The sequence below is a fragment of the Tamandua tetradactyla genome, chromosome 5 (assembly GCF_023851605.1).
Source record: "Tamandua tetradactyla isolate mTamTet1 chromosome 5, mTamTet1.pri, whole genome shotgun sequence".
NCBI classification, from domain to species: domain Eukaryota; kingdom Metazoa; phylum Chordata; class Mammalia; order Pilosa; family Myrmecophagidae; genus Tamandua; species Tamandua tetradactyla.
In genome coordinates, this window is record NC_135331.1 from 149,453,774 (window position 1) to 149,597,952 (window position 144,179).

At 35.9% G+C, this 144,179-nt stretch overlaps 1 long non-coding RNA gene across 2 annotated transcripts; it reads right to left on the reverse strand.

The window, feature by feature from the left end:
• Positions 1-35,222: 35,222 nt before the first annotated feature.
• On the reverse strand, positions 35,223-107,328 carry LOC143682816 (uncharacterized). Of its 2 annotated transcripts, XR_013175295.1 has the most exons (4): positions 107,283-107,328; positions 105,179-105,409; positions 39,727-39,861; positions 35,248-35,606 (listed from the first exon to the last, which is right to left on the reverse strand). It is a non-coding gene; the product is annotated as an uncharacterized LOC143682816 (long non-coding RNA). The 2 variants fall into 2 exon arrangements; XR_013175294.1 differs by lacking the exon at positions 107,283-107,328 and having other exon boundaries at positions 35,223-35,606; positions 105,179-105,530.
• Positions 107,329-144,179: the final 36,851 nt, after the last annotated feature.

A 144,179-nucleotide genomic window follows, 5' to 3' on the forward strand; every position in this document is an offset into this window, starting at 1 on the left:
TTTTTGAAGAGTTTTTCCATTTCTGTTCGTATATTCAGCATTAGTTGTCTCAGCTCCTGTATCTCATTTGAACTATTGGTTTGTTCCTTTGATTGGGCCATATCTTCAATTTTCCGAGCGTCATCCATTATTTTCTGCTGGTGTCTGGGCATTTGATCAGATCTCCCTGGGTGTGGGACCCAGCTGGTTGAAAGGTTTTTCTGTGGAATCTCTGGGCTCTGTTTTTCTTTTCCTGCCCAGTAGGTGGCGCTCGTGGCGGTCGTTTGTCTGCGGGGCAGTCAGCCAGGGAAACCGCGCGTGGAGGCGGGGGTCGCTGGCCGTGGCTTGGGGGAGTGCCGGTCCAAATTGCCCAGCTGGCCCGAGACGCCAAGCGTGACGGGAGGGCCCCGCTATCCAATGTTCCCAGTCAGACCGGGGAGCCACGTGCGTGGAGGGGACCCCAGACGCCAGCCACCCCAGCCGGGAAAACGGGCACCCCTCGGGTATCTCACAGCAGTGGATTCTCCCTACCCGTTCAGCCGTTCCAGAATGGGGTACGCTGTCTTTTTTGGTCTCTGTCGTGACTCCGGGAGCTGTTTCGTATTGTTTCTGTTTCTTTAGTTGCTTTTCTGGAGGAGGAACTAAGACCCGCGCGTCTTACTAAGCCGCCATCTTCTCCGGAAGTCGATAAACACTATTTTGTATGACTTTTGGGCATTTGTACTTTTTCTTTTATGAAATCTCTGTTCAAATCTTTTATCCATTTTTAAATTAGTTTGTTTGTCATGCCAGTATTGATTTGTGTGGTTTATTCATATACTGTGAATACAAAACCTTTGTCAGATGTGTATTATGAATATTTTCCCCTTGTGGCTTGCCTTTTTAATTTTCTTAAATCTAGAGATCATCTCATTTCTCACTAATATCCTCAGAGACCTTTTCTGCTTCCTCCCTTGCCTTTAGAGTCCATACTTAGATCAGATTAAGCTTTCCCAATTTAAAACTTAAAATGTTTCCCATAGCAATCAGAATGAAATCCAAATTCCTTAATATTTTACCTCCAGCACACCTTTATGATCCCATTGCCATCTACTTGCCACGTGTATTAACATTTCTGTCCTGTTATCTCAACCACTTTCTGATGCTAGTTTAAAGCATTTGAAAATTAGTATGAGTAGACAGATCAATGATTTGAAATCAAACATGAACTGCCTAACCAGCACCAGCCCCTTACTCAACCCTTCCACTTTAGAAAAGCCCCTAGAGCTTGAATGAAAGATACTAAATAGGGGGGAGAAGGAGTGTGAAGTGCTTAGGAATTTTGGTTTCAGAAGGATAATCTGAGTGGGGAGGACTGGCAGGAACTAAATTGTGTCCCCTTTGAAATTATGCACTGAATGCGAGAGCACATGGGGGTGTAGCTTGCATTTACAGTTAAGATTTCCAAAAGTTGGCAGCCAGGTCAAAATGGCAGCAGGGCACTTCAAAACTTGCAGTGGAGCAGTATGGCCAGACCTCCCTCTCTGGAGGATCATCGATGCCAGAAAGCTAAACAGAAAAACAAAAGTGCATCTGCTAGAACTGTAAATGACATTTTCTGTGCCAAGAAAATAGATAAGAAGGTCACCAGTAACTGATAGCAGTGACAGCATAGGTCCTAGACACAGACAAGTCCAACAAGGTGGATGTGTGCCCTCCCCTGCCAATATCAGCTCTGTTAGGTAAGTTCCCCAAGACATGACAGCCGACCAAGGGAGAGGACAGGACAAAGCTTGGAGATGGAACTTGGAAATATCATAGGGCTGAGTTATGTGCCTTTAATTGGCTAATTACTGATCTGGGTTTTCTTCTCTTCAAAATGTCCACGTTAATCTGCCTGCTTCTTGGCATTCTTAATGCTAAGAGATAAGAGTAAAGCAATTCAAAAAATAAAGCAACATATAAAGAAGATCCGAGTCAGTGGATGGTAAAATATTAAGCCTATAAGACACTACTATTACCATTACCACTAATACATAATTTTTATTAAACACAAAATATGTACCAAGAATTTGTAAAACTCTTTCTATGCATTATATAATTCAATCCTCTGAACAGTGTGATGATGTAAATCCACTTCTAATGTCTCTCATTTTTAAGATGATATAAATTAAGCAAAGATAATATAAATAAATTTCCCATGTCCATACACTAGAAAGTGGTACTGTAGACACAAAGTTAAGATTAAAACTTTTTGCTGCCTGCTTTACCATTACATAATATTCCTCCAGTACAAATCAACCTATTGATTCATTTGTACAGAATTTTACAAAACAGTATATCAAAATAATTTCCTTTATAACTGAACTCATACCTCCTTTGTAACCCATAATTTGGATTTTTCTTGATTAGATTATCTCTGTGTTTATTTTATTGTGGTGTGCCTAGTCACTTTTATTGTTTCTTTGCTTTCTAATTATTATTGTTTGCTTATACTTTCATTAATATAAATTTCTTATTTGTTTTTATTTTTATTTTTACAAATGAATTAATATTTCATAATGTTATATGATAATATTTTCTCTGTATAGACCTTTAAAATATTGCTTAAATTTTGACATATTGGGTTCTTATTTTCTATAGAGTTTATAAATGCAATTTTGATTTCCTCCTTAGCCTCAGAATTTCTGGTGTTTGTTTTAAAATTTCCTATTAGTTTTTGTTGTATAACAGATTTCCATATTAAAAAAAAAGTCTCATTAAATTAAAGTTAGGATATTTAAATTCAGAATATAAATATCCTATTGCTTGGATTCACATAATCTTTTAAGGCCTGATACAGGTATACAAATTCCTATTTAAGCCATGTTTTTCTGACTGATAGCAGGTCCAACCAGTTACCATTACTGGCATTTTACCTTCTGATGGCATTTCTTGCCATGTAGACCATCAATTCAGTGAGGTTGCAGAAATCTACCAAATATGGATTATGTGCTTGGAAATGGAATGATTATTAGGAAGAAAGAGAAAGGAAGTAAGGGGCATTCCCTGCCTAACATCTCAACCACAAACTTGGAAAAACAGAATAGAACCATCTTAAGGGCAGAAGGTGTCTACAAGCTATGCAGACCCAATGAAAGATACTATCTAGCCTTCAGGTGAAAGAGGTAAAAGGGCCCTGCTGGTGCTTCTGACCTTCATGAGCCCAACTGTAGAATGCGGATTATTCTAGTTTCTATGGCTGCTCAAGCAAATACCACACATTGGTCAGCTTAATAGGAATTTATTAGTGCATGGTTTTGATGCCTGAGAAAAGTCCAAATCAAGGCATCATCAGAATGATGCTTTTTCCCAGAAGATTATGGCATTTGGGGGCTGGCTGCTTGTAATGGTAATCCTTGGTCCTTAGCTTGTCACATAACAAGGCATGTAGCAGCATCTCTTGTCTCTCTTTTTTCTTCCAGGTTTCACTGAATTTCAACTTCTTGTTTCCCATGGCTATTTTCTTTCTCTGTCTGAATTTCATTCTGCTTATAATGGACTCCAGTAATAGGATTAATACTCATCCTAACTGAGATGAGCCACACCTTCATTGAAGTAACCTCATTGAAAAGTCCTACTTAAAATGGGGTTCACTCCCACAGGACTGGATTAGATTTAAGAACATGTTTTTCTGGGTTACAAACAGCCTTAAACCACCACACAGATGATTCTGGGTCACACAAGAAAGCAACACAACATGGTGAGTCCAGTAGACTACGGAAGGTAGAGATTTAGCAATATGAGAAAAAGAAAAGTTCAATATTAGAAAAATGGAGAATAAAATCAAATCATGAAAATTCAAGAGTATACTTTGATTTTTTTTCTATTATAATTTGAGTGGGCAATATTGATTAAAAGATATCAGAAAGGTACCAAAAAATGACAAAATAAAATTATTTAAGTTGAAAACTCAGAAGAAATTATATCCATCAGCAAGACCTTATGAAAAAACAAGACAGGATAAAAATAGAAAAACTGCAAAAATCATGTGATCTTGTGACTAGCAAAATGAAGTAACTCAACAACACCTGGCAGCTGAACCAAATAGATTCTACTGTTTTCAGAATGGGCCTTAGTGAACGGCTCTGCCTCAGTGAAGCCTGAAACAAGGACCCCATCCTACTTTCAACTGTGTTCAAATGAAAAATCCACAGGAAAATGACGCAAACAGTAATTAGGGGCAGAACTTCTGATATCCATTCCTTCTATTTGGGATAGAAGTTTGGAAGGAATTCATGCAGCAAAAGGTGAGATCAGGAAGAAATAATATGAATTATTAATAAAAGTGCTAACTTGATCTTGTACATTTATGAGCATGGCACATTCAACACCTCTACCCCTCTGATTTTGCACAGCATTAATAAGGATAATAACCAGTGGTTTCATCTTCCTTTCTCTCTCTGGTTAAATTCACTGGCATCACTGAATGGAATGTTCTTTCAAATGTAAAATGACTGACCCTTATTTTCTGGCTTTGAATTGGAGCAATTTGAAAAGTGAGACAGTGAGATTATAATGAGTAGTCAAGATTATCTGCATGCATTTTCCGATGAGTGAGTCATCTCCTGGGCATGACATTGCATCTTTGTCAAGGCCACACAGTCTGAGGCTGATGAGAGGGATAGGAAAACCAGCTTTGTGCCCATTGACTCCAGTGGTTGACCACTACAAAACCCTGTGCACAAATTCAATAGAGTGTATAGCTGAAGATGCCCTTTCTAACTCCTGTGCTGAGCAATTCATCATCATCATCATCATCATCATCATCATCATCATCATCATCATCATCATCAAGGCTGGCACTTACTGAACTCTGTAACAGGCTGTATTGTATTTTCTATGTACTTTTCTATATTTAACCTCTTTAATCTTCCAGTGATCTGATATGTTAGGTTACTATTATTATGCCCATTTTTTAGATAGGGAATTTGAGGCCAAAAAGTTAACTAACTTGCCTCAGATCACTCGGTTAGCAAGTGGCATAGCTAGACAAATCTAGACAGTCTGGTTCTGGAATGCATGTGCCAGAGGTAGGTTTAACCCCAAAATTGATAAGACTTGAAGGATTTATATCACATTAACTGTGCCTATGATTTCAATTATCGTACTGTAAAGAAATCTGTCCTGAGTAGAGAAGGCCCCTTGGCTCAGTTAATCAACTTCTTTGGGCTTGGAAGAAGTCAGAAGAGTCTCCTCAGGCACATATTCTATCCTTCTTGGAGATTGCATTGACATGCCACTCTCACCCTAATGATTACTTGTTTTGATCTCTAAAAGTCCTTTTGACTGACTCCTTTATCCAAGCACTAATTAATTCACCTTAGGAATGCACAAGGATACACAATTGAAAGACATAGTCAAAGATATTTTAGCTGAAGGTTGAGAATTTCATATCTATTAGTTTTCATATGTAACAATGACAAATTTCACACATTTTTATTTGTATTCTTGACATATTTTGCATTTATTATCTCACCTTATTCTCATCACCACCCTGAGATGAGGCAGGCCAAGGATAGTTAATCTTATTTTACTGATGGATAAATAGTCTAGAAGATAAAATATTAGGGACACATGCTAGCTGCTTTCAGCTGTCAAGGATTGTCAAGGAGAAGGATTAGATAATTTTGTACAGATCCAGAGGTCAGACCTGGGACTCCCAGAAGAAACTTGTAAGGGAGCAAATTTAGTTCAATAGACAGAATAACTGGAGCAATTTGAAAAATGAAATGGGCTCCCTTGGTAGGTAGTATGCCTCTGGTAACTAGGTACTTCCAAGCGGCAGAATGACTATGTGTCAAGGGATGGTAAAGTTCGGTGGAAAGACCTACCTGAGGAACTCCCGAATATAAGTCTATGTAGGAATTGAAAACAAATAAATTTGATCATTTTTTTCAGTAGTCATGTATAGAGGCTAGATAGTCACCTATATTCTTGGCCTCTGCAAGTGCTAATTCCATCGGTAATCTGTAATTTTTAAATCGGTAATCTGTAACTTTTCAATAGGTAACCTGTAACTTTTAAATCCCTTAAAAAATAATGAAAATTTAGGCAAAGTCCAGATGTTAATACATTCCTTTCACTAAGAACTAATGAATGAGAGAATGTAGATGTTTCCTTCATTTTTATCCTACCAGGTAGAAGATTTAGCTGAGCTTTAGTTTCTGTTACTTATTTTATGAAATGAAGAGTTTTTTTCTTCTGTTACATACGTAAACATATTATAATATGAATGTGCTTTTTCAAAGTACACAGACTTTCAGATCCTGCCCTCCAAACCCAAGTTATGCCTGCCCACACCTCCTCTTCTTTTACTTGTCCCTCTCTCTGAGGCTGAAAATTCACTTACATAGAATGCACTGCTTCCCAAAATATACCACCAAAAGGTGAGCTGAGAGTACAGATTTATAGTTGAAAATCTACACTTTCCAGATCAGTGACAAAAATAACTAGGTTTTGTGGTGATGTAAAACGAAGGAGCTTTATGTAGCTGTCATAAACAAGAATGCTAAAACTGTCTTATAATCAGGGTTTGAAATTAAATCAAAGTGATAATGTATGAGACCTCTTCTATGGCCTTAAAGATCCCTGGGATGTGCATCAGTTATTGAAACAAAATAAATGTTAAAAACCACAAAGTTTATGTGTACAGTAGGAATGTTAGGGAACACCATATACATATTCAGGGTGAGTAACTCCTATGAGAGATTATAGAAAAAAAATGAAAAACTTGACTAGCAGCGTTAGAATCTTGCTCTCATAGTATCATGATATATAAAGAAATTACTTCACATAATGATAATTATTTTGAAAGTGAAGTTAGGAAAGAAAGAAATTGCTATTAATTGCATAGAAAAACAGAAATTTCACCAAGAGCTATAATATATGCTCATATTAGGTTCTTTCATGAGTCTATAAAAGTCATACATTACTGTCATGGTCAGGTTTATGTGTCAACTTGGCCAGATGTTGGTATCTGTTTGTCTGGTTGGACAAGTGCTGGCCTGTCTGTTGCAATGAGGACATTTCATAGAATTAAATCATGATCATGTCAGCTGCATCCACAGCTGATTCCATTTGTAATCAGCCAAGGGAAGTGTCTTCTGCAATGAGTGGTGCAGAAGCCTTTTAAGGAAGATTCAAAAGAGACAGGCTCTCTTCCTGCTTCGGCTGGTGAGCCTCTCCTGTGGAGTTTGTCCAGACCCTCCAGCGGAATCGTCTCTTTCACAGTCTGCCCTGCGGATTTTGCACTCTGTGTTCCCATGGTCACGTAAGATACGTTTATAAATTTTATATTTGTGAGTGTTCCCTGTTGATTCTGTTTCTCTAGAGAACCCGAACTAATACAGTTATATAAATAAATACATTATGATTGTTAATTCCAAAAACTAGTGTTCTCTTTAGCCCTTATTTCCTACTCTGGGCATGTATGAATATTACATTACAGTTCATTTCCTATACCTAGAATGTGGGTGTATTGTTGTGTAAACAGTTCAGAACATACACATACAACTAGAGGATCAAACAAAACTTCAGAGAAACACACACACACATTCACAACATGTGTACAACCTCAAATACACAATTGCTGTAAATATCCATTACCACAGATTTTACAAAGATCCCTAAAAATTTCATTCCTACTGAAAAGAGATCAAGATCATTCTAGGCATTAACTTGGAAAACTATTTTCATCTTCCCACACTTTTTTTATGACTCATGAAAAAAGTCTAACTTCACTAGCTTATTATTTTAATTTGATCATTGTTCAGTTAAGTCAGGACATCTTATTAAAATTAGTGTTTTGTTTCACAGAATCAATTCTGCAGTATTAGTTCAGTTTTTCTCTGCAGCATTTTATGTATGTTAGTTCTTTAGGAGATTTTCTATATGACCCCTGCTTCCTAGGAATTTAGGATGATTATATTGATTTTCAAAAATTATAAAATCCAACAAATGACTTTTTCTTGCATTTTACAAGTACAATTGAATTTGTAAGAGAGTCATTTTTAATTTAAAATGGCAAGTTACCCTTTCATTTCTAAGAGAAATGTTTAAAATCTCATTTATATAACTTCTGATTTTCTGCATTCTGAACTGATTACTCTTTCCTCACTCTACATTGAGCTTAACTTGGATCTGTGAAAGTCTTGTGGGTGAGATGGTACATTTTTAGTAAGGTGCAGATAAAATTTAATTCTGTCGGCAATGACCTTTTCTTGGACTCTAGGAGGCCAAGTTAGTTAATGTTTACATTTAATTTTAAATGGTCATAGAAATGTGTTCTGAAGAAATTATGATTACTATTATTCACCCTTTAAATGACATCCAGCTGAAGCAAGCTACTATAAATTGCTTAGTTCATTTATCAATATCTGGCACATTGTCATATGCGAGACCTTGAAAAGGATGCTTTCTCACTGCAAAATTGGAATGTAAGTTGGCATGTTATAGATGTAGTACTATTTAAAAATAACAGTGAAAATAGTCTAGTATTCACTGTTAATGTCCCACTAACACCCTTAGTATGGTCAACATCATCATCATCATTAAGAAGTACTTATTAAGTATCCATTTGCTCTTAATGCAATCTGCTATAATTGCTGGATCCCATGGATTCCATCTGATATAATTGCTGGTGGACACCTTCCCAATTAGATAGTACACACATTTCCTGGAAGGCAGCTGCAGGAAATAAACAAATGATATATAAGGCTGTAGTGTATTAGTGCCTTCTCTTCCATTACAGCTAAATATCTTCCAGCTCTTTCTCTCCAGGATCAATAGGAAGAATGCAATCCTATTACTTCCTCAATGATTTTAACACTAAGCTGATGAAATCATGCTTTTGGTTTCCCAGTTAAGAATTGGCTACTTAGCTAGAATACCTATGCCATTCTTCTTCCCACCCATAAATTGGCAGAAAATTAAAGAATATAAGCATACAATGTGCTTAAGTTCAATGGCTGGGAGAGCGTAAACAGTTCAAAATGGTAACCGTTGTATCATGTTTGATTTGAAATGAAATAATTTCTTCCCCTGAGGTGCATCAACAGCTACCACATAGATCCCCATATTTTCATCTAGCTTTTTTGTAGATTCTCTTAACTTTATGTTTTCATTAGTGAGGCTTTTAGAAATGCTTCATGACTATCCTTGTGGATGTTCTCTTTGGGTAATAATCTCTGACAGTTTATTTACTTTAAAGACTCAGCATGAAAGCTAACGGTTTCTTAGCATACATCCATATTCATTTCATTATATCAATGATTTTATAAACTTGTGATATTTAGAGAGGTGCTTTAAAATTATAACTTTGACATTATTTATTATAACTGCTATATGAGTTTATATGATCAAAAAGGCACAAAGCATAATTATGCATTCAACCACTTAAGGGATTAAAAAATACCATGTTATTTTCATTTTCCTTCTACCTGAATATCATAGTGTCATATATATAACACAAATTTTTGTTAATTGACAGTAGACATTTTAAACCTGTATCCTATATATACTAATCTAGTGAAGTTTGAAGCTACATCAGAAGATATTCACATGACCCCAACACTGTCTCAACAAAAAATTCACATTCACTCTCACCTGGACAATTTTGCTCACATGCCCTATTATTCATCTACAGTTCATTCAACACAGCAGCCAGAGTGATCATTTTAAGACATAAATAAGAGCATGTCTTTCTTAAGCTCCAAATGCTCTGTTTTTATTTCCTCGGCTACTCAAGCAAATACCATGAAATGGTTCAGTTAAATAATGATCATTTATTAGCCTATGGTTCTGAGGCTAAAAGAAAGTCCAAGTCAAGTCATCAAGGCGACGCTTTCTCCTGAAAGACTGATATTCCAGTGCTGGCTGTATTGCTGATCTTTGGTTCTTAGCTTGTCATATGGCAGGGCACATGACCTCACGTCTCCTAATCTCTCATTTCTCTTCCAGGTTCAGCCTCTTGCCTACTGTGGCTTTCTCTCTCCCTGTCTCTCTCTGTCTCTGTCTCTTTCTCTCTCTCAATTTCTTTCTCTCTCTCTCTGAAGTTCATTCCACTTGTCAAGGACTCCATAATAGGATTAAGACCCATCCTTATTGAGGTGGGCCACATTTTCTGAACTGACGTAGCCTCATCAAAAGGTCCTACTTACAGTGGGTTCACATCCACGGGAATGGATTATATTTAAGAACATGTTTTTAAAATAATACATATTTTTCTGGGCTATATACAGCTCCAAATCACCACATCCTCTAATAATTTATCTTCTTAGAGTAATTCTCAAAGCCCTTTTCATGATCTGTAATGCTTTGTATCATGTTGCTATCAGTTGCCACTAAAAACTCATCTCCCCTCATTCAGCCCCTTCTTCATTCTGCTCCAGTTGCTGTAGCATCCTTGTGTTTAGGTGAACAGAACAGCATGTCTCACCTCAAAGTCCTAGCGACTGATGAATACTGACCTGCTCTTTCCCATATCTGTAATGAAATGACTCTATCTGTACATTCAAGTACAGGAGCTAGGCTTTGACCTGAAGACAGCCTAGCTAAAATAGCAACTACCATTGTTTCTACCATTTAGTCTCCACTGCCCCGTCACTGCCTAGACATTTGTGCATGCTTGTGCATGCACCTATTTGTTTATTGCTTCTCTTTCCCTATAAAATGTAAGCTTCATAAGGGAATGAGATTCTTTTTTCCTTCCTTTCTTTGTAGCTTTGGTAAATGGTGCCTAGTACCACTATGTAGGAGGTGCCTGATAAAATTTATGAAGAGAAAGAAAAAAAGGAGGAAGGACGTAAGGAAAGACCAAGAAAAAGAAGGAAGGGAGGAGAAAATAAAAACTTGCTAATGGCACTCTGGAAAGAAATTTCAAATGTTCTTTCTCTAATATTTCCTCTATATTTGCTGATGAAAACATATTGAACAATCAAAACTTACCACAAGATATGTCTCTACCAACAAGAATTTCATAAGCACACACTCTTTTACTTGAAAATGCCATTGAAAGAACCTTCAGATTTTCTGCTTTCTAAACTGGTTACTCTTTCCCCACTCTATATTGCGCTTAAGTTGGACATTTTATGCGCTGTACAATTTTCCTCATACTGCGAAAAACATAGAATAAAATAGTCAGACCTCTGATCTCAAAAGACTTGTATCCCAATTGGGAAGAAAGATCATAAACACATTTAAAACAACAACAATACTCAAAGATAAACTACCCAACCTCCATGATAATTGATCAGGGGTCATCCTACTGATCAACCAGGGGTGATCACAACTGGTTGAAACTGAAATGGAAACCCAACCTGAGCTGCCAGGCCAGATTCTCTCAACTAAGAATTCTCAAGTGGGACTCAGTGAGTCGTTATAGATTACATAATTGTCTACAAAAAAAAACACCTTAAGAATAAGTTTTTATAAGGAGAACTTTAGAACCATTAAGTGAATTTAAAAATAGGGAAATAAATTAATTTCTAGAATTTCTGTTTACTAGCAACAGATTATTTGAAATGAAATTTTATATAAAACATTTAAAATGGCATCCAAAACCATGAAATATTTAGAAATAAATATAAAATAATGTGGAAACCCTCTTGTTCTAGTTTGCTAGCTGCCGGAATGCAACATACCAGAGATGGATTGGCTTTTAATAAAAGGGAATTTATTTTGTTGGTTCTTCAGAGGAAAGGCAGCTAACTTTCCACTGAGGCTCTTTTCTTACGTGGAAGGCACAGGATGGTCTCTGCTGGTCTTCTCTCCAGGCCCCTGGGTTCTAACAACTTTCCCCGGGGTGACTTCTTTCTGCATCTCCAAAGGCCTGGGCTGAGCTGCTAGTGCTGAGATGAGGAATGCCGAGCTGCTAAGCTGTGCTACATTGCATTCTCTCATTTAAGCACCAGCCAATTAAGTCAAACATCACTCATTGCAGCAGACACGCCTCCTAGTCGACTGCAGATGTAATTGGCAACAGATGAGGTTCACGTACCGTTGGCTTATGTCCACAGCAACAAGATTAGGTATGCTCACCTGGCCAAGTTGACAACTGAATCTAACTAACACATCTCTAAAACTACTAGGATTTTTTTTTTAGATAAATTAAAGACAAATAAATAGAGAAATAAACCATTTTTCTTTTGAACATGCAATAATATTATCGTGACAGTTTTTTTCTCAAAAAGGTGAATAGATTCAATGCACTCCCAATCAAAATCCCAGAAGATTTTTTTTGTATATTGATGAACATTTTCTAAAATTCATGAGGAAAAGCAAATGACATAGAATAGCCTAAGCAATCTTAAAAATAAGAAAAAAGTTGAAGGACTTACAATACATGGTTTCAGAAGTTGTTAAGCTATAATAAAGTAGTATATTGTTGACAAAAGTATTTGCAAATATGTCTTTGGAAAATGATAAAGATTCTAGAAACAGAACAACATATATTAAATTAAATAATTTTTGAAAAAGATGCTAAACCAATTCAACAGGGTAAGAAAAGAAAGTCTTTTCCACAAATTGTATTGAAATACTTGGTAACTACATGGGAAAAAATGTATCCTTACCTCACATCCTACACAAGTATTAAGTTTATGTGCCTTATAGAGCTAAACTTCAAAGCTAAAACCATAATCAAAAAAACATTTTAAAGGATGTCTTGATAAAATTGGAGTAGGCAAAGATTCTTAAATACAATAGAGAAAGAACTAAAAGTGATAAAAGAATTATTTGGAATCCATCAAAGTAAAAACTTATGAGCATTAGAAGACTGTTAAGAATATGAGTAGATAAATGTGAGATGGGAGAAAGTATTCACAATACTTATATGTGATTTAAATGCATAATGCATAAACAAATCTTACCATTCAGTAGTGAAAAGCCAAACACCACTCCCCTCCAGAGAAAAAAAGTTGGAAAAAGACTCGAATAGACATTTCATGACACATAAATAGCTGCAAAAGCACATGAGAAAAAGATGTTCAGCATTATTAGCCATCAGAGAAATGTAAATTAAAACCACAATGAGATATCACTACATACTTATTAAAATAGCTACTTTTTAAGAGAATGGAAACAAGAAATGTCGGTGAGAAACTGGTACAACTAAATAAAACTCTCACAAATAGTTGATGGGAATGGAAAATGGAACAACTTTACCCTATAACCCAGCAATTCCATTCATAAGGTATTAACCCAAAAGAAATGAAAACGTATGTCCACAGTATGACTTGCATCAGACTCTGCATAGCAGCTTTATTCATGTGAATCCCAAATATCCATTAACAGGAAAATAGATGAACAAATTGTGTTTTGTTAATGCAAGAGAATACTACAACCTACTGATACACCAACATGAATGAACCTGAAAAACATCATTTTGAGTGAAAATAGAAAGATGCAAAACAAACCTATATTGATCAAAATCAGAACAGTGATTTCCCTGGATGTTGTAGTGTGGCTAGAATTGACCAAAAGACAAAATGTATGGATTCTGTGGTTGTACACATTTGTCAAAATTCATTAAATTAAGCATTGAAGGAATTTAGATTGCACTGTACTCAAATTATGCCTCTATGTAAAATGTATTACATAAATGCACAAATACATGTATGTGTGTGTGTGTGTGTGTGTATGTGTGTGTGTATGTAAAAAGACTTGAACATATATTTCACCAAGGAAAACATATGGCCAATAAGCCCTTGGAAAAAGTGCTCAGCATTCATTGACCATTAGGAAAATGCAAATTGACACTACAATGAGATACTGCTACACACCTACTAAAATAACTATGCCTAAGTATATATATATATATATATATATATATATACATATAAATATGTGCTGTTTATAGATATCTTTAATTATTTCCTTAGGATAAATGTATGTAAAAATGGCTGGATCAAATGTTTATATTCAGAATTTTACTTGAGTGGCCAAATTGTTCTCCTGAAGTAAATAAGAAATTCATTTTTTTCTCATCTTGCTAGTATTTCAGTTTACTCCTAGCTTGTGTGCTTTAAAAAAAACAAACAAAAAAACCCCAGCAACTTTGTCAATTTAATGTTTGCCAGGCCAAGGGTGTATCTTGCTTGTTTTTAATTTAAAACAATTAAATAAATGTGTTTATATCTGTGATCATTTTTCTCCAAGGGTGTTCATCTTTTGTTGTTGTTTGTTTTCCTTTCTTGTGATAATGTTATAATAATATTCATCTGTGATCTGCCATAAATTCTGCACATAGTTTCCCATATCTGAGATTTGCATTTATGTTTTTTTATGTTTTTTTTTGTATACTGTATGGTGGGGTCATATTTCATTTTTTTTCCATATAAGTATCCCATTATTGCTGCACCATTTGTTGAATTTTTTGTATGTTTGTTTGTTTTTGTTGGTTTCTTTATTTGTTTGTGAAGTGCATAGACCAGGAATTGAACCTGGGTCTCCTGCATGGCAGGTGAGAATTCTGCGACTGAATTACCCTCACACCCCCCTACATTTTTGTGTTTTTAGTGTTTATTCAAATTTATAATCTTTCCCTTTATGGTTTCACCTTTGGTTTTAAGTGTACAATGGCCTTCTCCACTCCAAATATATATGAAATCATTCAGTTACTTTAGGTCATTGTTTAAATTTTGGTTGTGTACAAGTTTTTATTATAATCCAATGAATTTTGATTTAACAATCTCATACTGTAGACATCTAATCTTTCCCTTTTCTGCCAAAACTAAATATGGTCATATCTCTACTTGCCCCACTGATTTGAAATACCATGTTTTCAATATTAATTTCTGTGATAGAATTGATTCTATTCCCTCTGGGCTAAAGTGTTATACTTACTATAGCTTTATAATATTCCTTTCAAGATATTTTTTGCTCTCCTTACACATTGTTCTCTTGAGACGAATTTCAGAATCATTTGGTTAATCATTTTGTTAAATTTTGATAAGAATGAGTACATATTCTCACTGATTCTTTCTGGTTTTCCTACAGTTTTTTACCAACTACATTTGCACATATATGCATTTATATATACATATGTGCCTGTCTGTGTATGAAAAGACAGATATTGAAAACAGTAAATCCCCCCTCAGCAAGAATTTGCCACCTTATATGAGATCTCAGAACACTAACAGAGCTAACAGTTAGAGCTATGTGTGGTTTTTGCAGTAGTATGAGACAAAGAATAAATATTTTATTCAGCAAGACTATTAATTATGTAATAATGACTATCCAAATGTTTGTACTTCAGTATTTACTGCATTTTTAAAAAAATTAGTTGATATTCTCAAATCTTTTCATTTTAATTTAGTCTTTTTTGCCATTTACTTTTTATAAATTCCAATAATAGTCTCATTCAGATCATCTCAACATCTCACTCTACCTCAACAAAAGGCCGTATGGTAATTTATTGAATGACATCAATCAGTACAACTCTTTGCTTCAGTCAGTCCCCTTTTCCATCCTTCTTTTCTACATGGGCCTGGATCCTAGCAAAACCCAACATAGCCCTTAGTAAATGATAGAGATTTAGAGATAAATAATAGATAGAATCAAAAAGTTAGATAATTCACATATTACTTCTCATGTATTACTCAAAAGTCAAACGTGTCTAGACTTTGTAAAATCTAACCACTTTATTCATTTCAAATATTTCAGCCAGTAAAATGCCTGGAATTTTTTTTGTCATTGTTATTGTGATTTAAATTGAAACTTTGGCTATTAGTAAGAAGATTTTTTTCCTTTCTGTTTTTCTAATCAGGCTGCCTAACAATATCATTATTTCCTTCAATATTATTTTTTGCCTCATGGGATTAAATAAATTAGTATATTTTCAACACTTAATTATCTTAATTGTGCAAAAATATTGTGCAGTTAATGAAAACATTGAACTAGTTTTGTTACATAATCAAATCATCATGTTCTGCATTACATTTTTCAGTGAGTTTTGCATAATGGAGTTAGAATCAACTAGGGAGCACACACTGTAATGCCATTTTAGAAAATGTTTGATTATGTGTTGTGCTAAAGTATTTTCCAGATTCATTTAACCTTAGCATCTACAATGGGGCTTCCCGCAGACATACCATTGAATATCAAAAGCAGGGTAATTCTTGCCTTATGCATATGAATGCTTCTTGACCAGAAAAAAAAAAAGGAGGCTTAGACAGAGCTCCCTACCATAATTTCCACTAGAGTGCTTTCGGACGTTAACAATTATGTCTCCAAAACTTTGATTTGAACCAGTGACCTTGGTGTTGATGTTTCCATAACCCAATTAATTACTAATTACTGATTCCTATACTTTTAATCTTCCCTTTAAATATTCAGTATAACAGCTCCAGGTAGTAAAATTAAAAGTGTTTCTTACTGATTTCAATGAGAATACCTTACTTTGGAGATTGTTTCATGTTGCAAGATTTGGAACCAAATAATTTAAAAGAAAAGCTTTCCATGGAGATGATTAAAGAGTTTGAGTTATTTGTTGGGCTAAGCAACTTACAGGGGAATTAGCAGCTTTTAATCATTAAATTGTTATACTATTAACCTCTCACTCAGAGTAAAAGCCAAAGTCCCTACAATGACTTTTCTCCTTACAGCGACCTTCTAAACTCAATGTGATTTTAACCCTCATATTCTTGATCTCACCTCCTGCAGCTGGCTCGGTCACTGACCCAGCTATTCTGACCAATTTTTTGTTGCTGAAACAAAGGAAAACTTTTCCTACTTATAGATCATGCTGTTTCTTCTTACTGAAATGCTTTCCCCCCAGACATCTTCATACTCAGTCCCTCACATCTCTCAGGTTTTTGCTCAAAAACCATCTAACATAAAATAGTATAATATAAAATAACAAACACCCCCCTACACGCATATTAGTATTCACTATGCATCTTTTCTGCTACATTTTCCTCCATAGAAGTAATCAACATGTTTCATCACACTATATGTTAATTTATATGTGTTTTCCTGTATTTTTCTCTCATATTAAAACAAGGCTGCATGATGGTAGGGCACGAGGGAGGAAAGAGGTTATTTTGTTCACTAATGTGTTCTCAATACCTAAAATTGTACAATTGCATGTGATAAGAATTAAGCAAATACATGTCAAGTGAATTAATGATATATTATTAACTAAGCCAGAAGCAAGATCCCAAAGATCTCATATTTTTTTCTCTCCTTATTCTCTCTCCCTCTCACTCTTTTCATCTCAAGATGTAGGACCATATAAGTAATAGAAGTAGGAGTAAATAGAATTCTACTTGGAAATATTTCTGATACTTTACTCTCTAAAGCTTAGGAAACGACTGATATGTATCAGAAATGCCTCGATTATGTCATTTCTTTGCAGGAACTTTTCTCCCAGCTTCCCTAAAACACAGCTACTCAAGTAAAATAAGTTTGTCCTTTTGTCTGTACTTTTTCAAACTTCCATTCTACCCCATAATCATATTGTTCTATAATCATTTATTTCTTCTATGATCTCCCTCATCATTTCATAAATTCATTGTGGGAAGGATTCATGCTGTACCCATATCTATTTCTCTAGACCTTGGGTCCCAAAATATGTGAAGTATGAGCAAAAGAATGTGCCCCATAATTAGTTTTGTTTTAATAGCATATACAAATGGGCCAGGCCTTCCATTAAGTAGGATAACAAAAAGTCCCACATCAGAGTTAATTCCATACCCTAATAAAAGGATCTGCTGAATTTTCTAATTAGTTATTTCCCTTTGGTTATTCTCTACGCTGGGAATTCAACTAAGTTAAAAACACATGACTGCCTCAGTCCCTGAAAATGTCCCCATTCTCAAGATTTTTTTTTAATCAAGTGTCTCCCAGGCACATAGTTAAGAGCGGTAAAAGAGAAAAGCAACTTTGAAGTGTGATCCTCTGAATCTTCATTAAAAATAAACAAATGCATTCTTCCACCCGCTCTCCCAACTCCAAACAGAAATCAGAAGTAGGCAAGCGTGCCATCAGGGGACTAGATGTAATCAATGCATGTGATCCCAAGCTGCTTTACAGATGCCGCTTCTTTTCAGTGATGCCACTGGGACCTTTTCATCCATCAAAAGTTGATCCTGCATTTACTGCTTTTGAAGGTTCGAAGTTGTATGTACCCCAGAAAATCATATTCCTAAGTCTAATCCATTCCTGTGGATATAAATTGATTGTGGTTGGGACTTTTTGATTAGGTAATTTGAGTTGAGGCATGCTCCAGGAGGGTCTTAATCTTCTTAGTTTCATAAGAGGATAAAAGACAGAAAGACCCAGAAGCTAAGAGAGAAGGACACACGTAGAAACCCAGAAGGCAAGCCACAGGCCGAGCAGCCAGAAGCTGAAAGCAATGAAACTCAAGAGAGAACCACCAGCAGATGCTGCCATGTGCCTGGCCGTAACAGAAAGGAGTACTGGATGGCCGGTAGTGTGTCATCAGGAAGAAGGTATTGTCTTGATGATGCCCTGGTATGGAAATGTTTTTGGCTTCAGAGCTATAATCCCATAAATTGATAAATCCCCATGCTGATAGCTAGCTCATTTCTGATATATTGCCTTACAGCAGTTTTAATGAACTAAAACACCACTTCATATTGATAAACCAAAATCTTCATTCCTGTAAAAAAAAGAACAAAAAACATAGAGACGTTTTCTCTCCTGCACCAAGTCTGTGTTTAGCAAAACATAATACCATTCTCTTCAGTCAGCACCACCACTCACCCTCCAGGACAGAGGTCATAATGAGTTCATGGAGGCTGACTGGTGATTTCTTTTCTCTTCCTCTTCCAAGGAGAGAGGGAACAGCACTCTGCAATTTGTTTTCCTTGTTGGGCCTACCATTTGGGATAGTACAACAATATTCTCTGTCTTCTGATTTCCCATGTGATACTTAACAGTTGGAAACTTCCACCACCTTGGATTGCGAAGCCCCTGTCAGGCCATCCATGATGCCAAACGGAAAAGAGCGTCACAGTCCTCTTCAGATTTGACCATTTCATTATTCTAGATCCCTTGAGTCTTTCAGTTTGGGGTTTGGAAAACCCACCAGCAAACCCAAATTAATCTCAGTTATTTTGTCTTTTACTCTCTCCCCTTAGTTGCAAAGCATGGCTACTTCTGCCTCTCAAAATCTTTTACCCCTTAGTAGTTGATCACATTAAGATCAGGCAGGAAGGCAGCAGAGCAGTGCGCCTAAGAGTGAGTCCAGGATCTAAACGCAGATAGGTGAGTTCAAATCTTGCTTCTGTAGCTCACAAAGTGCGGAAATGTGCAGTTGTTGCTTAATCTCTCCCAATCTCAGTTTTTCCTTCTGTAAATTGGGAAAAATAATATTGCAAAAATCTTCCTGTGGGTTGTGTAATGGTGGCTCAGTGATAGAGTTCTCGCCTGCCATGCCAGAGACCTGGGTTCAATTCCCAGAGCCTGCCCATGCCAAACAAACAAACAAATAAACAAAAAATTTCCTGCCACTTCATGAGGTCCATAATTTTTGTTATTGTTATTAACAATGTTTCTATTATTATTTCAGAATTAAGCAAGACTCCCTTCAGTCATGTATTGATTGTGATGGTGATCAAGAAAAGGAGAATCAGTCAAGCCTTATGAGAGCATTTTTAGTTTTATTCAGCCTTCAACATTTTGAGCCCTTTGTTAATAGGATAAGCTGCCGTTGTTCCTCACGTGCATAAACCACAATAAACCACAAAACTGAATACAAATCAGATATGTTTTGTATCCCCTTTGAATCTCATCCATTGGACCTATTTACTGTAGATAAAATACTCCTATTTTATACCCATAAGAAAGCTGGATAACCAAACTAAGAAAGTTCATTAGATTTTTGGCTTTAGAATATTTTCAGTGTCTTTTTGAATTTTCATAAATCCCTAATACAGAATGAGTTTAAACTCCAGGATTAAAGAAATAACTTGTATTATGCCTTGGTGAATTTACTGGATGCTGTAGTTACAAATAGCTAGTTCAGAAGCCTCCTCTGGAATTAAAATGACATTTTCAAAAAAGCAAATAAACTGATGCGATAGTTTCAATTTTGTCCCCAGAGATTGTTCTGGACTTTGAATACAGTGTTTGCTGCTCAATCTTCAGCAACAGGCACCTAGTGGGTTGCCTAAAAAAATTGTTGCGCGAGAAAAACAAAAGAATAAGCATTTAACACAAACTTGGCTACTCATCTTAATAAATACTCTTTAAAGTAGCAAATAGCAGAGTATGTGTCCCAGGAATGACTTCTATTCACATGCATTTTACTCTTAAGTTTCCTATCAGCCTCCTAACTCATATGTCACAGTATAGGTCACAGCCCAAGTGTGATGGATACTTACAAAGCTGTAACTGAGTGAAAAAGTGAATAATTCTAATTTAGAGAAATTTAAAATTTACCATTTTGCCTTTATTTTTTTCCAGAACTATCTGCATTAACTTGATAATCAATATTCAATTAGAATTCACGATTCTGAAGTCCATGAAAGAAAAATCCAAAGGTACTTGATTAGGTGGTTAATAGAGATTTACTTGTTGGAATTTGTTCTTGGAAATAAACTCCGGCCAATGGTACTGATCGGTTGTATTTGGCTATGGGCCTGCAGAAGGCGGAAGACAAGAAGGCCAGACACAGAATTAGGTCCACCCCACCCCACCGCGCATTAAACACGGCCTGTCCAGTTGAATACACTTAGCAATCTAACCTTGCAATTGCTGCTGCATAATGGAGAACTAAAGGAAGGTGAAGGTTTTCCTGTTCTGCATGCAAAGGTTGTTCATTTTTCCTAAAATATAAAGTAGCCTGCTTTGGCCATTTCCATCTATGTCTTTAAGGGTTCTCTTGAGAGTATCTTTAGTAGTTGGATATTCCCTTATGCAGGATTATAAATATATGTAGTATAATATAGAACAGATAAATAAAGTATAGATATAATGTAGAATAAATAAAATATAAAATATAATATATTTTAATATATATAAATGATATAGTATACAAATACATACTATAGAATATGCAAAATTATAACATATATTTATAATATATTAAGATATATATTTAAAACCAATATAAAGCTGTGTGTGTATGTGTGTGTGTGTGTGTATCTGGCTTGCAGATAGTGGTTGTCTAAGACCCAAGGAACTCCAGGAAGCTAAATGGTATCTTTATCTATCTTTCTGCTGTATTTCTTTCTGAGCACCGGCCACAGTATCTCCTGCTGTACATTAGATTTCTCTGAGTGTTAGGGAAGGAGGGCATGGCTACATAGCATCATTCAAACACCATACTAATTTCTGTGGAATTTCCCCCATTATGAATTGTACCTCTCTGAGATGGAAACTAAAGACTCACTTTCCTAGTTACCACTGAATTTAGGTTGTATAAAACATGTATCCTCCTCTTTTGATTTTGCCAGAGCTGCTATGAAAAAATACCACATACTGGTTGGCTTAAATAGCAGGGATGTATTATCTCACAGTTTGGATAGACATCCAAAATCAAGGTTTTGACAGGCCATACTTTCTCTGAAGTCTATAGCATTCTGGTAATGGCTGACTGGTTATCATTTTATACCTCTGTCAGGTGACAATCTGACTCCTTCCATTGCCTACTGTTTCTTCTACTACTCCTGCTCAGTGTTTGTCAAAGTTTTCTCTGCTTATAAGGTCTTCAGTCATACTGGATTAGGACCCATGCTGATTCTCCATGACCCCATCCTAATAAGATCTCAAAGATTCTATTTACAAATGAGTCCACACATACCAGATGGGAAGTTAGGACTTGAACACGTCTTTCTTGGGGCCATGGTTTGATCTACCACATCCTATAAAGTGTTGTTTTAGAAGGGAGCAATGTGAAGTACCAGGGCCCAGGCAGACTTCAATTCTGGTTATAGTGGAAGGCAAGGACTCTGGACATGTAACAGGGATTCTGGCATCTATTGTACAGTTTTAAGCAGTTTGTGCTCACATACTGAGTGCCAACTCTTATCTAAGCATGTCTAGGGAGAATCAAAGCAGGCTTCTGTGTGGTCTCTGCTAGTTGTCCTGTGGTATGGTTTATACATTGTTTTGGCTGTATAAACTCCAACCCTGACTCTTGCTGTAACAGAAATACTCTAACAGATTTTCTCCTAAAAGAGGGGAAAGTATTTCTGAGATTTTAATCACTCACTTGTTTCTGTAGTCACAAGGGTCAAGTATTATGATTGGCAGCTACGCAAGAATACCATATGATAGGGGAGATGCAAGTCTGCAAATGAGAGAGTAATATTGCTTCCTGAAAGGAAGGTGTAATGCTGCCCAACACCAAAGGTTTACCATTGTGCCTAGTGATCAAAGGGACCAATTCCCTATTTAAAATTTCCCTTACTTTAAAGAAACAGGTGGGAAAATTATGTGCAAAGAAACATGAATTTGGGTTGATTCAGAGATCCCCTTGGGACTTACCAATCCTTAAATATTGAGGGTCTGCTCTTTTACAGCACTGCGTTATGGCAGACAATGGTAGATAATGTAGTCATCATGGCTTTTAGCACCTCATGCAGGGATACAAATAATTAATTGGATAACTACAGTACAGAGTGATAAGTACTATAGTAATGACATGTAGCTGCTATGGGAAAACACAGAACAGGATGCACAATACTGATTTTGAGGTCAGAGAATTTTTTAAAGGTGACATTGTTAAGGAATTGAAGCTAGACAGGAACTGGATTCTATAACTCAGATGCACATGGACCCAAATATAATATGTCATCTTTCAGAACTATTGAGTGAGAGAATTACAGCAAACTAGAGAGAAATCTATGGATGTAAGAAGCCATAATAAAAATCTGAACTTTGACCAAAGAGTGGCGAGAAACTAAGAACATGTATAGCATGGTCAGGTTATGTTTAGATAGATGACTCTGGTACCATATGGTCACTAAAAGTGTACATAGTTATCATGTTGATGCACAAACCTGGAGAAGAGATGATTTGCTGGTCAATTGAATTAAGGTGGCGGTATGGGACAAGAGGGATAGCAAATGTTAGAGATGTCTTAGAGTTAAATTAGCAAGGTATAGTAAATGCATAGGATGTGGGAAAGAATTAGGGGAAGGTGTGACCAAGGTCTTTTGGTTTGAGAAACTGACTGAACTGTGGAGCCACGCTTTAATGTAGAAAAGTCTGAAGAAGGACATGTGGGAGGAAATCTATATATGAAGGAAAGAGCTAAATGCATTGAGTATGGCAGTACCTAATTACCCAGTAGAATTTGGATGATTCTGAAACTCTGCAGATATATCTAATCTGTGTAGGTAGATTGGGCCAACAATGCCTAGATGTCAATTGATGAGAAGTCATAAAATCACCCAGAGAAGAATTTAAAAAATAGAGAGAAAATAGTGTCTACAATAGTGTTTTAGTTTCCTAGTTGCTAGAACAAAATAATACAATGGATTGGATTAACAACAGGAATTTATTGGCTCACAATTTCAGGGGTTAGAAGGCTTAACTTCCTCCCAGAATGGGTTTTTACCTTCTGATTGGATGGCAATCGATGGGGTTCATTGGCTCTTTCCTTGCATGACAATGCATATGGCAGTCTCCTCTCTTTATCTCCTAGGTTCTTTTGAGTGCCCTCTGGCTGCTGCCTCTGGTTATTCTCTTTCTGTGTCTGATTTCCTTTGCATTTAAGAATTTCAGCCATATTGATCTAAGTCCCAATCTTATTCAATTTGGTCAAACCTTCACTAATGCCATCTTTAAAAGTCCCATTTACAAATGGATTCACACCAACAGGACCAGAGGTTGGGACCTGAACATACCTTTTGTGGGGGACATGATTCAGTCCTCAGCAGTTGATCCTCTGGATCCCCAAAATGCATGTTCTTCTGACATACAAGTACATTTATCACATCACAATGTCCCAAAAGTTTTAAGTCATTCCAGTAACAGTGCTAGGTACAAAGTCTCATCAAAGTCAGCTTTGGGGTTGGTCCATCCTGGGACAAAATTCCTCTGCCTGATGGATCTACAAACCTAGTTCATTTAAAATTTGTTTTCCTAGACCCCTCTTTTCCTTCCAGTTTCTCCCATCTGGAATGGAAATGTTTGTCTGTCCCTTCAGGGGACTTCCAGGTTCTAACAGCTCTCATGGACTACCTCCTTTGTCTGATTTCCTTTGCGTATAAGGACTTCATTCACATTAGATTAAGGTCCACCTTCATTCAGTTTCGTCATGCTTTGACTAATAATATCTTCAAAGGCCCTGTTTATAAATGGCTTCCCATTTGCAGAACAAGAAGTTAAGACCTGAACATGCCTTTTGTGGGGGACGTGATTCAATCCTCAACAGACAGGGGAGAGTGAGGCAATTATACATCAGTATAACGCTCATTATTCGTAGAACACAATGAGAAAAGGACTGCAGCTTCCTGTTCAACTTGGAAATGATAGCTGAAAAGCTTATCATTGTTTAAACTTAATTGTCTTAAGTTTATTATCATAATATTGGCATCAGTGTTATATTAATATTACATGAAAGAAACTAAATATCTAGCCAGAGGCTATTAGGGGAAAGAGTTGATTTCCACATTTGAGTGTACAGTACCTTATTTTAAATGAGAGCAGAAACTTAGATTTGAATTGGAATGACATTGACATGAATATACCCCTATCAACTGGGGTTATATCTGCACTCCCATACTCTTTTACAATTTGCAAAGGGGCTGTTATTGCAAATGTTATTTTTTCCAATAAAGAGACAGCTCATTAGATCTCATTACTAGTCAGCAGCTGTCGCAGAATATAGATTTCCAACTTGGAGCAATACATCTTTTCACAAGCGCTTTCACAGAAAATGTGGAAAAGATCTATTTCATCGTTAACCTCCAGCGACATTCTACATGGCTGCGCTTACACCTTTGGCTTTTCTGCAGAGCATTTCATAGTTTAGTAACTTTAAGTTGAATAATTCAAGTTTCTTCTAAATGTGATGTCTGCATCTTAGAAAATCTAAAGGGACTTTGAAAGATATTTTTTCCCTATTCCTTCTAGTAATATATCATTCTGAGATTTGGATAAAGTCAATAAATCAACAAAAATGTCTTTCAGTAAATTCTTTGTGCAAGGATGTTGAAGATGGAAAAGGATGAAGTCTAATCTAATTTTTCCTGTGCTCAAAGAGCTTACACTCTACTTGGGGAAATGAAATGTCAAGTGTAAAAATGTACCTACATACTAAGAGTTAAGTGATGTTTGAAAGCAAGTATATAGGTCATAACAAAATACATGCCTCTTTGTTATTCATTTTATAAGGAATAAGTTCTCAGTGAAGAAATAAATCATTGTATACATAAAATGTCTGGTAAGAAAAAAATTTAAAAATTAAATTAAATTAAAAAAAAAATTGCCTGGTAAGGCTTCCCAGAATGAGAACATAGGTTCATGTTTGGATATTTTGAGAGATGATGTGTGTGCTTGTGTGTGTGTGTGTGTGTGTGTGTGTGTGTATGAGTGTATAGGGCATTGGTGCACATATGCAGGAAGGGCTGGAACCTGGTAAAATGGGAAGGGAATTCAGTTCATATCAATGCTGTAAATAAGAAAAGGAGATACAACAAGAAAAAGTATATTTGATGAGCAGTGTATATGCCTATAGCATGATTGTAGAAAACAGATCCTGTTAATGTGAGAATTAAGGACTGCAGTTGGAAAACAACGTATTTCTTTTAAAGAATGGAGAAACTGGTTAATCAAAGGAAACCCAAATTTCAGAGAACAGTGGCTTGGAAGGTAGAAATTTCATTAATGCTGAAGGAATAGGAAAATTTGGTTTTGAAAATAGAAGACAATGGGTATATGAAAGTCATGATCATACATTTCAGAAAAAAGGTATAAAACATTTTATATAACTCAAAAAAGCAAGTATACAATAGATATTTAAGATAGGAGATTTCAAAGATACTCTCCAACACTAATAGGTATTTTACATCTTTAAAATCACGAGTTTACAGGTGAGGAAACAATACCCACCATCAAGCATTCTCCTCTCCAACTTCCAAATTTTTTGTAGACAAATGGGATATTTCTACATTTGACTTTTCCTTTATTTGACACTTTAAAGGTCTACCTTTTTGTATATTACTTAAGAAATGACTATACTTTTCTTAATTCATTCAAAAATATTTATTCAACAGTATTTGCAGGTGACTGTGTTATTTTCCTTTCTCTTTCTTTCTAAGATTTGGTAGTTTTAGCCAACAGAAATTATTCTCTGGAAGGAAGAACTCTTTTCTCCAAGAGTTTATAAAGATAAAAAATATTATAAACCATCCCACATGAAGCTAAGATTGATAATCTTATCACATTTCATGGGGAAAAATTAACTGTAAATTAGATGGATTTGGATTGAGAAGAGTTCAATACATGTTGCTTCAACTTACTCAGACAATGGATTCTCCTCATGAAATATAGGCTTTCAAAAATTAAGCACAATGACATTTTTTGCTTCAGTCACTTTCTGTAACTTTGATGAGCCCTAAAAGGCAGCCACCTATAAGATGGGTGCTACTTTTCCAAGAGCCCATCATAAGGATCTTTCACATATTTTTGCAATACCTGCAAAACAGAGCAGAGAGTTTGAATATGTGGGATGGATAGTGTAGTGTAAGGCATAGAGAAAAGATGGGGAGGGAAGAGTTGGTTATATTGAGTTAGATATATACATGGTAAAATTCAATAAATTCCAGTGAATTTTATTAAAATTACTTGAAATAGTCTGGCAGAAAGAATAATCCTAAAGTTGGTATAAATTGTGGCTTTAAAGAAATAAAGAATTCCAAAGTATAAAAAGTAGTCAACCTGGTTAACTATGAAATAAAAGCATAACATCAATCTTTCCATGTATGAAATATTGGGGAAAGCATGTGGACAAAGATTCTAAAATCCTAGATAGAATTTATTCAACTAGACTCATACTCATTACAATATATATACTTTTTAACAATTGTTAGGCTTTTCCATAATTAATGCAGCAAGACAAGGGTATATGTAGGGTAAGCAATTATCTACCTATTCTAAGGGTCTCATTATGATGTATTTTATAAATCTTGGTGTATTACTCATCCTTAATTCCACTTGTGTATTACTCATACTTAATTCCACTTGATGGAATTGGTGGTCCTTAATGTATTTCAATATATCTTTCATTCTGGCTAGTTTCAATGCTGAGATTTTTCAAACTCAAACTGTTTATTTCTTGCTGTTATAACTTTAAAAAGTTGTTTAGATTTCTGTATTTTGTCTATATGTGGGATACCATATAATATATGAAAATCATTACATTCATTGAAAGTCTTAAAAATGAGAATAAAAATAAATATAAAATATTAATATTGGTATTAAAATTTCTCTAAACCTAGACAATTATTTAAGAATGAGTAATAATTGAAGCAAGCATTTTAAAAGTTGCAGTCAAAAATAAAAGTGTCAATATATATTTGCCAGTTGGACTTCTCTTTTTGCTTTGAAAAGATCCCTTAGCTCTGTTGGTGATGTTATTTTTCCTACCTGAATCTGCCATAAATGAATGAGGCCAATTAGATAATTGCAAATGGATTAGTTAGGAGTTTGTCAAAATTTTGTTTAAAATTTTATTTTATTTAAGTTTAAACTTGCCATTTCTGAAATACTGTTTTGGCTTACTAAATCATATTCATCATTATAATTAGAAGCAGGTATAGTAAGATGGTATATAACAAACTGCACTTTTGATATTTGTTACTTGAAACAAAGCTAACCATTTATTTTCATTTAAAGGTCTTTTTGGGTTTGGGCCAATGAATAATGTATATTTTATTCCTAAGGCAAAGTTATTCATCTGTTGGAAATCACATAAAAGCCAGTCTCTTCTTATTCATAGTCTGATTGAAAATTATTTGATGACCTTTTACTAACATTTAGCCAAATTGAGAAAATTGTATATAATCTGCTATTCCCTGTTTTTTTTTTTTTTTTTCAGGCATTTTGTGTAACATGAAAACACTTCTAATAAGAGAAACATCATGTTTCAGTACTCTTGGTTTCTGCTATTTGCTTCTTGCCAAGGTACAAACTAGCTGAGAGAAGATGGCCATAGCCTTGTCTGGCATCATCTTTTCTTTTCTTAAAAATAAGGAAAGTTAACATTTAGTGAATATGCATTTTTATCAGTCAGGGTTGAGACAAATTAGAGAGCCAAATGTAAATCTTAATCTCACTTTCTCTCTCTGTCTCTCTGTCTCTCTCTCTGTCTCTCTCTCTCTCTCTATCTCAATTTCCTTTTCTTAACGCATTTGAAAAACAGTGTTCAAAGATTTTCAAATGTCATTTGTGTGTTTTGAAGCTGTCTGTACCTCAGAAAGACATGTTCTGAAACCTATTCCTGTGGGTGGGAACCCATTGTAAGTAGGACTTTTGATGCGGTTATATCAGTTACAATGTGGTCCAGCCCAATCAGGATGGGTCTTAATCTTATTACCAGAGTCCTTATAAGCAGAATGAAATTCAGGCAGAGAGAATGCCAAACAGAGCAAGGAGAAGCTGAACTACCAATAGAACCCAGAAGAGCAGGAGAGACCAGGAGATGCCACCATACTTCTTCCCATGTGACAAGCTAAGAACAAAGATTATCAGCAGCCAGCCCCAGAATACCACAACCTTCATGAACAAAGCATCACTTTGATGATGCCTTTGTTTTGGTCTTTTCCTTAACATCAAAACTCTGAGCTAATAAATTTCCATTGTTTAATTAACCCATTTCATGGCACTTGCTTGAGCAGTACCTGGAAGTTAAGACACTGTTTAAACCACATTTGTCCAAATCATACTTGAGGAGTTCATATCCCTAATTCTCTTTAGCTCTTATTTTTCCAAAATACCTTCCTGCTCCAGTTTTATTCATTATTACACACAGCACATAGACTGTTAACAACAATCTATTAAATCTCCCTTGGTCTCCTCTGATTCACATCCTAATCGTGAGTGGGCAAAATAATGCTGGCCATGAGCTCTGCCAAACAGACCATTAACCACCAGTAATTTGTTTCAGTTAAAGCCTCTACTTACAATAAATTACTGGTTCTAATAAGACACTGTAATAACATGTCATCTATGTACTTTGGTACCTGTTCTCTTGTGGACCAATTGTGTTTTCAGTTCTTGTGTAGATATTAACTACAATTCAAGTTAAAGTAACAGGAAATCTTGGAGTAAGCAACACCAAAATGTTCAAAGTAGGAAATCCTTGGGAGTGTAAGCACTTATTAAGAGAAAGATTTTTAGTGGAAACTAGTAAAAGTCTCAAAATATCATTTTATGATTATAATATTAAGGAAAACTATTACACAGAAAAACATTCTCTGGTAAGATACATCCACAAGAAAGCCTCTCTCTTCAATGTAAGCATAGAACAAAATGCAAGAAATTTTGTTGCAGGAAAAAACAATTAAAGGAGAGCCTTAACAGAACCCTTCACCAGGAACCCCTCATTGAAGTCCCTGGACTTTTAACTCAAGAATACATATATTTTTAATGTAATGTGACTGAGAAGTATTCCAAAATTTAGTTATAGTTTAGCATGTCCAAATTCTCTCAATAGACAGTGAGCTTCATGGGGCAGGAAATCTGCAAACTGTTAACCAGCACTTATTGTTCAAAGTCAGCTTGGCATGGCAAGTTTACGCTGTGAAGAGAAGAATCGACCATGATTCCTACATCCTATGTTCACAAGCACCATTTCGAAAGAACTGGAAGAAACACTCCTTGAGCTCTTCAGGCCTCACCATCCTCTGTCAGATGGTGACACTGATCATTTTCCTTGAGAAAATTTGGATTTTTCTCCCTCTCTTAAGATTAAAACAGTTTAAGATTAGAGCCTAGTTTAAGATTTCAAATAAATAATCTTGAATTAAGAATTTGAATTCTATTTGTTAATATAAAATTACCTAATTCTTAAAGGCAAAAAGAAGCAACATCATTTGTTTAAAAGATATTAGTTATGTTAACAATTCATTTTCTTTGTACATGCAACATTTTAAAAAATCTATATGATTTTAAAAGATTCCCTTTTTTGAAAGGAAATGAGTATTTAGCATTTTGAGTATACCCTCAATCAAATTAGTAAATATTTAAATAACACTTTTAAGCAAATGGCTCTTCACCACTATCAACTCTGAGATCTTGCCTCTCTTATTTTTAATTGCTTTCAAATATCTATTAAATCACATTGAATGCCTCATGGTTTCTTCAGTCTTAACATCGTATTTTCATCATATCCTCCCAAAAAATCTTTTTCCTATTCATGATTCTCTCACTAGCATTACTGCCCTCTTAGACATTCAAGGCCCAAATCTTGAGCTAACCTTTATCATCCCTAATTCCATGTCCGGTATCTGACAAGCTCTCCCTCTGACACCACAATATTAAGGATAATGTACTTACCCTTAAACGACACAAATTTCATCTCCTCTGTGGATGTTTTCCTTCAGTCACTACCCACTGGACCTTATTTTCTATTGTGACTTCTTACTATTCAAAGACTTGCAAAAAAGAATATGTTTAGAAGTTTAGTTCAGCTCTATTTTCAGAAAGACATATGTAAAGAAACAGATAATAATAAAGTGTTAGGTTTGTATTAATGTCAGAGAATAAAAGATATTCTGGGTGGGCCACGGTGGCTCAGCAGGTAAGAGTTCTTGCCTGCCATGCCGGAGGACCCGGGTTTGATTCCCAGTGCCTGCCCATGTAAAAAAAAATAATAATAAAAATAAATAAATAAATAAATAAAAATAAAAAGATATTCTACATCGTAAAGATATATCTTTAACATTAGTTTATTTTAATTTTAGAAAATGTAAAGAAGAAATAAATATAGGAATTTGTATATGGTATATAGTTTTCTTATAACTTTAGGTATTTGTACTTCCCAGAATTTACCATACCTTCATGATTTTAAATAAATAGCACTGTCTTCAGTAGTACTTGACTTGATCTCCCAAAACAATTTTCCTAGACAAAATTTGGATTTCTCTCTTTTAAGATTAAAAGAAACTTTAAAGAATTATAGACAGCTGATTACAAATGAATAATTTGAAATTTTGTGTTTAAATAAATATATTTTTTGAAATGATTTTATTAGTGGAAACTAATTTCACTAGTGGTATTACTAATTTACTGTTGGCCCCAGCCTTAACTGACGGGGAGTCCTGGTCCTTAATTGAAACTCGAGTTGAAGTTGGGAGAGCAAGGTGATTTGTTAAAGCAGAGAGTAAAGAGAGGTTAAAATATGTCCTAAACAAGGATGGGCTTAGTAAGTGAGGAACCAGACTAGTTTTAGTTTAGGGCCAGTTAATGGTAGTATTACACATGTGTTACTGGGGACTTCCTTGAGTTTTTTCCCTTACAGCTTTGTTTCTTGCTTTAACAGAATGTTCTGACTGCACTTTGCTCAATTTAACCATTTAACCATCCTTTAAGGCCATATGTTCTGATCAGTTTGTTCAATTTAACTATCTGTTAAAGGTGGTTCTAGCCTCCTGAGGGCGGCCTTAGAGTGGTTCCCTTTCTCCCGTGAGGCGAGATCAAGACTACCTAACATTTAGTATTACAGAATTGCTACCTAATTTCGATAGTGGTTAACTCCCCAAAATCTCAACTCTTTTTTTTAAATCATTTTATGACCAAAGGGCATTTATATTCCAAATTCTTCTTGAAAATAATAATCGAAGAAGTCATAGTTTCCATTTCAAGAGTACGTGAAAAAAATTGAGATTAAAAACTGAAATTATTAGAACTAAAACATCTTAAGTCTAAAAGCTAGACATTATTCATTCATCAAATATTATGATAAACAAGTTCTTATTTGGAAACTAAACTAGTCGAGGATATCATTAAAATCCTTAAAAAAATGTTTTGGTCATGTCACGGGCCTCCCAGAGCCATCCAACTTGTATACTAATTATTTTTTCTTGGCTTCATGCTGTTTTAATTACATTCATTATTTCTGTCATTCCGCAAAGTCTTATGCATGGAAGTATTGGTGACCGAGTGTACAGCCATTGCTTTTTCCCTGCTGTGCAAATGGCTTAAGTCCAAGCTGAGGTGTAAATGAAATGAGTTTAGAAGGCTAAATTTGGTCCCCAGTTAATTTGCTTCACGAACCTGCTACCTATTTTTTTTCTTTGTCATAAGTTGGCTATGTTTATAAAGAACTCAAAAGTTATACTGAAACTGGTTAACTTTTACCCTTAGTAATTATCAATGATGTTGTCAGCAGGAAGTTCAAAGAGGTGGCAATTCTGGGGGGAAAATATGAATTCAACTGTATTATTATTCTTATTAGAAATTAAATAGATCATAACAAGGGGAAACTAAAATATTAGGGGTAAAATTAAAGAAAAAATTGTATCAAGAGTTTTTTTTTAACTGTGTGTTACTTGAGGAATTTTAGGAGTCATATTTGGTTAAAAATATGCTGACACTTTCCTGCTACCTTTAATTTTGGACAAAGAGAGAGAGAAATACTTCCCAGAGGCATCAGTTACTCTCTTCTGCTGCTTGTACATGTTGTGACTTCCCTGCACACTGTGATCCCCTTCTTTCTGCTTTCTGAGTGGAATGCCAATACAACCAGAAAAACTCCCCAAATCATAAATGATGCATAATCATAACCTATGTCTCTTTGACAGAAAACATCTCAATAAATATTATTAAAATGGTATCACGATTGATTTTAACTGCTTTCCTCATATATTTTGTATCAGTTTGATAGAGACTCAGTGCAGTGGTTTATAATTTGTATCTCTTAAGTTTTAAAATGTTAGTTCTTTTAGGGATCAGGTAATAATTGGCCTATACAGAAGATACTCCTTTCTACTGCCGATTAAAAAGAAGCACAAAAAGCTCCTCTAAAGCATATTTTATCCAGTCTATAATATTGATAATGGCTTTTTGGTCATTCTATTTGCTCTGGAAACGAAGAGTTCAGTAATCATTGTTTATTATCAGGAAAGAAAGATGAAGAAATTATGACACCTGCTCTCTGGAAATTAAATTTCAAAGGTGCAAGAAAGATAATCACAGATATTTTATGCATGCAAACTGTACAAACTTGCTTTATGGTGCGATTATCTTATTTTTTGTTGTTTTATTTTTGTTTTTCATAGCACAAAACAATTGAATGTGTAGCAATAACAACATGAAACAAAATCGGAAACACTTTCACAGTAGTAAATTCATTCTCAGGAACTATTTAAAATCCATTTCAGATATTGCTGATAAGCCTAATGAAATGGGCAGTAAGCATTTAGAAAAGTAAGAATAAATAAAAACTAAATGTACCAAAGAAAGTTTATATATTTGTTGGAATGAAAAAGGAGTGTATTTCCACCCTTTTAAAATTCCAGGTGATTACCTTTCTCTTGGTAAATTCATCTAATGCCTCCACCTTTGGGGCTTCATCTTTATAACCAGAACAGCTACTGCATATTCAGCATGCAGCCCACAGATAGCAGTGACTCAACTATGCGGTCTTAGAGTAAAACCGGAAATGATCTCTCTAGTATGGTTAGTTTCATCAAATGTCGTAGTGTGCTTTTCATATCATCATGCTTATTCAATAAAAGTTGAACTCCTTAAGAAAATTGAAAATAAATAATAAAGAACATCAACCTTAAATTCTACAGAATTTACTTTTAAATAGTTTATAAATACCTATATATAATTGTATTTCCGTTTCATTATCTTTAACTGCTATCATTTATTGCTTAACTTAACCCTCTTTTTTTTTTTTCCTCCAGGCTATGGTGAATTTAATTAATCTTATTGTTCATTAGTGAGCCTTTTGCACACATCCCATATGTGTGGTATATCCAGCAAACTTGGTCTTAAAAGTTCTTGCACTAGGCTTCCATTCAGTCCTTGATCGTCATCTAGTAAGAGATCTTTAACTGTCTGTTTACAATTTTGACAAAAGACACATTTTTGTCCTTTGTATTTCTCTTCTTTTCCCTGGCATCTCCTGACTCACTATGCAGGGGGGAAATAAAAAAAATATATATATATAATGAAGAAAGAAATATATATATATTATGAAGAAAGAAATATATATATATTCATATATATATATGAAGAAAGAAAGAAAAACATGCTATAATGTGATTTTGATGGTGTTTAAAAACTTGGTGGTTGACTTCCACCAACCAATGTTTCCCAATAATCTATCTTAGAAGTTTTTTCCTGAGTTTTCTATTTTAGGAGCATTCTATTAGCTGTCTCTCTTCTGTCTTCTTTTGTCATGAATTCCTTTACCTACATTCTGTCCCTTTAAATCACAGAAGGCCAAGTACAATTTCTGGTCTGGGCTGTGACACCGATTGCTCTCTACTAAAAGTTGTAAAGTTATGAAAAATCTTAGTTTAAACCAGAATATGACTTTGAAAACCCCTATCCACGGAGTATTAAGCATTTTTAGAATAGAAATATAAAATGGTTTCCTTATACTCTTAAAACACTTGTTTTCCATTTAATAGCAAATTGATCCATGAAAGCAATTAGCCAAAAAAGCAAAATAAATAAATAAATAATAAAAAGAAACTTGTTACACACTTTTTTTTTATTTAGTTTCCTTAGGAAAGATTATCATGCTTTGTTATACACTTTAACATTTCATGTACTTTCAAGTCTGTTATCTAATTTATCTGAAAATACTCCTGACAGGGAGGTAGAGGAAGGTCATTTAAAGCCCATTTCATAAATGAATAAATGAGAATTTAGAGAAGCTAATGACTTGCCCAAGGCTATGTACATCTTGCAGTAATTCTGTGCTAGAATGATTTTGGAAGAACCAGGTATCAGCACATATAATGGTGAACCTCACCATTTAGCAAGGGAATGGGAACTCAAGACTGATGACAACCTTAAACTAAGCTAAAATGAAAATGTCATAGAAAGCCAAGCCTGAAAATATCATAATTTGATAACACTGACTAGAGAAAAGAAGTGCCTCTTTAAGTATTGTCTGCGATTTGCAAATGAATAGCTTTAGAAGAAGTAATAAAGAACAGTGGTGATAGTATACATAGAATCAGCACAAAAGAATGACTAATAATCCAAAAATTATATATGAAAATCTCAATCCTATAAAACTGCATAGCCATCTTCTGAATATACATTTTTAAAGCAATGTGAGACATTTTTGTTAGATTTTAATTTTAATAAATTGGAATTTGTTTTCAATATCAGCAAATCAAACATTTGAAATACATTTACCTTTTGGTATTTCATTTATTTATTTATTTATTTACTGTGAAAAAATAACATACAGATAAAAAAGCAACACATTTCAAAATACACCATAACAAATAGTTATAGAACAGATTTCAGAGTTTGGTATGGCTTACAGTTCCACAATTTTAGGTTTGTCCTTCTAGCTCCTCCAAAACACTGGAGACTAAAAGAAATATTAATATAATGATTCAGCAGTCATACTCAGTCATTAAATCCTCTTCTCCTTTGATCTTTCTCCCAATCTTTAGAGGTATATGGGCCATGCCTTTTGGTATTACACCTATATTTCCCTGTAAGAACAAAATATGAAGCAACACCTGTTGGTTTTTGTTATCTGATTGGTATGCTCTATTTCAAAGGCAAATCTTACAACAATCTTCTGGTAGATAATAGATACTAGAGGTTGACTTCTTTTTATATATCAAGATGCCAGGAAGGAATAAATTTCTTTATTAAAATAAATTTAACAATTGCTGCTCTGACAAAATGATATTGAGTAAACAAAGGCTAGAAAAACCTAGGAGAAAGAAATCAGTAGTTATATAGTACTAAAAAGGGGGATATTTTCAAATTATTGCTTACTTTGAGAAGTATGAAGCATCAATCAAATAGCTTTATGCACTGTAATATGACAAAACAAATAGAATAAGTGAAAAAAGAAGCATAAAGCTCTTAGTTATACTTATGATGTCAGCATGCTCCATTTTCTTTCTGTTTCTTCCTGGCCTCCTTCATATTGCTAAAGGAACTTTACAACTAACCAAATTCAAAAATGTTCTGCTGAGAAAAATCATTGAAACTTATAAAAGCTACTGCTCATTGCTGGGCACTCAAGTTAATTAATGTCACAAAATTAAAGAGAAGGCCTAGGAGATTTAAGTTTATTCCTTCAGAATATATTTTGGTTTACCTAATTCTGTCTAATTTGTGTCATGCACCTTTAGATGTTATAGCTACCACCTTACAAAAATGAATATGAACCCTACATCAAGGGATCTTACAGTTTTTTAGATTGACAGAATAAAATAAATAATGTAGATAATTCTATAATAGAAATTCTGGTAAGTCTATAGAGAAAAGGATGGATACTATGAAAACATAGGAAATGTAAGCTAATCTTGACTTAATTCAATAATAACTTTGTTAAAAGGTGATATGCATATATCAAAAATTTTAAAGAATTCATTTTAAATATCCTGAACATGGAATACTATTTTTTAAAAATCACGGTCAACCTACTCAAACTTCCATTCATGAGAACTTCTCACCCCTATGTCCCTCACTCTTTTAGAAATACAGAGGAAGAGGAAAAATAGATGACAATGTTCAGAAAAAGAGATGATAGTTTGGAAGAAAGATAATAAGAGTCAATATTTTAATAACTTGGATTTCTTAGCGACAGAACAAATGGTATGGCAAAGAAACAATATTCAAAGATAGCGTAGAAGAAAGGTTTGCTGAACCAAAGGAGAATCTAAATATGTAGATCAGAAGGACTCATCATATATGAGATAAATTAATATAAATAAATCAATGCTTGAAATACATATTAAGGGTTTTAAATTTTCAGATATCAATCCCATAAGCACTCAGAGAGGGAGAAAAGGAACAGACTACATAAATCTAGTAACTGAAGAAATAGCTGGTACTTAAACAATCCTAGTAGAAGAACATCATTTCTACACAGTTCCTTCCCTGTTTTTTCAGTCTGACAACCCCCAAAAAAATTATTGTAGATTTGAACTTAAAGATCTACCCTAGAATACTGAATGATTAAGCCCATCATCCAAGGAATATGTTATCATAGAAATATACCTGCCTTTATCCAAAGGGTTTGTAAGATGGACAGCCCAGGGCACCTCATAATTCATGGCAAAAAAAAAAAGAAAAAAATTTTGAATCTGTGTGAAAATATATTTTGAGCCAGTATTTTAGTTATGTATGAGACATGTAATTCATGCCAAATTTTGACATTTAAAACTTACAAAAAGACCTCATGGGAGATAGGAAGGTGCTTTCTATTTGCAACTGGAGCAGAGTTTGGCAGAACTGCACTGCGAATATGTTTGTAAGTGCTATGCATAAAGACCTACAGAAATTGAGGAGGTGTACTACCAAAACAGAGCTGCCTATTTTGAACAGTACAGAGGACAAAACTTATCTCCATTCTGTTAAAATCAATAGCACCTAATAAAATTGCTTAATTTATAAAATGCTTGCAAATGCTTAGCATATAAGGACTTTTTACTCAAAAAGAACACTCTGCTTAAGCAAATGGTAAATGAATCATTTTGTGTTTAAGTCTATAAAGAATATGAGAAAAGAACACAAGTAAAAGAATGCACATGCTGCTGTATCTTCTTTGCTTGAAAATCTCTGATTCCATTATTCAGTTTCCTTTTTTTTTTCTCATCCCATACTGGTGTCAGCATTCTTTAAGCCTCTGTGGTTGACCTAAATCTGCTCTTCATAAATTCTCTTTTGTGCATATTATTGTGGTTTCCACCATTATTATTAGAGCTACACTTATACACATGAGCCAGCACCCTTGGATATAAATAACCATTGGAAAAGCCCATTTGAATCTTTCCCATCAAATCAAATTTTATAATGCTATACCAAGTTCACTGTTTTCATATTCCGTGTTCTTCTTACCATCATCAACCACAACATTTCCATCATTAGAAACACATCACTTTCAGTATTTGTAAAAGGATCAGACCTCCTATGGAATTTTTTAAACATCTTTCTTGCCCTCTTTCTTAAGAGTAATTAGTCACAATATCCTGATTTATCTTTATTTTATTTCCTTTTTGTCTTTCTTTCCACCACTGTCATTCTATACCATATGCCACCCCAAGTTCCCTCTTGAGGTAATGAGGATTTCACTGCATTCGGTCCAATGATCCTAAATGAATGAACTCACCCTCTAAAGTACCGTGTTCATTTATCTGCACATGACACAAAGTAGCATCTATCTTATTCATCTGGTCTAACTCTCGCATATGGCATACATTTATTGGGTCCACTTTATTCCTCCAGTCAGAATTTTCCCACTATGCTTTCATAGGTAGTCTCCACATTGTCCGCTAAGACCTTGTGCCACTTCAATGTCATGAGGGTTCTATAGCTTAGCAATGAGCTCGGTGTATAGGAAACATTTAATTAAGGTAGCTTTCATTTTGTCTTAGAATCAATGCTATGGAGCACTTCATATGTGTTAGGCCTGTCTCCCCAGCTGATCTATTGCCTGGATCATGTTATATTTAACCACCACAGTACCTTTCTGAACACAGAATGGGCATTATTTGTTTTCAATTTTTTGTCTTTATATAAAAATCTAATTAAGTTGGATTTAAATGCATTGAATTTTATGATCCTCTAGAGTTTAAAATATAAATACCAGGGGTAGATTACTTCCAATTTCCCAAATAAATAAATATATATATATTTATATAATCACAATATAATATAATATATGTTATATATTCTATATGTCATTGTATTATACATATAGTATATATAAATATTTAATAATACAATTCCATTTAAGATTTTTCCTTCTTTAAATCTCTTTTTTATTACTGCTTTCATTTCTTTAATAAAATGAATGCATCTTACCAAAAAGTTCAATACACGTTTTCACAAAATAAAGTAAAAGAATAGTATTAATCTTCCTTAGAGATTAGAAATCATGTTCATGCCCACATAAAATATGGTGATTTATAACTGAATTCAAAGGAATATATTATAAACATAAAGTAAATAATGAGGAAGAATCGAAGCATATGTCACAAAACTCTAAATGCTTAAAAGACTAATAACTGTCCAAGTCATTTCAAAGGAGCTAAATTCAATCATACAATTACACTGATAGGCCTTTAACACACAACTCTTTGCGGACCATAAACACAGAGAATGAAAGAAAAACATAGCAAAATTGTTGCATCAATAATGAATGATGAGAACCAAAAGGCTTCTGAGGAACGCATTCACAGTGTCATTAGTATGCAAGTCAGCTTTCTAAACTAAGAAATGGGATAAAATAAGAGAGATAGAAAAAGTCTTTGTGAGTGCCACAAAATAGAAATGATTTTTTCTGTGTTTATTTCATTTGAGGTGTGTAAGTAATTTTATTTCTCTGATTAAAATTTTGAAATAAACACATCAGCAAGTTATAAGCAATATATATGTATATAGCATTTTAGCAATCTATTGTTTTCACCACTTTCTAGGCACTGTGTTAATATTATATTTCCCATTATTAAATAAAACAGCAGCAAAATGAACAGCTTTTGTATGTGTATCGATTTCAGTTTAAGAAAGTGGTTTTATGCAATGACAGCTGGCTATGGTTGAGAAAAAATAGTAAATAAATTACTTGTAAGTGACATGCTGCACGCTTCATACCTGGTTTGGAGGCAGCCTACGTAGCCCAAGAAAAATGCTGGCGGCATTCACAAGAGAACTGGTCCCCAGTCTTAGCTTTGTTCTTTACTCTGTAAACTTGGGCTGTTTTGCTTCCTTGGGCCTCAATTTCCTCATCTGCAAAGTAAACAGGTCAGAATAGATGATCTTAGGGCTCTCTTATACCTGGAATGCCTTATCTTGATGTGATTAGCATGTGACCAAAGTTTTTAAGGATGAAAATTACTTCATAAAGGATGGTTACGAATTTTTGCAAATTGGGAGTTTTAGTCAACTCTTCAGTTTTGATACACACAATTTTAAAATGCTGAACTTCATGAAATCACTTTAGAATCTGATCTAACTACTAGGCATGCATTCCAGTCTGTCAACTCTCAGGTTTAGGTGATGGAAAGGAGGCCTCTTTAATTAGTTGCTGAGAGAAAACTGGCAAATATAAGAGGAATATTCTTATATTCTTAGGGGGAAGAACTCTACCCTAATGCCTTGAGGATGTCTTTCAGATTTCTACTTCATAGTACTTTTCATATAGTCTAATTCACAAAATGGGAGGAGAATTTAAATATAGGAGAAAAAAAACAGTTACTCAGCTCCTCCAAAAAAACAAAAACAACAACAACCCCACAGACACAAGAAACACCTTCAATACTTCATAAAGTGAAAATGTGTGTTGAATGATAAAGGGTAAAGGGAAAAAGAACTTTTGAAGCATCTCTGATAACCAAGGACTTTTATTTCTTTGGATCTTCTCTCTCTTGGCTCATGCTCTTTACCCTCTACATTGCATTACCTGGTACAAGGCTCTGTATGCTTACCTCTTGCTCCTCATCCCTCATCATCTGAGGACTGGTGCATTTTGGAACATTTCTCCTGAAATGTCCTTCTTTTCTTTGGACCCCCTCCATTGCACTGAATTATGATAAATTGAAGGAATTTAGGTGCTCCTGTTATACTGGCCAAATGAATAGCTTAAAGGAAACCACACGCCACTAATTGCCATATGCTGTGTTTTAGTTGACTGAGTTATGTCCTAACAGTTCATACCATGAAACCTCTTAAGTCTCAATTGCCTGAGGTTGCTTGGCATGAACAAAAAAGGAAAGAAAAGAAAAAAAAGCATAAGATACCCCCTGAAAAGCTCACAGTTCAACAAAGCCACTTAGTCACACCACTAAATATTTATTTTCATCTATTTCAGAATTTGTCAGCCTATTCTCTCATTTTTTTAGCCTATTTGGCTTTCTGAAGACATAGACACCTATTTGAGAATAACAGAAAAACTAAAGCAACTTCAGAAATGTAGAAGCACACATTAGGGTGTTGGACCTTCAAAAGTCCTTCAAAAGACTAAGAAAAGGGTCACAGGTATTTTTGTAATAGCTTGCAAATTTTTTTGTTTTCTATATATTAATGATATTTATTTAAACATTTTAAAAATCTGTTTTTAAAGTTCAATGTATTATTATAAAAAAGTGCTATTTAGTGCCTTCCCATAGAATATAAATTCTAGAACAGCCAGGACCCCGTCCTTTTGTTTCCCACTATGACCACTGAATATTGTTCAAGTGCATTCTCAAAAATCATTGAATGAATAGTTGAGTAGATGGATATGAGTCTTTTTTACCTTGATGCCCCTGAAGATGTTGAATACTATCTCTAGTAATGGTCTGATAAAAAAGTTTTGTTTTTTTTTCTACTCTTGTATTCACTTGTCCCTGTACAGTGAGCAGAAGACATTATTCTGGCAACCTTTGTCTGGTATATTCACTTACAGAAAGAGCTACAACTATCTGTTTCCCAGGGCTGGCATTACAAATTACCACAGACCAAGTGACTTATCAAACCAGAAATTCACTCTCACAGTTCTGGAAATCAGAAGTTTGAAATAAAAATGGCTTGGATGACCAAACATCTTTAGGAAAGAATCCTTTCTTTCTTTTCCTAGCTTTTGGTGGCTTCTGGAATTCTTTGGCTTGTGGTGGCATTACTCTCTGCTTCCACCTTCACACGGCCTTCTCAGCTTGTCCCTGTGTCTCTTCTCTGTTTATCTCTTATAAGGACGTTTGTTATTGAATTCAGGGCTTGCACAGATAATGCCAGATAATCTTGTCTCAAAATTCCTAATTTAATTATATCTGCAAAGACTTTTTTTACCAAATAAAGTTATATTCATAAGTTCCAGGCATCAGGACCTAAATATCTTTGTGTGTGTGTGTGTGGGGGGGGGGGGCTCCATTCAACCATCACACTACTTTAATATCAATAATTGTAGAGTTCTGCCTGGCTAAATAGAGGAGTAAACTTAAGACAATTCACTTAAGACACTCTGCTTTGTGATGGAGACTTTAAACTTAAGGCAGTTCACTTAAGACACTCTGCATTGTGATGGAGACTGAGGATTTCATTGACATTTTCCCAGGGCTAACCTGGAAATAGAGAGAGAAGAAAGAGCTTGGTTGATAAATCTTGCATCCCATCCACTTTCAAGACCAAATAAACCCTATTATTATTATATCTCTCTCAGTTTTTCACTAATTGGCCTTTTTCACACTTTGTTTGGCAGGCTCCAATGTACAAATATGTTGGAAACTAAGAGTACAGTGAAACTAATTTTATGGAGAAAGAGTTGATGCTCCCTCTTTCTTTGTCTCAGGCTATGTTCATGGCAACAATGACTTATCAACTCAGAAATATGCAGAGGCTTCTTAGTAGATGTGGAACATTTTACTTTCCTTCTATTAAAAAAAAAGTGAAGATAATTAGATACATTGGCATGTTCTAAGTTTGATCAGAACCTCTGCGGATTTGAAGATTTATACATCTGGGTTAGTCTGGTAATAATGTATTCAACCACATTTTTTCCTTAGAGTCAACAGTGGTGCTGAAGATCTATGAAAAAAAAAATACACTAATGAAAGTCTAGAAGATTTGTGGAGAGGACAGGACTTTGAAATAGTTCTTTAAAATCCTTTGTCATCATTCTCTGATAGACAAAACAACAGTTTCCCACCTGGAACATACTCAGTCTTTATTGATACCCAAGGAAACCAAGGCAGTTATCATAAGAGAAAATTCAGGAAGGTCTGTATTAATGATGACTTAACCATTTTTTTTGTAACCCAAGAAAATATCCTACTTTGCCTAAAACTCACTTGTGATAGAGATCTTTGGATATTGAATCTGCCTATTTATACTCTACTCAATAAGTGACCAAAGTATACAAGAAAACAAACATCCTTAAAAGTCCCCCAAAGTTATAATTATGTAGGGGATCTTCACCACAAAATTTTAGGACATTGACTTCACCTACTTTCTGGATTATGATTTCAGAGAAGAAAATGGCTACTGTTCTTCTGTTTTCTGATACGGACCAAATAAGTATGGTCTTCAATCCTCTGCCTTTGTTTATAAATAAATCACCCTCTTTATGACTTCCAGACATTAATCTACTATTTGGGATATCATAAGCCATAAAGTCTTTTTTTATATTTTGACATAGTGATATCCTTTCTAAAGGGAAAACATGCATCATGCATTCAAATGTTGGAGTTGCAGCAGTGTTTAATTTTTCTACAAATATTGGATGTGCTCTTCTAGAAGTCCTAACTCAGGAAAAAGTAAACATCTATCTGTTAGTCAATGAAAATAGGCCTCTGAAAAATGAATACTACAGACTCAAAATTAAAAAGAGTTAAAAAAAAAAATCTGACTCAGGTCTTTAATACCTGAGGAGGTAGTCTTTCTTTCTTTCTTTTTTTTTTTTTTAAGGTTTCATATGGGCAGGGGAAGAAGCAGAAAAATGAGAACTAAAAAAATTTCATCAGTTAACAGAATCTATGCTAGAGGTCTAGAATAAGTGGAACTTAATGTCAAAGAACAGATAGCAAACAAAGCCATTCAGTGGGAAAATCCTACATAAAAGACAGAAAACAACCTCCAGAAAAAAATAATTAAGGAAATCAAATGCCTAAACACCCGCAAAAAATAATGAGTCATACTAGGAAGATCGAAGATATGACCCAATCAAAGAAAGAAACCAACACTTCAAATGAGATACAGGATTTGAAACAACTAATTCAGAATATCTGAAAGGACATGGAAAATCTCATCAAAAATCAAATCAGTGAGTTCAGGGAAGATATAAAGAAGACAGTGGGTGAACAAAAAGAACTTGCAAGTTTGAAAGTACAAATTACAGAATTTATGGGAATGACAGGCATAATAGAAGAAATGAGAAAAACAATGGAAACCTACCTCAATAGATTTGAAGAGGCTGAAGAAAAAATTAGTGAATTAGAGGACTGGACATCTGAAATCTCACACACGAACGAAAGCATAGGGAAGAGAATTGAAAAATATGAGTAAGATCTTAAAGAATTGAATGTAAACATGAAGCACATGAATATATGTATTGTGGGTGTCCCAAAGGAAAAGAAACGGGAAAAGGAAAAAAACTAATGGAGGAAATAATCACTGAAAATTTCCCATCTCTTATATAAGACATAAAATTACAGATCTGTGAAGTGCAGTGTACCCCAAACAGAATAGATCCAAATAGACATACTCCAAGACATTTACTAATCAGATTGCCAAATGTCAAGGACAAAGAGAGAATTTTGAAAACAGCAATGCAAAAGCAACCCATCACATACAAGGGAAGCCCAATAAGAGTATGTGTGAATTTCTCAGCAGAAACCATGGAGGTGAGAAGGCAGTGGCATGATATATTTAAGATTCTAAAAAAATAAAAACTGCCCACCAAATACTAAACCCATCAAAACCGTCCTTCAAAATGAGTGGGAAATTAAAATATTTGCAGACAAAGTATATATATATATATATTTTACTGGGAGAATTTCTGAATAAGAGTCTGGTCCTGCAAGAAATATTGAAGGGAGCACTATAGGCAGATAGGAAAAGGCAGAAGAGATGGGGTATGGAGAAGAGTGTAGAAGTGAAGACTATCAGCAGAGGTAAGAAGTGAAAAAAATAGATGGCATATAATCCAAAAGACAAAATGGTAGACAAAAATACTGCCTTTGAAGTAATAACATTAAATGTCAAAGGGTAAAATTCCCCAATCAAAAGACATAGACTGGTAGAACAGATTGAGGAACAGGACCCATCTTTATTCAGTCTACAGGAGAATCATTTTAGACCCAAAACAAAAATAGTTGAAAGTGAAAAGTTGGGAAAAGATATTTGACGGAAACAACAATCAGAAAAAACAGGAGTAACTTTACTTATATCTGACAAATTGGACTAGACTGGTAGAACAGATTGAGGAACAGGACCCATCTTTATTCAGTCTACAGGAGAATCATTTTAGACCCAAAACAAAAATAGTTGAAAGTGAAAAGTTGGGAAAAGATATTTGACGGAAACAACAATCAGAAAAAACAGGAGTAACTTTACTTATATCTGACAAATTGGACTTCAAGTGTGAAACAATTAAAAGAGACACAGAATGACACTGTGTATTAATAAAAAGAACAATTCAACAATAAGACATAACAAACATAAATATTTATGCACTGAGCCAGAGTGCTCCAAAATATATGAGGCAAACACTGACAACAGTGTTAAGACTTAACACTAGACATTAACAGAACATTACACACCACAACAGCTGCATACGTATTTTTCTCAAGTGTTCATGGATTGTTCTCAAGGATAGAACATATGCTGAGTCATAGAGCAAGTCTTAACAAATTTAAAAAGATTGAACTCACAAAACACTTTCTCAGATCATAATGGAATGAATGTTGAAATCAATAACAAACAGAGGGCCAGAAAATTCACAAATATATGGAGAGTAAACAACACACTCTTACACAACCAGCGGGTCATGGAAGAAATTACAAGAGAAATCAATAAGTATCTGGAGGCAAATGAAAATGAAAACATAATGTATCAAAATTTATGGGATGCAGCAAAGGCACTACTAAGAAAAAAAACAAGAAACAAAAATAAAAATTGAGAAATTAACTGTTCACTTGGAAGAACTAGAGAAAGAACAGCAAACTAACCCCAAAGCAAACAAAAGGAAAGAAATAACAATGATTAGATCAGAAATTAATGAAATTGAGAACCTGAAAAAAATTGAGAAAATAAAAAAGACTGGAAGTTTGTATTTTGAGAAAATCAATTAAATTGATGGACCCTTAGTTAGGTTGACAAAGGGGGGGGGGAGAGAGAGAGAGAAAGAGAGAGAGATACAAATGAATAAAATCAGAAATGGAAGAGGAGACATTATGACCTACCCTGCAGAACTAAAGGAGGTAATGAGAGGATACTGTAAGCAACTATATGCTGATAAACTACACAGCATATATGAAATGGACAACTTCCTGGCAAGGCATGAATAGCCAACATCAACTCAGAAATAAATAGATGTCCTCAACAAATGAATCACAAATAAAGAGATTTAATCAGTCATCAAGAAGCTACCAAAATAGGAAAGTCCAGGATCAGATGGCTTCACATGTGAATTCTCCCAAGCACTCAAGAAGTAATTGATACCAGTTCCACTCAAACTCTTCAAAAAAATTGAAGAGGAGGGAAAGTTACCCAACTCATTCCATGAAGCCAACATCACTCTCACACCAAAACCAGACAAAGATACTACAAGGAAAGAAAGTTACAGACCGATCTCTTTAATGAATTTAGATGCAAAAATCCTCAACAAAATACTTCCAAACTGAATCCTGGAACACAATTTAAAAAAGTATAAGCCAAATGTGATTTATTCCAGGTGTGCAAGGATGATTCAACATAAGAAAATCAAATAATTTAATGAACCATATCAACAAATCATAATGGAAAAAGCATACAGTCATCTTGATTGATGCAGAAAAGGTATTTGACAAAAGTCAACACCCTTTCTTGATGAAAACATTTCAAAGGATAGGAACAGAAGGGAACTTCCTAAACATGATAAAGGGAATATATGAAAAACTCATAGTTAACATCATCCTCAATGAGGAAGGCTGAAAGCTTTTAAAATCAGGAACAAGACAAGGATACCCACAGTCACCACTGTGATTCAACATTATGCTGGAAGTTCTAGCCAGAGCAAATGAATGAGAAAAAGAGATAAAAAGCATCCAAATTGGAAAAGAAGAAAGTAAAACTCTCACTGTTTGCAGATGATATGACACTACATGTTGAAAATTCCAAAAATATCTATAGCCAAGCTACTAGAGCTAATAACTGAGTACAGCTAAGTAACAGGGTACAAGATCAATACCCCAAAATCAGCAGTGTTTCTATACACCAGTGATAAGCAATCTGAGGAGCAAATAAAGAAAAATATTCCATTTACATTAGCAACCAAAATGATCAAATATTTAGGAATAAATTTAACCAAGGATACAAAAGACCTATACACAGAAAACTACAAGAAATTGGTAAAAGAAATCACTGGAGACCTAAATAAATAGAAAGGCATATGGTGTTCATGGATTGGAATATAGTTAAGATGTCAATTCTACTCAAGTTAATTTAGAAATTCAATGCAATACCAAATGAAAACCCAAAAACTTACTTTGAAGAAATAAAAAAAAACCAAAACCAAATTTGTTTGGAAGGGCAATGTGCCCCCAAATACCTATTACTATCTTGAGAAAGAAAAATGGAGGGGGAGGTTTCACATTACCTGATTTTAAGGCATATTACAAAACTATAGTGTCAAAACAGCATGGTATTGGCATAAAGTTAGATATACTGACCAATGGAATCAAATTGAATGTTCAGAAATAGACCCTCTCATCTATGGACAATTGATCTTCAATAAGGTGGTAAAGTCAACTTGCCTGGGGCAGAGCAACCATTTAATAAATGGTGCTTGGAGAACTGGATATCCATATGCAAAAGAATGAAAGACAATGCATATCTCACATCATGTGGAAAAATTAATTCATAATGGATCAAAGACCTAAATATTAGAGCTAAGATCATAAAACTTTTAGAAGAAAATGTGGGGAAATATCATAAATCTTGTAATAGCAGGTGGTTTCCTACTATTTCCTTATACCCAAAGCATAAGCATTGAAAAAAAGAAATAGATCAATGGGAATTCCTCAAAATTAAACACTTCTGTGCATCAAAAAATTTTGTGAAAAAGCAAAAAGACAGTCTATCCAATGGGAGACAATATTTCGAAACCATATATCAGATAAGGCTTTAGTAACCAGAATACATAATAGGGTTCTTCAGATCAACAGCAATAAGAAAAGCAATCCAATTTTTTAAAAAATGGATAAAAGACATGAACAGACACTCCTCAGAAGAGGAAATGCAAGTGGCTAAAAGGCATATGAAAAGATGTTCAACTTCACTGGCTATTAGAGCAATGCAAGTCAAAACCACAATAAGATATTATATGACACCCACTAGAATAGCCATTACAAAAAACAAAACAAAACAAACAAAAAAAAACCTGAAAACAACAAATGCTAAGACAATGTGGAGAAAGAAGCACACTTATCCACTGTTGGTGGGGATGCAAAATGGTAAAACTACTCAGGAAGACATTTAGAATTGCCATATGATCCAGCAATCCCATTACTAGGTATATATTCGGAGGAACTGAAAGCAAAGACATGAGTTAACATTTACACACCAATGTTTATGGCAGCATTATTTATGATGTAAGAGATGGAAACAGCCCAAATGTCCATCAATGGATCGGTGGGGTATATATATATGATGGAATATTATGCAGCTGTCAGACAGAATAAAGTCATGAAGCATACAATAATGTGGATGAACCCTGAGGACATTATGTTGCGTGAAATTAGCCAGAAACAAAAGGATAAATACTGTATGGTCTCACTAATATGAACTAACATTAATGAGTGATCTTTGAGACTTGAAGTGAAAAACATCAGTTATCAGAGATAGAAATAGGGTGTAGATTGGGCATTTGATGCTGAAGGAATACAGGTTGTGCAACAGGCCTGTTTATAAAAATTCAGAATGGATAGCACAATAGTACCTGATTGCAGCACAATAATGTAAATACATTGAATGAAGCTGAATGTAAGCATGATTGAGAAAGAAGGGCTGGAGACACATATGAAACCAGTAGAAAAGATAGAGGACAAAGACTGAGATAATATAACTTAGGAATGACTACAGTGGACAATGATGGTGATTAAATGTACAAATAAAAAACATTTCTGCATGAGGGAGAACAAATGGATGTTAACATTGCAAAGTGTTGAAAATGGATAGTATATAGGAAAAAATATAATCAGTGCATGCTAAGGTCTATAGTCAGCAGTAACATTGTAGTATGCTTCCACTGAACAAAGCAAAGGCATTATGCCAAAACTAAATTTCAACAGGTGGGGTTTATGTTGGAGGGGCATGGATTTTTTGTGGAAGAAAAGGAAATTTCTTCATATAGATTTGGTGATAAAGGCATATCTGCATACTTAGGCTAGATTGTAGGATGTGCAAATAAAACTTTAAAAATGAAAAGAGAGGGCCATGGTGGTCTGCCATGCCAGAGACAAGGGTTCATTTCTTGGTACCTGCTCATGTAATAATAATTAAGAAAAATCAACAGAAGGAGGCAAGTGCTAGAGAAAAGGTGGAGAAAGATATGTGATTATTCACTGTCAGTAGGGAAACTAAGAGGTGCAGCCCCTTGGAGAGCAGCAAGGAGGGTCCTCAGGATGTTAGGGGTAGGGTTGCCATGTGATCCTGAAAGCCCATTGCTCAATATATACCCAGAAGATCTGAGTGTGGTGACCAGAAATGGACATTTACACACTGGTGCTTATGGCATCAGTGTTCACAATTCACAATGGATGAAGGTAGCCTGAGGGTAGAATGACTGAGGAATGGAAGGGGGAACTATGGTGTTTACATGCAATGCACTACTGAGTGGCTGCAAGAAGGAATGAAGTTATGAGGTATGCAACTAGGTGAATGAACCTTAAGAGCTGTACATTGAATGATGTACCAAAACAAAAAGATAAATATTATCATGCCCCACTAATATGGGCTAACTGAAATATAAAAACTCAGTGAACTTATATTGAGAGCATGTGTTATCATGTTGGGGCCTATTGTAAAGGGTCCTAGTTTGTAAACTCTTATAGCAGTCACATATATTCAGAAATTGTAACTGTTGTTTCTGAATTCTGAGATACTGAGCTGTTTGTGTATAGGCCATTCCCAGAAACTTTAGGTATTTGTGTGACATCTGAGACTCAGAGTTAGAACTCTGAAGCTATGAAAGTCAGTGGTATTCCATACAAGAGCTGTTTAAAAAGTTGACAAAGAGATCAAACATTGACTAGAGATTTGAAGGAAATTGATTTGGATAGGACTGGGGTAGATCAGAGTACAGGGTAAAGGATGATATCGTCCACATTTTAAAATTTGAATTTCTGTGTGAGACCAAAGGGAGAGATGTTTATTCAGTGCAAAATTTATATTTTGGGTAACACATTACATAATTTAACTTGTATGCTCATTTTAGTTGAACACCATAAGTACATGGAACCTAGAAGAGCATGTGAGATTTTATTGGTTTGTCAGATTAGTGTGATGTCCTTATATATCCCATAGTAACTTGGGCAATGAATAAAGAAATATTTACCAAAGTACCTTTGGGGGACTGGAGAGAGAGGAGGAAATATTCAACTTCCTCATTTGGAGAATTGCTGATATTCTCACAAGCAGTGGGAACAACCAATTCAATATGCTGACCCCTGTGAATCTCCTTTCTGCAAAGAATAGGCTAAGACTACTTAAAATTAGGCCTAAGCAGGAGGGTGCAAAGGAAGTTCAGTGGTAGAATTCTTGCCTGCATTGTGGGAGACCCAGGTTCAATTCCTGGCCCATGCACTTTTCCCATCCCCCCCAAAAAATTATCCCTAAAAGTCACCCCCAAAAACCTCTTTTGTTGCTCGGATGTGTTCTCTTACTTTAAGCCAACTGGGCAGGTGAACTCAGTGCTCTCCCCCTACATGGGGTGTAAAAAATTCCCAGGTGTGTAAATCTCCTAGGCAATCTGGGACAGAACTCCCAGGGATCACCAGGACCTGGCATCATGGAATTGAAAAAGCCTCCTTGACCAAAAGGGGGCAAAGGGAAATGAGATAAAATAATGTTCAAGTGGCTGAGAGATTTCAAACAGAGTTGAGAGGTTATCCTGGAGGTGATTCTTATGTACTATTAGATATCCCTTTTTAGTTTGTGGTGTTTTGTAGTGGCTGGAGGGAAGCACCTGAAATTGAGCTGTGTTCCAGTAGCCTTGATTCTTGAAGACAATTGTATAAAGATAGAACTTTTACAATGTGATTGTGTGACTGTGAAAACCTTGTATCTTTTGCCCCTTTTATCCTGGGTATGGACAGATAAGTAAAAAAAAAAATGGATAAAATATGTAAATATTAGGATGGATAAGGGGGTCTAATAAATTGCATAGATGGAAATAATAGTGGTCAATGAGAGGGAAGGACAAGGGGTATGGAATGTATATGCTTTTTTCTTTTTCGTATTATTTTTCTGGAGTGATGCAATTGTCCTAAAAAATGATGATGGGGATGGATACACAACTATGTGATGATATCATGAGCCATTAATTGACCCATGTATGGACTGTATGTGTGTGAAGACTTGTGAATAAAAATATTTTTAAAAAATGAATTTATGGTATCTTTAAAAAAAGAACTATAATTTTTAAATCACAATTTGAAAGCCTTCTTGTTAATAAAAGCACAAATTCTACTTACTTAGTGGCCATCCTACCCTTTCCAAGGGCCTCTGCCATGGCCCACCTCTCTCTGAAAGTAGCCTTGAGGGACTTCGGGGAGATGATTTCTTTTGCAGCTCCACCATTTCTGAGCATTGAGGCTGCCCCCGGGCTCTCTGCTATTTCTGGGGCACAAGCTCAACCACTCCATGTGGTGGTAACTAGGTTCTTCCCAATGCTCAAAGAATGTGCTCTATGCTCTCCAAGGACTGAGCAACATGACTCTTCCACTGCAATGAGGTGAGGCCAACCTTCTGCCTTCTGGACAAACTCATCCTCTCCAAATACTTGGCGAGGTCCACTCTCCTGGCCCGTGGTTTCTTGACTTCAGACTTAAGCTTCCATAGCTCTGCCTCTCACATTATTTCCCATCCAATGTGTCCCTTTACTGCCGCTCTCAGTCCAGACTGGCAATGGTTCTGTTTATACAGATCCCACAACACTCTTGTTGGCTTTCTATGCAGTAGCCTTGAATCATGCTCATCAGACAAAAGGACTTTCCACAAATTCTTCCTGGATAACTCCATCTCTAATCCTGGCTTTTCTTGAATGCCTGATTGGTTCTATGATTGGTTAAATCCTCACATGGGGCACTATTCTCTAAGGTCTCCCTTCCTAGAAGCCCAGAATATTCCAGAACACCAATTTCTGATTTCTTTATACTGAAGAGTTCAGTTGTTCTCAACTTATCTCTTTCTTGTCACATTTTGCAATAAGCTGCAAGTAGAAACAACGCTGCACTTTCACATTTAATTTGGAAATTTCTTCTGCTAAATATACAAGTTCATGGCTTTTAAATCTACCTTCTAGCCAAAGCCACTAGTCAATTTTGCAATATTATCTGCCATTTTAAAACAAGGATCCCTTTCCTTCCAGTTTGCAATGACACATGCCTCATTTCTATCTAGATCCTTGTCAGAGGCATCTTTAGAGTTTCTACCAACAGACTCTTCAAAAAATTCTAGGCCTTGTCTATCAAGCTCCTCACAACTCTTCCAGAATCTTACCCTTATCCATTCAAAAAGCTGTGCCAACATGTTTGGTATTTGCAAACTGCAGCAGCACTCCACTTTTCTGGTACAAAAATCTATTCTAGTTTGAAAACTGCCACTTCTGGTACATCTCATTCTTTTAAATAGGGGAATTTATTAAGTTGCACATTTACAATTCTAAGGCCATGAAAATGTCCAAATTAAGGCAGCAACAGGAGGTTACCTTCACTCAAGAAAGGCCGATGAAGTTCAGGGTTTCTCTCTTAGCTGGAAGGGCACATGGTGAAGTCTGCTAGCTTTCTCTCCTGGCTTCTTGTTTCATGAAACTCCCCAGGGACATTTTCCTTATTCATCATCAAATGCCTCTGACTGCATGGGCTTTCATAGGTCTAAAGCTTTTTCCAAAATGGTTCCCTCTTAAAGGTTCCCATTAAGCAACCCCACCTTGAATGGGGACACATCTGCATGGAACCCATCTAATCAAAAGTTACCACCCAAATTGGGTGGTGACGTCTCCATGGCAACAATCAAAAAGATTCCACCCAGCAATAGTGAATGAAGATTAAAGGACATGGCTTTTCTGGGGTCCGCCCCAGATTCAAACTGGCACAGCACACAGCAGGAGATTTGAATAGGAAGAAGAATCAGTGAATTAGAAGAAAGGAACAGGGCAGGCTACGGTGGCTCAGCAGACAAGAATGCTCGCCTGCCATGCCAGAGTACCTGGGTTTGATTCCCGGTGCCTGCCCATGTTAAAAAAAAAAAAAAAGTGAAATAGAAGACAGGAACATTGAAATCATAAAGACATAAGAATATAGAGTAAAGAATGGAAAAAACTGAGCATGATGTGTAAAAAGTTATGTGTAATGTGTGTTCCAGAAGGAGATGATAATGGATCAGGGGCAGAAAGAATATTTGAGGAAATAACAACTTCAAATTTTCCAACTCCTATGAAAAAGTACAAGAAGTACAACATTCTCCAAACAGATTGATTTCCAATAAATTTAATCTAAGCAATAAAGTAACTAGAATGCCAAAAGCCAAAAATAGGGAGAATTCTGAAAACAGCAAGAAAAAAGTGACAACACATACAGGACATACTCAATAAAGTTAGGTGCCAATTTCTCTTCAGAAACCATAGAGGTGAAAAGGAAGTGGTACGGTATATTTAAAAAAATGAAAGTGAAAATCTGCCATCCCCAAATTCTTTATCTGGCAAAACTGTCCTTCAAAAATGAGGGAGAGTTTAAAATATTCAGATAAGCAGAAAGTGAAAGTTTATCAACAAAATACCTACCCTACAAGAATTACTGAAGAGAGTTCTCCATATTGAAAGGAAAAAACAGGAGATAGTGGCTTGGAATAGTGTTGAAAAAAGGAGATCGACAGTAAGGCTAACAGAGGAGTAATGCAAAGCCTATAGTATAGGATCCTCAAAATACACTCTACTCTTTAATTCCTGTAACAGTCAGAATAAAATTGAAAAAGTAGAAAGCATATTTCCTGATAATGGACATGTAAAATATAAAGGAATATCAGAGCAAATAATATAAACAAAGGAAATAGAGGGATATATGTTCTAGTTTGCTAGCTGCTAAAATGCAACACACCAGAGACAGATTGGCTTTTAATAAAAGGGGATTTATTTCATTAATTCTTTAGAGGAATTGCAGCTAACTTTCAACTGCAGTTCTTTCTTACATGGGAAGGCACGGGGTGATCTCTGCTGGCCTTCTCTCCAGGCCTCTGGGTTCCAACAACTTTCCCTGAGGTGATTTCTTTCTGTATCTCCAAAGGCCTGGGCTGAGCTGCGTGTGCTGAGATGAGGTATGCTGAGCTGTTTGGTCTGTGCTACACTGACCTCTCTCATTTAAGCACCAGCCAATTAAATCAAACATCATTCATTGCAGCAGGCACACCTCCTAGCCAACTGCAGATGTAATGAGCAACAGATGAGGTTCACATATCATTAGCTCATGTCCACAGCAACAGAACTAGGCATCTTCACCTGGCCAAGTTGACACCTGAACCTAACTACCACATGCCCACCCCTTGTCAACTTGGCAACTACATGCATCACCTTAAATGATATTAAAGTGGCACAAATTCCCTTCTGGCTATGAACCTATGAATCTCAAAACAAGTTCTCTGGTACCAATATACAAAGGAGGGACAATTGCAGGATCCATAGGGAGAAATTGGAAGAAAAACCTGCAGGGTAAATACCATTGGATTTCAAAGTCTGAAAGTCTATCCTTCAGCTTTAGAAAATGGCAGTCCCACCCTTTCCAAGGGGCTATGCAGTGGCCCACCTCTTTCCAAATCAATCTTGGGGAACATTGAGGAGACCACCTTTTTCTTGGCTCTACTCTTTCCAGGCAACAGGGCCACACCTGAGCTCTCTGCCATTTCTGGAACACACTCTCAACCTCTCCATGTGGTGGCAGCCGGGCTCTCCCTAGTCCCTAAGGAGCATACTGTACCTTCTCAAAGGCCTGAGGTGGCACAATTCTTCTACTGCAATGAGATGGGAGACTCATCCTCTGCATTCAGGGCAAACTCACTCTCACCCATGTGTCATGATGAGGTTCATGTGTCAACTTGGCCAAGTGGTGTGCCTGTTTGGTTGGGCAAGTGCTGGCCTGCCTGCTGCAATGAGGACATTTCATAGAATTAAATCATGATCACATCAGTTGCATCCACAGCTGATTCCATTTGTAATCAGTCAAGGTAAGTGTCTTCTGCAATGAGTGATGCTTAATATAATCACTGGAAGCCTTTTAAGGAGGATTCAGAGGAGACAAGCTCTCATCCTGCTTCGGCCAGCAAGCCTCTCCTGTGGAGTTCATCCAGACCTTTCATCAGAATCATCAACTTCACAGCCTGGACTTTGGCTATATGAAACACTTTTATAAATTTATATTCGTGAATGTTTTCTGTTGATTCTTCTTCTCTAGAGAACCCTAACTAATACAACTTGATACCAGGAGTGGTTCTTAAGAAACAGAATCTTAAAAATGGGTTTTTGGGCAGGCCACGGTGGCTCAGCAGGTAAGAATGCTTGCCTGCCAAGCCCGAGGACTGGGGTTCGATTCCCGGTGCCTGCCCATGTAAAAAATAAATAAATAAATAAATAAATAAAAGGGGAATCTATTAAAAAAATGGGTTTTTATGAATGGTTTTCTACTCTGACTGGACTCAAAGGCACTAAGGACTCTGATTCCCATAATCAGAATAACACTTCCAATCCATGGAGTGAGTTGGCAAAAGAGATAGTCAAAATATCACCATTCGATTCACCTAATGCTTCACTTGTATAAAGCCAAGCTCTGGGGGAATAATGTTTTTGACACTTTTACAGAGTTTTATGGAAATAAGAGGTATAGAGATGTTGGCTGATTGTTGTTGGATACACTGGAAACATTAAGGAGTGAAAGGGATGGGCTTAAGCCTTCAAATGAAAGCTTAAGCACCATCTGACAGATGTAGAAGTTTCTATGAGTATCCTGAAAGAAAATCTTATTTCCTGTAGCCATAGACTTGAGATCTCTGAAAATCATACTCAGAATCTTACTGTTAGAGTAGCAACTATGCATCATAAACTGAAATCTCAATGTTGCATGGTGTCTGCTGTTAAAGTGAGGGCATTGATTAGAAAGGAGTGGGACCCTGAAAAATGGGATGGTGACATATGGATTGATAATGATGTTGAGGGATGAAGTTGAAACCCTAGGTCATGCCGAGTCTTCTCTAGATTACCATGCAATAGTCTGCCCTGAGAACATAGCTGCCCCACCTCCAGCCTGCCTTGAGGAGTTGGCCACCCAACCTGCTCCTGAAGGGATTAGTCCTAGAGTGATTAATCCTGTTTCACCAGATGAAACTGTAAATTAATGCCCTGAAGCAAATGGCTTGGAAGATATTTCTAATTCTTTCCATGACCCACCCCCACCACCCCTCATTTCTTCCAGACCCATAACTAGACTAAAGTTCCAACAGGCCCCTAAAGGTGAGGTACAAAGTATCACACATGAGGAGGTACATTATACTCCAAAAGAGCTGTGTGAGTTTTCCAATTTATATAAACAGAAATCAGGGGAATACATGTGGCAATGGATTTTAAGAGTGTGAAATAATGGTAGGAGGAATATAAGTGTAGATCAGGCTGAATTTGTTGATATGGACCCACTAACCAGAGATCCTGCATTCAATGTTTTTTTTTTTTTATTTTTTATTAATTAAAAAAAATTAAAAGAAACAAACATTCCCAACATACACTCAGCAATTCACAATATCATCACATAGTTGCATATTCATCATCATGATCATTTCCCAGAACATTAGCACCAATTCAGAAAAAGCAATAAAAGGACAACAGAAAAATATAACAAACAGAAAAAAAAAAAATTTACAGGCCATACCCCTTACTGATCCCTTTCATTGATCACTAGCATTTCAAACTAAATCTATTTTAACATTTGTTCCCCCTATTATTTATTTTTATTCCATATGTTCCTCTCATCTGTTGACAAGGTAGATAAAAGGAGCATCAGACACAAGGTTTTCACAATCACACGGTCACATTGTGAAAGCTATATCATTATACAATCATCATCAAGAAACATGGCTACTGGAACACAGCTCTACATTTCCAGGCAGTTCTCCAGCCTCTCCATTACATCTTGGATAACAAGGTGATATCTACTTAATGCATAAGAATAACCTCCAGGATAACCTATCAACTCTGTTTGGAATCTGTCAGCCATTGACACTTTGTCTCATTTCACTCTGCCCCCTGTTGGTCGAGAAGGTGTTCTCAATCCCTTGCTGCTGAATCTCAGCTCATTCTGGGATTTCTGTCCCACGCTGCCAGGAAGATCCACACCCCTGGTAGTCATGTCCCATGTAGACAGAGGGAGAGTGGTGAGTCTGCTTGCTGTGTTGGCTGGAGAGAGAGGCCACATCTGAGCACCAAAAGAGGGTCTCCTGGGGGTGACTCTTAGTCTTAATTTTAAGTAAGCTTGACCTATCTTTTGTGGGGTTAAGGTTCATATGAACAAAGTTCAAGACTGGGGGCTCAGCCTGTAGCTTTGGTTGTACACACTGATTGTGAGAATATCAAGAATTCAACTTGGAGAAGTTGAGTTTTCCCCTGTCTCACCATTCCCCGAAGGGGACTTTGCAAATACTTTTCCACTCACTGATCAAATCACTCTGGGATTCATCAGGGCATCACCTGGACAAACCAACAAAATCTCATGTCCTATACAAAGTTCCACATACTTAAGGTGTTCAATCAACTATTTACATAAGTTATATCAGGAGATGCACTAGTCAAAGTATAGATTTGTACCAAATAAACATTTTTTGCTTTAGTCTCACACATTAGTTGAAATTTTTAAATATTAAGTACCATCTATTTTCAGCACACTGCAGTAATGACATTCTTTTGTTCTTCCTCATGCAAAAACATTTTATAAATTTGTACATTTAGTCACTATCGTTATACACTCTAGGCATTCCTAGATTACACCATCTCAATCTTTATCATCTATCTTTCTTTGTGATTGCCTTTATGCCCCAGCCCTCCTCCCTCTATCATTCTCAGATGCAGCTTCATTCAGTGTTTTAACATAATTGTATTACAGTTAGGTAATATTGTGCTGTCCATTTCTGAGTTTTCATATTCAATCCTGTTACACAATCTGTATCCCTTCAGCTCCAATTACCCAATACCTTACCGTATTTCTATCTCCTGATGGTCTCTGTTACCAAGGAAATGTTCCAAGTTTATTCACTAATGTCAGTTCATATCAGTGAGACCATACAATATTTGTCCTTTTGTTTCTGGCTAATCACACTCAGCATAATGTCCTTAAGGTCCATTCATGTTTTTACATACTTCATAACTTTATTCTGTCTTACAGCTGCATGATATTCCATCTTATGTAAATGTCACAGTTTGTTTAGCCAACTGTCTGTTGATGGACATTTTGGCTGTTTCCATCTCTTGGTAATTGTTAATAATGCTTCTATAATCATTGGTGTGTAAATGTCCATTTGTGTCCTTGGCCTCGTGTCCTTTGAGTAGAGACAGCGTATAGATGGGTCCTGTTTTTTAATCCATTCTGCCAGACTATGTCTTTTGATTGGAGAGTTTAATCCATTAACACTCAGGGTTATTACTGCATGGGTAGTACTTTCTTCTACTATTTTGCCTTCTGGATTTTATATGTCATATCTAATTTTCCTTCTTTTTACCTTTATTTATAGTCTTCCTTTCTACACTCTCCTCCACACCTCTCTCTTCTGTCTTTTCGTATCTGTCTGTAGTGTTCCCTTTAGTATTTCTTGCAGAGCTGGTCTCTTGGTCACAAATTCTCTCAGTGATTTTTTGTCTGAAAATGTTTTGATTTCTCCCTCATTTTTGAAGGACAACTTTGCTGGATATAGAATTCTTGGTTGGCAGTTTTTCTCTTTTAATAATTTAAATATATTATCCCACTGTCTTCGTGCCTCCATGGTTTCTGCTGAGAGAGCTGCACATAGTCTTACTGGGCTTCCCTTGTATGTGATGGATTGCTTTTCTCTTGCTGCTTTCAAGATCCTCTCTTTCTCTTTGACCTCTGACATTCTGATTATTAAATGTCTTGGAGTATGTCTATTTGGATCTATTCTCTTTGGGGTACGTTGCACTTTTTGGATCTGTAATTTTAAGTCTTTCATAAGAGTTGGGAAATTTTCAGTGATAATTTCTTTCATTAGTTTTTCTCCTCCTTTTCCCTTCTCTTCTCCTTCTGGGACACCCACAACATGTATATTCATGTGCTTCATATTGTCTTTCAATTCCCTGAGTCCCTGCTCATATTTTTCCATTTTTTTTACTTATAGTTTCTGTTTCTTGTCGGATTTCAGATGTTCCATCCTCCAGTTCAGAAATCCTATGTTCTGTCTCTCGAAATCTACCATTGTAGATTTCCATTGTTTTTTTCATCTCTTCTACTGTGTCTTTCATTCCCATAATTTCTGTGATTTGTTTTTTCAGACTTTCAGTTTCTTCTTTTTGTTCTTTTCTTGCCTTCTTTATATCCTCCCTCAATTCACTGATTTGATTTTTGATTAGGTTTTCCATGTCTGTTCATACATTCTGAATTAATTGTTTCAGCTCCTGTATGTCATTTGAATTGTTGGTTTGTTCCTTTGACTAGGCCATATCTTCAATTTTCCTAGTGTGATTTGTTATTTTTTGCTGGTGTCTAGGCATTTAATTACCTTAATTAATTTATTCTGGAGATTGCTTTCACTTCTTTTACCTAGGGTTTTCTTGTTGGATGAATTTGTTGTCTATCTGTTCTTTGACATTCTGTTCAGCTTTATCTGGACCTTTAGCTTAAGTTTGTTTAACAGAGGAGATTATTTCAGTTCTTGTTTTCTTGTTTCTTGCCCTGCTTGTGTGGTGCCTTTCCCCCTCCCCACACTTAGGAGGGTCTACTTAGATATTATAGACCCCAGCCAGATTTTCCCAGACCAAACTGGCCTCCTATCAGGAGGAAAGAGTCACCTGCATCGGTTTTCCCTGAGGGTGAGTCCCAGCAGGTTGAAAGACTTTCCTGTGATGTCTCTGGACTGTGTTTTTCTTATCCTGCCCAGTATGTGGTGCTTGTCTGACTGCAGGTCCCACCAGCATAAAATGATGTGGTACCTTTAACTTTGGCAGACTCTCTGCTGGGGGAATGGTGGAGACAGAGAAGAGGTTATAGGCTGGTTTTAATGGCTTCAAATTACCAAGCCCTGGTGTCTGAATTCCTTGATGGAGGGATTCCACCTGGGTGGGGCTTCACCCCTCCCCTGGGGAAGGCACAAGCTCCAGATACACCCCCAAAAGAGCTCACTTCTGCCTGTGCCTGGAGCAGTTGCAGCCTGAAAAGTCCTGCTGCTGTATCCAGAGGCAGTCAAGCCTTTGTAGATACACAGCCACAAAAACCTCTGTTTCCTTCTTCTTTTTTCCCCCTTTTTCTGTCAGTCCTGCCCCCTTGGCGCCGGGGCAAAAATGAGCAACCTCTGCTTTGATCAGGTTCACCTAAGTTGGGGGCCTATTTTTAGTAGTCAGAATTTGTTAATTAGTTCCACAATTGGTGTTTGATTGTGCCCAGTCCCTGCTGTTGGTAAAGTCCTTTCCTTTCCCCTCTGGTAAGCGGTCTGTGGGGGAGGGGCTATGGCCACTGCAGCTTTGAAAACTCACAGTTCTGGAGGGTGCTTGCAGTTGGTCCAGCTGGTCCATACTGGGGTACGCTGTGCGTCCAGTATCTATCGTGGCTCTGGGAGCTGTTCTGTACTGTTTCTGGTTATTTAGTAGTTGTTCTGGAGGACAAATTAAATTGTGCACATTGTTAAGCTGCCATCTTGACCCAGAATCCTGCATTCAATCTTATAGCTCAAGGGGTTAGAAAATACATTAACAGTTTGTTTGGATGGTTGGTTGAAACATGGATCAAAAGGTGGCCAACATTACCTGAGGTTGAAATGCCAGAAATGCCCTAGTATAATGTTGATGAGGGGATCCAGAGGCTTATAGAGATTGGAATGTTAGAATGTATTTATCATGCAAAGCCTGCTCTTACACCCCAGGAATGTCTGGAAGATGCACCTTTTACTAGAAGAGTGAGAAATTAATTTGTGAGATTAGCACTCTGTAGTTGCACTTCTCTGTAGGTCAAATATTACTGTAGGAACTGCTGTCACTGAGCTGGAATCCTTAAACACAATGGGGATGATGAGATACTGCATTGGTAGAACCCAGGTGGCAGCACTTGATTGCCAAAGAGAGGGCAGATATGGCTATTATACTAGACAGCAAATGCAAAGCAGGAGTCAAAATTATATGACTTGCAGAGATTTGTGGCATGGACTAGTAAATCATGGGGTACCGAGAAATACATCAGAAGGGCAGTCTACCAAATTCTTGTTCGAGCTGCATAAACAAAAGAGTTCTAGGTCAAGCGAACAGAAGTCTAACTTAAATTATAAAAAGACAGAGTCATGGTCCCTTAATCAATTTCCAGACTTGAGACAGTTTACAGACCCAGAGTCCCTTGAATGAAAGGGAGGCCAGGTCCCTTTGGGGGAGAACACAGTTACACTATAACAAATTTATACCAATTCTCTTCCTCCAAGCCTTCCCCAAGGAGACCAATGGCCTTTTACCAGGGTAACTGTGCATTAGGGAAAAGGAAATGGTCAAATATTTTGGGGATTATTAGACACTGGTTCAGAAGCGACATTAATTCTAGGGGACCCAAAACATCACTCTGGTCCACCAGTAAGAGTGGGGACTTATGGAGGCCAGGTGATCCATGATACTTTAGCTCAGGTCCATCTTCGATGGGTCCAGTGGGCCCCCAGACACATTCTGTAGTTATTTCTCCAGTTCCAGAACGTATAATTGGACTAGACATACTAAGCAACTGGCAGAATCCCCACATTGGCTCTCTAACTCATGCAGTGAGGGCTATTATGGTGGGAAAGACCAAGTGGAAACCACTAAACTGCCCCTACCTAGAAAAATAATAAATCAGAAGCAATACTGGCTTCCTGGAGGGATTGCAGAGATTATTGCCACTCTTAAGGACTTAAAGGATGCAGATATGGTGATTCCATCACATCCCCATTCAAATATCCTATTTGGCCTGTACAGAAAACCGATGGGTCTTGGAGGATAACAGTGGATTACCATAAGCTCAACTAGGTGGTGACTCCAATTGCAGCTGCTGTTCCAGATGTGGTATCATTGCTTGAGTAAATGCATCCCCTGGTACCTGGCATACAGCTATTGATCTGGCAAATGCTTTTTTCTCAATAGCTGTTAGTAAGGACCACCAGAAACAGTTTGCTTTCAGCTGGCAATGTCAGCAATACATTTTCACTGTCCAACCGCAGGGGTTTATCAACTCTCCAGCTCTATGTCATAATCTTGTCCGCAGGAGCTTTGATCATTTCTTCCTCCCACGAGACCTCACACTGGTCCATCATATTGATGATATCATGTTGATTGGACCTAGTGAGTAAGAAGTAGCAACTACTCTAGACTTACTGGTAAGGCATTTGTGTGTCAGAGGATGGGAGATAAATCCAACAAAAATACAGAGGCCTTCCACCTCAGTGAAATTCCTAGGTGTCTGGTGGTGTGGAGCATGTTGAGATATCCCTTCTAAGGTGAAGGATAAGTAGCTGCATCTCGCCCCTCCTACAACCAAAAAAGAGGCACAATGCCTAGTTGGTCTCTTTGGATTTTGGTGACCACTTGTTCCTCATTTGGGTGTTTTACTCTGGCCCATTTATTGAGTGACCAGAAAAGCTGCTAATGTTGAGTGGGGACCTGAACAAGAGAAGGTTCTGCGACAGGTCCAGGCTGCCGTACAAGTTGCTCTGCCACTTGGGCCATATGATCCAGCAGATCCAATGGTGCTGGAAGTGTCAGTGGCAAATAGAGATGCTGTTTGGAGTCTTTGGCAGGCCCCTGTAGGAGAATCACAATGCACACCTTTAGGATTTTGGAGCAAAGCCTTACCATCTGCTGCAGATAATGACTCTCCTTTTGAGAAACAGCTTTTGGCCAGCTACTGGGCCTTAGTAGAGACTGAACGCTTAACCACGGACCACCAAGTTAGCATGAGGCCTGAGTTGCCTGTCATGAGCTGGGTGTTGTCTGACCCACCAAGCCATAGAGTTGGGCATGTGCAGCAGCACTCTATTGTAAAATGGAACTGGTATATATGAGATAGGGCCAGAGCAGGTCCTGAAGGCACGAGTAAGTTACATGAGGAAGTGCCCAAATGCCCATGGTCTCTACTCCTGTCACATTGCCTTTTCCTTCATAGACCAGAGCTATGACCACTTGTGGAGCTCCTTACAGTGAATTTTCTGAGGAAGAGAAAACTTAGGCCTGGTTTACAGATGGTTCAGCACGATATGCAGGTACCACCTGAAAGTGGACAGCTGCAGCACTACAACCCCTTTCTGGGGTGTCCTTGGTTAAGAGAAATCCTCCCAGTGGGTAGAACTTCGAGCAGTGCACCTGGTTGTTCATTTTTCTTGGAAGGAGAACTGACCTGAGGTGTGTTTGTATACTGACTCATGGGCTGTTGCTAATGGTTTGGCTGGATGGTCAGAAACTTGGAAAGACCATAATTGGAAAATTGGTGACAAAGAGGTCTGGGAAAGAAGTATGTGGATAGATCTTTCTGAGTCAGCTAAAAACATGAAGATATTTGTGTCCCATGTGACTGCTCACCAGAGGGTGACTTCAGCAGAGGAAGATTTTCATGATCAAGTGTATAAGATGACCCGTTCTGTGGATATCAGTGAGCCTCTTTCCCCAGCAACTCCCAATGGGTTCATGAACAAAGTGGCCATGGTGGTAGGGATTGAGGTTATACATGGGCTCAGCGACATGGACTTCCACTCACCAAGGCTGACTTGGCTACAGCCACTGCTGAGTGCCCAGTCTGCCAGCAGCAGAGATCCTCACTCAGCCCCTGATATGGCAACATTCCCTGAGGTGACCAGCCAGCTACATGGTGGCAGGTTGATTACACTGGACCACTCCCTTCATGGAAGGGGCAGTGATTTGTTCTCACTGGAATAGACACATACTCTGGATATGGGTTTGCTTTCCCTGCATGTAATACTTCTGCCAACATTACTATCCGTGGGCTTACAGAATGCCTCATCCATCATCATGGTCATCTAGAGGGAAAGCCAATAAGGAAACAGAGAATGTGAATGATATGATAAATGAACTAGACCTAATAGGCATATACAGAACATTGTATAACTGAAATAGCAGGACGTACATTGTTCCCAAGTGCAAATAATTGTTCTTCAGGATAGACCACATGTTGGGTCACAAAACGAGTCTCAAATAATTCTAAAAGACTGAAATTATACAAAACATCTTCCCTGACCATAATGGAATGACACTTGGAATCAATAACAGATAGTGAACTGGAAAATCCACAAATGTATGAAATTTGAATGATGTGCTCCTATACAACTGGTGGGCCAAAGAAGAAATTACGAAGGAAATCAGTTAACATCTTGCAACAAATGAAAATGAGAAAACAACATATCATACTCATGGGATGCAGTAAAAGCAGTGTTGAGAGGGAAATTTATAGCCCAAAAATGCTTACAATAAAAAATAAAAAAGAACTAAAATCAAACACCTAACTGCACACTTGGAAGAACTAGAAAAAGAACAAACTAAACCCAAAGCAAGCAGAAGGAAAGAAATTAAAAAAAAAAAAAACTGAAATAGAAATAAATGAAGTAGAGAACAAAAACAACAAAGAGCATTAACAAAATCAAAAGTTGGTTCTTTGAATAGATCAATAAATTCACAAGCCTTTACTTAAACAATGTAAAAAAAAGAGAAGACATAAATAAGTAAAGTTAGAAAGCTGTTTGCTACAATTTAGATAACCTAAATGAAATGGAAAAATTTTTAAAAACACATGTGAACAACCTACAGTGACTTTAGAAGAAATAGAAGATCACAACAGACCAATTACAAGTGAAAAGATTGAATCAGTCATCAAAAACTTTCCAAAAAAGAAAAACCCAGGACAAGATGGTTTTGCAAGTGAGTTCTACCAATCATTCGAAAAAGAATTAATTCCTATCCTGCTCAAATTCTTCCAGAAAATTGAAGAGGAAGGAATTTCACTCTATGAGGCCAATTTCACATTTATAACAAAGCCAGATAAAGGCACTATGAGGAAAGCAAATTACAGGCCAATTCTCTTAGGAAAATGGATACAAATATCCTCAACAAAATGTTTACAAATTAAATCCAACTGCACGTTAAAGAAATTATACACCCTGATCAAGTCGGTTTTATCCCAGGTACGCAAGTGTGGTTCAACATAAGAAAATCAATTTATGTAATACTTCACATTAACAAAATGAAGGGAAAAATTAATATCTCAATTGATGCTTAAATAGCACTTTACAAAATCCAGCATCCTTTCTTGAGAAAAACACTTGGGAAAATAGAAAAAGAAGAAAACTTCCTCAACATGACAAGAGACATATTTGAAAAACCCACAGCTAATATCACACTCAATGGTGAAAGGTGGAATGCTTTCCCTCTAAGATTTGGAACAAGACAAGATGCCCACTCTCACCACTATTATTTAAACATTGTGCTGGAAGTTCTAGCCAGATCAGGTAGGCAAGAAAAAGTAGTAAAAGACATCTTAATTAAAAAAGAAGAAGTAAAATCTTTGCCATTTTCATATGACATGATTCTGGACATAGAAAGTCTGGAACAGTCTACAGTAAAGATACTAAAGCTAATACTCAAATTTAGCAAACAGGTGGGAGGATACAATATAAACTCACAAATTCAGTAGCAGTGTTTCTATATACTAGTAATAAGCAATCTGAGGAGGAAGGTAAAAAAGAATTCAATTTACCATAACAAATAAAATAATCAAATATCTAAGAACAATTTTAACCAAGAATGTAAAAGAATTATATATGGAAAGCTACAGAACTTTTCCAAAAGAAATCAAAAACGATCTAAATAAGTGAAAGGACATTCAATTTCCATGGATTAGAAGACTAAATATTGTGAAGATGTTAATTCTACCCCAAAATATTTACAGATTCAATCCAAGCCAAATAAAAATTCCAGCAACCTACTTTGCAGAAATGGGAGAAAATTTTTCAAATTTATTTGGAGAAATAAAAGGCCCCAAATAGCCAAAAAAAAAAAAAAAAAAAGGTTTAACAAGAACAAATTTGGGCTACAATGGTCAAAACAATATGGTACTGGCACAAAGAGATATAGACCAATGGAATCAAATAACGATTTTATAAATAGACCTTCACATCTATGACTAATTGATTTCTGACAAGGCTACAGAGTCCATTCAATAGGGATAGCGTACTCTTTTCAATAAATGGTACTGGGAAAACTGGATAGCGATATGCAACAAAAAAAAAAAAAAGGAGGACTCCTATCTCACACCATATTCAAATATTAGCTCAAAATGGATCAAAAACCAAAATAAAATAGCCAAAACTATAAAGCTCATAGGAAAAATGTATGAATCCTTCAAGGCCTTTGCTCAAGCAATGGTTTCTTAGAGTTTACACCCAAAACACAATCAACAAAAGAAAAAATAAATAAATGGGACCTTATAAAAATGAAAACTTTTGTGCATCGAAGTAATTTATCATGAAAATGAGAAGACAATCTATTCAATGGCAGAAACTACATACCAATAAGGTTTTAATATTCACAATATATAAACAAATCCTACAACTCAACAACAAAAAAACAAACAACCTATTTGTAAAATAGGCAAAAGACTTAAATAGTCATTTCTCCAAAGAGGATAAACAAGTATCTAAAAACCACATGAAAAGATGCTCAACATCATTAGCTATTACAGAAATTCAAATTAAAACCACAATGAGGTAAAATTCCACACCCACTAGAGTGGATTCTATTTAAAAAAAAAAAAAGGAAAATTTCAAATGTTGGATAGAATGTGGAGAAATAGAAATATCCATTCATTGTTGATGAGATTATCTAAAATGGTGTAGCCACTGCAGAAGACAGTTTGATAGTTCATCAGAAAGCTAAGTATAGAATTATCATCTGACCCAGTAGTCCATCTACTAGGTACATACCCAAAAGAATTGAAAGCAAGGACTCAAGCAGAGATTGCCCACTGAGGGTCATAGCAGTGCTATTTACAACTGCCAAAAGATGGAAGCAATCTTAAGTGTCCAACAACAGATGAATGGATAAATAAAATGTGTTTATACATGCAATGGAGTATTATTCAGTCATAGAAAGGAATGAAGTTCTAGTTAGTGAGACAACATGAATGAAACTTGAAGACAGTATGCTGAGTGAAATAAGCTAGATACAAAAGCACAAATGCTGTATGACCTCACTGATATGAAATAATTTGAACACATAATCCCTTTGAGTTAGAATCTAGAAAATAGGTTACCAGGGGCTGTGCTGTGTGTAGGGAATCGGAAGTTAATGTTTAATTTGAACAGAATTTCTGTTTGGGTTGATTGCAAAGTTTTAGAAATGATGGTAGTAGAGGTAGCACAACAGCTTGTGTGTAACTAACAAATCTGAATTTTATACATAAATGTGCTTAAAGGAGAAATTTTAGGTTGTATACATGTTACTAGAATAAAAATTAAAAGATAAAACATAAGATTATGCAACACAGTAAATCGTTTTAAGCAGAAGACTATAGATAGTAGTGCAATTATAAAAATGTTCTTTCATGAATTTTATCAGCTGTACCACACTAATTAAGATGTTAATAATAATGTGGAATATTATTTTAAAATATGCTCTAATGTAAACTACAGACTTTATATAATATAGACAATTATAGTATTTTTTCATCAGTTGTAACAAAGGTACCATTCTAATGCAAAGCATTAATAATGGGGGATATATATGGGAAAACTGTATTTTTAAATGATTTTTCTATAAACCTATAAGTTCTCTAATTTAAAAATAATTAAAAATTAACAAAAAAAAGTAATAAAGACTGCTTATTTTAGGGAATTTTGGGTCTTTCTAAATAAGACCCAAAATTCAGGAACTGTAAGAGGAAATATAAATTTGATTATATTGATATCAAACTATTTTACATGGAAATATAAAAGTAATTAAATTACATGCATCTCAAAAGTCAAATGACAAGCTAGGTAAAATAATATAACAGACAATGGCTGGTTTCCACGTTACATAAAGATCTTTTGTTTTAATTTTTTTTATTGTATAGTATAACATACATACAAAACAAAGAAATAAAAAAGTTTTCAAAGCACTCTTCAACAAGTGGTTACAGGACAGATCCCAGAGTTTGTCATGGGCTACCATATGATTCTTTCATATTTTTCCTTCTAGCTGCTCTAGACTACAGGAGGCTAGAGGGCTTAAACACTTTTTTTTATCATAACAATTAACTTTTTTTTCCTTCCTTTTTTTTGTGAAAAAATAAAATATATACAAGCAAGCTCTAAATTTCAAAGCACAGCACCACAATTAGTTGTAGAACATATTTCAGAGTTTGACATGGGTTACAATTTCACAATTTTAGTTTTTTACTTCTAGCTGCTCTAAAATACTGGAGACTAAAAGAGACACCAATTTAATGATTCAGCATTTATATCACTTGTTAAGTCCTATATTCTATGTATAATTCCACCATTACCTTTGAGCTTTCCATACATCTCTTTAGGGGTGTTTGGGCTATGGCAATACTAAATTTTTGATATTGGAAGGCTCTGTCACTAAATGGGGTAGGGAGATGGAACTATCTGACATTCTGGACAGGCTGGGCTAGGTTTCAGGACTTATCTGGACCAGGGACCCATCTGGAGGTTGTAGGTTTCTGGAAAGTTACTCTAGTGCCTGGAACCCTTGTGGAATCTTACATATTGCCCTAGGTGTTCTTTAGAATTGGATGGAATGGTCCTGGTTGGGGGTTGGTAGGTTATGATAGGCAGCAAGGTATACCTGAAGCTTGCATAAAAGCAACCTCCAGAGTAGCCTTTTGACTCTATTCAAACTCTCTCTGCAACTGATACTTTATTAATTATACTTCTTTTCCCCCTTTTGGTCAGGATGTAATTGTTGATCCCACTGTGCCAAGTCTAGATTAATCCCTGGGAGTTATCTCCAATGTCACCAGGGAGAATTTTACCCCTGGATGTCATTTCCTATGTAGGGGGGAGGGCACTTATTTCACAAGCAGAGTTGGGCTTAGAGAGACTGAAGCCACAATTGAGCAAAAACAGGGGTCCTCCAGAGGTAACTCTTAGACATACCTATAAGTAGTCTAAGCTTCTCCACTACCTACATAAACTTCACAAGAGTAAGCATCATGATTGGGGGCATGACCATTTGATTTGGATATCCCTAAAGTTTGACACCTGATGGTAAGGTTTAATAGTTCCATATTCTTTCTCCCTTCCTTCAGGGAACTTTGCTAATTCTTTTTTATTATCTGCTTAATATACTGTAGGATGTTTTCAGGCATTACAATAATCTATACGGGATTAAAGGACTCTTTCTTATTCTGTGCTTCCTATGTTTCAATTGTCCACATGAGTTCAATTAGATTATGCACTACAGAAAATTTCGATTCCAGATCAAATAAAACTTTCTTCCATTGGTCTCAAGGAGTATGTGTGGTTCTAAAATACAGATACTGTCTTCCTTACCCCTATGTTCTGCATTACTTTAACCCTAACCTGTTTGGCTTCATTCTTATCTCTAAATATCAGGTTACATATATAAAACAGCCTCTTAAAATTCAGAAATAATAATCACCACACCAGACGTAATGTGTCTGCTCTAAAAGCTTGCAATCTAGGCCCCTGTTTTCTTATATGCATTTTCTAAAGATGACATAACATTGTTGTTCTTTTGTTTCTGGCTTATTTTGTCTCACCAAGTGTCCCATATGTTCATTCACATCATTGCATGCCCTAAGAAATTGTTCCTTTTTGTAGCAGCACAACCTTTGTTCAGAAGTAAACACCACTGTTTGCCAATCTACTTCTCCTCAGCGCATCCTTCAGCCACCTGTATTCATTGGGCATCATGTATAAGGCCCAAAGTCCACAGTCCATCAACATTCTCACTTTTAAATAATTTATTGTTCCCAAGAGACAGAAAACCAATAAACACACCCTCATCAAATATGAAATCTGCACCTCCTCTTAACTCTTGTCCCTCACCCCATTATTTACCTCTGCAATTGCTGTAGTAGTGCTGATGGTTTCCTTTTGAACACAGCTTATAGCATGCAATAGCAGTTTTTCCCCTGTATCCTGAACTTAAACATTCTTTATACAAGATTGCATATCCTTTAAGTAATTCTTATGAGAACTCATTCATATTTCTAGTGTGAATCAGTGGGACACATAGGTCAATACAACCGCTTACAATCTTGTTCAACTTCAATATGGTAATGTTACTTCTGGATCCACTAGAGAATCACCTTCACTCCTATCTATTCCCTTACATTGGAATTCAACTTCATTAGGTACTGGTTCACCCATCTCTAGCACCTATGTATCTCTAAGGCTCCTATATTTTGTATTGTAAGCCTCTGATTATACCTTTATGCTGGTCATAAAAATGAAATCATACAGTATCCTTTTGTGCCTGGCTAGTTTCACTCAGCATTACGTTTTCAAGGCTCATCCATCTTGTTCTGTGCTTCAGGATGTCATTTTGTCTTGCTGCTGCATAATATTCCATCATATGTATATACCACATTTTGTTGATCCATTCATATGTTGATGGACATTTGGTTTGTTTCCATCTTTTAATGTTTGTGAATAATACTGCCATGAATATCAGTGTGCATATGCCTGTTTATCTCTTTGCTTTCAGTACTTCTGAGTATTGCTAGGTCATAGGGCTACTCGACATTTAGTTTCCTAAGGAACCACCAAACAGTCTTCCATAGTGGCTGCACCATTATAAATTCCCACCAGGAATGCTTAAGTGTCCCAGTTTCTCCACATCCTCTCCAACATTTATAGTTTCCTGTTTGTTTAATAGCAGTCATTCCTACAAGTATGAGGTGATGTTTCATTGTAGTCTTGACTTGCATTTCCCTTATAGCCAGTGAAAATGAGCATTTCTTCATGTGCTTTTGATCCATCTGTGTTTGCTCTTCAGGAAAATGCCTAGTCATATCTTTAGCCCATTTTTCAATTGGGTTGTTTGTTCTTTCATTGTTGGATAGTATCGCTTTGTATATACAGGAAATCAAACCTTTGTCTGATATGTGATTTCCAAATATTTTCTCTCATTGAGTTGGCTGCCTCTTCACCTTTTTGACAAAGTCTTTTGAGGTGCAGAAGAATTTGATTTTGAGGAGTTCCCATTTATCTATTTTTTCCTTTGTTGCTTGTGCTTTGGGTGTAAAGTTTAGGAAGCTACCTCCTATTACTAGGTCTTGCAGATGTTTCCTTACATTTTCTTCTAGAAGCTTTATGATGCTAGTTCTTATATTTAGGTGTTTGATCCACTTTGAGTTAATTTTTGTGTAGGGTATAAGATAGGGTTCCTCCTTCATTCTCTTGGCTATTGATATCCAATTCTTCCATTCCCAATAATAGACAAGACTATTTTGTCCCACTTCAGAGGATTTTGGGGCCTTGTCAAAAATCATTTGACCATAGCTTTGGTGGTCTATTTCTGCACTCTCAATTCAATTCCATTGGTCAATGCTTCTGTCTTTGTGACAGTAGCATGCTGTTTTGACCACTGTGGCTTTATAATAGGTTTTAAAGTCACTTCATTCTTCTTTTTTAGGATGCTTTTAGATATTCAGGGCCTCTTTCCCTTTCAGATTAATTTGGTAGATAGCTTTTCCAAGTCTTCAAAGTAGATTGTTGGAATTTTGATTGGTACTGCATTGAATCTGTAGGTCAATTTGGGGAGAATCGACATCTTAACTATACTTATCCATGAGCAAGGAATGTCTTTCAACCTATTCAGACCTCCTTTTATTTCTTTTGGCAATGTTATATGGTTTCCTGTGTACAAGTCCTTTATGTCCCTAGTTAAATTCATTCCTAAGTGTTTGATTATTTTAGTTGCTATTTTTGAATGGGATTTTTCCTTAATCCAGAGCTGCATGATGTGATTGGGGGCTCTGCACATGCATGGTCCTGGGGGTGCTGTAAACAGATGTGCTGAGCTCAGGGAGTAGGGGTGAGGCTGTGAGACACTATGGGCAGGGGGCGGAGGTAGCCTAGGTATGGAGGTTAGTGCCCACAGCCTTATGCACTGGCGGTAGCTTTCAGGGAACAGGGAGAGAGAGATAGTGCTTGGGAGTTGTGCAGGAGAGGTGGGTTGGCCTGCACTTGGGGTGGGGATGTGGGGCAGTTGCATGCACTGGGTGCTGGTAGGGTGGTGGTGGCTGGAGCATGGGGAATGGGAGCGCATGATGGGATTCAGGTGCATGGGGTGTGAGGTGAGCTGTTGATCATGGGGCTCTACTGGTGAGGGTAGCACGCCCAAGAAACATGGCCTGGCTTACTTCCTAGCCCTGCGTTCCTGTCTGTGCACTCCAGTAGGCTCTTATGTTCCGCACCCCTGTGCCAGGCTCCAGCTTTCTGCCTTTCAGTTCCTTGGCCTCTGCAACCAGGACAGCAGCATGTAGCGCAGAGGCCCTCCCAGGTCAGCTGCACTCCCGAATTGCCACCTCAGTCGCTCTCCTGTCACTGGGAGAAATGTCCATGTGTCATGTCCCACATAGAGAGGGGGAGGGCAGTGAGTTTGCTTGTCATGTTGGCTAAGAGAGAGAGGCCACATCTGAACAACAGAAGAGGTTCTCTTGGGGGTGACTCTTAGGCCTAATTTTAAGTAGGCTTAACCTATCCTTTGCAGGGTTAAGTTTCATGTGAACAAATCCCAAGATTGGGGGCTCAACCTACTGCTTTGGTTGTCCCCACTGCTTGTGAGAATATCAAGAATTCTCCACTTGGGGAAGTTGAATTTTCCCCCTTTCTCACCATGCCCCCAAGGGGACTTTGCAAATACTTTTTTTATTCACTGTTCAAATCCTTCTGGGATTTATCGAGGCATCATTCTAAACAAACTTACAAAATTAAAATTATCCTTTAAAAGCAAATATGTGTATTCTTAATATATGTATTTGTACATCAATTTATGCAAAAAATATTTTTCTCCCAGGCATCAATGAGAGTATATGGGGGGTACTGGTGTACACTTCGTTACCACAGTTTAATGTTTTTTACAATGTGCATGCATTACAGTTATGAGTTAAATAGATAAGCAGTTAAAATAAAAAGCAAATAGACAAATGAGTAAGTCAGCAAATAAATGAATAAACAGTAACTGCATTTGTTAGGTGTGGAAAGTAAAGTAAGAATCTAAATTCATTGGATTTCAGGAAAAAGGCCAGGACAATGTAAAGTCAGATTGGTAGGACAGTGGGAAATTGTCTCATCAATTGGAGCAGCTTAATAGAAGGGATAAAATTTTATGAACTGTTTCAATGGCTAGAGAGAGATTTGTAGATTCTCTTCCCAGAACACACATACACATACACACACACATGCACACATGAACTAACTTGAACACAAAATGGAGAGTTAATCCAAATTAGTTAATTAATATCTTTAGGAATTACATTTGTATGAGAAATTATTAAAGCTGTTATTCAAGTACAAAAGCAGCATGGTTCTTCAATTGTTGAAGATTTTCCTCTTTCCTCTCCTCCAAGCCCTACATACGCGTTCATGACTGAACACGACTAATATTGCCCATAGAAGATTTTCCATGCTAAACAAGACTTTGACAAATAACATGCCTTTCAAGGTAGATAAATCCAGACTCAATGTTAGCTGGCTCTAAAAGCATCATCCAGTCTTTATCATTGATGGTACTTACATTCAGCAAGAAAGTGTTCCTTTTTTCAGGTGAATGCATTTAAATAATAAAAAATAGCTATGAACAGAATCCTAGAAGAAAGTGAAAAAAAATCACTCAATTTTTATGATTTATTCTTTTAAGATTTTCTTGAATTTCAAAAGCAGTGTATGCTAAATGATTTAAAACTACAGAAACCAAGTTTTAGTAATTAAGATGAAAAATAAAATTAGAAAATGGAAATTAGATGACTTCTAAACAGCAAAAGTTTCTAATCATATAAGTCAGAGTTGAAAACTATAGTAAAAGTAATCTAGTTATGTGACATTTGAGTTTCCCTCTTGAAAATCCACACCAAGAACTAGTGTCTAGAATAAATAAATACTACATAATAATCTGCAATCTGTGGCTCTTTATGTAATACAGTAGAATCAAGGTTATCTTTTATTTTATAGAATATTTGTGTTCCTTGATTCCAACAAATGTAGAAAACCTGAAAATATCAGCAAGTTTTAACCTGAGACATAATATAAAATTAAGGAATAAAATTCATTGATTTTCTAATTAACAGAATAATACTTATCAATTAGTAAATTAATTTGAATGTTTAAATTTCATAATGGTATACTACTGCTTAAGCAAGTAGATTTATTGTTTTAATGAAACACAGCCATGGTATCACTTGCATAACAATGTAGGGAACCCAGGTGGAATTGGAGAAACTGAAGCTAGAAATGTCCTTAGTAGAATGGAAAGAAAATTGGTTTTCCTGGACAAGGGAAGAGGAGAAAAAGAGAGGGTAATAGTGAATTCATTATACAATTTTCTCAATAAATTTTGGAGTTGATGGAGCAGTCTTGTCAGTATCACTCTTTAATCTCTCTACTCTTTTTTTTTTAATCTATAAATTTGGAATAATTGTGGTATTTATATTAAGAATTGATTTATATATCCCCCCAAAAAAGTATTTTGTGAATGCCTTGCAGATAGTGAAGACTTGATAGTAGTAGTATTAATTATCATCATCATCATTATGACTGAGAATCTCTGAATATTACCCTCAATCAAAAATGTTCTGAGAACCATAAAAAGGTTAGTTTACTCCTTCTAGGTTTCCCCAACTTTCCCTGAGATTGTCAATATGGAATGACCATCTACTTTAAGGTAATGGGTTAATTTAAAGCCTTAACAAAAACAAACAAACAAAAATAACAGCAGACAACCACCTCCTTTTCTGTCCCCTCCCCTACTTATTCTACTCCCGTTCATGCTGGGTCTTCAACTAAAGCTTCTCAAAGTAAAGTCTGCTTTTCTACTTATTTCTTTCTCCATATTCTGATTAAAATGAATGCACTGTTTTGTTCTTTTTTCCAGATTCTATTAAAATGCCCAGCACTTCATACGTTTGTGAAAAAAATATTAACTGATGAGGAAAAGTATCTTTTAAATTTTTTTTTTTTTACAAAAATGGAAAAGGAAAAAGTTGATCTTTCTACAGACCAGTTCATCTGACTTTTCTTACTTCATAGGAAGTGTGAGAGACCCATATCCATCACCCATTCTTTTCAAACACTCCCAGGAGACAAGCAGCAATTACTAAGATCACACATTAAAATGAAAAACCAATGACCTATTTTTACTTCTTCCTACATCATTCCCCCCAAATATTTATATCTAAACTCATGGTTTTAAGACAAAACATGCCAAAATAGTAGGGCTGTCAAAGGGTGTGTGTATTTCATGTCCTCTTATTGCAGGTAAACGTTTGTAACTTCTGCCTGAGGTCCTGGGTCAGACTACCAGACAGGGTTTTCAATAGCTGCATGAATCAGTACGTCTTTCCTCCTCCCTCTTTTAGCTTGTAAGCTGCTGGAACGTCATATGCCAGAAACGGAATGGCTTTTATAAAGGAAATTTATTAAATTGCAGGTTTGCAGTCCTAAGGCCATGAAAATATCCAAAGTAAGGCATCCAGAGAAAGATACACTAATTCCAAAGAAAGGATCAATGAAGTTTGGGGTTTCTCTCCCACCTGAGAGGGCACATGATAACATCTGCTTTCTTTCTCTCCTCATTTCATAAAGCTACCCTGGGGGCATTTTCCTTCCACATCTCCAAAGTTATCTGGCTGCTTGGGCTCTGTTGGCACTGAAGCTTTTTCCAAAATGGTCACCTCTTAAAAGGCTTCAGTAAGCAACCCCACTTGGAATGAGTGGAGACACACCTCCACTGAAACCATCTAAACAAAACTTACCACTCACAATTGGGTGGGTCACATCTCATGGAAACAATTAAAAAAATCCTACTCAGCAATACTGATTGAGAATTAAAGAACATGGCATTTCTGGAGTACAAGACAGTTTCAAATTGGCACAGATATTCATGTGGATAAACCCCTTGAATAGCTGTCCCACCCGAGTGTTCTCAGACCTAGGCTCTTTTCATTGGGAACATGTTCCAGGAAGCAAAGAAGGGACAGTTCTGCTGGTACATTTTTTTTTTAATGTACTTTTCATGTATAAATTAGGGAGCTTTGACTGAAACAACTTAAGCCTGTTCAGTAAGTGAAAAAATTAAATTCTCAATCTAGTCACAATCTCAAAATGCTAATTCCATTGTTTTCTCTTCAAAAGCTTCCAAACCCTTCCATCTTGGAATGCAGCACTTATCCTTGAGTCTGTGAAGACACACCTTGATAAAAATCTGGATTAATAAATGTTAGAGATTATTAATATGTAATTTACTTTTCTCCCTAATGTAATACAACAACTTGAAAGAATAAACAACTTGTTTAAAATGGAAAATTCAGAGAAAAAAGTCAGAATATTTTTCTGGAACAAATACCATGCGAACATTCCAGGTTTGGATGAGTCAAAATATTCTATGTCTGAACTCAAATATCAAGTCAGATGAGAGAGATATTGAAAGAGAGAGAAAGAGAGAGAGGATGTGAACAAGCTACTCTAGACCCTACTACTCAAATTTGGTTCATGCTATAATAGCATCATCTAGGATATTTTTAAAATTGCAGAATCTCAGGCCCTAAGCAAGCCAATGAGTAAGAATCTGCATATAACAAGATATGCAGGTGATTTGCAAGCACATTAAAATTTGAGGAGCATTGGAAAAGGAAGACAATTTGCATACATGTGTGCACACTTCCCCAGAAGGTTTTCAAGTAATAATAACAAATTATCATTTTACATACGTGTAAGATTTCAAATCTAAATATGAGAATGTACATATATTATATACATAAGAAGACATTTAGTCAATCTAAACATTCATTCACCCAATGTGTTAAACAGCTACAGTATGCCAGATCCTTTCAGATTTAATCTTTTGGAATTTCTATTAAAGTTTACATATTCAGTTATTTTGAATTATCTTTTGCTAATTTCACTGTCAAACTTTTTTAAGGGACTGTTATATATCAAAAAGTGCCCTGAGCATAAAACTCCACTGATGACAATGAAAATCATTTAAAATATGGTCCACTTGCTATTTGTAGCATATCTGAATGGGAAAGGAATTTCTCCAAAACTCAAACTGTAAGAACTTTTGGTTTCATCTCATCTATAAATAATAAGGCAAAAAATAAAGTAAGTTGTGACTGGTTGAAATATCAATATTTAACAATATCTGAAGCAATGTTTAGAGTTGATTTTTAAATTTGTCAAGAATGACGGGAAGTACATTCAGTTTACTATACACATTATATGCAATAAATAATGAATTATCAATTGTGATGTGTTCAAATATCAACAGATTTTTTTTTTTTCACTGAGAAATAGCAATAACCCTTGAATAAGTGACCAACGTTAACTTCTGCTGCAATCTGGGTCTTCATCACTGATTGCTCTCTTCCCACCCAAGAAATCTCCGGTGAATTATAGCTTCTTGTTTCCTGGCAGAATAAGCATTATAAGGTTGGGGGATGCAGGTGGGGAGATGGGAATGTGAAAACCTGGCTGTGGTGTGAAAATTCTACCCTGCTTTGGATCCTGGATAAAATGAATTTTCTACATTGAGAAGTGGATGCCAATGTATATACAAATCGATCCCAGCGATACATATGTTCTCTTTACTCCACTTCAAACTTCTCTCTGGAAGGCATGTATGATAAACTCAAGTTAATTAAGTAAGGTCTAATACCCCCAGAATAACCCAAGGTTATACAAAATGCATACAATAGAAATTCAACTGTAGTTTGGCATTCCATTTTCCTTACTTATTTTTAAATTCAGGCAGATGTTAGTTAGGTTCAAAAACTTTACAATAATTTAAATACTCCATATTATATTTTAAATAGTTGTGAAAAACGGAAGTAAAATGACCATTTTCCCTTGACTTGTTACTACATTGCATATTGTTTTCTATGAGACTATTAATTTTCCTGTCTCACAGCCACTGTCCTCATCAGTCCACATTTATGTCCTCCAATTCCTTCAAAAGCAACTCTAAATGGGCTGAAGCTCCTTTTGACATGCCCAAAGGCATCAGGAGAGTCAGTTCCTGACAGGATGCCAGGAAGACAGACCAGCCATCCATTTGTTAATGTGTCACACTCGGATTACACATGGCTGGTTGCAGAATTAAATTGCACTTTCAGGATACCAGTGGAGACATAGATACAGCATTATAGCTCTGTGTTCCTATTGTTTTCGGATCAGAAAATGCTTTACTTGTGTACCCTTGCTAAATTGTGTTCACTGAAAGTGCGGATTGAAAAGGGTATTGATTGCATTTTTCCCCAAGCCTGGAGTAGTTCTGTGGTTTCAGAATTGAACATTTAGAAGGAAAAAGCATGTGTTTCCAGCCTTGGCACCTGGAGAATTCCAGAAAACTTTAAAGACAAGAACTGATAATGAGATGATGTTAAACTTCCTGGTAGTGATCTGTGCAGCTGTGTCCATTCTTCTCTTCCTAATCTGTACTGTGCTGCCTTCATGCTTGATAATTCTTCCATAAATAATACTCATGATCTGTAAATACAGTTGCACCCATAATGACAGCTGTTCTATATACAGTTTGATCAAGAGATGGAAAGCAGGGGCCCAACAGCCAGCACATGTGATTGGCAACAGATAAACACTGATAACTTCAGTGATTCAAACTTTTTCTAGAAGAGGTAAATACAGATGAAATTTCCATTGTTGGCAAGGGATTTCAATTCAACTTGAATGTATATCAATAACAAATTATTTGAGAGTGTGGAAATAAATGAAGACCACCCATGTGAGAACGAAGGCTATTTATTCAGAGTTTGTTATAGCAAGGGAGTCATCCACTATCTCCAATATGCAGCAGAGGATCCAAGACAGGCAGGGGAGTGGTTAAACTTTACAGTGAAAATTAAGAGAGAGAGATTGAAGGCTTCAGTTGTGCTGTAATTGGAGAATATTGGCATGAGGAAACTAGAAACAGCCTAACCAGAAGTGCCTGATGTTGGGTGATTCATTAGGGGAGCATGTTTTCCTTTCTACGGTTGGTTCTAAATTGGAGGTGGTGGCAAAAATATAGGGAATCTGGCAGCCATTGACCAAATCTTGATTTTTTCTGGGCTGATTGCTATAAAGGTTGTGATTTGGCTGCCTGGACTGGTACTTCCAGAGATTGTGGGTTAGAGTTCTATTGGCTTATATGATCATATGATCAAATGCCCACTGTCCTTTTGATATTCAGTCTCTCAATGGTGTTTTTAAGTAGAGTCATTTAGGAATTGGAAGATTTCTAGTTACTGCAGTGAAACATCAATGCAAACTCCATTTGTCAGAAGCTGGTGGGGAAACATAACACCTAATGTTTCTTTCTAGGGTTTAGGATTATTCACCTAAGAGTTAATGATACCTACATATTGAAAAAGAGGAGGTGCCCATTGTCTCCTTGCCTCACACAGGCAGTCTAAGCAAGTCTAAACAACTCAGAAAATGAATGAAGTGAACCTGAATTAGAAACAACATGCACATTCTTCAGTGGCTGCAGGAGCCAAATGATCTTTTGCCTCTGTAGTAGGGATTGAAGGGCCTATTTATGGTAAAAAAAAAAAAAAAAAAAAAAAAAAGGACTATCAGAGGTGAAAAAAAGAAGGGATCAGTGTGAATTAAAATGGCCCAGGAAGGCATTCACTGTGTGGGCTGAAACTAGCATTTCCAAGGTTGATGAGACTTGGACAGGGAGAGAGCAGTTAGGGAAGCATTTTCTGCATTGTGGATAAAATTGTAGGCAAAGGTATGTATTTAGAAATAAAATGGTAAATTTGAATACAGATCCAGCTATGGCAAAAAGTTGATGACTGAGCGAGGGAAATGAAAGGAAAGAATACAAGGTATCATAAAGATCATGAGATGCAGTGCTGTTGAAAGAAACAGGGAAAGTAAGAAGTAAAGTTGGTTTAGAAGAATGGTGTATTTTAATTTGGATTTTTTTTTTTTTGCAAGTGACTGAAGCAAGATATTCAAAAGGAATTACCACAAGGCAGCTGAATATCTTCTACTGGATTTTAAAATGGGAGATCATGGCAAGTAGATATTTGAAATAATCCCTGAGGAAGTGATTTTTGAAGCTGTAAATACATTCTCCTTAATGAAAAGATTACACAGAGAAAAGCATAGAGCTCTTGAAACTCGGGTAATGGCCACACATAATATGAGGAAAAAAAAGAATTTGTGCAGAGTTCAGAAAGATAGGATGAGAAATCCACATATTATAGTATCACAGAATTTTGGGAAAGTCCATAAAGGTGAGCTTTAGGGCCATATCATATGACATGATCAAGAAGAATAAATGATAAGAAAGGCACTGAATAAAATTCCCTGACGTAACTGAAATATACTTTCAGTAGTAGATGAACTAAAAAAGACTGTATCGTTAAACTCAAAATGAAGTTTTGGGAGCAACAGTATAAAGTTTAAAAAGCTTTTGGATTATATGTAAATTGAATACACAGAAGATGTATGCCTATGTATGCGTGGAGTCTTCATGCTAAATTATTTATATATAATTAAAATTAACAAATCAACTTAAGAAATTACCATACACACATCTCTAGTAAATAAATAGCTGTGGGAATATAGGAAGATATATTATAAATACAAATTATTTTCAAACCATCAGTAATTGGCTTCAATCTTTTCCTTAAATGCGTAATTACTGATATCACAGACTGTGTAAATTTTACCAAAACGCATTGAATTGGGACAATTATGAAATGTATAAAGCAATGAGTAATTAGAATGTATCACTGAGAGGACATGTGACACATTTCTCCAAGGATGAATCTTCACACACCTTTTAAAAAGGAACGGTTCCTCAGCATTGAAATTCTGGCCATCATTTTGTTATGATCAAGTTTTTAAATTATTTTCTCTCTCTTACTAAAAATCTACATAACTAAAATGAGATGAGAAAAAAGTTTAAAATGAGTTCCCCTTCCCATCCATCCTAGTTAACTCTTCTTAGAATCAACACTTGTTTTTTGACTAAATGTATAGATTTTACTCTCATATGTTACCATATATGGTGACTGTATGAGAAAGAACACACTCCTGTTCTTTTGAAAATTGCTGGACAATAGGCAAGAGGTACTACAATTTTAAATATGCATACTTATGACTTGGCAATGCACTTTAAGGAATCCAACTGTGCAAAATTGTTAATGAATTGTTTTATGCAAAGTAAAGTATCAAAGAAACTTAAAGCATCCAACAATTAATGAATAGTCAAATAAGCTATGGCATATCTATTTAAGCGAAGTTTTAGTCACTTAGAATGAGCCACTTTTTAGGAAAAGAAGGTATGATCCATTCTTGATTAAAGGATACATGTGATGATTACTTTTATATGTCCATTTGGATTGTTTGGTCAAACACTGACCTACATGTTGCTGTGGGGGTATTTAGCAGATGAGGTTAGCTCTATAATAAACTGACTTTAATCTTTTTTTATGGAGATTATCCCCAATAACGTGGGTGGGCATCATCCAATTGCTTGTAGACCTTAAATCCAAAGAAAGAACAAGGATTCTGGACAAAACAAGGCATTTCATCTCAAGACTCCACTTTCTGATTTTCCACATAAGGAATTCAGACTCAAGCCTTCAATATCAGTCTTATTAGAATTTCTAGCCTTTAACTTGCCCTACAGAATTCAAATTTACTAACAGACCAGACAATCACGTAATCCAACTACTTATCATAAGTCAATTCTCTGAGTTTGATAAACAGAAACACCCAGGTAATTCATATCCTTCTCAAGATAAGGAAATTTTCCTCACCCTCCTGCACCTTCCTGAGTCATCTCCATCACTCTGAAGCATACTGTTCTGATTATTTGCACCAAAATTTAATTTTGCCTCTCTAGAAATTCATGTAAATGAAATCATACAGTATATACTAATTTGTTTTAATTTTCTGAGCTCAGTATAATATCTATGAGATTCATCCATCTTATTACATGTATCAGTAGTTTATTCTTTATTGCTGACCAGTGTTGCACTGTATCAATATGCCCCAATTTATTAATTCATTGTCTTGCTGATGGATATTTGGGTCCTTTCCAATTTTTGACAACTGAGTAAAGTTGCTTTGAATATTCTTATAAAAATCATTTTGGGGACATGTATTTTTATTTCTCTTCAGCAAATATCTATGAGTAGAACGGCTAGATCATAGGGTAGATGTATGATTGATATTAGAAACAAGTCTTAAACAGGTCTCCAAAGTGGGTTTAAAATTTTTCAATCTCACTTGCAATGCACAAGAGGGTTTTAGTTGCTCTGTATCCTCATAAACATTTGGCATTGTCATTTTTTTTTAATTAGAAGCTATTGTTGTGGCCTTAATTTTCACTTCTCTTAAAAGAGTGATTCCATGTATTTTTTTCGTGTACTTATGTACCGTTCTTCCTTTACGAACTATCTTTCTTTCTTAATTTATTCATTCAAGCTGTAGGATTTATTTTTATGTTTTGGATGCAAGTCTTTTATATGTATATAAGTATATGGCTTGCCTATGTATTTTCCTAGTACCCTTTAATGAGAAAAAGGTTTTATATTTCATTAAGTCTATTTTACCTGTTTTTTTCTTTTCTTTTATGGTTATTGTTTTCTGTGAACTGTCTAAGAAATCTTTGTCATCACATTTCCTCTAATTCTTCTAGAGTTTTGAATTAATTTTTCTTTATGGTGTGAGGTAAGTGGCAGAGTTCTTTTATTTCATATTGGTGTCCAGTATCATTTGTTGAAACACTTTATTATTTGCCATTGAATAGGGGACTGGAGACTCTATGTTTTTCATATATTTGTCTACCCTTATATGAATCACATGCTGTCTGTACAGTAAGCTTTACAGTAAACCTTAAGACTGGAACTATGAATCTTCCAACTTATTACGTGTTTGTTTTTCACAATTGTTCTCTCTGTTAGAGGATCTTTGCAGGTCCATATAAACTTTAGAATTAGTTGGTAAATTTCTATTTTAAAAATACTGGTATTATTTGGGGATTGCATTTATTTGGAAATAGTTGGCAACTTAAGAACATTGAGCCTACAATGTGTGAACAAGGATATTTCTTCCTTTAACTCTATTTTAACAAAGTGTTATAGTTTTCCAGGGTAGGAGTATTGGATAACTTTGAATAAATTAGTCTTACATGCTTTATTTTGTTTTGCTTTTGTACTATTATAAATAGAAACTTTATTCTTCTGAATTTCACTTTCCATATGTGTGCTTATAACATATAGAAATAAGATAAATTTTTGTTTATTGACTTTATATCTTAAAATCTTACTAAATTCACTTAGTTTCAGTGGCTGTTTTGTGGTTTCCTTAGATGGCATGCCATTTGTAAACAGAAACAGTTTTATCTTTAGTCTTCTAAGCATCACAATTTTTTTATTTTTTAATTTTTCAATTTTTTACAGCAATTTTATTGAAACTATCTGAAGTATACAATCACTAGCTCACAGTATCATCACATAGGTGTGCAATATATCCCCATGGTCGAATTTAGAACATTTTCATTATTCCAGAAAAGAAATTAAAAAAAAAAAAAAGAAAACCCTAATCTTCCCATATTATTGACCCATAGTATTGATATGGTACATTGGTTACTGTTGAAGAAAGAGTATTAAAATATTACTGTTATCTATAGTTCATAGTTTGCAATAGGTACATTTTTCCCCATATATCCCTTGTGTTAGTTTACAAGCTGCTGGAATATGATATACCAGAATTGGAACAGCTTATAAAAAGGGGAATTTAATAGGTTCCAAATGAAGGCACTAACAAGAGGTTACCTTCATTCAAGAGTGGCTGGTAGGTTAAAAACATGTCTGTCAGGTGGGAATTCACATGGCTGCCATCTGCTAGTCTCTTTCTCCTGGGCTCCGTTTCTTTCAGTCTCTGTTCTTCCAGGCGTTCCTCACTTGACTTCTCTGGGACTACCTTTCATCTCATCACCTCCCTTGGCTCTCTCTAGATTCTGGCTTGCTTAACATCTCACAGTGATGCCTGCTGGGCTCCAAGCATCTCCAAACATCTGCGTCTCTGTTCTCTGAAGTTTCTGTTCTCCAGGCTTCTGTATCTTCTCTCTCTCTGTTGGCTCTGAGGCTGCTGTAATTTCTGTCATTTCTCACTCTCTCCAAAATGTTTCCTTTTTTAAAGGATTCCGGTAAACTAATCAAGACCCATTGAAATAGGTTGAATCACATCTCCAGTTAATGGAAGTTTATAATCCAATTGGGCATGTCACATCTCCATGGAGATAATCTAGTCAAAAGATCCCAACCTACATTATTGCATCAGGTTTAAAAGAAATGGTTGTTTCCACAAGATTGGATCAGGATGAAAACATGGCTTTTCTAGGGTACACAATATTTTCAAGTTGGCACACTCTATTTACTGACTCTTTGTAATAGTGTCATACGTTTGGTCCAGTTCATGAAAGAACTTTTTATATTTGTATAGTTAATAAGGTACATTGTCCACCAAAGATTTACTGTGTTATACATTCCTATGTTTAAATCTCCAGCTTTGCTTCTTGTGACATACATGGCTCTAAACTTCCCCTTTCCACCACACTCACACACCATTCAGCACTGTTAATTATTCTCTCAATAATGTGCTACCGTCACCTCTATTCATTTCCAAATGTTTATGTTCAACCTAGTTAAATATTCTGCACATATTAAGCAATGACTACCCATTCTTTAGCCTTGTTCCGTATCCTGGTAACCTATATTCTATATTTTATGTCCATGAGTTTACATTTCATTATTATAATTAGTTCATGCAAGTAATATCATACAATATTTATCCTTTTGTGCCTGACTTATTTCACTTAACATAATGTCCTCCAGGTTCATCCATGTTGTCACATGCTGCAGGACTCCATTCCTGCTTACTGCTGAATAATATTCCATTGTATGTATATACCACGTTTTGTTTATAACATGAATCTGCTGATGGACACTTGGGCTGTTTCCATCTTCTGGCAATTGTGAATAATGTTGCTATGGATATCAGTGTGTAAATGTCTGTTTGTGTCCCTGCTTTCATCTCTTCTGCATATATCCCAAGTAGCAGGATTGCCAGCTCATAAAGCAGCTCTGTACTCAGCTTCTGAGGAACCACCAAACTGTCTTCCAAAGTCAATGTACTGTTTTATATTCCCACCAGCAGTGAATAAGTGATCTCATTTCTCCACATTCTCTCCAACACTTGTAGTTTCCTGATTCTATAATAAGGGCCATTCTAGTGGGTGTGAGATGATATTTCATAGTGGTTTTGGTCTGCATTTCCCTAAATCTAGTGAAACTGGGCAACTTTCTATGTGCTTTATAGTCATGTGTATTTCCTCTTTGGAAAAATATCTATTCATGTCTTCTGGCTATTTTTAAATTGTATCATGTCTTGATTTGCTAAGCTGCCAAAATGCCATATAATAGAAATGGATTGGCCTTTAACAACAGGTGAGGAAGGCTAGAACAGTGAGTGAGGGGAGAGGAAAAAAAAAAAAAAACAGTGAAGGAGCCCTTGAACAAGGATGGTTAATCAAGGTCAGTAGGGCTTGTGTCCTGGAGAGACAACCTGCCTGGGGCTATCAATTTATGGGAAATACCCAGTGGCAGCTGACCCATATAGAGAAAGGACTGCTACAAAGGAAGGGTGGAACCAAATGCATTATCTATCACCAGGCACTGCCCTGGAGAGAAAGAGAGCAAGAGAAAGAACCTTACTCAGGAAGGGGGAGGGAGGTAAGGAAAGCTAATCTATCAAAGCAAATGACCCCACGTTTTCTATTGCCTTTGTCTTCCTCATTTCTGTTTTTGTGAGAGTGCCTGCATGTCCTCGTATACTTGTTCTCAATAAAATTTCTATCTACTTACTTTTTGGGCTATGCCCTTGAATTCTTTCTCATGGCATGGCCAAGAACTTGGAAACCAAAATCTGGCAACGTAGGGATTTACCAGTGCACAGATTTACAATTCTAAGACCATGAAAATGTCCAAATAAAGGAACAGGAGAAAATACCTTCTCTGAAAAAAGACCACTGGCATCTGGCAAGGCACATGGCGGCATCTGCTGGTCCTTCTCACCCAGGTTTTTTTGTTGTTGCTTTCAGGCTCTGGGTTCAGTAGCTCTTTCAGCTTCTGTAGGTCCATGCTTGCTTCTCCAGGACACCTCTCTAAGCTCTCTCTAGTTGTTTCTCTCTCAGCTCTCTGGTTTTTCTCTCTTAGCTCCCTCTGGGCTTTCCCTGTCTTTTATCTTCATAAAAGACTCCAATAAGGATTAAGACCCACCTTGATTTGGGTGTGTCATTATCTCAATTGAAGCAGCTTAATCAAAAGATCATATCCACAATAGGTCTGTACTCACAGGAATGGATTAACAGAATGCAGCCTTTTCTGGGGAATATAACAGATTCAAACCAGCACAGGTTGTTTGTCTTTTTATTGTTGAGTTCTACGATTTCTTTATATATACTGGATATCAAACTTTTATCAGACATGTGGTTTCTAAATATTTTCCCCCATTGAGTTACTTGCCTTTCATCCTTTTGAAACTTATTTGAAACAATTCAATTTTGAAAAGTATTCAATTTTGGGGAGTTCCCATTTATCTGTTTTTTCATTCACTGCTTGTGCTTTGGGTGTAAAGTCTAAAAAACTAATGCCTATTACTAGATCTTGAAGCTGTTTACTTATATTTTCTTCAAGAAGATACATGTTACTGGTTCTTATATTTAGGTTTTTGGTCCATTTTGAGTTAATTTTTGTATGAGGTGTAAGAGAGAGGTCCTCTTTCATTCATTTGGTTATGAGTATACAGTTACCCTAACACCATTTGTAAAAGAAACTGTTCTGTCCCAGTGAAATGGACTTGGGAAACTTGTCAAAAATCAATTGACTAGGATGTATGGGTAGTTCAATGGTAGAATGCTCGCCTTTCATGTGGGAGACCTGGGTTCCATTCCTAGACCATGCATCCAAAAAAATAAAATCAATTAACCATAGATCTGAGGGTCTATTTCTGAAACTCACAATTTGATTCCATTGATCGGTTTATCTATCTTTATGCCATTCCATGCTGTTTTGACCACTGATTTTATAACATGCTTTACAGTCAGGAAGCATAATTCTTCCCACTTCATTCTATTTTGTCAAGATGTTTTTTTGGGTATTTGAGGCTCCTTGCACTTCAAAATAAAATTGATAATTAGATTTTGCATTTTTGCAAGGAGTCTTTTGGAATTTTGATTGGTATTGCATTGAATCTGCAGTTCAATTTGGGTAGAATAGACATCTTAACAACATTTAGCCTTCCAATCTATGATGGAATATCTTTCCATTTATTCAGGTCTCCTTTGATTACTTTCAGCAGTGTTTTCTAGTTTTCTATGAACAAGTCCTTTACATCCTTGATTAGGGTTATTTCTAGATATTACATCTAGATATTCTAGATGTAAATGGAATGTTCTTCTTGATTATCTCCTTAGATAGCTCATTACTTGTGTCTAAAAACATCACCCATTTTTGTGTGCTGTCCCTGTATCCTGTGACTTTGCTGAACTTGCTATTAACTAAAGTAGCTTTGCTGTCGTTTTTTTCTGGATTCTCTAAATATAGGATCATGTCATCTGCAAATAGTGACTGTTTTACTTTTTTCCTTTCTAATTTGGATGCCTTTTATTTCCTTTTCTTTTCAAATTGCTCTAGCTAGAATATCTAGCACAATGTTGAATAGCAGTGGTGACAATGGGCATCCTTATCTTGTTCTCAATCTTAAGGGAAAGTTTTCTGTCTCTCATCACTGAGTATGATGTTAGCAGTGGGTTTTTCATAAATGCCCTTTATTATGTTGAGAAGTGTCCTTCAACTCATACTTTTTCAAGCATTTTTTATCATGAATGCTTGCTGTATTTTGTCAAATCCCTTTTCTGCACCTATTGCTATGATCATGCATTTTTTTCCTTTTAATTTGTTGATGTGGTGTAAAATATTAATTGATTGTCTCATGTTGAACCACACTTGCACACCTGGAATGAAGTCCACTTGGTCTGGGTGGATAATTCTTTTAAGAAACTATTGGATTCTATTTGCAAGCATGTTGTTGAAGATTTTGCATTTATATTAATTAGAGAGATTGGTATCAAGATTTATTTTCTTGTAGCATAGAATGAGTTACATGGTGTTTCCTCTTCAATTTTTCAGAAGAGAATTCTTCTTGAAATGCATGGTGAAACTCACCTGTGAAGACATTCAGTCCTGGGACTTTTCTTTTTTGGTAGTTTTTGATGACTGATTCAATCTCTTTACTTGTGATTGTTTTGTTGAGGTCTTCTATTTCTTCTTGAGTCAGTTTAGGTTGTTCATGTCTTTCTAGAAACATTTCATCTAAGTTTCCTACTTATTGGCATACAGTTGTTCATAGTAATCACTTATGATCTGTTCTTTTATTTCTTTGGGGTCTGTGGAAATGCTTCCTCTTGTTTCTGATTTTATTTATTTACAGCTTCTCTCTTTTTGTCTTTGCTAATCTAGCTAAGTGTTTGTCAATTTTATTGCTATTAAGCAGACAACTGTTGGTTTTATTGATTCTATTTTTTATTCCTCATTTCATTTCGCCTCTAATCTTTGTTATTTTTTTCCTTCAGCTTGCTTTGGGATTAGTTTGCTGTTTTTTCTTCAGTAGTTCCATTATGTCATTGATTTTAGCTCTTTTTTTTTTTTTTTTTTTCTTTTTAATGTAGGTGTTTAAGGCTATTATTTCCCTCTTGGCACTGCCTTCACTGTACCTCATAAGTTTTGATATGTTGCATTCTCCTTTTCATTTGTCTTTAGATATTTACTGATTTCTCTTGCAATTTCTCCTTTGACTCACTGATTGTTTAAGAGTATGTGGTTTAATCACCATATATTCATGTGTTTTCTGGTTCTCCATTTGCTACAGCTTTCCAGCTTCATTCCATTATGATCAGGTAAAGTTCTTTGTACAGTTTCAATCTTTTAAAAATTATTAAGACCTGTTTTGTGTCCCAGCATATGGCCTATCTTGTAAAATGTTCCATGAGATCTTGAAAAGAATGTATATCCTGCTGTTTTGGGGAGCTATATTCTAAATATGTTTGTTAGGTCTAGTTCATTTATCATATTATTTAGATGCTCTCTTTCTTTATTGATTCTCTGTTTAGATGTTCTATCTATTGGAGAGCATGGCGTGTTGGTCTACCATTATTACTGCACAGTTGTCTATTACTTCCTTCAGTTTTGCCAGTGTTTGCCTCATGTACTTTGAGACACTTTTATTAAGAGGATATATATTTATTATTGTTATTTCTTCTTGATGAATTGGCCCTTTTATAAATATATAGTGTCCTTCTTTATCTCTTATAACATTTTTGCATTAAGACTATTTTGTCTCATATTAGTATAGTGACTCCAGCTTTCTTTTGGCTACTACTTGACTGGAATATCTTTTTCCATCCATTTACCTTCAAACTATTTGTGACTTTTGATCTAAGATGAGTCTCTTGGAAACAGCATATAGATGGATCATATTTTTAAATCCATTCTGCCAATCTGTATCTTTTGATTGGGGAGTTTAAACCATTAACATTCAAAGTTATAAAGGCAGTTCTTAATTCAACCATTTTATCCTTTGGTTTCTCTTTCTCTGTTTCTCTCTCTCTCTCTCCCTTTCTTCTTTTAAGTTACCCCTTTCAATACTGTTCAATTCTGTACCCTCCTCCTGACCTCTCTCTCTTTTCTTTTCTTTTCATCTGGCAGGACTCCTGTAAATCAGGTTCTCTAGAGAAACAGAACCAACAGGAGAGATCTATAAATGTGAGATTTATAAAAGTGTCTTATGCAAATGTGGGGATGTAAGAGTCCAAAATCTGTACGGCAGGCCACAAGCTGGAAGCTCTCATGAAGATCTTCAACAAATTCCCTAGGAGAGGCTGGCTTGCTGAAATAGAAAAGAGAGATTGTCTCTTCTGAATTCTTCTTAAAAGTCTTCAGGTAATTAGATTAAGTGTCACTCATTGCAGAAGACACTCCCCTTAGCTAAATGCAGATATAATTAGCTGTGGATGCATCCAACATGCACATGATTTAAGTCCATGAAATGTCCTCATTGCAACAGATAAGTGTTTCCTTGACCAAACAACTGCACACCATCACCTGAGCAAGTTGACATATGAACTTAACCATTACATCTCCCTTTATTAGTTCTCAAAGGGATGGTCTTTCTTTAACAAACTCTCTCAGCTTCTGTTTATCTGTGAATATTTTAAACTCTCCCTCATTTTTTGAAGGGCAGCTTACTTGGACAGAGAATTCTTGGCTGGCAATTTTTCTCTTTTAGTATTATATATATACATATATATAGTACCTCTGCTTTTTTGCCTCCATGTTGTTGGATAAGAAATATCTTATCTTATAGTTTATCTGGCTTCCCTTGTATGTGGTGAATCACTTATCTCTTGCTGCTTTCAGAATTTTCTCCTTCACTTCAGAATTTAACTGTCTGATTACTATGTGTATTAGAGTGGGTCTATTCAGATTTATTCTGTTTGGCATATGTTGTGCTTCTTGGATTTATATTTTTATGTCTTTATAAGGGTTGGGCAAATTTTAACCATGATTTCTTTAAGTATTCTTCCTGGTCCTTTTCACTTTTTCTTCTCCTTCTGGGACACCCATGATGTGAATATTTGCATGCTTTATGGTGTCAATCATTTCTCTGAGACCCTGCTCAAATTTTTCCAGCTTTTTTATTCATTTGTTCTTTTGTCTATTCAAATTCAGTTGATTTGTCTTCTAGCTTGCTCATTCTTTCTTCTTTCTTTTCAAATCTGCTGTTGTGTATCTCCAGTATATTTTTAATTTTATCTACAGTGTCTATAATTTCCATAATGTCGGTTATTTTTCTGTCTATTATTTTAAATTCTTCTTTATGATCTTCTAATGTGCTCTTAATATCCTTTATCTCTTTATACACATCTTCCTTCATTTTCCTCAAGGGTTGAAGATGGGCACCAGGACCCACAGCTGGGATTATAGTCCCTCTCCATGTTTTCACAGGCTCTTCATACCTTGCTTACCTTTGAGATGTGCCTTCCCTTTATCTTCAGCCCACAAATAGCTGATATGGAAAGTTTCTTCCTGGCTATTTGCTACTTTTGGAAAATATTTTGTCACTTGGGAAAGATTATTCCTAATCCTCCATTTTGGGAACTCCCCCTTATTACCTTTTTATATCCCACTCTCCCCAGTGACTTATGTTCTGTTATGGGTCCCTGTGGGCTTAGGTCTCTTTTTCTGGATATAGGCGTGAATCTGTCTCACTTCTGTGAGAGATTTTAGAATCTATGTCCCAGGTGGGAGGTGGCAGGAATCCCAGGTGCTGGCTCTGAGCACTTCCCAAACTGCATGGGGCCAAGTGAGGGGAGGGGGAGAGGACCAGCTGGTCTGGGATGGAAGTTTCCTACCTGATAGTTTTCACTTTCTTTGATTCGGGATTTATGGAATCCTTCTCTAGTATATACCTTACTCCATAGTTCTGAACAAGTGAGAGTTGTTCTCTCCCATTTTTCTTTTTTTTGCTGAATCTGTGGGAGAGATTTCCAGTAGCCGTCTTTTGTCATCATGTTGATGTAAGCTTCATGATTTTAATTTCTTTTTCTCACTTTATTGCATTAACACTTCTAATACAGTACTAAGTAGAACTGTGGAGAGTGGATATCCACTCTTGTTTTCAAATCTAAGAAGTGCATTCAGTATTTCAAAATGAAGTATGATATTGGTTCTAAGATTTTGTAGGTATATTTATCAGATTCAGGACGGTCCTAGTTTGCTTAGAGCTTTTCTTTCTTTTATCTTTATTTAATTATTGGGTATTGAATTTTTCCAAATTCTCTTTTCTCTTTATCTCAAGATGATTTTATATATGTATATATTTTTTTCTTACTCTGTTAATGTGGTGAATTATACTGGTCAGTTTTTCAAATATTAAACTAACTTTGTATTTATGGGATAACCCCTACTAGGTTACAATGTATTGTCCTTCGTATAAATTAAATTTGCTAATATTGAGTTAAGGATTTTGCATCTATATTCTTATAGAATATTGATCTGTAATTTTTGTTTCTGTAATGTCTTTATCAGACTGTGGAAATAGGTTTATGCCAGTGTGCTGGTTTAAAATGATGAACGTACCCTAGAAAAGCCATGTTTTAATCCTAATCCCATTTTGTAAAGGCAGCCATTTCTTCTAACCCTGTTCATCGTTGTATGTTTGAAACTGTAATTAGATCATCTCCCTGAAGATATGATGTAATCGAGAATGATTGTTAAAATGGATTAGGTGACGACATGTCTCCACCCATTCTGGTGAGTCTTGATTAGTGTGTTAGTTAGATTCAGTTGTCAACTTGGCCAGGTGAGCATACCTAGTTTTGTTGCTGCGGACATAAGCCAGTGGTACGTGAACCTCATCTGTTGCTAATTACATCTGCAGTCGGCTAGGAGGCATATCTGCTGCAATGAGTGATGTTTGACTTAATTGGCTGGTCCTTAAATGAGAGAGAGCAATGTAGCACAGCCTAAGCAGCTCAGCATTCCTCATCTCAGCACTCACAGCTCAGCCCAGGCCTTTGGAGATGCAGAAGGAAGTCACCCCGGGGAAAGTTGTTGGAACCCAGGGGCCTGGAAAGAAGACCAGCAGAGACCATCCTGTGCCTTCCACGTAAGAACGAACCTCAGTGGAAAGTTAGCTGCTTTTCCTCTGAAGAACTTACAAAATAAATCCCCTTTTATTAAAAGCCAATCCATTTCTGGTGTGTTGCATTCCAGCAGCTAGCAAACTAGGACAATTAGTTTCTGAAGTCCTATAAAAGAGGAAACATTTTGGAGAATGAGAGATTCAGAGAGACCAGAGCAGAACGACATAGCCACAAGAAGCAGAGTTCATCAGCCAGCAACCTTTGGGGATGAAGAAGGAACATGCCTCCCAGGGAGCTTCATGAAATAGGAAGCCAGGAGAAGAAGCTAGCAGATGACTCCGTGCTTGTCATGTGCCCTTCCAGATAAGAGAGGAACCCTGTTCACCATGTACCTTTCCAGATGAGAGAGGAACTCTGACTGTGTTCACTATGTGCCCTTCCACTTGAGAGAGAAACCCTGAACTTCATCAGCCTTCTTGAACCAAGGTATCTGTCCCTGGATGCCTTAGATTGGACATTTCTGTAGACTTGTCTTAATTGGGACATTTTCTCAGCCTTAGAACTGTAAACTGCCAACTTATTAAATTCCCCTTTGTAAAAGCCATTCTGTTTCTGGTATATTGCATTCCAGCAGCTAGCAAACTAGAACAGACAACTACATAAATGCAACTGGGGAAATGTTCCCTTCTCTTTTGTGTGAAAGAATTTGTATAAAAGTGGTGTGATTTTCCCCCTTGAATTACTGAAAGACTTCCCCAATGAAACCATTATCTGGGAATACTTTTCTGGAAAGGTTTCTGATAATGAATGAATTCAATTGTCTTAATTGTTATAGGGCTATTCATCTTTTCTATTTCATCTTGCATCAATTTGGTAAATTTTGCTTTTTTGAGGAACATGTCAATTTTATATAAGTTGTCAAATTTATTGGCCTATAGCTCTTCATAATATTATCTCTTTAAAGTATTAAACATTGTAGTGCTACCTTTTTAAATTCCAAATATTAATAATTTGTGTTTTCTTTCGTCTTGGTTATTTTTAACTGTGGGTTTATCAATATTGCCTAATCTTTAAGTGTTCTATCATTTTTCCAGCAGTGTCACTTTTGTCTGTCAATCTAGTGAATTTTTCACTTCAAAATTTATATTTTTCAGTGCTAGTATTCTCATTTGTTTAGTTTCATGATTGTAATTTCCTCATTATGTTCCTATTTTCCTTTAAAATCACTGGATTTCTTTTTTCTAAATGGGCAGGCATTGGGAACAGAACCCGGCATGTCTCTGGCATGACAGGCAGGAACTCTGCCTGCTGAGTCTAGATGTATTTTTATAGTTCTTTTAAAGTTCTTATTTACTCACTCCATCATCCCTGACATTTATGAATTTTTTACTGGTGACATCTTTCTTCTGGTAATGGGTCAGTTTCCTGCATCTTCAGTCTTGTAATTTCTTTTTGAATATTGAACTATGTGAAAGTTAAGTTGTGAGAGTCTGAATTTTGTTGTCTTTTAGGGTGTGTTGAGCTCTGTTCTGGTAGGCAGTTTATTTACTTGTGGATCAGTTTGATCCATTCATACTTGTTTATCACCTTTGTTAAGGTAATATATTATAGCCTTTTTACTAGAACTTTTTAAACTCTATTTCTAAGGTGCTGTTTTTGCAGGGTCGCTACAGCATGTTCAAACTACTCAGTGAGGTTTTATCACTTGACTCTTAAGAATCAAATGTTTCTCCACTATGTTCATGCTCCAGGGGATGTTAAGCTTATGATTTTTTGGTTGTTGTTCTTTGCCTTGTAGAATTTTACCCCATGCATGAACAACTTAACATTCCGCCAAAAACTCAACAATATAGGTTCAGAACTCTTTCTTTGCACACTTCTCTCCTCTCCAAACCTGTGCCCCACAAATTCCATCTGCTTCAACTTCTTTAACTCTTATCTCCCTTCTCAGTTCCCCAACTGTCCTTGGGTTGTTACTATCATTTGGTAGCATTTCTAATATGTTCTTATGCTTGTCAGGATCCATATTTACACCTAGAATACTATGGCAGTGTTTGCCATAAATTCAGATTCTAGAAGACATTTTTGGTTCCATTTCTAGTCTCTGATTTTATAGGTTCCCATAGGTTAATTGTTGGAAGGACATGCTACATTCAGGTCTATTTCTTCTTCAAGTGTTCTGGATATCTTCAGTAACCCCTCCTAAAAGATCTATGAGCTTTTGGGTGTTTGCAGAAAAGAAGGCTGAGTTTCAAAGAAGGAAATGCTGGAAGTGCTTCTGGGTGAGTGAAAATAACAAAAGACCAAGAATAAAAGTGTGATAAAAACATAAGAAATCAGATTGGAACATCATAAAACATGAATATGACACAAAAATAAGTGGCCAGTAATTAAACTGCTTATCAAAAATATATTAATTATAGGCAATGTTAATTCATTCTTATTAAATGCCAGGCACTATTCTCAGTGTTATATATGTAGTAATTGATTTAATCCTCAACGAATCCTATAATGTAGCTACTGTTTTTGTCCCCATATAAAGCTAAAACACCAAAATATCAGATAACTTTTCCAAGGTCGCAAAACTAATGTGTGTCAATGCTAGAAAAGTCTGATATCAGACTCTGGGTTCATAACTCTATGTTTTGCTAACCAGGAAAGAGAAGGGAGAACAGGCAATTTGGACAAAGACAAGTATGGGTAGATTTCAAATACTATCTGCCACAGTAAGTATATTTAACCAAATAACATAATAATTTGTGAGTAAATTACAAGTGAGAATATTCCTATCTAATTAATATCGTTCTTTATATGCATCCATGCTAATTTCTATGATATTCTAATTTGCTATTTGGATATAGAAATTTAGAGTTCTTTTGATAAATATTTTTGTACCCAATTGAGATGTGAATGCATTGTAATATATACCTTGCCTTAGCTTTTGGTATTTTCCTTATGATTGCTAAGTTCAGTCCATACCAGGAAAATCTTTATGGGCTTCTCTTACTAGTGGCATTTTTTTCTGCTTCTCTTGCAGTGAATCATATGCCTAGAACATTTGTCCCCTTCCTTTATTTATATGAATTATATGCCTAGAACATTTGTTCCCAGTGAAATTATATTTATTCTTGAAAACAGTATTGCTTTCTTGAACATCTTATGAAATGCCATTCATCCCTACAGTGTGCTCTTTTTCCTATCCTGTGATAACTAGCCATGTGTATATCTAGCTTTTCTACCAGTTTGGGATACTTGAAAGTAGTAAACAACATTTACTTACCTCTAGGTCATTACCAAGTAGGACACATGGCAGTTGTTCAATATATACTTTTTAAATCAATTCTTTTTGTGATTAAAGACTGACTTCTATCTGGGTCTCATTCTTAATTCATTGCAGCCTATCATTTTCCTTAGGTAATGACGAGTTCCAGTGAAAAAAAAAGGGAAGAACAACTCAAAACAATGAGACAGACCTATCTAATATAAGTCAAACAGGCCAAAGAAACTTGAGTGCTTGTGAATAGCCATGGTAAAATTGCAAAAGACATTTTTGTATCAGTCAGCTCGTTGCTCCACAGGTAAAAGCCACATTTTCACAAAGAGATACAATCATCTGTTTTCTCAGACATTTAGCTACGAGAGTTGTATCCTACTGTCCAGAGGTCACCTCAGCTTCTCTGGGGTTGTTAATAAGCATAACAAACATCTGGCAAAATATTCAATGCTACATTTCAAACACATGTCCAGGATTCTGCTGCCTGGATTCATTTTATTTTCAGCACTATGGGTTTCACATCCATAGTGCTGTAATTTATGAAGTCTTTTCTCTTTTCTTTTCTGATTTAAGTAAGAATTTGACTGAGTTGGATGAAGGAATATCCATATTTCATTCCAGCCTAGGTAAAACCTTCCTAATTTTAATAGTTTAAACATAATTGTTCTAGGCCTACAACTTTTATACATGCGCACACACACACACATATATACACACACAATCTATATATTAATATATAATTGCATACATATTTGCATAAACCAGTTATTGTATATATGCACATATACAATGACTATATGAATTAAACCGTAATTCTGATTATCACTTGTTGATCAACTTTAGGAAAACTGCTTTCCCTCCCTGTTTCACTTACTTGTGTGCAAATAAAAATAGCAACCCTAATATGTACTGGGAAGGTTACTAAAATCAATGAAGACAACTAAACTTCTTAGGTAGAATTTGAGCTAAGCTTTATGTTTGTACCATAGCATTTGATATAAATATATATATATATATATAAATACAATTTCTTATTATCCCTCCAAAGTGTGGCATCATTCCTTTTTTAAAAAAAACTCTAAAATTGTACAGTATAAAGTATATTGAAAACCTTGGGTGTGACCTTTATTCAGACTTGTTTTTAAAGGCAGGGAGATTAGAATTGCACATTGTTTTGGCCTGGAATAGAACTTTGTTGCTTAATATCGTTATTATTTTATATAAATACTCTGATAGTAGGGGATCTTGGAAGGTTTTCATTTTATTCGCTCCAACATTGTTTCCATAATTAGACAGAAATATAAAGTCAAAGACTAAAATCCTGGTTATAAAGTTTCTCTACTCTTGTTTTATGAGAATTTATGCTAGCCCAAATACTCTGGATGCTTAAGTCTGTCACATTGGTTTCCTATAATGCTAAGATCACATAATTATAAGTGGGGAAAGTTCTTATCTGGACAAGTTTCTGATCATCAGTTTGTTTACAGTGTAGTTAACCATTCTGAATAATGTAATGAATACTATATTTTCTCTTCTGGTCCTTCTTTGTTTCATGCTGTGATTATCCCTAAAGGAAAGCAAGAACGCACTGATGTAATTACAGTTTTAGGATAACATCCATAGGAGTTTAATGCAGTTTCTTATGCTTCTAGGGATATAAGCCTCTCAATTAATCACAGTTTGAATTATCCAACTGGTTATTTTACATTTTCTTATGCATTGGAAATTTTATCCTCCTTTGTTAGTTTTAGAAATGGAACTGCACCCAGTGGATATTGTATGCAAAGGTGTACCTGTGCTTACCTTGATGTAAACATTTTGGTCTTATATTGTGAACAATTAGATAGAATTTCTTTAATATGCAATATTGTGTTAATACTGAAACACAAACCTAGAACTTTGTGAACTTTATAAGCTGCAGCTCAATTTTAAAAATTTAATTCCATCATTAATACTAAACGATTTTAAGCCAAAGTAATGTTCTCCTTGTGCCATCTCTTCCACACTGAGCAGTGTGATGATGAGAAGCTGGTAGAGTCAGACTGGGAAGTGACGATGCGATGTTATTCCTTGACCCTCCACCATTTAATGTGGTTGGTTTCTCGGAGTCCATTCTGTTCAGGTTTATATCCTTTTACTTTATATCTCATCTGAAATGTTCATAACTAACCATGTATTTATGTGTCATTGCTTAATCATAAACTAAATCTATGCTCCTCAGCAGATAGCCCTCTCTCCACACCCCACAATTCATTGTTACTTTTTTTTTTTTTTACTTTCAACAATTTCTTTAAAGGATTAAAACTAGGAAAAATATGTCCTTTTTATTCAAGGAAATATTAACCATTTATATGGTTATAATGGTTCTTCATTTTTGTGGGAAGTTGTAAATTTGTATCTAGTATCATATTTTTTCTGTCTGAAGAACTTCCTTTAACCTGTCTTATAACACAAGTCTGGCTGCAATCAATTTTAACTAATACTTTTCAGGAAAAAAATCATTTTGCTATATTTTAGAATGATGTATTTGCTAGATATGGTATTCTATAGTGAGTGTTTTGTTTTGAGTTTTGTATTGTTGTTCCTAAAATTTTTTTACAGCACTTAAAAATGTTGCTTTAGTTTTTCTGACTTGAAAAGTTTCTGATAAGTTTGTTATCATTTGTTCATCCTCTGTATATAATGTCTTTTTCTCTCTGCTGTGTTTTAAAGATTTTTTTCTTTATCATTTGTTTTTTCCAATTTCATTATTTTGTTCCTTGGTGTGTTTATGTGGGTTGTTTATTTGAGCTTCTTGGTCTTTTGTGTTTAAAGTATCATATTTGGAAAATTTGGGGCCATTATTCTTCAAAGTATTGTTTTTCTTTTTTTTTTTTTTTTGGCTCCTATTTATTTTTCTTCTCTTTCTGGGTCTCTAACATGTTTGATATTGTCCCACAGGTCACTAATGCTCTATTTATTTATTTCAATCATTTATTTACTCTCTGGATTTTAGTTTGGATAGTATATACTAGCATGCTTTAAATTTCAGTGATTTTCTCTTCAGTAGTTAATCTCACTTGCTATTATTCCATCCACTATTTTTTTTCCATTTCAGATACTGTACTTTTTCTTCATAGATGCTCCATTTGGTTCATAAGCATTTTCATGCTTTTGTTATTCTTCTTGAATATTCGGATCATATTTATGACAACTATGTTAGAGTCATCTCTTGTCATTTTGTGCTGTTTGTAATGCGTGAGTTCCCTCGATTATGTCTTATTTTCCTGTCTCTTAATGCCTTTTTATTAAAGGCTAGAAATTGTGAATTTCATGTTGTTATTTTCTGGATATTGTTGGATCCCTTCTAAATAGCTGTGGATTTTGTTTCCCATGCAGCTAAGTTACTTGGAATCAGTTTGATCCTTTCAAGGCTTAGAGAGTGCAAAGCTTATTGGGGGGAACCAAAGCATCATTTAGTATGAGGCTAATTTATCCTCACCCTAAGGTGATACCACTTCTGATGATTCTTCTGAATGTTCTGTATATTACAAGGTCTTCTCTGTTTGGATAATGGAAACATGAACCATCCCCATCTAAGTTGACTATTGGATTTTCTTTGGTCACTACTTTCCTGTGGTTCTTTGTCCAGCCTCATGTAGTTTCCTTTCATAGGCACAGATTGTTACCTAGTCCAAAAATTGTGAAGGACTAAATTACTTAGTCCTTCTGCAGATCTCATGAATGTTCTCTCTTGCAGTATCTTTCTCCTCCCTGGTATTGTACCTTCCAAATTCCAGTTCCCTTGGTTTTTGTGACATTCGGTTTCTATTTCCTCAACCCTGTAAAATTTTCGGGTGCTGTGTTCCTCTCTTCATCATGGCCTGACAATAGTTTACAGACTATTTTGCAAAAATAGGAATTATCTTCTTTGTGTCTTTTTTTTAGAGTGTATAACCCAGGTGCTTCCTGTTACTGAAAGTCTATAAACCATTTTTTCAATACTTTGCCCAGTTTTTTAATTGTTTAAGGTGGAGGGGGGGAGTAAACCACTCCATCATGGTTGAAGCAGAGCTCTCCACAAATTACATTTTAGAGTAAGAAATTGGGGCCCAACAGCGCTCTTATTTAAAATTGCTTCTATTCTACTTACATTATCCTCCCTGTGACATGGAAATTTGCTTGCCTGCTGTGTATCTTTTTACTTGAGATATTTCAGGGTTTTTAATGTCCTCATATAGCCAATGTAATTTTACTTACCAACAAAACTGATCTTTTACCTTGAGATTGTACTGCCACAAACCTGCAAGCTCTTTATCCATTCTAAATACTGGTACTTAATTTTTTCTCCAAGTAATGCTTAAATGGCATTTTTTATGGCAAACTGAAAAAACCATGCAAAATACTTTTAAATTTTTTCCTCCTTAAATTTTCTTCTGAAAATTCAATTAAGAGCCTGCACATGAGGCCTCTGTAATGCACACATTGTTTATGACTCCTCTCCTGGCTTTTCTGCATTTCTGTGAGCAAGACCATACTTCATGCCTTGTGCTCACAAGAAACCTACCGTGAAAGTAATAAGTTGCCTTTGTAGTAGAAAAAGGAGCCCTCTTTGGGCAGATGACTGGGTGTGCCCATGCTGCCTATGAGCCAAGAAAAATGCGTCTCACTTTAAAAGACTCTAACATTTAAAAAATCACAAAGCACTAACAAAAATTTTAAAAGCTGGAGAACGTTTTACATCTCTAAATTTTATGCTTTCCAAGTTGGATGGTTAGAGAAATTACACGAGATAATTTTTGCATGTTGTGCTGAGGCAGTACCAGTTACTACTGGCGAATAAATAGTAGCTTTGTGAGCAGAAATCATCATCGTCATTGTCATTATCATCACTGTCATCAACACCTCATAAATATATGCCGCTGTGTTAGGCCGGATAAAGCTCTTCAGAGGTAGGGTCCAAAGATAAGATGCGAAGTTCAATTTTTCTAAGTATACAAACACACATACATACAGTTCTGCAACGATAAAACAAGATCGTTGTAAGCTATGCTTACTAAAATTCATTTGCTTGAACTAAGCATTTGGTAAAATGCTTTTAGCCTTTGGTTAAAATCAATTTTAATGATGTTCTGTCTGTACTGTCTCTGAATAAAGATATTTTAAAGTCCACAAGGACAGGTTTTGGAGCTCTGGGGAGGAAGGAACCCTCTCTGCCAGGCCAGTGTGGCTGGTGTGTGACGAGTACTTCATGCCTGAGGAACACCCATTAGGGTGAGAAATCTGTGAAGGACAACTGGGTTTGCATGGCTCAAAATCCTCTCTTTGCTCCCTCCCAAGAGAACAAGAAATCACATGATTGCTAAGGGTCATTTTGGAATTAGTGTTTTTTGTTGAGTGTTTGATACTCAATTGCTTGTTCCCTAGGAATGGAGGAGGCCATGCTTTTTCCCAAAGTCTCTTGCTAGTTCCCTACCTGGAACTTCTCCTGGGGCTCTTAGCCTGCTAATCATGATCATTTATCACTTCAGTTCACACTTCTCTTGTTTTTTTCTCTATCACATATAGCTTGTGGAAGAGTGGAACTTCAAATGAGTTTTCACTTTATTCATTTGCAACAGAATTATTAACACCACACCAATCACTATAAAAATCTAATTAGATACCAAGATTGATTATACTTTTACTTCTGTCTTCTAATTGATTGCAGATCTTAATCAAGGTCTTGCATGGTGTTGAAAATATAATTTATTGTCTGTGCAACTAAGAATACTTAAACACCTTCCCTATTTTTTTATCATGTGTGGAGATTTGGAGACTTTTTCATAGACTCATTTCCTATGTGGTAGTCCTTCTGTTTGGGGTTGAACTAGTGAATCAGAGGAAAGGAGGATCACATGACTACTTGCTCATTTCCTTTAGCGACCTTCCTACCCCCTGTGCCTCAGAATCCTTGTCCTATAACCTCCCACCTTATTACTCACAGATACCATCCTTGTAGGTCTCTATTTTTATTATTACTCCTTAAGGTGTACTGTTATTGATTAAAGATAATTGCTATAAGAGAAAATGAGACAATCTTCTCAGATGAGTTCCCTCCAAAATTGCACCTGCATGACTGGGCACATTTAGGAATTCTCTTCAAACTTGTTCAGAAAGCCCAACTATCTCCCCTTTCTGATTTTACTACAGCAAAACGACATGAGAGATAAAAAAAAAAGAAGAAAAACAACCTTCATGTAGCATACAAATTGAGTTTTACATTTTTTGCTCTTTTTCTTTGTTCTTGAAATTAGTCTAGAGCTTCAAGTTGTTTGATAAATAACAAATATTCATTACAATGAACTACCATATTGAGAATTCAATTTAGAACACTGACAACAGTTCTTTGGAATTTCCAATTGCTGCTAAGAATTTCTGCTAAGTTCATGATCAAGGCAAGATATTAGCTACATAGGAAGATATTGATTTTATGTTAATAAAATGTCTTTTCACACAATTTGTAAGGATCAATAAAATATGAAAGAAAATATATGGTAAGAAATGTGTAGGACCTGAAATAAAGATGACTGGAGAGAGGGGAGAATTTTACCATGCTTCTTGTCACTATATTCAAGTATTTTTTCTATTACACATCTTTATCACTATATCCTTTTAACCTACCCACTTGTTTACTTATTTATTTGCTTATCTTGGGCTGCTAAAATATAAGCTCTGTGAAACTGTATGCTTACTTATGTTGTTTACTCAGCACCTAGCAACAAATCAAGTGCTCAGTTTAAAAAATTACCCCCGAAACTGTAAGAGAGCTACCGAGAGTCCAATTCCCTTTGAGATGTGGTTCTCAGAAGATCAAACTTGCCCCAGTGTCTACCAAAAATGTAATTTGTTCCTGATATGGGCCCACCTTCATATTACTGAAGGCTCCTGGTGGGCTCTTGAGACAAGGAGCTTCTGACCACCCCTCGCCCTTAAAATTCATTAGGGGTATCACTCGACACTCTTTCTTTAAACTCCGGCACTCCCTTTTGAAAAGAACAGATTTTCCACAGTGATAACTCCCTGTGGAGTCCTGTGCCCTTCTCACTCCTTTATCCTGTCTGGCCCAGACTGTTTCTCTATCTCACTTCTGCTTGTCTCCTCCCTGTTTGGGCTCTAATCTCTTCTTGACCATGCGGTTGACAGTGCTCATCATGACTTTAGCTTCCCGCTTCTGCTTTCCCTCTTCCCTTCTCACAAACACTTTCTGGGACTCTCTCAGTAACTCCTCTAGTGGCTTCTCTATCCACCCTTCTATTTTCCGGATCTTTTTCTGACTGTCAGGTCAAGACCCCCTTATATAACTGAACTTTAGCATTCCTTGGGCCACTGGACTATCAGAGTCCATTCCTGAGTATTTCCTCACCTGGTCTCTCAACCTTTGTAGGTAAGCAGAGGGAGTTTCATCTTTTGCTTGAGTCACTTCAAATGCCCGATTTACGTTCTCAGATTGGGTGCAGCCAATATTATCCTTGGTATAATGGAGCCTCCAGGATCCTTCATCTGTGCTCTGCTTTCCTGATCACTATTTTTCCAATTGGTATCTATATTGGGGAATTTTTGTTCTACTGCCATGACCCCCTTTCTGGGTGTGTGTTGCCTCTCCCATTCTTCCATGGCCACCCTCCTCACAATTCTTTCCATAAAGAGAATATTTAAGATGGACACAAATTTGGACCAAGTATATAAACTGGGACCTAAAAAGTGATCCAGTTGTTCAGTTGGCCCCACTGGACTGTCCATTAATGATTTCATCTCCTTCTTGAAAGTCCTTACTTCTGTACTTGTTAATGGGGAGTTCATGTAATGAGTTTCTCTTGGCCCAATAGGTGCTTCTCTCAATGGGTACAGGGACTCAGCAGGCTTATGTTCTCTCACTCTTTTTCCCTCAGGAGCCCCCAGAAATGAAAAATTTTGTACATCCTTCTTAAACTGTTCCAACTCCTTCCTCAATTATGGTGGGCTGGAACACATGGAGCAGTTGGCCCCATTGCCCCTCCAGTGCCCTGGGGGGAACACACATTAGTTCCATTGGACTTCAGGGCCCAACAGTCCCTACCTCGGGGGAGAAGCATAGGGTGGGGAAAGGCTCAATATTCCAGGCTTTAGTTTCTAAAGATTTACTCTCTGGTTCTGGGGTTTTAACCTTGACAGGATAAAGAGCAGCTCCCCTTCCCTTTAGCCAACATATAGCATAATCATGCTCCTCTTTGGAGAAGGGCTTCTTTACATTAACATAAAGCATAAGGTCAGCACAGAGCCAATCTTCATCTGTGCCACATTTGGCCAGAATATATCAGGCGGCAAAATGCTTTCTTTTGCCCATGTTTGACAACAATGTTTAACCATTTTCTGTTTGTCATTTCCCTTGGTCTGATTACTGTCAGTATAACATTCACCCTATGGACTATTCAGGGGAATGTCCCCAGGGAACTCTATAGGTACCCCATGCTCTTCTTTCCCAGCCAACCAACTGCCTCTATTACCCACTCTGAATCTTGTCTGGGTTCCTTTCTCTCAGCACCATTTCACTTCATCTGTCTCTGGCCCCTTCCCTCGTGGGAGAAGGGAAACATGAATTGGGACTCCACACTCACTTTGTGCAGTATGTCACGCAGTTCATACACATGCATTCGACCTCAGACTCATCAGAATCTCTCAACAACCAAGGCAATACTTACTAGTCCTTTTTTTAACCTTGATCCGTGAGGCAGATTTTTCCTTCCTGTTTTCTCATTCACAATTGGCAGTCTAAGTGTCTGGTCTCAGGTCCTTCTGGCTGTCAGAGGTGGGCCCCCAAAGGCGGAGTCTGAGACCACTCAATACGCAGAGTGGACCTTCCCTTTGTCCTCCCTGAGGATCTTCTTCCAAAACCTCATGAGCCCCCAAAGGTTTTAGAAGGAAAGCCACACCTGAAAGAGAATAAACACTCACCCGATTGCAGAGAACAAAAGAATGTATTAATGGTCTTGCAAGAATGGGCGTGCCAAGTGACAGAAAGCAGCAGTATGTATTCCCCAAACCTAACACACAGGTCCCTCCCCTGTTTCTCAGCTGATTGGATAATCCAGAGGTTACAAACTAGTCAAGTTCAAATCTTCTGCCAGAAATTCCTGCTTTTGGTTATGTTTTACAGTCCAGTGCTCCTGGCCGTTATTTGTTTAAACTTGTTTTTACCCATATAAGGATCTGGCACTTAAGTTTACTTCTCCTTCCCCTGCCCACAAGACTGGTCGAGCTGGTTTTGTAGCCTTTTGCTTGGTTTTGTTTCTCTCATCCCGTGCCATTTTGTGTGAAAGCTAAACTTAACTTAGTTCTTACAAAATGGAGACTACATATAAAGAAATATAAGCAGTTAATAAATGGGAAAAACTGAATTTCAATATGTAAGTTAAAATATAAATTAAAAGAACATCAGGACAGGCCATGGAGGCTCAGCAGGCAGAGTTCTCGCCTGCCGTACCGGATACCTGGGTTCGATTCCCAGTGCCTGCCCATACAAAAAAAAAAGTATATCAGGTACAATTTTGACCTCTAGTTTTTGGTAACTAATTTAGTAATATGTAGTAAAAGAGTTTAAATGATTATGCCTTTCGAACCAGAAGTCTATTCTTAACTAAGGAATAAGAAATATTCAAAAAGTGTATATAGAAACCTATTTAGTACTTAATTTTCTCTAATAGGAACATTGAAAAACCAACAAAACATATAACAATTGGACATATATACATACATATATATATATATATATATATATATATATATATATATATATCTTTTTTTTCTTTTTTTGCATAGGCAGGAACCGGGAAACAATAATTGGATATTTATTAAATAGGTGATACTAACTCCATAGTAATAAGTATATGTAGCCTACTAAAAACTGTTTTATTAGGATTTTGGAAAATTTACAGTATGTTAAATGAGAATTGCAAAAATTTTGTTTATGTGTAAAGGTGTGAAAATTTGCACACATTTCTAAAGAAGAAAGATTTGGAAACAACAAAAAAAGTCAATGCTAGCTATCTCTGAGTTTTGCTGATTTTGTTTCTCTTATGCTTTTCTCTGTTTTCCATATGTTCTGTGATGATAGGATGTATTACTCTTATAATTAAAGAAAATTCAATGTGATCATTACTAAACTGGTGGATTTGGGAATATGAAGATATGGATTTGAACTTAACTAGCTCTAATGAACAACCACCTACATTTTATTCTAAACAATTGTTTCAAAGAATAGAAAAATAGGCAGACGGTCATTTTTGGAGAAGTCTGAGACTACTCCATGATTTGGAAGCAAATGTCCTAAATATTTTCAAAAGAATTTGTCTAAGCTTCTTTTATAAAGGGAAATTGTCAATAGTTTTCTGAAAAACAGCTATAACTCTTTTAGGGAAAACAGATTTTTCAAAAAAATTGCATATCTACATAATTGTAAATTTCTTATACCATATCACATATTCTGAGGTTTTTCAGCATTAACTACAAAACAAATATACTAAAACATCTATTCTGTAAATGTGCAAAGAGTCAAGATGCCCTCTTATTACTATACAGAAAAAAAATGGACAAATAAAAAAGTCCCCCATGTAAAATATTACACATTATAAATTCACCATAAATAATGAATGTTACATTTCATAATCCTCATCCTCCTCAAGAATCAAGTTAAACATAAGCACAGAAACTGCATACTTGTAAATACAGCAATCAAGAGGCAACAGCACAAATTATGCATAAGAAGTACTTCAATCAAGTGAAGCAGAAGGTGAAAAAATTACCAACCCTGATCATCTTTAGACCTAGGAGACAGCAAGTAGAATGAAGATAGAAACAAAAGTGGCAGGATCATTTTGAAAAAATCAATTATTAATGGATGAGGTAAATAAAACTATGTAAATATTTATCAAGTGGATAGCTTTCCTAGGGATTAGGTCATCATCATTAGTCTTAGTTTTATCATAGCCTCCTCTTTGCTCAGGCAGGAGGGTAGCCAAATGAATTATTTACGTAAATACCAACTTGGTGGTGGTGGTAGGATTGCTGTATTTAACAATTAATACAGACCTGGAAATCCCAGGTGGTGGGGAAGGGTGAGGGAATCAAGAGCATTGGATAAATATGGCAGAAGAAAAATAGTTTGAGCATGGTTGTTTATAGAGGCCCAAATCCTTTGCCATACTATCCCTGTACATGGAAGTTACCCTCAGGGGCAGCAGATCTCTTAAGCATGGCCTTGGCTATTGTGATAATTGCCTTCCCATGGCTTCACCCTACATTTTCCTGTGTTCCTCAGTTTCACCCTCAGCTGTCATTGAATTGAATTGTCATTGAATTATCCACTAAGATAATTCAGGGACAGGTATTTGGGGCAGAGAAGGGGAAATCCATGTCCAAGGACAGACTCACAGCTGTTAAGTCCTGTCTCCAGCAGCTATCACCACACATCACAGGGGAGGAACCACAACAAAGGATGCCAATATAGAGTCTCAATTTGAGAGTGAGAAGCAAAGGCAGAGGAAGAGGACTGCTGGGAACAGAAGACACCTGGTTTCCATCATACATGTCATTGGGATTTCTGCCAACGAGATCACAATTTTTTTCTATACCTTCGGTACTTTCCCAAACAAATTATCTTTTAAGTCTCCTAGGTTTTTCCTTCTCCCTTTAAATAAAGAATAAGTGAACTAATGAGGAAAAAAGGAATTTCAGCCATCCTAACATTTATGATTTTAAATATTCCAGGACCATCTTATTGTTGACTGGATATCTAAGAATCTCCCATTAGCAATCATTCAAGAGCACCTGTTGTCTTTGAATCTCACATTCTCCTCTACTAAGTTGGTGAGAACAGCATTGTTTTCTCACTTTCACACAAAATTTAAGCAGCCATATTTCTAATTAGCCATAGAAGAAAGAGAAGTATCAAGTTAGTAAGAAAATTTGAGTTTATGATGTGTAAACAAGCCCTTTAAAAAAATTAGGGAAATACCAAATTTTAATAAAGAGTACTAAGGAAAAATGGGCAAAACAGAATAACAGTAAGAATTAATTAATTCATCTATTCAATCATTCAATAAATACATACTTTTATGTTCCAGGCAATGTTCAGGACACTTGGAGGCAAAACAATCAAGACAAATTCATTGTTTTCAAAGAGCTTGCAGTTGTGTGGGGAGATAGACCTGTAAAAATATATTATGCTGAGAGCTACTAAAGAAGTGCTGGAATTGAAGGAGAATTACCACAGTCAAAAGAAATGGTGTTAAAATCTTTACAGAGAATTTAAAGATTTAAATTTCAAGGAAAAACCTAGGAGAGTTAAAACTGCTATTTAGTTCTTAAATATCATTCTTCTCTCTATTTTTTCTTTCTTACAAGACACTATGACTCTTAGTCATTTACAACCTGGAATAAAGTGGTATTTAGATAGCTACCAAAAATCACAACAGAATTCCTATTAGAATCTCAACTTTTTTTTTTTTTGCATGGGCAGGCACCGGGAATCAAACCCAGGCCTCCGGCATGGCAGGCGAGAATCTGCCAATGAGCCACTGTGGCCCACCCTAGAATGACAACTGTTAATGGAAGTGGATGTTAAGAGAGATAATAAGGAATAAGGATCATATAGGTGAAGACGCATAATACCCACACTTTTCTCTGGGCAAGGTCATCTATGGTTAAGACTCAGCTACCCACAAGCTTCAGCTTCTTGTTTACGGCACCTTTTTCTTTTTGCCCCTCTAGCTCCAGGTAAAACCCATGTACTTAGAAGTTAAGTTTGTTTGTTTATCTGCTAGGATCAATTCTTATCTCAAGAATTCCCTTTTCTTAAGCCAGGTCTGCACTCACATGTCTTTTGGTTGACTTTCACTGGATAAGGATATGATGATGAAGACAAAGTTTCTATTTACATGCCTTTTCCTTCCTCTATAGGAAAACTCAGCTTTCCTAGATAATATATGCCTTTTGGGTTTAAGGCATGTGTTTCCTCTCCAAAAAAGCCTTTCTGTTAAAGTGGAATTTCTCTTTAAAAATGAAATGGAGGATTCTATTCTGAGCCACCTGCATTCTATGTACAGAGAACGAGAAAGTCCAGACAATTTGGATGTAGGACCTTTTCTATGTTTGCCTGAATTTATGCCATATGCTTGATCCACCCATAATGAACTCAGCTCTAAATCCTAGTTATTCTGTCTTCTGTCATTCAGGAAGACCTTTGGATATTAGTAAACTTTTTTCTCTAGTCCTCCTCTTTAAGAAGATAGGTGAAAGGGAGGGGAAAGAAAGAGGAGAACATTTCAAGTGGTGACATATGAGAAATACTAGATGCTGTTTGTGGTTGTGAGCAGTCCTGGCACAGCCTAACACCTTTCCCTGGGTCCCACAAATATATCTTGTGCTCAGGACCAGGTATGTCAGCATGGAGGGATAAAACCAACCCCCAGTAGGAAAGGGGACTGCTGGTACCTTCCTTCCTTTTTTACCCTGAACTTATGCAAACATTCACTAGAGACCATCTGATTCTGGTGTGCACGTTTTATGATATCCAGTCCATACCCTTGTGGTAAATCTGTCCCTGGCAGGGAGGAGTGGGATTCCTCCACTACAACAGCATGTGAACACAAGAACAGGGTGCTGTGCGTAAAACACCCATTTGTGTTGGTCACAAACTGAGACCTTCTGGCTATAGGAAACTGATGCCCACTAGGGAAGTTGACCTCGCCCTGTCTCTTTTCTATGTGAGTAAAACATCTTTCCATCAGAGCCTGGATGAGTCATGTTTTTGCTGGTGATCCTGATACCTGTGTTGGAAGGAGTTGATATTTCTATAGGTGTCTCTCCTCCTCACCAACATCATTCATCTATTATAGGATTCCTAATCCTATAATATTTATAAAATACAGGAAGGTCATGTATGTACTGCCTATGTGATTTCATGTTTGATGCCCATGCTTGTTATAAAATATACAGAACACAAGAATAACAACTAAATCGTAAATTAAAAAAACACTGAGATCATAATGTTTTCCTTGTTTCACAAACTAAAGCCCTTTCTTACATCCTGATACTACTTCATGCTAAATTAAAAATCATAGGAGTTATAATAATGTTGCTGCTATTTTATTTTAATGATAAATTTGGAGAAAGCCAGGATGGTGACTTATTACATATCTTTTTTCAGCTTTATTAAACCCTAAAAGGCAAATAAAAGCAAAGCATCAGATAACTAAATGTAAAACATTCCAATGTTTTGAAGTGATAATGTTTGAGTTTATTTTTGTCTTTCCTAAAATTTGGCAAGATTATGTTCAAAGGTACAATATTTTTTCAGTGATTTGTTCTTCAAAAAGCCAGTTTCCATAGAAGCATATATATATATATATTACCAAAACTAAAAAAAATCTCTATATAAAAGAAATACAAATTTTCAGTGAATGTATTTCAGATTTTGTTTTGTTTTATTTGCTTTTTTCTGATTTCCTATGACAATCAGGCAGATATGTGACTAATAAAATCTGAACTTCTTGGCTAATAAAATCAATAAAATCTGAACTTCTTGGCTAATAAAATCAATAAAATCTGAAATTCTTGGTTAATAAAATCTGAAATCCAGGTAGACCAATAGTTCTGTGTATATATAAGTTATGCTACTACTTCTAAGAGAACCAACAATACTGCAAAGAGAGGGACTGAGCCCCAGGAATAGAAACAAACAAAAAATAGTTGCTGGGGACCAGGGTACTGAGTTCAAATCTTACATACAGTTTTGTGGATTTGGATAAGTCAGGTAAATAAATGCTGAACAGCAGTAATGTTCATGTGTGGTACATATCAATCATTTTGCATAGAACTGACATCTTAACTACATTTACTCTTCCAATTGATAAATACAGTAAGGCCTTCTATTTATTTAGGTCTTCCATGATTTAGCAATTTCTAGTAGTTTTCTGTGTATGGGTGTTTTGTATCATTAGTTAAATTAATTCCTAACTATTTGATTCTTTTGGTTGCTATTTAAATGGAATTTTTGGTCTTGATTTCCTCTTCAGATCACTCATCACTAGTGTATAGAAACACTACTGATTTTTGAGGGTTGAGTGCCACTTTGCTGTACTCGTTTATTAGCTCTAGTAGCTTTACTATAGATTTTTTGGGGACTTTCAACATGTAGTATCATGTCATCTGCAAAGATTGAGAGTTTTACTTCTTCCTTTCCAACTTGGATGCCTTTTATTTCTTTTTCTTGTCTAGTTGCTCTGACTAGAACTCAACACAGTGTTGAATAACAATGGTGATAGTTGACAAACTTGTCTTGATCCTGATCTTAGGGGGAAAGTTTTCAGTTTTTCCTCATTAAGGATAATGTTAGCTGTGGGTTTTTCATATATTCCCTTTGTCATATTTAAGAAGTCCCCTTCTATTCATATCCTTTGAAGTGTTTTCATCAAGAAGTGATGTTGAATTTTGGCAAATACCTTTTCTGCATCAACTGAGATGATCATGTGTTTTTCTGCCTTCCCTCCTCTTCGATTTTTTGAAGTGCTTGAGCAGGACTGGTACTAAGTCCTTCTTGAATGCTTAATGGAATTCACATGTGACGCTATCTGGTCCTGGACTTCTCTTTTTCAGGAGTTTCTTGATGACTGATTCAATCTCTTTGCTTGTGATTGATTTTTGAAGTTGTCTATTTCTTCTTGATTCAACGTTGGCTGTTCACGTCTTTTAGGAAGTCGTCCATTTCATCTATGTTGTCAAGTTTATTAGCATGTAGTTGCTCATAGTATCCTCTCATTACTTCCTTTATTTCTGTGGTGTCAGTGGTTATGTTTCCCCTCCCATTTCTGATTTTATTTATTTGCATCATTTCTCTTTTTGTCAACTTAGCTGAGTTCAAACATTTTATTGATTTTTCTCAAAGAATCAACTTCTGGTTTTGTTGATTTTCTTGATTGCTTGCATGCTTCCAATTTCATTAATTTCTACTCTAATCTTCACTGTTTCTTTCCTTTTGTTGGCTTTGGGGTTAGTTTGCTGTTCTTCCTCTAGTTCTTCCAAGTGAACAGCTAATTTCTCTTTTTTTTAAAATCTTTTTTATTTCCTAATATAGGCATTTAAGGTGATAAATTTCCCTGTTAACACTGCTTTTGCTGCATCCCATAAATTTTGGTATGTTGTGTTTTCATTTTCATTTGCTTCAAGATATTTTACTGATTTCTCTTATGATTTCTTCTTTGACCCACTGGTTGTTTAAGAGTGTGTTGTTTAGCCCCCATATATTTGTGAATTTTCTGGCCTTCTGCCTGTTATTGTTTTCCGTCTTCATTGCCTTATGATCTGAGAAAATGCTTTGTATGATTTCGATTCTTTAAAGTTTGTTGAGACTTACTTTGTGACCCACATGTGGTCTATCCTTGAGAATGATCCATATTGTGAAAAATGTACATCCTGCTGTTGTGGGATGTAATGCTCTATAAATGTTAAGTCTAGTTCATTTATCAAATATTCAAATTTTCTGTTTCTCTGTTGATCCTCTGTCTGCATGTTCTATCCCTTGATGAGAGCAGGGAATTGAAGTCTTCATCTATTATGGTACAGGTGTATTTCTCCCTTTAGTATTGTCATTGTTTGCCTCATGTATTTTGGAGCACTCTGGCACAGTGCATAAATAGTTATGATTGCTATGCTTTTTTATGGAATTGTCCCTTTAGTACATACTGTCCTTCTTTGTCTCTTTTAATTGTTTCACATTTGAAGTCTAATTTGTTGGGTATTAGCATAGCTACTCCTGCTCTTTACTGATTATTGTTTGCATGAAATATCTTTTCTTAAACCTTTCACTTTCAACCAGTTTTTATCTTTGAGTCTAAAATGAGTCTCCTATAGACAGTATATGGATGGGGTCTGTTATTTAATCTATTCTGCCACTCTATATCTTTGATTAGGGAGTTTAATCCATTGACATTTAATGTTATTACCATAAGGCAATATGGTAATATTTTCTACCATTTTGTCTTTTGGTTTTTATATGTCATATCTATTTTGTCTTTTGGATTTTATATGTCATATCTATTTTTTCTCTTTTTTACCTTTACTGATAGTCTTCATTTCTACAGTCTTCTCCAGACCTCTTTCTCCTGCCTTTTCCTTATCTTCCTATAGTGCTCCTTTCAGTGTTTCTTGCAGAGCTAGTCTCAGTCACAAATTCTTCCAATGACTGTTTATCTGAAAATATTTTAATCTCTCCCTCATTTTTGAAGGACAGACTTGTTGGATATAGAATTCTTGTTTGGCAGTTTTCTGTTTTAGAATCTTGAATATATCATACCACTGCCTTCTTGCCTCCATGGTTTCTGCTGAGAATTCTGCACATAGTTTTATTGAGCTTTTGCAATATGTGATGAATTATTTTTCTCTTGCTGCTTTCAAAATACTCTCTCTTTGACATCTAACAGTCTGATTACTAAGTGTCTTGGGGTATGTCTATTTGGATCTATTCTGTTTGAGGTACACTGCATTTCTTGGATCTGTAGTTTTATGTCTTCATAAGAGATGGGACATTTTCAATGATTATTTCCTCTAGCAGTTTTTTCTCTCTTTTTCACTTCTGTTCTCCTTCTGGGACACCCACAACATGTAAATTCATTTGCTTCATGTTGTCATTCAATTCCTGAGACCCTGCTCATATTTTTCAGTTCTTTTCCCTATGTTTTCTTTTGTGTGTCTGATTTCAGATGTCCAGTCCTCTATTTCACTAATCCTTTCTTCTGCCCCTTCAAATCTATTGTTGTAGGTTTCCATTGTTTTTTCATCTCTTCTATCATGCCTTTCATTCCCGTAAGTTCTGTGATTTGTTTTTTGAAACTTTTGAGTTTTTCTTTTTGTTCACCCATTGTCTTCTTTATATCTTCCCTGAACTTGTTGATTTTATTTTTGACAAAATCTTGCATGTTTGCTTGAACACCCTGAATTAGTTGTTTCAACTCCTGTATCTCATTTGAAGTGTTGGTTTGTGCCTTTGATTGGGACATATCTTCAATTTTCCTGGTATAACTCATTTTTTGCTGGCATTTAGGTATTTGATTTCTTTAATTAGTTTATTCTAGAGGTTGTTTTCACTCTTTTACCTAGGATTTTCTTGCTGGATGGCTTTATTCTCTATCTGTTCTTTGACATTCATTTCAACTTATTCTAGATGTCTAAGATAGGTCTGTTTACCTGATCAGATTTTTTCTCTTCTTGTTTTTTGTTTCTTGCCCTGCCTATATGGAGACTTTTTTTTTTTTTTTTGAGGAGGGTGTCCTCAGGTATTATAGACCCCAGTCAGATTTTCCCAGACCAGACAGGCCCATGTCTCAGGAGTAAGAGTAGTCACTATCAGTTTTCACTGAGGGTGAGACCCAGCAGGTTGTCAAACTTTCCTGTGAAGCCTCTATACTCTGTGCTTTTCTATACTGCCCAGCATTTAGTGCTTGTTTGCCTGTTGCTTCCCACCAGCTTAAAGTGATGTGGCACCTTTAATTTCAGCAGCCTTTCCCTGCCAGAATCATGGTTGAGACAGAGATAAGGTAGTATGATTGCTTCAATTGCTTCAGTTTTTCTGTTCCTGGGGCCTGAATTCCTTGAAGGAGCAATTCCACTTGAGCTGGGCCTTGACTCTTTTTCTCGGGGAAGATACATCCTTTAGGGAACTAACTCCTTTCACCTGACTAGTTACTTTGTCTCTCAAACAAGCTTAATTCCACCCTTGCTTGGGGCAGTGCTGAAGCCTGAGAGCACTTCTTGTTCTGTCTAAAGAGCTGTTAAGGAGTACACAAAAAAAACAAAAGGAAAAGGAAAAGCAAAAAAGGCCTTTGCAGAGCTGGACCCCTGCTCCTCAGGTTTGTCAATCAAGAGCATTATTTTGTGCATGGCTCTATGTATCATTAGACTCTATGTGCTGCCTTTTCTTAGAGTCCAGCCCTTTCCAGTATTTTGTGCTGTCCCACTCAAAAAGCATCTGTTTTGTTTTGTTTTGTTTCCCATCAGCCCTGTCTCCTCTCTGTCAGGACAAAAACCTCTAGTTCTTATAATGCTTATTCCAGGTTTATCTGTGCTGGAGACCTGTTTTCAGCATTCAAAATTTATTGATTATTTCCATAATTGGAACCTGGTTGAGCTAAGCCCGTGCTGCTAGTAAATTCTCTTTCCTTTCCCCTTAGGAAACAAGCCTGCTGTGCTCTTCTAGGTGGGGTACCAGCCCCTGTAGACTAGAGGACTTACAGTTCTGTGATGGGCTCCAGCTATTCCATCTGGTCCAGATTGGTGTATGCTGTGTGTCCAGTCACTGATGTAGCCCTCCGGTTGTTGTGTACCATTTGTGGCTATTTGCTAGCTTCTTTCTTCTGTTTTGATTTCTACCTTTCAGGCTAGTAGTTTTCCTGAAGGATCTGGTGTTTTTTGTTGTTTGTTTGTTTGTTTAAAAATGGAGGCCCTAAAGGGTAATTAGAAATTCTGCACATAGATGAATGTATGTGTATGTATAACAGAAGCTTATTGACTTGCAGCACTTACATGAAAGATGATCACTTTACTATGAAGGATCAAAAGTGTCAATATCTGATTGGTTATTTTTCTGCTTGCTTGGGTTGAGCAGTTTCCTTATAGAACAATCCATTAGCCTCTTGCTCACATGGGCAAATCTGGCTGCCTGGGGAGGGTGGGAGGGTTGGTCTCCCTGTTCAGGAAACAGATTTTCCTCCAATGGCTTTGCTGTCGATATGGGATCTCCCTCTGCCATCAATGGAAAAATTTTTCTGAGATAAAGATAAAAATTGACTAATAACAAACAAGCCAACACAAACTTTTTCCTACTGCTGGGCTAGTTGCCTGATGGGACAAATGGAAGGATTGGGGAGAGAAAGGTGTTCTGGTGTAAATGTTCTATATGCTTACTTTTCACTCAATGCATCTGCTTCTGCTCACTGCCTATTTTAGTCTTCCAAATTGTCTGATGCTGTAAGAGGTGAACCTGTTTGGGGAGTCCATGCTAACAATGGGTTCACTCCCTGCTAGATTCCCACTGCAGTCTTAGGTTTCATCTTTCTCTGGTCAGCTTAATCCTGTACTCTTCAGTTTACTTTGATATTCCATCGTTCTTTTTGTTATATTCTCTAGTAGTTTTTCTCCTTCTGTTTCCCCTCTCTGAATTTGTTTCTAAATAACTTTTTTCAATATTTTTACTGCAATTTGGGAGTTATTTCTGGAAGTAAAGATTTTAGAACACAGGTATTCAATTGGCTTCTTTAACCTAAGTTTTCTCCTTATTCTTTTAAACAGCTATATAAATGGTACCCACAGTATGTAAACAGCCCTTTACCCGTATAAGCTAGCTTCTTCTTATTTTTAACTATCATAAACAAAGCTGATATGAACATTTTTATACATGTATGTTCTTTGGGTTGGTTCTTAGAGGTATAATTACTGATTTTAAAGATATCACATTTTATATTTTTAGAAAATTTACCAAACTCAATTATACCCTTTTCAACCCCTTTTGAACCAGGAGAAATTTTCCAACTATTACTGTGCTGCAGTGATACTAAGGGAAGGAGTTGGCTGGAGAAGGGGAAAATAAGCAGTAAAATGTAGGAAAATAAGAAAGCAAACAGAAAGATAAGAATGAGACAGAAAAATAAGGAGGGGAAGGAGGTTAGACCAAAAAATGCATATCATCCATGAATTTAGATGCCAAATCAATAACTTAAACTTTCATATTTTTATGAGTTTCAAGATCCATCTTTCTGCATACATAACACATGCAATCTACTCTAATATCTCATTGAGAGTGAAATCGCAACATATCCAAAACTTAATGAAAAACCCCTGCACCCTCTCCAGTAGTTTATTTCATCCTAATAAATGATACCATCATCAATGTAAATCTTTGGTCCAGAAACCTGGGCTTTTCCTTTCACTCTTCCTTCTCCTTTTTTCTTACATTACAATTCATTGCTCAGTTCTGTCTGTCACTTAAGTATTTATAGAATTTGCTCACTTTTCTCTCTCTGGTTATCACTACCTGTGATGATTTGAAGCTGTATGTAGCCCAGAAAATCATGTCCTTAAGTTTAATCAATTCCTGTGTGCATAGACCCATTATGAGTAGGATCTTCTAATGAGTTGGCTATTAAGATGGGACCCACATCATTGCAGGTCTTAATTCTCTTACTGGAGTATTTTGTAAAAGGGTGAAATACAGAGAAAAAAACACAGAAGACAAAGAAAGACTCAGATACTCAAAAAGGAATCCACAGATAGAGCCGCTGAAAGCTGAAAGCAAGAAAACCCAGGAGAGTAAGACCAGAAGACACCACCATGTGCTGCCATCTGACAGAGCAGCCCTGGATCACTGGATCACCTGATGTTACCTTGATTTGGACATATTCATGGCCTCAAAATTGTAAACTTGTCAACTAATAAATCCCTATTATTAAAAGTCAGCATAGCTCTTTTCTATTAAATTTTAGCAGCTTAAGCAAACTGAAACATATTTTGATATCAGAAGAGTCTGGGGCTGAGATTGCACTAACAAAAATGCTGGAAGAGCTTTATAATTGGGTAAGGGACAGACTCTGGAAGACTTGTGAAATGCTCAATAGAAAAGGCCTAATTACTTTGAAGAGACTGTTGATAGAAATGATGAATGTGTCATTGCCACTGGAGCAAATGTTATCCTTGTTTTGTTTTGCCTTTTGTTCTCTTTTAAGGAGCCTTATTATTAATGGTTGGTGTTAAAATGTGAAATATATGGAAGCCATTGCTTGCGAAGGCATTTGTGTACTCTGGCTGCAGAGATGCAATGTCTAGTTCATTCCTATATATGATACTGATTTTCTTCCTGGGCCATATGATTTGGAGTTTTCTTTCTTTCTCAGCCATTATAATGAAATCACACCATATCTATTCCTTTGCATCTGGCTTATTTCACTCAACATTGTATCTTCTAGTTTCATCCATGTTCTCATATGCTTCAAGACCTCATTTCATCTTACTGCTGCATAATATTCCACCATATATATATATATATATACATACATATATATATATATATATATATATACATACATATATATATATATATATACATATATGTATGTATATATACCACATTTTGTTTGGAGATTTCCAAACTAAATACGAGAACTGCAGCTTGCCTTCTTCTTGCATCTTATGGTGAAATGTGAGAGGAGAGAGATAAGCTGAGAACTGAACTCCTGGGTACAAAGAAACCAGAAAATGATGGTTTAGAAAATTATGACCTTCCAGAAGGGAGTCTCCAGAGAAAAGTGTACCATGTGAGGATTTAACAAAACATGGAACTAGTCAGACATTTCAGTGCACAACAGGATTAGAAATGCAGTTATCCTTCAAAGCCAACTTGGCATGTAAATGCGCTGCCTTCCCTACTACATGAGGTATAATTTCCAGGGGTCTAAATTTCCCTGGTAACATGGGACATGACTCCAAGGTATGTGTCATTGCGAAAGAAATAAAGCCTTCTTGACAAAAAAGGGGAAGAGAAATGAAACACAAAATAAAATCTCAGTGGCTGAGAGATTTCAAATAGAGTTGAGAGGTCATTCTGGAGGTTATTAGTATACGTTATAGAGATATTCCTTCTTAGATTTTAGTGGATTATAATAGCTAGAATGAAATATCTGAACTGTATCCCAGTAAACTTGATTCTTGAAGAAAATTGTATAACTATATAGCTTTTACAGTATGACCATGTGATTTTGTGATTGTGAAAAACTTGTGGCTGACACTCCCTTTAACCAGTGTATGAACAGATGAGTAAAAAAATAAGGACAATAAATAAGTAAACAGTAAGGAGGATAAAGAACATGGAATGCTTTGGGTGTTTTTTTTTTATTTTTTGTTTTATTTTTATTTTTGTATATATTTTTTGAGTAATGAAAATTTTCGAAAATTGATTGGCATGATGAATGCACAACTATATGATGATACTGTGAATCATTGTATACTTTGGATGATTATACGGTTATGTGATTATATCCAAAAAAATTGCATTAAAAATGTGTTGGAGAGGATGTGGAAAAACAGAGACACTCATTCATTGCTGGTAGGAGTGTAAGATGATACAGCAGCTGTAGAAAACACTTCATGAATTCCTCAAAAATTTGAGTATCGAATTACCATAAGACTCAGCAATCCCACTTTTGGGTATACACTCAAAAGAATTGAATCAGATATTTGCGTACTTATATTCATGATTATTCACAACTGCCAAAAGGCAGAATCAATCCAAGTGTTTATCAACAGATGAATGAATAAGCAAAATGTGCTATATACATTCAGTACAATGGAAGATTATGCAGTTGTGGGAAGAAATAGAAGTCTGATAAATATGACAACACGAATGAACCTTGAAGACATCATGTTGCATGAAATAAACCAACACAATAGGAAAAATATTATATGAGTTCATTGGTGTGAGATACTTAAAAAGAAACAAACTCACAGAGTCAGACTAGAATATAGGTTACCAAGGGCTGGAGAAGGAACAAGGAATGGTGAAATAAAGCTTAGTTGGTCCAGAATTTCTTTCTGGGGTGATGGGAAAGTTTTGGTAATGGATGATGATCATAGTAGCACAACATTGTGGATATAATTAACACAACAGAATTATATTTCTGAATATGATAAAAAGGGGCATTTTAGGTGGCATATATGTTACTAAAATTTTTTTTAAAATGAAAAAATTCCAACCCTGGGGGGATAAAAAGGAGATTTGGAGGCAGGGCAGCTGGAAAAAAAAGTTGTAATATGGACTGTAAGCTTTATACCCATGTTAAATTTCTTGAGCTTGATAGTTGTATTTAAGGTGGTTAAACAATGAGCGTCCTTTTTCGCAGGAAATATACCAGCAAGTATTAAGTGTCGAGAAGCAAGTTTATGCAACCTACTCTCAGATGTTTAGATAATAGTAGATAGAAAGAATGATGTAAAAAATATTGCAAAATGCTGACAATTGATAAATCTGGGCATCTGGGTATTCTAGTTTGCAAGCTATTGGAATGCAAAATACCAGAAATGGAATGACTTTTAAAAAGAGTAATTTATTAAGTTGCAAGTTTACAGTCTTAAGGCCATAAAAATGTCCAAATTAAGGCAAGGCTATGAAAATGTCCAAAGGGCGGGCCGCGGTGGCTCAGCGGGCAAGAGTGCTTGCCTACCGTGCCGGAGGACCCCGGTTCGATTCCCGGCCCCAGCCCATGTAAAAAACAAACAAACAAACAAAATATAATAAAACAAGAAAATGTTTAAAAATGTTTCCCTTTCTTCCTCACTTCCTTCCTTCCATCCTTCCTTCTTTCTCTGTCTTTCCTTCCCTTCCTCCCTCTTTAAAAAAAAAAAAAAAAAAAAAAAAAAAAAAAAAAAAAAAAGAAAATGTCCAAATTAAGGCACCAACAAGAAATTACCTTCATTCAAGAAAGGCTGATGAAGTTCAGGGTTTCTCTCTCAGATGGACGGACACATGGCAAAATCTGCTATCTTTCTCTCCTGGCTTCCTGTTTCATGAAGCTCCCTCAGGGGCATTTTCCTTCTTCATCTCTGACTGTATGAGCTCTGAAGCTTTTTCCAAAATGGTTCCCTCTTAAAGGGTTCCAGTAAGCAATCTCACATCTTGGGTGGAGACACATCTCCATGGAAATTACTTACTCAAAATTACCATCCACAACTGGGTGGGTCACATCTCCCTGGAAACCATCAGAAAGATCCCACCCAGCAATATTGAATGAGGATTAAAGGACATGGTTTTTCTGGGGTACACAAGATTCAAACCAGCACTCTGGGTAAAGGCGTATATCAGAATTCTATGTATTTTTTTTTTTATTATTATTTGAACCACTTTCCTGTAAGTTTGACATTATTTCAAAATAAAATGTTTAAAAAAGAAATGCCATTATCCAGGAAGGAATTGTGGAAGCCTACATTGTCTGATCGTTGGACCCCTGTGTACTACAGGCAACATTGATAAGTTTTTGCAAGATCTGTCTGAATGGAACCACTACCAGCCTGGACTAAAAGGGACAAAAAAAAAAAAGAACAGATTGAAGGAAAAATGACTTCAACCAAGGCAGAACCATGGAAAAGCTAAGGTCTGGACTGAATAAACTTTGGGCCAAAAAGAGTGACCCACCCTTGCATGTGGAGAGGAAGGGTATGCCCCAGAGCTTGCAGAAGGCCATTCTTCTGCTCCAATGTTCAGGAAGAATGTTAACACCCCAGTCTTTAGAGAATATGGAGCACATTATCCAGGGATGGAGTACAGTCTGGCCATCTTTCCACTATTCTGAGGGACTTGAGCCTATGTCCTGCAGATTTCAGAGTGTCTGGCTGCCACCCTAATGCTTGATGAGGGTGGAGTCAAGAGCCTGACCATCACCCCAATGTTTGGAGCTGTCAGAGTCCTCACCTCAGTGCTTGAAGAGAGCAGAGCTGCTGAGCAAGGTGTTGGAAAGGGTAGGGCTGCCACTCCGTCAAGCTTGGAGGAAAAAGCATCATTCTGTAGATGACTTGAAATCTAATAGAATATGCCATGCAGGGTTTCAGAACTTTTTGGGACCCATGATGCATGTTTTCCTTTCAGTTTCTCTTATGGAAATGAGAATGCTTACTCTATGACTGTCCCTTCCTTGTATATTGGAAGCAGATAACTTGTTCCAACTTTCACAGGTCCATAGCCTAAAAGGAATTGAGCCCCAGGACAGATCACAAGTATAACTGATTTTGATGATACTTTGTGCTTAATATTGTTACTGAAATGATTTAAAGTTTTTCGTGCTATTGTGATGGAATGATGTATTTTGCATATGAAAATGACATGTCTTTTGGGGGTTCAGAGGGTGGGGTTGAGTGTGATGATTTGAAGCTGTATGTACCCCAGAAAATCATGTTCTTAAATTTAATCTATTTCTGTAGGTGTGGACCAATTGTAAGTAAGATCTTTTAGTGGGTAGGGTATTAAGTTAAGATGTGACCACCACCTCATTCAGGGTGGGTCTTAATACTCTTACAGGAGTGCTTTATAAGAGGATAAACTATAGACAGAAACATGCAGAAGACAGAGGTAGACACAGAAGCTCAGAAAGTAAGCCATACATGGAAGCTGAAACCTGGGAGCCATAGATGGAATTATTGAAACCGGGAAGAGAAGGACCAGCAGACACTGCCATGTGCCTTGACATTTGACAGAGGGGTACAGGGTTGTCAAATCATCCACTGATGCCTTTCTTGATTTAGACATTTTCATGACCTCTAAACTGCAACCATGTAAATTAATAAATACTCAATTTTTAAAGTCAGCCTATTTCTGGTATTTTGCCTTTCAGCAAAATAAGTAAAACACTACCCTAGATTAAGATGTTTTCATTTTTTCCCTGAATTTGAACCTTTTTTTGTGTATGCTTGTAGTTGCTTGGTTTATTATTTCCTTTACTTGTTAGACAACTATACAATACTGTTACTCTTTTAAAAGTCAGTCTTGAAACATATCATATATTCTTAAGACATCCTAAAATTTATTTCACCAAATTACACACTTTGTTAAACAAAAGAGCTTCTGAAAATGGAATCTTGTTGACTTCCTTCCTGACATATATAATATAATGGAAGAGTACTTTAAATTCATTTTAACCATATAACTAGATATTGCTATTATTATTTTACATGAATCGTATCTGTTTTACTTAAAGAAACCTATGACATATGATTTTTTGTTTAATATTTGTTGTCTCTCTCTTCCCACTAGAATGGCAGTCTTCAAAAAATGCTGACTTTTTTTTTTAAATAATATTCTTAGAACTTTAACTGGTATATAGTAGCTGTTCAATGCACATGTTGAGGACAGAAATACATGTATCTATGTGTTTACCAATTTCTCAGCTTGTTACTCTTTTAGCACCCAGCTAAACTTTCCTTTTTCCTAACACATTCCTCATAAGTTTGTCATGATGAAGGTTTGATGAGGAAAAATCTTTTATCTAAAAATAAATTTATTTTGCTTTATTTATGAAAGCCGTAAGTCTGATTTGACATTCTTTATTTTTTCCTTTTAGAAATTAGAAGTATTTTCCACTGTCCTTTGAATTCCACTGGTGCCTCCATTGCCAATCATACTATCCTTTTGGGTTAGTGATCTTTCTAAAATATATCTAGTTGAAGACCTCCCACTCTCTCTTTCTCACATAATTCTGCTTTTTGTCTGATGTATTTTCTGTATATGAAAATTCATATTTTTATCAGTTTTGGAAAATTATCAGATTTATCTCTTTGATATGCTCTCTGCTGCATTCTCTTTATTTTTTCCTTGTGAGACACCAATTAGATAATGCTAACCCTTCTGATTCTGTCCTCTATTCTCTTTGTGAGTGCTCATTTCCTTCTCTCTCTTATCTGTTGTTCTAGTTTGCTAGCTGCTATAATGTGATATACTAGAAACAGAATGGCTTTTAAAAAGGGGAATTTAATAAGTTGCAGGTTTATAGTTCTAAGGCCATGAAAATGTCCCAATTAAGTAAGTCTATAAAAATGTCCAAATTAAGGCACCAAGAAGAGATTAACTTCACTCAAGAAAGGCTGATGAAGTTCAGGGTTTCTTTCTCAACTGGAAAGTATGTGGCGAACATGGTGATGTCTGCTAGCTTTCTCTCCAGGCCTCATGAAGCTACCCCAGGGGCATTTTGCTTCATCTCTGAAAGTCTTTGGCTGTGTGGACTCTTATGGTTCTCGTGGTTCTCTAGAAGAAACTCTTTCCAAAATGTTTTCTTCTTTAAAGGATTCCAGTAAACCAATCAAGACCCACCTGATTGTTGGAGTCACATCTACTTGTAATCTAAAAGTTAATACCCACAATTCAGTGTGTCACATCTCCACGAAATGAACAACCTACATCAATGAATAGGGATTAAAAGAAAAGGCTGCTCCCACAAGATTGGATCAGAATTAAAACATGGCTTTTCTAGGGTATATAAATTCTTTCAAACCAGCACAACTGTATTCTGAGAACTGTCTTCTAATTCATATTTTTTTTACACCTGTGTGTGACTTACATGCACAACAGTTATACAGAAATAGAAACAGAATTAATTTTTCAAGTGACTGGAAAAGACAATCCATGCAATTTGAATTACCAATTGACTTACTGTTTCACTCAGTATTTTTCAGTTTTCAAGTTCTATTTTTCTTTAAATGTGTTTTTTCATTTCAGAAAACTCCTTATTGCTGGATCATTTTGGTAATTCTATCCTTTATTCCTTAAATACTATTTCTGTAAATAATGTATATTATATGTTTGATAATTCCAATACCTTAAGTTTTTCTGGCATGTCTAAGTCTGTTTTTTTTAAACCTTCTGCAGATTCTTATTTATAATAGCTTATGTATTTATGTTTAATCTCACATTATAATTTATTTTAATCTATGAAAATCATGAGGGCCCAACTTGGAGTGATTTATTCTAGAGGGTTGGTTCAGTCTAGATCTAAGAGGTGATATGGACCAAGGACCTTATTAGTACCTTCCTGGATCCCAGACTTGAAACAAAGGGTTCAAGTTCAGATTCTTCATCTTGCTAGTGGTTCAAAATTGCCCTCTAGAGCTCTGATATTGTCACCTGTCCTCAAGAATCCCTTCTTTTTTTGTTTGTTTATAACTCTCATACCCACTATCCACGTTCCTTTTTCTCTGCTTAGTTTTGCATTTAGCCATAGTGATTATTCCTGTGAATAACTATGGCTGTGTTCCTAGAGATATATTATAAAAGCCCTTGGAAGGAAGGTTAAGACGTGTAGTTTTTTAATGCTCTCTGTCTTCAGTCGCGTCTCCCTCCTATTCATTTCACACGATACAGCCAAGTTTGTCCATTTAGTTTTAGGTCCAATATATCATTGCTTTCCAGATAAAATTGCAAATAAAAACTCTGAACATGTTTAATGCTTTCAATAATTTGCTTCCCAAAATATCTCCAGTCTCATTACATGTCACTGACGCCATCCGTCTCTTCACACCAACATACTAATTTTCTTTAGGTCCCTAAATATGTCGTGTTGCCTCTCAATTCCAAGCACATGCTTTTCTCTTTGCTTCTGTTTACCTCAGTGCATCAGTTTCTATATAGTATATAAACTATATAGTATATTAAAATATATGTATATATATATATATATATTTTTTTTTTTTTTGCATGGGCAGGCACCGGGACTCGAACCCAGGTCTCCAGTATGGCAGGCAAAAATTCTGCCACTGAGAATGCCTCTGGTATTTTGCCTTTCAGCAGCTTTTTTATACAGGTGCCTCTATATAGTCTATTTAAATATGAGGTCCATGGTTTTATTCAGTATATAAAATATTCAGTACATAACATAACTACTATGACTTTTAGAAATTTCAAATATCTGTTTATTTTTATTTGCATTTCCTTATTTAATTTCTTTGTTTTAATTAAAATTCTTAAGTTAAAAAATACACACTTTAGCCATACTGACATATTGTTATATATATATAACTATATGAATACATAATGTGAACTAAATATAAATATATGTTATCTGCCTAACTATCTACACACCCACCCACACACATACACACTGAACACTTGTATAAGGTATAATATATTTAATTTGATCTTTGGGCCATGTTTGCAATGATCTGAATTGCTACTTCAGTTGTGGTTATCCATATCAGTTGTTAAAATGGTTGAAATGACTGATGGGAATGTATGAAGGGAAACTGTAAGAATTTGAGAATTTTGCCACGCAAAGGAGGACTCCAAGAGACGTTCTCTCATGCAACACGCAAGGGGTTTATTTTCCACACATGTGTGGGGCTCGCTGAACACGCAGGAACAGAGAGCCCCCCGCCTGAGCTTGTAAAAGTTTTTTTAAAAGGGGTAAGATGAGGGGGGTGGGAGTCGAGCATGGGTCACAGGTGCTGTTTTGCAAAAAGCAGATAAGAGCAGCTTTACAACAAGCACTTTTAACAGTTTCACAGCGAGCATTTCTTGAGCATGAGTCATGGGAGTGGCTATTGCAGATAGCCACAGTTTTACAACAAGTGATTTAGGCGCAAGGAGTCAGGGGGGGGGGGAAGGGCGAGAAACAGATAACCGCCCTGGGAAAGTCTCGGGTTTATTTTCAACCTGATGGGGCCCATAATTCTTTTCTTTATAATTCTTAACTCACACCAAATGCATAGCCATGAATACAAAATGACACAAATGCTTTTGCTGGATATTTCAGAAGCTAAGATATATGTAAATAGCTAAATTAAGCAGGAAAAATTAGCTACTGTTAAGCTTTATAAAATTCCCTTTTACAAAACTTACTTGCTTAATGTGTCTATGATTTGGAGATCTGTGGGGCCTTAACAAAAGGAAATTGAAGCTGCAAATCCTATTTAAAGATGTAAACATGCACACTGGGTCTCTGTTTTTATGTACAACAATGGATGCCCCCTTAGGCTAAACCTCCTAAAGCTGTTATCATAATGGTAATAGATCTACAGTGGACTTCAAGAGCTAGTGAGATGAATCTAGCAGGAAAGAAGAGCTCTTCATTACTAAAAGTATCTGAGACCTCTTTGTTCTCTTGCAAACTGGTAGATTTGCTCTTTTCTTTGCAATGCAATAGAACTCCTATAAAGAAGTGTTGCTGTTTTTATTTTTCAGCCTCATTTCTTCTCTCTTTAGCTACCTTATTTCCACCTGACAGTCACTCAGGAGAATAAACAAGTCACTACCAATGCAAGAGAAAAGGAAAAGAAAGGCTAATGTTACCCTAAAGCACTATTGCAAACACAAGGAAAGCATAATTTCATGCGATGGGTATAACGTGGAATGACACAATGGCATGAATTACCTCTTTGGGTTTTTGACAGAAGAGAACAAAAAGTGGCTAATGAAGTCGCAAGAGGCTTTGGGGTTCAACTTATAAATTCCTTAATATTTTGACAGTGTCAGGACAGGTCAATCTTACTGTTTTATTCACAATATGGAACATGCCTGAGACCTCAAACTAAAATTAGGCATTTGAAAAATTGTAGACTTAAACAAATTCTGACACCCATATCATAGTTTTAGACATCTGAGTATGTATGTTTTTTCCTTTAATTTTAGGTGTGTACAACTTTAGTGCAGTCAGTAGGTAGTGTCACATTATTTTGTTTACTCAGTATTCACAATTTATGACTCTTCTAAAAAATTAAAAATAAATATTTTTTAACTGAAAGAAAAAATTAAAACTGAAATTTCAAGATATCATGTAATTCCTCTACAGCCTTATCATTGTCTGGTGAAATCAGAGCAGAGATCTTGATGCAATGCCAATAAAAATCTGTAAGGCCCACCAATTTTCTGCAGTGGGCACTACAGTAAAGAATGGAAATCAGTTCCTGTTGCCAGTGTTAACTTTAAAAGATGGAAGAAGGTTTATTCACCTATATCGTAACATTTGGAAGACAACAGAAACATCTCCTCTAAAATATGTCTTCCATCATTTTGTCAATATCTGGAATATCAATATGGTAACAGCAGAATATAAGACTAAAACATAATTAATATTTTTGTAAAGATTTAGAATTTTCAAATTGATCTCACATACTCTATCACAAAACTAATAAGGCAAGCAAGACATACTATTGCTGTCATTTTTTTTCAAAGAGACAAGCAAATTTTCAAGATTGCACAGCTAGTGAGGGAAAAGCTAGATTTAAATATCAGGACATCTACTTCCTCATGTTTTCTTATCACACTCAAAAAAACATGGATTTGGGGGGTCATGTCATTCTTTTGTGTTATAGTGCAAATAAATCTGAAAAGAGTAAACCTTAAATTCATTAGCACCACAAATGTCCTTGATATGTTGTTTCATTGTAAGCAACTAACAAAGAAGTGAAATGCAACAATGGAATATATGGCAAATAATATTGATAGAACATTGGAATGGTGAGGAAAGAGAGAGGTTTAGCACACTGGTGTTTTCATCTGGACTTTTGGTTGCAAGTAACAGAAACCTAACTCACAGTAGCTAGAGGTTACTATGAAAGCTTCCGGAAGTTCAGGAAAACTGAAAAAACAAATATTTGAAAGGAAAGGAATGAGGACAGTTCTGGGGCCACAGTAACTGAAATTAGGGAGTCAAAATATAGGATTCTCTATATCTTCTTGATTTCTGCTTCATTTTTTCACACAACCTTAATTCCCTCTTACTGAAGATAAAAGTTTTTACATTTCAGAGAATATAGCCACTTGCAGCTCCAGGTTTGTATCTTCAGAGCTTCCTCATTAGAAGGAAAAGATAATCTACCTACCAATTCTTATTCAAGAACTCTAGGCAAAGCACTGACTTGACTAAGTCTCATTGCAAGATTGGGTGGTAGAGGTGGCAAAGCCTTGGGACCAGAGGAGCTTTTTTTGTGACTGAAGCTGCTATTCTAATACCACTAGACTCACAACTGTTAGGCCTGAGTATGGGATATGCATTGTGCTGGACATTCAGGAATTAGTAAGTAGGCCACCAAGAGAAGCTATAGGATTCTAGGGCAACTAGAGAAAACAGAGGTAATGGAAGAAAATTGCGGGTGGCAACTGGTAAATTCATTAACTGTATATTCATTTTAGGTGTTACAGTGACTTGGAGGAATTAGCTCAATAGCAGAACAACAGGGTAGCTTTAATGAAAAAGTCTGGGGAAAGTTAAGGCTTTGTGAAATTTTCTGAATGGAGGAAAAGACCATTCAAATTCTATAGATTATTATAGGCAAAGATTAAGGCCAGGAAGGTTAGATAATAAAAAGATACACATCAATTCTAGAATTACATATAGGCAGGAATCAGCATCTAGAAGGAAATAAAGTTAGTAAAATACCATTCTAAAATAGAGTTCTTATTTTCTTCCAATAAATAAACATGGTGAAAAGAGCTTTGCCTTTGGATTCAAAGAGACCTAGGTTCAAATCCTGACTGTGTCACTTACTGGTTGTTTGGTGCTGTAAAGATACTTAATCTATGAATCTATGAACCAATCAGTTCTATCATGGTTTAATCCTAGATTATAGATTTCATTGTTGTGGTAAGAATTAAAAATGATATATCCTCCATTACAGGAAACTTTCATTCATGAATTATTGATCTGTGTCAGATGTAGCACCACAAATCAGTTGAGTTTGAAATTACTAGATAGCAAAAAGGTAAAAAATTAAATTGGACACTGACCTCATATATCCACAAACACAATTCAAGGTAGATTAAAAGCCTATATGTGAAAAGCAAAATCAAAATGTTTTCTGATATAATATAGAAGCATACTTTTATAACTTTAGGGCTAAAAAAGACTTCTAAGACAAAAAGAATTAACCAAAACACAACGCATTGAGAAATTTATTACATTAAAATTAAGATCTTATGTTTATCAAGATGAGAAAACTACACATCATCATATTGGCAAAAATTTAAAAATTGGACACTTACAAATGCTGGTGAGGATGTGAAACAGTGGGAACTCTCATGCATTCTTGGTGGAGGGATAAATTGCTAAACTACTTTGGAAAATAGTTTGCAGCATCTGGCAAAGAAAAAGCTATGCAAACACTATGACTAGGAATTTCACTTCTTATTATTTACTCTGGGGAAACTTATGAAAATACTCATCAAGATTTATGTACAAGAATGTTCAGAATGGCATTTTTCATAATAACTAAAAGCCAGAAACAACCCAAATGTCCATCTGAATAAAATGGATAAATAAATTATAGAATATTGAATAACTTACAGAAATGAAAATGAGCAAATTATTGCTACATGCAACATGAATAAATCTTATAAACAAAATGTTGAGCCCAAGAAGCCAGACTCAAAAGAATAAATATGGTATAGTTCAATTCACAAATATTTCCAGAACAGGCCAAGCTAAACTGTCTTATTTAGAGACATATATATAAGTGGCAATAATAGGAAGAAGAACAAAGAAATTACTCAAAATCAGGATTGGAATTATGGTTTGTGATTGGGAAGGGGTACACAAGGGGTTCTAGGGTGCTGGGAACATTGCTTTCATTATAATTGATGAACAACTGGGCTTACATTTTCTCATTTTGCTTATGAAAACTACCCCAGTATGGCATTATATGTGATTGTAGATTGGGATACCTGCAATATAAGGTGCTTTATTATTCACATTCATAAATGTATTGTACTTTCCATATCTTCTCTTCCGTATGCACTTTTTACCCTTGTTCAGCCTGTTCTGGTCTTTGGAGGTTGACCTTTTCTGGAGCAGTAGGTGTCTCCTTACACTCTAACTTCTTGTTGATTTGAACAAATAGAGGTACCTGCAGGAATTATTCCCCTGCCTTTCTATGGCCACAAACTCCTAGTATGCAGTCAGCTCCTAAAGCCAGGTCTTTCTCTCATTTCTGATTAACTGTCCTTACCTCCCTTGCCCTTGAGAGTGGTAATAGCACCTTCTACTCTTATCTCTGGGGCATTACGTCATTACTTACTGGTTTCCCTTAACCCTGCCTTTATCATTATAAATAGATCCTACACTGAACTCTACTCAAATGCTATATTTGAATGTGGCATCTGTTTCCTGCCAACTGGTTTTCTGACTGATATAATACTCTTTTCCTTTTTCATGGTCCAATCAATCCCACTGTGAACAAAATGTTGCTAATCATGTCAGTTGAAATTCCAAGTTCTAATAACGTACATTGTTAATGCTTTATGATTTAGCAATCAAATAGTTCCTCCATTGATTTTTATGTTATTCACATCGTACTAATCTTTTTAGCAAGACCATCTCATGGTGCTAGTCTCACTTTTAGGTTGGCCTTTATTGCTTGGCAGAGGACTAAATAGTACATGACATAAGAATTCAGCATATACTGGCTGACTGATCAATTACGGTTAACTCAAAATGGTTTGATTTGGCAGTTGGGACATATGTTTTCATGAATAACATGTTTTTCCCTAGTCTATAAATTGAAAGATGACTGAAAATGTTCCTTTGTGATCCTCTCATTTCTATTTTTTATGTTTTTGATTACATATTATAACAGAACAGTGCTTCTAGGCATCTTTTATATGCTATTGTAATGGAAACATCATTATCTTTATTTATTCTATAGGAAAGTAGAGGGATGTAACTCTGTATTATTTAAATGCTCATTGTGGATGGAGGATGATATTTCCATTACTGTATCAGAATATGATCAACCAACACCAAGTCAAATAAGCCCTTATAGTATTCAATACTATGGCACATTAGAAATAGACTTTATTTGTACTGTACTGGGCATTGAATAAAATTGCATGGTGGGGCTTTTATATTAACCTTTAAGGTTATTTTAATAAGCAGAATCGCTACCAATCCAGCCCCAAAGGCAATATTATTTAGCAGTTCTTTGTGTTTTAGTCTTACATGTGCAGGAATGTCACACTACTGTTGGCACTAATTAGATGCAGTCCTGATTTGTTCAATAAAACTTCATTTCTATATTAGAGTAGTCAAACATGGACAAAGAAAGGCATTCTCTATGCCATCTACTCTACTTGCTAGATGCAAATTTTGCTATGATTTGTGTTTTTAATATATTTATTTGATTATGCCCTATTTTCAATCAGATTAAAATTGATTGATGGCAATGTCAAAATCTGCAATTTTAAAAATATCTCCTGTGAACAATTTAAGAGCATATAGTTTGTGGGAGCTAAAACTGACTTGTGGCTTTTTACTATAGCCCTCACCTCCTTTCCCATCTTTCTTTGTCTTTACCATAATATTTTGTTCCAAGTCTTCTTCCCTGGTAATACACTTTGAAGATTTTCCATAAAATTTATTTGCCCTTTACCTTTCTACAACTTATTATAGATAAAATAAGGGTTTTGATGTGTTCATGTGAATTTGAGTAGGAATTAAAAATAATGAAAGGACAATTTTAGGAAAAACTTAAAACTATAGGAATTTACCATGGTCTCTCTTCTGAAATTTTAGGCACTTTTAAAATGCCAACATTTCATTATAACGTATTCAGAATTTTCATGCATTAATTAAATATTTTTTAAAATTCTAGTTTCATTTAAAAAACAGCCAATTCCTCCCCAAAAATTTACAGGGAAGGAAGAAATGTACTTTCCTCCAGTCAAAGGATATCAGCAAGGAGTGGCCTGAAGGAATTCATTGATACCATATGGAACTCACATATTTCCTACTGGTGATCATTACAGATTACCCCTCACAAAGTTGGTAATGTCTAACCAGCTGTGGCTTATTTCCCTTTGACAATAAACCCTATCCATCTCCTATGTGATGAATAGAACAAACCAGCAGTCCACCAATTCCTCCCAAGGTCAGCAAATAGACCTAACGGTTTCTTATTGGCCCTTAAACCTCTCTTGTAACCAAGTCCCGCTACCTATCCAAAAATACCACTTCTCCTTACCATAATTGCCAACCAATCATAATATAAACTATAAGCTATATTAACCACTCCTCTCCCCACATTACACAGTGTATATAATGTTGAAGTCTTTTCTTCAGATCCCCTTCTGTTAAGAGAGCTTCTTAATAAACTTCCTGCCTGCAGTCATCAGTCTCCCCGTCCCAGCATGCACGATTTTTTCCTGACAGTGGTAAATGTTGAACTTTAAAGTTGTTCTGTGTCTTGGAATTTGGGCTGGTAGGTAGAACATTGCCAAGTCATGTGGCTTTTTAACCTGCCAAAATCTGGCATTCTCTATTACAACATTTTCAGCTTGATGGCACAGTTATCACACACAATAAGTGATAATAGTATTTTAAATGGATACTTCCAAATGGAAATTTCAGTAGAAAAAAAGGAACAGTCAAACTTCCAAAATAAAATGCAAGCTAGTGGACCACGGTGACTCAGCAGGCAGAGTTCTTGCCTGCCATGCCAGAGAACCGGGTTTGATTCCTGGTGCCTGCCCATGCTAAAATAAATAAATAAAACAAACAAATAAATAAATGAAATAAAATACTCTCCTAATTAACTAGTAATCAGAAAATTCAGTTTCTTTTGCCACCTCATTTAAAAAAATATATTATTTGTCTATTTGTTTTTGGGCAATTGATTTTTCAATACCTTTTTTGCTTAGGTTAATAGAGGGACTATATATGTCATATGTTCCACAGGGATGTTGCTAGAGTAATTAAGAAATATGAAGCAAATAGATTGGTTTCTTTGAACAATAGAACTAGATTAGTGAGAAGATTTTTTCCCCTTAATTGGTCATTCATGCTTAGCAAGATTATGAAGTGCAAATTTACTAGGTGAATGTGAGGCTTGACTTCCTTCACTTTAAAAATATTAAATATTTCTATCTATATTCTTATAAACTAATATTGAATACTCTCCTAAATATTTCAACAAAACCAACTTCACAAGGATATGTGAATTCTTATACCAATCTGAGCATTTGCATGCAGTTTCTACTGCTTTCTAGCAAACCAGCTCAAATTATTCATTTAGTTAGCGATTCTGCTGGTCAGACAGAAAATTGGCCTAGCCTCGTCTGAGAGGTTTCTCTGGTTTTAGCTGGGCTCCTTTAGGCATCTGCTGCCATCTGCTTCTAGAGGTTGGCAGCTGTTGGCTGGGTCACCTTCATACTCCTTTACCATGAGTTTGATCTAGCAGGCCAACCAGGACTACTTTTCATGGTCCTGGGTAGGTTTCCAAAATAGTAAGTAGGTTCATGCCAGTCCTCTTGACAGCTAAGCTCAGGACCAGCACATTGTCACTTCATTCTCATTCTATTAGCCAAATATAGATTTAAGAGTTTGGGACATAAATTCCACCTCTTAGTGTGAAAAACAACAATACTGCATTGCAAGGGATAGATAGTAAAAGGGTAATAATAACTGAGGTCAATTTTGCAATCAACAGTATATGATGAGTTAGTTAAAGGCTTCAAAAAAAATAGGTTAATTATGTGTCTTTCTTCATAAGACAGCAATAGAAGAATACCCAAATTTCCTTCTTCCTATATACACAACTAGACTAAACATCCCAGCCTGCTTCAAAGTTAGGTGTGATACACAACTAGACTAAACATCCCAGCCTGCTTCAAAGTTAGGTGTGATGTGACTGAGTTCTAGCCAAAGAAATGAAAATAAAAATGATGTCTGTATGTTTAGGCATAAACCATATAAATCTTCTACATGTTACTATCCATTCTCATTTTCTATCTACCATCTAATAGAATGATGCTGAGCCTTAGCTTAGAAGAGGGGACTATAGCTCCATATCCCCCAGCCCATTGAATTAATTCAAGAATGGGTACAAGGCAATGAGACTCAGTCCTCTGACCTTTGCAGAGAACATTGGATAAAAGTCAGTTTCTTTTTGTTGGAATTGATAAACTGTTCAGTTTTTGTCTGGAACTGTTACTTGTCATGCTGTCACCAAGTAAGGAGACCTTTCTCAAAACAAAACAAAAACAAAAATAAAGTGGAGACATGGAGAGGGATATAACACTGATGACATCATTTGAGCAGTTGGCCCAACTAGAACTTGAATATTTCAGTTATGTAAGGCAATAAATTCCCTGTTTGCTATAATTGGTTTGAAACAAATTCTTTCAATAATTCTGAAAAGATCCTATTGAGTGATTCTTCAGAAAGAATTAAAGTCATAGTAGACCAGCTTTATTCTTCTTATAATGAGAACATTTCTAACAATTGGTGCTATCTCCATAATGGTATAGCCTGCCCCAGAAAAATCTATAGCTTTTAGTTAGAGGGAAACTTAGAAATCAAATAAATATAAATTTCATTTTAGAAATAAAGAAATGGAGATCCAGATTTTTTTTGTTATTATCACACACCTATTTTGTAGCACATTAAGAAATGACTGAATGTCACTCCATTTTTATAGCTATCCATTGACCATTAATATAGTTATAATAAATCAATTTGAGAATGGAAAAAAAAAGTAAAATGAAGACAAGAGAGGGTGAAAATTATGTCAGTGGTCATATGGATTCAGTTATTTCTTCCCCGTAGCAAGAGCTCTCAAACTTCAGTCACTTGAGGATCTTGATAAATCTTCAGATTCATGGACTGACTACGTAAATGAACACTGTGATTGAATTGGTTTCAATCAGGGCCTAGGAATTTGCATTTTGGCAAACACCACAAGGACTTCTGATAAAGATAGTTCAAATATTACCACTGGAAACACCAATCCTTGTAGTCCACACACTTAGGAACTGCAATTAAATCCTGTAAATTATATAAAGCACTTTTCTAGCTTCCAAAAGGGAATAAAAAGCATCCAGAAAGTAAGTCCTCAACTGAATATCAATTCTAGGTCTCTGATTTGCCAAAAACCTCTCAATGTAAATATAGCAAACAATCAAACAAAACAAGAAAGAGAGAGATCAAGAGAGAGAAGGAAAGAGACTCTTGCTTGAAAAGCAAAGTGAAACACGCTTTTCTCATTTTAGTGACTTCTGTCTAGGGCTAAATCCCTTATAAATCACAGTTGTACTGTAATTGATTTCATTCTTAACAAAACATCAAATCCTCTTGGGGAAAAACAAAGGGAAGTGAGATTAGCCGAGGAAATAGAAGAAATTCTATTTCAATGATTAAAATTTATGCCTCAGGAATTAAGCAGGCTTGATGCTTTCCTGGATTTACAGCATTTCATTTGTTACTGCCATTAGCTTTAACTGCTTTGGGAAAATTTAACAACAGAGCTATAGCATGGTTTACAACCATCAGGAGCTTCAAAGATTCAAGAGCATGTGAAACATTTCCTTGCAAACTCTGCTCTAATAGGATTACATGGATAACTTTGTTGAATATTTATTCCCTCTACAAATCAGATAGGATGCATTTTAATGACATATTTAAAATGTTGTCATCCTCTAGTTGAAGACAATGACTCCTAGAAATGGGAACATTTTTGAAAAGAAATTAATCACAAGCTGCAAAAATTTCTGTGGAAATCAGAAGCTAAGTCCAACATGTGTAGTGTTATTTTCCTTCAACAAATTGAAAACTAGAATTTATGAAATGGTAGGATTGCATGCCAGTTCAGCAGTGAATTTGGTAAAATGAGATTACATACCCTCATTCAAGTATAAAGCTAAAGTGGCCCGCTAATCTTTCACATTGTTTACTATGCATTGTTTTATTTTTGTTTCTGAAGGACAATTATGATAAACAGTCAGATTGATACCACTCTCTCAGATCTCATGCATAAAAAATAAACTGCCAATACATAATCAATGCAAATAATGAAACTGGAAACAAAACTCTAAACCTCCTTCACATTAAGATCAATTGCTTGAATTGCAACTGTTCTCATCATTTGCATTGAATTTTTGCTTGATTTCACTAATATTTTCCTGTTTAAAAATTCTTAATCTAAAAATTATGATGGTATGATTTGAGTTTTGGCATTTTAATTTTGTGTGCCCCATTTCTTTATGACTTACTTTTCTTTATAAATAAAACTTCACGGTTTCCACAAGGCCATGTTACCCCCCAAATCTCTCCAGAAATTTACTCTCATTAGCAGTTCTCCATCATCTCTTATATTAATGCTTATTGCAAAATAAATAAATAAATAAATAAATAAACAAATAAATAAACAACAGAAAAGAAATTTGGGTTATTTTCCATTAAAGAATTTTCATTTCAGGATTATTCTTTTAATCTTCACTCATCAAGAATTATTGCCAAAGAGCAGCACATTGCTGTTTTTGAGGTCAAACTGCTTATGTTCACATCTTAATCCACCATTTCCTACCTGTGTCACTTTGGGCAAGTTACAGAAATTCTATCTTCCTCTTGTTTAGAGATAATTGTACCTATCCTTGGTGGATTATTTGGATTAAATAACATATACAAAAGTGCCTGGGGAGAATGGCTAGCACATTGTAAACAATAAAGGTCATTAGAAGTATCAGTGCTGTCATTAGTAGCATGACATTATTACTAACTTGCCATTTTCCTGAACTCTTATTGACAGTGTGTTCTCAATGAACCTCACTACTTCATATACTGATAAATATTCAAATAGAGAAAAGAGGCATTAGTAGGTCAAAGAGTTCAAACTAATATTAACTCTTAATATTAAATACATCTGATTTAGAAAAGACATAGATTACAAATATAAATGATTTATAGTTGGATACTGGAATTTTTCTTCTATAATATCCTTGGTATGTGTTCTGGTTTGAAAGGATTTATGTACCCAAGAAAAGTCATATTTTAATCCTAAGAAATCTTGTGGGAACAATCATTTCTCTTAATCTCTATTCAGCACTATAGGTTGGAAACTTGATTGGGTTATCTCCATGGAGATGTGACTCAATCAATGTGGGTATTAAAGTTGATTAGATAGAGATGTGACTCCACCCATTTGGGTGGGTCTTGATTAGTTTGCTGGAATCCTATAAAAGAGGAAACATTTGGGAGAATATGGGAGACTCTGAGAGAGCAGAGTGATGTAGCCATGAAAAGCAGAGTCCACCAGCCAGCGACCTTTAGAAATGAAGAAGGAAAACATCTCCCAGAAAGCTTCATGAAGTAGGAAGTCAGGAGAGGAAGCTAGCAGATGACGCCATGTTCACCATATGCATCTCCAGTTGAGAGAGGAAAACTGACCATGTTCACTATGTGCCTTCTCACTGGAGAGAGAACTTCATTGGCCTTCTTGAATCAAGGTATCTTTCCCTGGATGCCTTAGATTGGACATTTCTATAGACTTGCTTTAACTGGGACATTTCCGTAGCCTAAAAACTGCTAATGTGAAACTTATTAAATTCTTCTTTTAAAACTGTTCCATTTCTGGTGTATTGCATTCTGGCAGCTAGCAAACTAGAACAGTATGCATAATCATTTTGTCTAACCTTGTAATATTAATGAACACACCATGAATGATGAATAAATATTCAGTTTAAAAAAAACACTATTATCTAGTATAACTCAGTTCCAGGCTATCTTACTTAAATAAATTCATAAATATTTAATGTAAATAAATAGCAAAAACAATTTATGAGTGACGGAATTAAAGTGCATTGACTCAAGTAACTCTGAGTAAAGCCATATAGAGAGTAATTACTATGTCTCTGGGTTCCCTCCACCTCCAGGAATCAACAGCAATGAAGATAAATTGGACACAGAGAGCAATCAATGGACATCTCTATCAACCTTTGTATCTTCATTATTTTTAACCTCCACCCTTTCTTATATTTTATTTGGACCCAGGCAACTTCTGACCTCAAATGCTCTGGTTTCGGCACACTTCTTCTGGGAAAGGAATTATAAATTGTTTGTCTAAAAATAGCTTATTATCTGAACCAGGAAGGGAAGACTTGGAACCAAGTAACAGGACTAAGGTATAATTAAATAAATTCAAATTCTTATCCCTAGCATAAAATATATATACACTGAAAGGTTAAAATTTATACTTTCCCTCTTCAAAATAACTGCTTTTTACAGCCTAAGAAAATTTCTGCTTTCTAAGTTTTGATAATTTCTTCTATACTTATCAACATCTAATATATTATGTTCCTAGTTTTGAGTAAGTGTCATATAATCAAGGAAGAATGAAACTTGGTCTGGCTCAGGGGAGGCTGGGGCAAAGTGGAAGGAGCAATTCCAGGAGGCTGAAAGAAGGCCACAGGCTTGGAGACACAGGCCCTGCACTGTGGGAGAGCTGGGCAAAACTGAAGATCTTCAGTGGCATCTTCCTCCCACTGTATAGGTGGGCTCGGTGTACCCGCCTGCCCCTTGCCCAGTGAGGGAATAATGGGTACTCACACACCTGTTGGCATATGGCACCAACTTGTTAGACTCCCCCATGAGTGCCCAAGGCTTTGCTCCTATATATGTAAAGTCAGAAATCAATCAACCTGGAGGTGACTAAAGTTTTTAATTAATTAATTAGCTGCTTATATTAATCTGTATATGTTCGTCACACTCCTGAAGGACATTTATTCAACATTGAGTTTCAAAGCTAATTGGAAATCATGATGGATTGACAAATATTGAAAATAAGATTAATAATGCTATAACATTTATTCCTTTTTCATTGATTTAATAATGAAGAAATATCTGAATGTTTTCTCTCTATAAATAATCCATTTCTCATTACATGATTGAGCAACAGTATTTATGGGAAATTGGCCATATTTGAATAGCTTCTCTGTTCCCTTATAATGTAAAATCTTGCTCACAATTAGAACTGGTGCAACCATTATTCAGGAATTATAATATAAACAAAGAGTTGTTAAGAATTAAAAGAATAAAAATACTTTTAAAATGAAAACAATGGCTTGTTATGTGCATTTTTGCTTTTTTTCTCGTACTGAATTAGATTTTTAAAGAGATATTTATCCATTTATTGAACTAATGCTTAAACATCCACTTGTATTAGTTTGCTTTACTGCTAAAAAATACCCAAACTCTCAGTGTCATACAAAAACAAATATTGATTCCTCGCCGCTCTGTGTGTTGGTGGCTGTAGGCTACAGAGTAGCTGTTGTGACTCTGCTTCATTCGGTTGGTCTCTGCTTCACAATCTTCCATTTTCAGACTCGGTCTGAAAAAGGAGAGAGGATTTAGGCTGCCCATTTGTTTGGCAGAGAGAATTAGTAAGAGAATGAGCCAAACCCTACAATAGCATTCAAAGCTTCTGTGGTGTATGTCAAATCTGCTTACATGCCGTTGGTCAAAACATGTCACAAAGCAAGCTCAATATCAATGAGATGAAAAGTGTAATCCTGGCATGGGGAGGACAACAGTGTGTGAATGAATATAGCAAAAATGAATAAATCTACCTACATCACCATTGGCCCTTTCTCATGGCTGTTACCCTCAAGAAAGTTTCAGTATAGAATAGATGGTTTGCAATTAAAACAGACATGGATTCTTAAAAGAAGGCTCCCTTTATGTTCATTCTATCCTACTATTTGTATTCTGGACATGTTCATTTAAGAACAGTTTAAATCTTAGTTTTGTCTCTGATTTCATTTAAGCTATATATTCTACCAAATTCCCCATTGCAAACACTTTCTGTTGCTGATTCAGATTGTGTTTTCATAAATTATTCTAGTTCTATACATGGGAGACAACCTGAGTTTAGAATCCTAACCAAAGCAAATCAAAGTTGATTTATGAGAATGAAGAGTTATGTGTTGTCACAACATAAGCTGGAGCCTGAAAAACATTATGTCACTCCTAACTCTAAAATTAAGTCTCTTTCTTATTCAGGATGAGATGACTTCCTTCTTCTAGGTCAGATATACCTTCCTACTTACCCATACCAGTTAGCTTGGCCAGCATGCTTCACGTAGCCAGGCCCTCTTCTAGGTGAATTAGTGATTAAACTTTCTACAATTGTAACTGATTAATCAGTTGGTCTGTGTGGTAGCCTCCAGGTGGAACGATAAATAAAAACACTTTGTCTAGGGACACTTTTTATAAGGGGAGCTCATTGCTTTGTAATGTAATAAACCATTCATTACTCATTAAAGATTACCACCTGTATTTTTCACCTGGGAATAGTGAATGAAGATTCCACCAGAGCATTCATCTCCAAGAGGGGCCACAATTTTATGTGGCATGCTCTTCCTACTGTGGCCTGCTTTGGTCTCCCTTGTTCCTTGAGTCCTTGAATTCACACCCCTGCCCTTGCTTTATTTATTCCGTTTAAATTAAACCATGGTAGATGTAATGGGAAATAATCTTGTCCATAAACTCTGATGAACACCAATTGAATAGAAGAAATATTTAAATCCACTTCTTTGGCTTATAAACCTCAGCCCTTAACAACTTCCCTCCTCTGTTTTGGTTATATATGAGACTTGACATGGCTACTCACCCACTGATGTCAGAAATTATCCCTTTACCGTTTTTACAGGCTTGGAAAGGCTGGCTCCCACACACCAGGGGAGACAGATGGGACAGACATTTGCACCCAGTTCTACATGCATTACCAATAGATGCCATGTAGGCTTGCTAGGGTTCCACTGATCACTAAAAACTCAGAGCTAAAGAATCATATTAACTAAGGATGGGCTATTCCTTCAAATTAACACTACTATTATTTTTAAAATATAACTCTTGCTGACTTGTAGGTAGAAAACAAAAATACCCCAACTGGTCTTTTTCTTTATCATTTTCTCTTGATATATGTACATTCATATACTATAAATATTCATTATATTCATTATATATGTAATAAATATATGTGCATATACTGTTCTTTACAGCTTAAATCTGCTCACCAGGTTTTATGGATTAGATTTTATCATAGGACATACATATTTTATTAATGTAGCAGGAATAAATGATCATATTTAGAAAACATTGCCAAATATTATTATTTTGTGTTTTGTTTATGATCTCTTCAGAAAGAGTTAAACTGATGTGATGAGGAAGTTTAATATTTTGGCAAAAATCTTAAAAAGCAATTAATAAAAGGAAAATATAAATGCCTATCTAGATTTATTAGAAAAATGAATTGATTCAATTCAATTTGTCATTACTAGTTTATCGAAAAAAAAGCATAATTCAAACAATAAAATGACTAATTTTACCTAAAATAAAAAACTTGATACTCAGCATGTGTAATGATTCTATAAAACATGCATGCTGGTATGGTGGCTGATTTTAATACCATTTCTCCTAAGCAATGTATATATATTTATTTAATATATATTTAAAGTCTGAAAATCATTCCTACATTTTATCCAAGTAATTCTATTTTGGGAAATGTTTTCCATAGGAAATATTTCAACAGACTATTAATTAAATATATCAAGCTAAATACAGAAGGAATTTTAATGTTAATTGAACAAAGCAAGAAATAATATTATGAATTCATGAAGAGATATAAATTGCTCCATAACTTTAGAGGTCATATCATTATTTGTGTAAGTATAATTAAATTCACCCTTTTGACCAGAAGGAAAGCCGGATATTATCATTTTTCAGAGTTTACTTCCCTTGCCTTAATCGAATCATAGGGAATTTTGAATTCTGGAAAAAAAAGAGGATATCCCATCTTTAATTGTTGCAACTACTTACATTCCTTGCAAGAACATGTCCATAAGGGAAAAAATATTGATTTCTATATTTTGGAGTCTAGTTTGATCAGCTTCTGGTCTAGGCAAGCAAAGTCTTTCCAGATACCGTAGCTGTGGTGACTAAGATCCATCTCCTCCAAGCTCAATCATAGGGCTCCTCGTGAAGGACCTCCAGGTAGCAGTTCTAGTGCTCAATTTTTACCAGCACCCCTGAGACAAAGTGTAACGCACTGGCCCCACAAACAAAGAGAGTTGGATCTCAGGCTATCTACTTTCTGTCTCTGTTTACTCCAGTTTTTCACATTCCGGGGAATCCAAGTTCAAAGAGGTTGTGCTGCTTCCTGTTCAACATCAAAGTCCTATATGGAGCCATATTGCATAACCTGATCTGCACACCCAACCTGGATCCTGGAACTCTTTACACTTCCTCAGGAGAAACTTAAAGGCTTATCCACACAAGCCCTCTGGCTGGATCCGCTTCCATTCATTCATTCCCAGTGGGTCACCACACTCTAAGAATGGCTAAAATATTTCTTCAAAGCTGTATGAGTTTTCTTTTGCTGTATAACATATTACCACAAATATAGCAGCTTAAAACAGCATCCATTTATCACCTAAGTTTCTGTCCATTTGTTTCCATTGGCAGAACATAATTGAAGTCTCTGCCGAGGGACCCACAAGACCGAAATCATGATGTTGGCTCGGGCTGCAATGTCATCTGGCTTGCAGTTTGCTTTTCCAAGCTCATTCAAGTTGCTGGCGGAATGAAGTTCTTTGCAATTGTGGACCTGAAGTTTCCATTTTCTTGCTGGTGGTTTGTTGGAAATCATGCTAATATGTATCTTCTTCCACAGGCAATTTACAACATGGCTTTTTGCCCTCTTCAGGTCCAACAGGCAAGCTGATCTTCTTTAAAAATGCTCATCTAATTTAGGTCAGACCCACCAAGGATAATCATACTTTGCATTAACTCCAACCAACTGATTAGTAACCTATTCATGAGAGTGACATCATACTATATTCACTGCTTCCTGCCACAATCAATAGGCAGGGACTATACAGGGTGTGGTAATTAGGTTCAGTTGCCAACTTGGCCAGGTGATAGTGCCTAGTTCTGGTGTGGACTTGAATATTAGCATGTGTAATTCATCTATGGCTGATTACTATGCAGTTAGCTAAAGGGAGTGCCTTCCACAACGAGTGATGTTTAATTCTATTAGCTGGAAGCTTAAAAGAGAGAGGAAAGAAGAGAGTTTAATACAGCACAGCTGGAGCAGCTCAGCATACCTCATCTCAGTACTCACAGCTGAGCCCAGAAGTTTGACAATGCAGAAAGGAATTGCCCTGGGGAAGACCATTGGAACCCAGAGCCAGGAGAGAAGGCCAGCAGACATCACTGTGTGCCTTTCCATGTGACAGAGAACCTCAGATGAAAGTTAGCTGCCTTTCCTCTGAGGAACTACAAAGTTTTAGCTAAATAAATCCCCCTTTATTAAAAGCCAATCCATCTCTGGTATGTTGTATTCTGGCAGCTTTGGCAGACTAAAACACAG